General features: G+C 38.2%; 4 protein-coding genes and 1 long non-coding RNA gene across 5 annotated transcripts; 3 read left to right on the top strand and 2 right to left on the bottom strand.

The window, feature by feature from the left end:
• The first annotated feature begins 1,867 nt into the window (after nt 1-1,867).
• LOC127662322 (CUB and zona pellucida-like domain-containing protein 1) lies at nt 1,868-9,454 on the top strand. The gene is made up of 11 exons (XM_052153450.1): nt 1,868-1,906; nt 2,761-2,859; nt 2,983-3,027; nt 3,824-3,922; nt 4,046-4,090; nt 4,183-4,355; nt 4,586-4,797; nt 5,057-5,232; nt 5,509-5,900; nt 5,980-6,224; nt 9,324-9,454. The coding sequence occupies exons 2-11, from the start codon at nt 2,791-2,793 to the stop codon at nt 9,365-9,367; spliced, it is 1,500 nt and encodes a 499-aa protein (XP_052009410.1). The 5' UTR covers nt 1,868-1,906; nt 2,761-2,790; the 3' UTR covers nt 9,368-9,454.
• Nucleotides 9,455-19,527: 10,073 nt separating this feature from the next.
• On the bottom strand, nt 19,528-25,274 carry LOC127662562 (zinc finger protein Pegasus). The gene is made up of 4 exons (XM_052153806.1): nt 24,954-25,274; nt 24,362-24,524; nt 24,049-24,222; nt 19,528-21,709 (listed from the first exon to the last, which is right to left on the bottom strand). The coding sequence occupies exons 2-4, from the start codon at nt 24,492-24,494 to the stop codon at nt 20,760-20,762; spliced, it is 1,257 nt and encodes a 418-aa protein (XP_052009766.1). The 5' UTR covers nt 24,495-24,524; nt 24,954-25,274; the 3' UTR covers nt 19,528-20,759.
• An 18,826-nt stretch (nt 25,275-44,100) lies between these two features.
• On the top strand, nt 44,101-46,479 carry LOC127662767 (homeobox protein HMX3-like). The gene is made up of 2 exons (XM_052154071.1): nt 44,101-44,639; nt 45,037-46,479. Exons 1-2 carry the CDS (start codon nt 44,354-44,356, stop codon nt 45,642-45,644), a joined length of 894 nt encoding a protein of 297 aa, XP_052010031.1. The 5' UTR covers nt 44,101-44,353; the 3' UTR covers nt 45,645-46,479.
• A 6,072-nt stretch (nt 46,480-52,551) lies between these two features.
• LOC127662846 (homeobox protein HMX2-like) lies at nt 52,552-54,565 on the top strand. Its single transcript, XM_052154221.1, has 2 exons — nt 52,552-52,953; nt 53,737-54,565. Exons 1-2 carry the CDS (start codon nt 52,692-52,694, stop codon nt 54,276-54,278), a joined length of 804 nt encoding a protein of 267 aa, XP_052010181.1. The 5' UTR covers nt 52,552-52,691; the 3' UTR covers nt 54,279-54,565.
• Nucleotides 54,566-80,119: 25,554 nt separating this feature from the next.
• Nucleotides 80,120-118,866, bottom strand: LOC127662837 (uncharacterized). The gene is made up of 4 exons (XR_007972924.1): nt 118,742-118,866; nt 117,900-118,036; nt 81,940-82,058; nt 80,120-81,417 (listed from the first exon to the last, which is right to left on the bottom strand). It is a non-coding gene; the product is annotated as an uncharacterized LOC127662837 (long non-coding RNA).
• Between the last annotated feature and the right edge of the window lie 3,030 nt (nt 118,867-121,896).

Raw genomic sequence — 121,896 nt, 5'->3', positions numbered from 1 at the left:
TGCTGGTTCGATCCCCACAGCCACCACCATTGTGTGCGTGAGAAAGGCACTTAACTCCAGGTTGCTCCGTGGGGGTTGTCCCTGTAATAAGTACACTGTAAGTCGCTTTGGATAAAAGCGTCTGCCAAATGCATAAATGTAAACATACTGTACGTACATGTACAATCAATTTGAACCCTACCCAGTTTATAAAGACAAATTGCTTGTATTCTCTTGTAACAATGGCAACCTGACCAAAATGTATTCTCTGTTTTCTAGATTCCCAATCATGCAGGTATAACTGTGGGTACCACCTTGGCACATGTTCATGTGACAGCTTCTGCCAGTACAGCAGAAACTGTTGCCATGACTACAACAGTAAGTTCTTTTTGAATAGACAGACACTTCAAGGTCAAATACCTATACATTAATCTTCCCTGACATCATTGTATTTCCTGAAATTAAATGGATCAGTGTTGAAATATGTTGCTTTAAATTGACAACTAATTTAGTTTTATGTCTTCTATACAGAATACTGCTCAATAACGACTGACTGGCCAGATACAACAATGGGTAGAACGACGACAATAGAGGCACAGACAACAGGTCTTTCTTTCTTTCTCTCTGTCTGTTTGTCTGTCTGTCTCAGGTGTTGAGACCTGAACACATATTAATGGCATCATGGGTTAAATCTATTTTCTCTTCTATAGCTTCATGCAGGTATAACTGTGGCAATGATGTTGGCACCTGTTCATGTGACAGCTCTTGTCAATACTATGGAAACTGTTGCCATGACTACTACAGTGAGTTATGCTTGAGACAGATTTAAAGATCAACTACCTATGCACAAATATGTCTTATGTTGAGCACATGGGGGTCATTGTATTTCTGAATCAATGTTACATGGTTTTATTGTAAATGTACTTATTCAGTTTAATCTTATCCCTTTGCGTAGGCTACTGTGACATGACAACAACAACAACAGCAACAACTACTAAATACTGGACAGAATCACCAACAGTTATATATGGTACTGTTACCAAATAGTTGAACTGAATTTACATTGTCGTTATAATGACAGCTGAATGTACAGCAGCCCAGTCCCAAGGCATCGAAAGTGTGCCTTAGCACCTTTATGACAATGCGACTGGTAAACCTATTGATACCTCTAGCGCCAATAGACTGCATACAACATATGACAACGTATAACAACATCTACATAGTGACGTGCAGGGCTGTTGCACAAGCAACAGTATTTGATGCCTTGGGAGTAAGAACCCATTGACAATTTAAGTAAAAGCAGTTACTAGTCCAGCCTGGCTTCAAATAAATTAAAAGATCCTTGTGCAGAACACTCTGGAAGAAGAAGCATCAAATATCTTATTTATGGACTCAAGGAACTTGATATATTTCAAGTGTATCAAAGCCTTTATTTTATGATGGGTTACAGAGAGAAATGTTGACATCACTTGCCACTAACTTTGGTGTTGAGGCATGGTCTCTTAATTGTAATGCATATTACACACATATCATTTGTTAAGGAGTCATGGGTAATATTTGCTTATCCCATCTCTAGATTATTTTGAGTGCAGGAATAACTGTGGCACAGTTTTTGCCGCCTGTGCATGTGACAATATCTGTCATTACTTTGGGGACTGTTGCCCTGACTATGACGGTGAGTTCCTAATCAGACATCCACTGCAAAATCAAATACCTGTTTACAAATCTATTTTGCATTAAAGTGATAGTTTACTCAAAAATAATTTTACCTTAATAATAATAGGTCTTATAGGTCAGAGTATTGGCCATCATGAAACTGATTTTTCAGAATCAGACTCATTGCTTTAAATTTACTCATTCATTTGTATCTCATCACTTTTCTCAGACTACTGCTCATCAACAACTGACTGGCCAGACATAACAACAGGTGCTGTCACCATACAGTTGGATTTCAGTTACATTAAAGGGGTCATGACATTACTTTCTTATTATTTTAAAATGTTCCTTGAGGTTCAATTGTAATATTAGTAAAACATTTTGCACCCTCATTCTGACCCTCCGAAAACTACTCTGTTTTGGAGCTGCTTTTCCTTCAAGACTTGACAGTAAACGCCCACTGTTATGATTTGCTCTCTGCTCTTTACTGATCTGCTCTCTACTTGCCATCTTACTGCTTACTGCAACTGGGCAGGCTACGGAAGTGATAAGGTAAAGTAAGAGTAGAGGTCAAGTCATTTTAGCAGCTTGTTTTTAAAAAATCAGTTTAGCACTTTTAATAAGGAAGATTTGAGTTCTGAAACTTACAGTATGTTTTTGTTCTACAAAAACCACTTATATGTCAAAAGATCAAGGAAAATGTAATTCCTCACGTCATGACCCCTTTAATTATATTAACTGATATATAGTGATTTAAATTTTTATATATACACTTGCATGCCTGCCAACATCGGATTGTGGAAAAATGGGGGGGGGTTGCACTTCGCAGACTGGGAGTATAGTGAGAGGCAGTTCCTTTCCTTTCATTATTTTTATTTCTTAGATTATTTGTCTTCTTTATCTTATTTTTGTATACAGCTGTGTTGGTTTATATGTATCTTAAAGTTTATTGTATGGTAGGTATGCACTTGTCCATGTGACTTTCTGCTCTTTACTATCAACAGTATGTACTCAGTGTAATCAATAATTTGACTTTATCTGCTTAACTATATTAACATGAAACAATTGACTAGTAATTCACATGTACAGATGGTGTTTGGTAAAATCAGTTTCTCTCTCTACTAGCTTCCCCCTCCTGCTTGTATAACTGTGGATATGATTTTGGCAGCTGTTCATGCACCAGCTACTGTCAGTACTATGGCAACTGTTGTCATGACTTTGAGTGTAAGTTGATGAAAATCAGGTAAACGATAATAGCCACACTGTGGGGTAAAAATATGTTAATCTAAAAAATTTTACTTCTCTGAAAGGGCTCTCCTTATACTCCATTGTCTCCTTTATACTCAGATTATTGCCCAGTGTCAACAACATCATGGCCAACCCTGTCTACAGGTACTAATGTAACAAAGTGTTTATTTGTAATACCTGAGTATAAATTAACATACCTCTTGTATCTTATTCTAATACTTAATAATATTTAACAGACTGCTTTATTCTGCTCTCCAGAGAATCCCCCTGTATGTTTTATTTGTCTTCTTTATCGTATTTTTGTATACATCTGTGTTGGTTTATATGTATCTTAAAGTTTTTTATTATTATTATTTACTTTATTTTAATTATGTATTTATTATTCCTTCACCTGTACATCTTATCTTTAGGAGTCAGTGACTGTATTCATACATTGTTGAATCTGCGTAATGTTGTACATATTATTGAACATTTATACCCTCCGTATGAAAAATTTCCAATTTATATTCTCCGTGACGCAATCTGTCCAGTTTACGGAACAAAATACCCCATATTGATTAGATATGGGAAGCATCATTTCATGTTTAAATACGGGATGATCACATATTTTATGGGACAGGTGGCAACCCTACCTGGAGGCCTAATAATACATTCTGATGAGCTAAGTGAGGATGCGGAAAATCATGAGTTTATCGGGAGACATTGTAAATCATGAGTTAAGCGGGAGGAGGGGTGGAAAATGGGAGAAACTCAGTAAAATCGGGGGTGTGGGCAGGTATGCACTTGTCCATGAGACTTTCTGCTCTTTACTATCAACAGTATGTACTCCGTGTAATCAATAATTTGACTTTACCTGCTTAACTATATTAACATGAAACAATTGACTAGTAATTCACATGTACAGATGGTGTTTGGTCAAATCATTTTCTCTCTCTACTAGCTTCCCCCTCCTGCTTGTATAACTGTGGATATGATTTTGGCAGCTGTTCATGCACCAGCTACTGTCAGTACTATGGCAACTGTTGTCATGACTTTGAGTGTAAGTTGATGAAAATCAGGTAAAAGATAATAGCCACACTGTGGGGTAAAAATATGTTAATCTAAAAAAATTTACTTCTCTGAAAGGGCTCTCCTTATACTCCATTTTCTCCCTTATACTCAGATTATTGCCCAGTGTCAACAACATCATGGCCAACCCTGTCTACAGGTACTAATGTAACAAAGTGTTTATTTGTAATACCTGAGTATAAATTAACATACCTCTTGTATCTTATTCTAATACTTAATAATATTTAACAGACTGCTTTATTCTGCTCTCCAGAGAATCCCCCTGCATGTGGAGGACACCTGTATGGTTCTGGGCTAATTTCCAGCCCTAATTACCCCAACTATTACCACGACAATGCGTACTGTGTGTGGTATCTCTCTGCTCAGCAAGGCCAGAGGATATTCCTGTCATTTGCTGATGTGCAGTAAGTGGGAGATCAGATTTGATTAATGGTTTAGTGAGGTAAAATCATGTTTATCTGAAAGAGATGAGCATCTGTTTCAAGCAGTGAGCTCAAAAGATCCTTTGACTAATAATAAAGCATACTTTTTTTAATCCCAGAATGTAGCTTAAATAAATAGTTATTTTTAATGAATGTCAGTTGCAAATATGATTGTTTTTACACTGTTGAACGTTAATGAGCATATCTTTCAGATTGGAGCGCTGCTGTAACTGTGATTACATTTCTGTGTATGACGGTCCATCCACTGGTTATCCACGGCTGGGACAGGTCTGCTTCAATAACATCACTCATCAGGCCTTTCACTCTTCTTCACGTTACCTGACTGTTCTCTTCAGAAGTGACTACTCTGGTGTCAGCCATGGTTTTAAGGCCCTGTTCACTAGCTCTCTGACTGCAGATCAAGGTACTGGCCTGAAAGGATATGTATTGTAGCATATACTGTTTAATTCCTAAACAAATCACATTTAGATGCTACACAAATGTAACATATATGCCATCACTTTCTGTATGTAATCTTAACACTGTGGTCTCCATTTTATCCTTATAAAATTAAAATTAAAAGTAACCTAAAAACAACTATAAAAAAGCATTTCCTGAATTTAAACAAATAATCTCAATGCACAAAATGACATTAAAGGGATTTAAAACCCTTTGCTCTGCAGGTCGTGTGGATTGTTCCTCAGACAACATGGTCATTGTCATTCGAACATCTTACCTGAACTCGCTTGGATTCAGTGGAAATGATCTTTATGTGGATGACCATCGATGCAGACCCACTATTGCCAGTACTGAGGTTGTGTTTCGCTTCTCTCTCGACACTTGTGGGACCAGCAAAGAGGTATGATCAATACAAGATTCAATGTAGTTTCAGTGCTGAGATAAACATAAAGAGGTAAATAAATGAAATAAATAAATGTAACAGCTCGTTAGTAGAGTGTGTCATCATTTGAGCGAAATTCCAGTTTTTTGTAATACTACTTTGCAGAGCACTATTGGGCGACTGGAACGTACCCTTGAACTGGCTGTGCCAGATTAGTGAGACACGTGAAATGTTCATTGCTGGGGGTATGTGTACTATATGGATCACCCACTTTCTTTCTCACTCTCTCTCTAGATGATGAATGGTTATGTGACTTACACCAACAATGTGCGTGCATCTCAGTCTCAGTCGGGCGAGATCACGCGCCAGTCACAGTTTCTATTGCATGTGGGCTGCCGAATGGAGCCAGACACCATGGTGGAGATTTTCTACAAAGCCAAAGAGAATATCAATGCCAACATAACTGGAATGGGCCGCTTCAATGCAAGCATAGCCTTCTACAGCTCCGACGGATTCTACCAGCCAGTTTACGACTCTCCATTTGAGGTGACCCTTAACCAGTTTCTGTATGTTCAAGTTCAGCTAGACAGACGTGACAACAGCCTAGATCTGTTTCTGGACACCTGTGTAGCATCTCCATATGCCAATGACTTCCAAACCCAATCCTATGACCTGTTGCGCAATGGGTAAGACCAAACCTTTAAGAATGTGGTATTTATTGATGCTTAATGCTCTCTAATCACATTTTTTTTCTTCTCTTTTTAGATGTGCCAGAGACAGCACATACTATTCCTACACCAGTGGTCAGCACTACTATGCTCGGTTCCGTTTCCAGGCTTTCAAGTTCCTCCGGACTCATGCCTATGTGTACCTGCAGTGTAAGGTGATCATCTGCCCTGACAACGATCACAACTCTCGCTGTCGCCAAGGTTGCCGCTTACGCCGCAGGAGATCCCTTGACACCACCAACCACACCAACACTGTGATACTGGGGCCAATCAAACTCAAAGGTCAGATGTTATTTTTTGTCATTTTGTATTAATTAATAAAAAACACACATACACACACACACACATTATATATATATATATATATATATATATATATACACACACACACAGACTGGCGGCCAAAAGTTTGGAATAATGTACAGATTTTGCTCTCATGGAAAGAAATTTTTTAAATACTTTTATTCACCAAAATGGCATTCAACTGATCACAATGTATAGTCAGGACATTAATAACAAAAACATACTATTATAGTTTGAAAAAAAATTACATTTCAGAACTTAAACTGCTTCAAAGAGTTTTCATCAAAACATCCTGATGACAGCTTTGCAGATCCTTGACATTCTAGCTGTCAGATTGTCCAGACACTCTGGTGACATTTCACCCCATGCTTCAGGCAATTCTCACACACCTTACAGTCTAGCTGATCCCACAAAAGCTGAATATGGTTAAGATCCATAACACTCTTTTCCAATTATCTGTTGTCCAATGTCTGTTTCTTTGCCCACTCTAAACTTTTCTTTTTGTTTGTTGTTTCAAAGGTGTATTTTCTTTGCAATAGGCCTGCACCCAAGTCTTTTCTTTACTATTATACATGAAACTGGTGTTCATGAATGGGTAGAATTCAATGAAGTTGTCAGCTGAGGACATGTGAGGCATCTATTTCTCAAACTAGAGACTCTGATGTACTTATCATCTTGTTTATTTGTATCTGGGCCCTCCACATCTCTTTCTGTCCTTGTTAAAGACAGCTGTCCTTGTCTTTGAAGACTGTAGTGTACACCTTTGTATGAAATCTTCCGTTTTTTGGCAATTTCAAGCATTGTATAGCCGTAATTCCCCAAAACAATGATTGACTGACTAATTTCACATTTTCTGACCTAATATTGACCTTAAGACATACCAATCTGTTGCATACTGTGGCAACTCAATAACTAACACAAAGACAATGTTAAGCTTCATTTAACGAATCAAATTGCTTTCAACCGTTTGATATAATGACTGGTGATTTTCTAGTACCAAATTAGCAATTGAGCATGATTACTCAAGGATAAGGTGTTGGAGTGATGGCTGCTGGAAATGGGACCTGTCTTGATTTGATCAAAAGTAACTTTTTCAAAAGTGATCATTTACATCAGTAACGTCCTGACTATAGTTTGTGATCAGTTGAATGCCATTTTGGTGAATTAAAGTAACAATTTACTTCCAAAACAGCAAAATCTGTACATTATTCCAAACTTTTGGCCGCCAGTACATATATATATATTCTGCTGAATGAAGCACGTAATTTCAGTTTTTTCAAAAACTTTGCAATGCTCATGTAAATTTCATGAGACCAGGCTGATTTATACAGTATTGCATTTAATTTCTCAATGCTATATGTATATCAACTGAAGAATAAGCACATACAGGGGCGAAAATTTCATCAAAATGTTGGGGGGGACAATAAACATAACAATTCTCAAGAGCAATTTTTGAAGGGGACACCAAAGTTTTTTTTGTTGTTGCCCCGTTTGCATTTGTATTATTTTATTTCTTAAACAATTATTTTAAGAATATATCATTATATTATTTACAATACACATATTTTAATGATATTTTAGGGGGGGACAACCCTCAGATGGGGGGGGGGGGGGTTTGAGCACATAGCAGTGTCAGAAAGTGGGTTAAACAAAGACAATTTCAGACAAGAACAACGGAGGCTCATGAGAAAAAACGATTTTCTGAACATTTTAGTCAAGTAGGTGAAACTAAGAATAAAAAATCGAAACACTAATGTTATGAATGGAGGCAGCGAAGCAGACGAGGAGATGCGGATCCAATCGCAGTTCAACTTTATTAAGTAAACAAACAGGCAAAACACAAAACACGGGAACAAAGGAAAAACCCTCAATGGGGAAATAAAACATAAAACTAGAAAACACGGGCAGGGAACACATACCAGGCTAACAACAACATTCAACGACAGAACGAACGACCAAACATGGATCCAGCGGTTCGAAAAGCGAGCTGTCAGCTGCTCAGCCTTAGTCAGGGAAATCGTCTGGTGGAGGACCACATCCGCGATTTCCTCGCGATTGCGAGTGCCACCGAATTCCCTGACTCCGACCTGGTGGGGTTTTTCCGGGCGAGCCTCAACAGTGCACTCAAGGAGCGGTTGCCACAGGCAACACGCGGCTGGACGCTCCACGCGTTCGTGGAGGAGACTCTGCTGGCCTGCGGTTCGCCGTTAACTGTGGGCGCCATCGAGGAGAACTCTGCCACTCCTCCCACAGTAATAACCCTCCACTCGCCCGTGGTTCGTCCCTTCACGCCTGCCTTGGTCAGTGAGCCTGCACGGTCCACTTCGTCTGCCTGGCGGAGGAGGAGAAGAGGAAAGGCTTCTGCTCCCCAGTCTCCGCCTGCCACGGCCAGCGAGCCAGAGCCCACGCCTGCCACGGCCAGCGAGCCAGAGCCCACGCCTGACACGGCCAGCGAGCCAGAGCCCTCGTCAGCCACGGCCAGCGAGCCAGAGCCCTCGCCTGCACCGGCCAGCGAGCCAGAGCCCTCGCCTGCCCCGGTCTGCGAGCCAGAGATAGAGCCTGCCCCGGTCTGCGAGCCAGAGCCCTCGTCAGCTACGGTCAGCGAGCCAGAGCCCTCGCTTGCCCCGGTCTGCGAGCCAGAGCCTTCGTCAGCCACGGTCAGCGAACCCAAGCCAGCGCATACCACAGTCAGTGAGCCAGTGCCTGTCGCCTCAGAGGTCAGTGAGCCAGTGCCTGTCGCCTCAGAGGTCAGTGAGCCAGCGCCTGTTTACCTTTTTAATAAAAGTCTGCATTTAGATCCGCGTCTCCTCGCTGCCTCATTCGTTACAACTAAAAGCTGTCAATACTGAGTGAAACCTTCAGTCCATGCAATTATTTCTCCAAAAACAAACAAACAAGCAAGCAATTTAAATAAAAAAGTAGTCAGTTTTAAGTAGTGGCATCTATTACAGAAGATGCAGAGATGTAGAAAAAAATTCTATATTGATATATTTACAACTAATTATTTTAGCTGTCAGTTTGTTTGATTACTTTTCGGCCTGTACTAATGACTCTCCATTCATTTTTCAACCTGTCCAGGAGGAAGGCCTGGCGTGGAGCAGTCGGAGAAGAAAAAGGAGTGAAATGATCATCTTCAACCTTCACCATTAATCTGTCTCAATTAACCATCCAGCAAATGGATTGAAATAAAAATTGTATTCTTCAAGTCAATAAAGCATTCTAAACAGCTGATCTTAAAGGATATTTGTTTGACAGGCTATATGTACTTTGGTCATCACTGGTGTGTCTTTACAGAGGCAAAGCTAGTCTAAAGATAGTCTGAAGATAGTCTAAAGACTGTTGATTCTGTTTGAGAGTATGGGCTCAGAGAGTTTAGGTTGAGTTGGGTATACTTTTAAAGAGGTGTGGGTGAGTGTGGTCTGATACAAAATTAAGACTATTTATTAACACATACAACAATGCTATGTTATGAGTTGCACTCTGTGCTGACACTCTAAGATCCAACACCAGGAACATCACCTATTTGCTTTAGTGTAAAACACACACACACACACACACACACACACACACACACACACACACACACACACACACACACACACACACACACACACACACACACACACACACTTGTTGTGTTTCCATGGTTTATGGATACTTTCCATAGACATAATGGTTTTTATACTGTACAAACTTTATATTCTAACCCCTAACCCTACACCTAAACCTAACCCTCACAGAAAACTTTCTGCATTTTTACATTTTCAATAAACATAATTTAGTATGATTTATAAGCTGTTTTCCTCATGGGGACCGACAAAATATCCCCACAAAATCAAACATTTCAGGTTTTACTATCGTTATGAGGACAAAGTGATAAATACATGCTCAAACACACACACACACACACACACACACACACACACACACACACACACACAAAATAGATTGTGAAACTTCAATAGTTTTGGAAGTACATTATTACATTATTTGTGTCCCTTTGGCCAGGCCATCTTTGTAAACTCTTGCATCAGATATTAGCAGTCAATTAAAACAATGGGGGGAAAAATAAATACAACATAGTCAGCTTTGACTATTCCATGCTGTTTATAAGTTTCATTTATGGTGGTGTCAAATACTTTCATACCAAAGTGAGCAAGGTTGCAGTTTCATATAAGGAGATTTACACATATTTATTTATTTATTGCATGCACTGAGGAAGCAAAGATAGTCATCCTGATATATTATTATATATTGATACAATTTACAGTTGTGTATGTAGAGGTGAATGTAATGTATATGTACTTAACATTTTTATGTTATTTGAAGAACTAGGCCACATAATGTGGTTCACACCTGAGAACAAATGACATGTGTTCACTTTCCCATCATCTAGTTACTCCAACGCAAATGCCACAGAAAGAAATGGCGAACATTCATTCCCAAATTTGTAGACCTCAAAATATACTCTTTAAAAAAATACTATGCTCAAAATATACTCTACTTAAAGCCTGAGAAATTCAGTCACAGAAGATGATTTGAAGCAAAGTTGTACTTCCAAAGTAGAACTGGTACTAAATTATTATATTGTAGCGAAGCTTCAATAACATTATCTTTGCAGTCTCTGATCACCCCATTATCACAAACGTTGTGTCAACAGATACGTATACCAATAAATTGTCACATAACAGTCACATAACATCCAGCTGTGTCTTTTCCATAATTAAGCAGTTGTATAATTGTTTTGACAGCACAGGCATCAGGATGTCTTGTCATGAGAAAATCCTCCTTTGGCTGGTTTTGACTATAAAAGTGATGGTTGCAAGGTTGAAGATCAACTTGAACAGAAGAAAAGAAAAGATGAAAGCTCTAACCTTCCTTCTCTGTCTGCTTCAAACTGAAAAAGGCTTTAAAGGTAAGTATATCCTTAAAAGATTTAGCATTGTATGTTTTGCTACAAAATATATCCAGTTCACAGAGCTGACTCTACAATTATGGATTAAAGTCATGAAATGCATGTGAGTTACGAAAAAAGAAGCTTACATCATGCCTGTGTTTCATTGCAGCTCAAACCTGGGGATGGCCAACAGGTACATTTCCTATAACAATACATTGTTTGGGACAAAGTATTGTTTTGCGCATGTTTTTATTTTTTAAATATTTAAATATATTCACACAAATTATGTATTTTGTTTTGTACAGAAGACACGACTATAAAGGATTCCACAATTGGAATAGCTATTGTTGTGTAGCCTACTTATGTTCCTGGGTGGAATATTATGCCAGCTTAATAACACCATTTTACTATTATGCCAACGCATTCTTGTCTGCTTATAGTCAGTGGTTCAAAAAATCATAGAGCGTTATACAAATAGTGTAAAAGCATGCTCATATTGTGTAAAGAATCGTTTATACCCTGTATTCATTATGAATTTGTCTGTTTGTCTGTTAACTTTAGTTCAATCAGTTTCTCTCTCTACTACATTACTCCTCCTGCAGGTATAACTGTGGATCCCACCTAGGCAGTTGTTCATGCGCTGTCTCCTGTCAGTCATATGGCAACTGTTGTCCACATTTCTACAGTGAGTTATTTTTGATCAGACAGAAATTGTATACCACATTCATTCATACCAATATGAAAAAAAAGAAAATGAGAAAATGAGAAAATGAACCCAAATGTCTGTTCATATTCCTGGAGCAACATTGGCTCATTTAATATCTTCTTAAGCCATGTGATAGCTTTGTGAAAGGAATAGAGCAACATTTTATTTGTTGTTACATAAAAATCAACAGCAGCTTTCAAATGTAATTCACATTGACACTTATTGCTAATAATCATCATGTTGTGTTTTCTCTCTTTCACTCAGGCTATTGCCCATTGTCCACACCATCAGACACAACAACAGGTACGACTACCCCAACATAGTATTTGTAATACTAATTTATCATTTTCAGATTTGTTAGGTTTTGTTATAAGTGTAAGGGTAGTATTTGGGGTAAAAAGCCCCCCTGTCGCAGGGGCTAAAGGCCTCTATAAAACACATCGATTTTTTTAAGTGGGCGAATAGATTTGTTATGAAAAATATTCAAAGTGGGCTCACATTGGCTCATCCAATCATAATAGAAATGAATTTGTTTATAGAATACTTGAGATGTAATAAAAATCCAAATGTGTTTGAAATGAACAGGAAATGGTTGATGTTTTTCTGAAGTAGTTATTTTGAGTCAGTATCATCTTAATTCATAATTCAAAAAAGCATCTTGCTGTCTCACAATTATTTGCATTAGTTGACCAATTTTGCATTATTGCCCCGGTAAATTCTACATTTTAATTGAAACAACCTTCCTTTATAATTTATTTTCACACAAATTATGTTGCACCATCAATATTCAATAAAAATAAACTGATTTATTATTTACCTTGATGCATTTTGTGACCAGAAAAAAAGCTACATTTCCTTAAGGAGTGCATTTAGCCCCATTGTACCCCATAATAGCATCTTTATATCCTATAGAGACTGTCATTTACACCCTGTTTTTACTGGGATTGCGTGTGAATTTTTTGCTTGAAATTTTTAGTTCAGTCAGTTTCTCTCTCTACTACATTACTCCTCCTGCAGGTATAACTGTGGATCCCACCTAGGCAGTTGTTCATGCGCTGTCTCCTGTCAGTCATATGGCAACTGTTGTCCACATTTCTACAGTGAGTTTAATTTGATCAAACTGACATTTTATACCACATTCATTCATACCAATATTAAAAATATAATAAACAAACAAATAAGAAAATGAACCCAAATGCCTGTTCATATTCCAGGACCAACATTAGCTCATTTATTGCCTTGTGAATCCATGTGATAGCTTTGTGTAAGGAATAGAACAACGTTTTATTTGTTGTTACATAAGAATCAACAGCAGTTCTCAAATCTAAATCACATTGACACTTATTGCTAATAATCATCATGTTGTATTTTCTCCCTTTCACTCAGGCTATTGCCCATTGTCCACACCATCAGACACAACAACAGGTATGACTACCCCAACATAGTATTTGTAATACCTATAGTATATTCATACTTCATGTAACTATAAGCTTTAACAGACTGCTTTATTCTGACCTCCAGAGAATCACCCTGCATGTGGAGGACACCTGTATGGTTCTGGGCTATTTTCCACTCCCAATTACCCCAACTATTACCACGACAATGCGTACTGTGTGTGGTATCTCTCTGCCCAACAAGGACAGAGGATATTCCTGTCATTTGCTGATGTGCAGTAAGTGGAAGATCAGCTGTGACTGATGGTTTAATGAAGGTAAAATCATGTTTATCTGAGAGGAGCCTGCAGTTCAGTGTGCAGTCTTTGAGTGAGGATTAGCTATCACGTTTAACCTATAATTAACCTAAAAATTTACCATTTTTATTATTGAGGATTTTTTTCACAGTTTTATTGAGTCTGTTCCTACTTTACCTGCCTGTAGGGTTGAGCAATTACAATTAATGTTTAGTTGTTGTGCTGGCCAGTATGGCAGTCATCCAGGACTTGGGCTGACAAGTGGCATAACCATTCTTCCTGTTTATGTTTCTTTCAGATTGGAGCGCTGCTGTAACTGTGATTACATTTCTGTATTCGATGGTTCTTCCACTGGTTATCCACGGCTGGGACAGGTCTGCTTCAATGACACCACTCATCAGGTCTTTCACTCTTCTTCACGTTACCTGACTGTTCTCTTCAGAAGTGACTACTCTGGTGTCAGCCATGGTTTTAAGGCCCTGTTCACTAGCTCTCTGACTGCAGATCAAGGTAATGCAAGGAAATGTATTGTAGTATGCATTATGTAATGCAAATGTGTATATTGTTATCAAAGTTGGGCAAGCTACTGAAAAAAGTAGCTAGCTAAGCAACGAAAAACAAAAAATGTAACTAAGCCGAAAATTTGCACAAAAATGAGCAAAGCAACACAGAAAGCTTAGAGAAAGTAGATACAATATTAATGAACCAAATTTTGGTTCATCAAGTTTCTGATTCTATACAGCCAAACAGGATCATTTGTCAAAAAAGTAGCTTTTCTTCTGAAAAGGTTAATTATTTAAAAGCTAACAACACTACAGTGTTGGATAAGTTACTCAAAAGAGTACTACATTACATAATGGGAAAAGTAATCACATCACTAATTACTTTACTTTTAGGTCAATTACTTTCTTAAATACTTTTCACAAAAAAGTTTTTCAGCTCAACAAATTCAAATCAATGCCTGTATTTCCTCCTTGATCATTGTCGCAAATTATACACTCAGCACCACACGTTTTTGACTCTTAATGACTCATCAGTGACTTTTCAGATGTCACAGAAACACAAACAGACATGCGTAAGAACATAAACGTTTTATATGTATTCTACATATATTGTATAATTATATTTTAGAAATGTGTATCCTAGTAATGGATTTAAAGTACATAAATAACTGTAGTCTGATTATACAAATTTGAAATTAATTTAAACTACTTATTGACTAAAAGTAATTAATTACGGCAACTAATTATTTTGTCATTTGATTAAATCTAACACTGTAAATGTAGGTAAACTAATAGATTTGCTCTTCGTGACAGCGACACTACTGCCACTGATGGTAAAGCATGAATTGAAATCTAGATAAAATCTAATCACTGGTCATGTGTAAAATGTATGCCTTAAAGCACAAAATGACATTAAAGGGATTTAAAACCCTTTGCTCTGCAGGTCGTGTGGATTGTTCCTCAGACAACATGGTTATTGTCATTCGATTGTTCCTCAGACAACATGGTCATTGTCATTCGAACATCTTACCTGAACTCGCTTGGATTCAGTGGAAATGATCTTTATGTGGATGACCATCGATGCAGACCCACTATTACCAGTACTGAGGTTGTGTTTCGCTTCTCTATCGACACTTGTGGGACCGGCAAAGAGGTATTATATACACATGTGCCAGATGCAAAATGGTTTCAATGCTGAGATAAACAATAATAGAAGCTCTGTATTCCATTGCCAACACTGAAAATCAGTTCACATTTTGTCACCTTTTCAATAATTGCATTTTGGGAGAGACGACACTGCAATATACCTGAAGTCTAATCAATGACCTGCCTCTTGGATTAAATGTCTCTTGTATTAAATGCACAAATAAATTGTCAGTATGGCTAGTCAGTATTATAAATTTGGAGATCACTTGTTTTTGGTTCCATATGGCCCCTTGTGTTGAGAAGCTAAAAATAAAACTATCCCACTTTTGGGACGCATGAGGAAAGAAATGCTACTAAGAGGAACATGCCCAGGTCTTACTTTCTTAGTGATTATTTAGGGATAATTCTTTTTTCTGTGTACAATATACTGTAATTTTGCTCATTCTAACCCTCCCTCTAGATGATGAATCGTTATGTGACTTACACCAACAATGTGCGTGCATCTCAGTCTCAGTCGGGCAAGATCACGCGCCAGTCACAGTTTCTATTGCATGTGGCCTGCAGAATGGAGCCAGACACCATAGTAGAAATTTTCTACAAGGCCAAAGAGAATATCAATGCCAACATCACTGGAATGGGCCGCTTCAATGCCAGTATAGCCTTCTACACCTCCAGCAGTTTCACCCAACAAATGACTCACCATATGAGGTGACCCTTAACCAGGATATGTATGCTCAGGTTAAGCTAGACTGACATGATGACACACTCGATCTCTTCCTAGACACCTGTGTAGCATCTCCATATGCTGATGACTTCAAAACCCGATCCTATGACCTGTTGCGTGATGGGTAAGACCAAATCTTTCCCAATGTGGTGTTTTCTTTGTTTGATATAGAGTTTGGCATAGAGACATACACCGATCAGCCACAACATTAAAACCACCTGCATAATATTGTGTAGGTCCCTCTCATGACACCAAACACTGCCAACCTGCATCTCAGAATAGCATTCTGAGATGCTATTCGTCACACCACAATTGTACAGAGTGGTTATCTGAGTTATCGTAGACCTAGACTGTCAGTTCGAACCAGTCTGGCCATTCTCTGTTAACCTCCCTCATCAATAAGGCATTTCCACCTGCAGAACTGCCGCTCACTGGATATTTTTTGTTTTTGGCACCATTCAGGGTAAATCCTAAAGACTGTTGTGTGTGAAAATCCCAGGAGATCAGCAGTTACAGAAATACTCAAACCAGCCCATCTGGCACCAACAATCATCCAAGCAATTATCTAACCAGCCAATCATGTGGCAGCAGTACAGTACATACAATCATGTAGATACAGGTCAGGAGCTTCAGTTAATGTTCACATCAACCATCAGAATGGAGAAAAATAATGTGATTAAGTGATTTGATTGTGGATGCCTGACTGGTTTGAGCATTTCTGTAACTTGATCTCCTGGGATTTTCACACACAACAGTCTTTAGAATATACGTGCAAATGGTGCCAAAAACAAACAACATCCAGAGAGAGGCAGTTCTGTGGACAGAAATTCCTTTTTGATGAGAGAGGCCAACAGAGAATGGCCAGACTGGTTAAAACTGACAGTCTACGAAAACTCAGATAACTGCTCTGTACATTTGTGGTGAGAAGATTAGCATTTCAGAATGCGATTCTGATGCAGGTAAGTGCTGTTTTAGAAGCACGAGGGTGGCCTATACAATAAAAGGCAGATGGTTTTACTGTTGTGGATGATCAGTGTATCTTGATACATATTGTATTTTGAACTTATTTACACTAATAGCGAAAGAGCATCAGACGAATTCACAAATAACGAAATGTGCCTTCTGAAATCACTGTTTATTTACATGCATGGTCTGCATGGTTTTAGCACATATTTTAGCAAGAAAATATGGAAATCAGATGTGCAAACACAATCAAAACTTTAGTGCTGAGTACATTTTACACACACCAGCTGGCATTTCTATTCTGAGGTCTAGGTTGTGGAGATTGCAGCACATTCCAGGGATTGTACAGCATCACACCACAACTATAATCCAGGAATTCAATCGATTCGAATAAAAAAATGCAAGTGTGCTCAAATAAATTGCATCTGGATATGCCTGGTTTTAACTTTCTTCTCCATTTTTTGATCATCATTCAATGGATTGCTGATGTTATAATCAGTAGAATTTTTAAATGTAGTTGTAATCCAAATTTTATTTTTCTCTTCTTTTTTTTTAGATGTGCCAAAGACAGCACATATCATTCCTACACCAGTGGTCAGCTACATTTCTCAGTTCAGTTTCAAGGCTTTCAAGTTCCTCCGGACTCACGCCTATGTGTACCTGCAGTGTAAGGTGATCATCTGCCCTGACAATGATTACAACTCTCGCTGTCACCAAGGTTGCCATAAGCGCCGCAGGAGATCCCTTGACACCACCAACCACACCAACACTGTGATACTTGGGCCAATCACACTCAAAGGTCAGTGGTCAAACTGTCTCTCTGGGTGTCATAAAGAACAGTTTTAACTTTTTAAACGCTCTTAAAATATTGACATTTTTATAAATAACTAAATAAATACAATATTAACATTAAATGTAGTATTCCCCAAATCTAATCTGTTAATCTGTCTTTGTCTCGTGACGGTCTTTATTGTTAGAACTTCCACACTTACTGAATAATAGTGTGACTAGTCTTTCATTAACTTGGCAAACAATAATACCACTCTTGAAGTTGTAAAATACCTATCCTAGTGTGAATTTGGGATATTCTGCTTGTTAAAACTATTACCAATATCCCTCTGTTCATTTTTGTGCAGGAGGAATACCCACTTTGAAGCAGTTTGAGAAGATTGAGACAGCAGAGTGATCTGATCCTCAACATCATCATCTTGATTTTTAACATGTATCATTAATCATATCCCATTATTCTTCCAGAGCAAATTGATCAGATATATATTTTTCTTTCATTTATTAAAGCATTTCTGAAAAGGCAAGTCTCATTGTGTGTGCTGTAATTTTTGGCTTATCTTGTACATGAAGATGTACAAACTGAATTTGTATTCAGCATAATCAAAGGGAAGAAATATGAATATACTACATATAACAACAGGCGATAAGCGTCAGTATCATATCTACCAATGGTGCAATCAGTCCAGGGAACTGTGTGTCTGCACTGTAAAGGTGTTGTAAAATATTTAAAAAAAAAAATAGACAACTTAGTAAAACATGTAGAAGTAATGGTGTGAATTACCCACAATAGTTACCACCATCTTTATTGCCATTGACTACTTTGAATATACAATGGGGTCCAAAAATCTGCAACCACGTTGAAAATCTCAGAAATTATTAGTATGTAGCAAAATAGGTAAAACAAAATCTTATAACATAAAATGATTTGGATAGATTTCAGATTCTGCCCTATTTTTAGGTCACTCATCATAACCAGCAACTTTGTGATGAACTCCTTAGGAAAAAAGATTTCCTTGTTTCCATTTATGCACACAAGATAAAATTGGGCCTTCATCAGGGAAAGTTGTTTGTGAGACTCTCCCTGAAGAAGGCCATGCCGAAAACACATAGGACAGTGTTTTTTTTTTTTTAACTTTTTGTATAGCCATATTATAATAAAGGCTTTTTAATTATTAAGAGTGCCATGGTTATATAGCTTTTTTGGACTAATACGACACCTTGCACACAGAGAATCTTAAGTTTATACCCCACATTTGAAGCACTCTTAATTTTTGGGCATTGTTTAAGGATGCTCTTTGGAACATTCTAAAATCATGATGGGCCCATAACAGTTCGAGTGGATGTTGTTATTAAAGCAAAACCAAATACTGGGTAATACCAAATAATAAGAAATTCTGAAACTCATATTGACTGTGGCATTACAACGTTCGCTTACTTTTTGCTCAATACATTTGTGAAAATGCTAAATGAATGCTTGTAATGTACAGGATGATTTTATTACTTTATGGCATTTAATGACCTGCCATCCAATTTAAACTATAGAACGTTTATTGAGCAATTTACCTGATCAAAGCACAATATTTTATAGTGATTTTAGTGCACGAGTGTGCCCACAAAACACACATTTGGTGTTTCCCACGAATACAAGGTGGTGCATTTGTTGTGCATATCACAACCCATTTTCAGAGATGGTGCTTGTGTGTCTAGGTAAAGAACTGGTGGGTGAAGAAATGTCAGCTATTTACAGCATTTGTTTAATATGATAAAACCAAAAAAAGTGAAGGATTACCTAGACAAATATTAGCATATACTAAATGCACAGACAATTCAACTTAAATGTTAACATCGCTCTTAATGGCATGCATCACAATAGTAGAGTATGTAATAGTACTTTATTTGGAAGCTACTTCATGTAGACCAAATTAAACTCTTATTGAAGATATTCAAAGTAGGACACTTCTTCCGTTAAAATAAGCATCTTAACATTTATGAAGGCTTACACTCGTGCTCTATTAACTAAAAATCAGGATTGCGCTTGGAGACAAATACAAGCAATCTAGAAAATGCAGAACACATAAAATGCTGTAAATATATATCGTTTAGAAAATGAAATGACAAGCACAATATTGCAAGTGCACATTGCAATTATTCAGGTTTATTGACATTCAACATCAAATCCACCATAACATGTTATACAATACTTATCTGTTAATTTAGTTCATTATGCAGACATGCATATGAAAAGTTTAATTGTAGCACCACAGACATTTCCAAAAACATTACGAATAACATCTAAAGAATGGCACTGGTGGTAGTAATGCAGGAGAGAGAATGAAAGAGATATAGAAAACAGACTTTTTAAACTTAACAGTGTTCACACTGCTCAAACACAGTCATCAACACTGCTTTACGAAACCAGTGTATACAGCCATGTGCTCTGGTATTAAAGAAGGACAGGATCCTGGGCCACTGCAGTAAAATTAAGAATTTGGACAACAATCTCATGGGACACTACTTCTTACTGCTATAAACAGCCAACTTACCTGTGCCATACAATTTAATTTTCAATTGTCAATTTAAGTTAATAATGCAGCTCTCTTAACCAATAGGCAAGTAATAATGTTTTAATAATAAATTATGATATGAGAGGAGCAGAATTATTAAATATGGCAATTTCTTTTTACTAATATATATATATAAAACATATATACACACACACACACACACACACACACACACACACACACAAACACAAAGGGATAAGAGTAGCCATCAAATTAACTGTCTTTTGTCAATGTAAATTTTAAATGTAAAAAAATTATAATTGTACTAATAAAACATAAAACTTTTAACCCATTAAAAATCAGTTTCCACATTTCTACCCCTTTAAAAAGATCCACATTTTCACTACCAATGTGGTTCACCTTATCAGCCCAATATATCAATATAAGTTAAATAAACATTTTTAAACAACTTAAGATATACATAGCAGGGTCATCCAATTTTGTCTTTGGAATGTTCCAGATACCAGAATTCCATTATTCTATAATGGGACAAAGAAGAGGCAAGCAACAACCAAACCGGTTGCATGTGTCACTATTTATGATGGCCTCTTGCAAAGTGACAGGCAAAGTCATAGCTGTTTCTGCATCTGTGTCCACATATGTTACACTGAAAAGGGTTCTCGTAACCATGGCAACCCATGTGAATGGTGTAGAGGATGTTGTCAGGGAAATATATGTGACAGTGAGGGCAGTGGTGCAACATCTGGGGATCCTGTATTGGATTGGGTGTCCCTGGCTGGCTGTTGGTTCCGCTGGGAGTGCTGGTTCTCTCGCTGCATGGTCCCACCCCTGGGCTGCAACCACTGTGTGCAGCTGGTCTGGGTTCAGGGGTGATGGGTGAAGAAGCCTGGGCTGCACTGACAGAGACGGCAGCGGGTGCTGTAACAGGCTGCTGGACAAGGAATGTGGGTTTCTCATCTGGTAGAGATTCTGCTCCAGGAGATACTGGGGCTCCCTGAGCTTCTGGTGGGATGCTTGCAAGTTGACCTGCCAAAGTAGAAAGCTGGTTCAATGGGTTATCCAATGCAAAGTCCTGGTCCTCCCTGGAGCCACCTCCAATTGCACCACTAGTTTGTGGATCCTTCTCTAGACCATTATAAGCTTCCTGATGGAGGTGGGCGTGAGAAGGGAGATCATGATCAAAGTCACCCAACTGGTGCTGCTCAGAGCTGGGCTTTTGCAACACCATGGACGGTGGACTGAGGTTGATGAGCAGCCGCCGGCCATAACCTAGAGAGCCTCCTCTCTTTTGCAGAACACTAAGCATTTTTCTGTGAGAGAGAGAGGAGCGTGCACCCTTCATGGGCAGGAGTTTGTGTCTACGACGACGGTGATGAGAAAGGTTACTGCGATCACTGCAACGGAAGGAGCAGAGCTCACATTTGTAAGGCTTCTCGCCCGTGTGAGAGCGCATGTGCGCCTCCAGGTGGCGCTCATATGCAGAGGCAAAAGGACACAAGTGGCATCTGTGGGGTTTTTCACCTGGAGGAAGAGGGAGAACTCTTTTGGAGCTTTAAAGGAAACACCCTGGCGTTACATCTTAAATGCAGTTTTAATGCGTTATAGCTTTATTAAAGTTAAAATAATACAGAAGCAGGTCATGCAATTAACTACAAACTCTGACTCTGGCATTTTTCTGTGCGGTCAGCGGCTCTTTTATGAGTTGCGCGAATGTTCCGATCTAAGGGGGAGAGATTGAAACTGCATCCGGCTGATACACACTCTGTCGTGGGAGAGCTCGTCCCTCGAGCCCACACTTCCTAAAGCTAGATTATAACACGATGGTTCGCGACTCATTGAATTATAATAGGTCACTGTGCATTTCTTATCGTGAAGATAATTGGTAAAGTTAAAGATGGATTGAAGTGAACAGTAAGGTGAAAGGGAGTGGTCTTCGCCCCAATATACACTGCAACAATATGTTTATGATTTGTTTAGTCTTGTTTTCCAATAAAAATATATAAAACTCATTGAAAGCAATGTGCATTTTCTTTAGCAGCTATACGGCAGAAGAAAAAATTATCTGACAATGTTGAATATAATATAAAAATACAAATATTTTAAAATATTAAAAAATCTATTTAAAAAAGATGCATTCACCTGCTAAGCAGCATATAAGATATTTAGACTTGCTTTAAGAGGATGTATCTAAATATAATTTATTTTGTATATACGTGTATTTATTCACTTGGTTATACTTTTGCGAGTGCAGTAAAGACAAAATGTACTTGTATTCAAGATCTATTAGCAAGGCTCTAAAAGCAAGTCTAAATATCTTATATGATGCTTCTCAAGTATATTTATCTTGTTTTAAGTATATTTAGATAATTTTACATGAAAAAAAAAAACAAAAACACTTGATAACAATGGTTTCTTTTTTTTTCACAGTGAATTTCTTTACTGAATTAAACTTAATTAAAAGAATTTTTTCCCCTTTAATTCAGTGAATGTCATTTAGATGTATTTTTAAAAGATATTTTTTTCCCCTATTGTTGGGAAGCACGTTTAATACAACCTTTTAAGTCGGGGCACAAGCTGAATAATCAGTTAAGAGCTAATGATTAATCATTGCAATAATTGTGAATAGTCACATAATCGTGCTAATAATCGTTAGATTAATCGATTATCAAAATAATCGTTAGTAGCAGCCCTACTCTCTAATTGCAATGAAGCCCTTACATAATGGTAAAAGGTTTGGTTAGTTTTTAGCATGCTCAGTGGTCTAACATCACTCGTCAATGTTGTGCGATATGGCAAATCATATCAAAGGCGATGTGACTTATGTTTTAAAAAAAGCTAAACTGGAATTATTCCAGCACGACACATCAGCAAGGTCCGCAGTTCAGGTTAAGAATGTCAGTGCCTTGTAAGGTGCGAGTAGCTGAACTGTGATATTTTTTTTCCAATAGAATTGTTATACTAACCGACAGTAATTTCCAAGGATCATTTAGTGAAATTCGTCAGTATTTGTATAGTACATGCTTCGTAATGTTATACGTAATTGTGAATGTGAAAAGACTAAATTAACGGAGCAGTTATCAGCATGTCAGGCATAAAACAGAGCGAATGAGTGCATTTTGTGAATTAATTGTATGAATGTGGTTATGAAGTAGCCCTTTAGAAAATTCCTTTGACCTTGTCTTAGAAAACGTTCATAAAACTCGAGGATTATTACACTCAGATTAGAACAAGAACATGGCAAGACTTGCAGCTTTGACTTCATTGTTTTTAGGTTGTGGCAAGGACAGTGTCATTTGTTTTTTAAATGAAAACATTACTTGAAAATGGTTTAAAATACATTTTCTTTAATTAATTCTGACTTTTGGACAAAAACTTCAAAAAGAACCATGCAAGTTTTAAAACCAAAAATATATATATATATATATATATATATATATATATATATATATATATATATATATATATATATATATATTTATTTTTATTTTTTTAAATTTAGAGCCTTCATTTCAAAAGTTATTGCATTCGGTTGTTGCCTTTATGTTATAAAGGACCAGAAAGGACCATAATATTTGTGACCAGCTTTGGCTTTGACTTCATAGTTTTACACTTGTCCTCATCATCTATGGACTTGACAGACTTCCTAGACATGATGATTTTTCCGTTAAGGGAACATAGTGAACAAAGGTGCTCCATTGTGGGATTTAGTCAGGGAGCGAACGTTTCAGTGCACTGGAATGATTTTGCGATTGAGAAAGCCCTAAAAATGGCTGACTCCCTGATCAGTGCCCTGATTACTGAACTAGGGAGCTGACTGAGACACCCCAAGTGTAAATACCCCCTTAATTTTTCAAGCTTACCTGTATGGATGCGAATGTGCTCGATCAACCGTGCGGTACCCCTGGTGGCATAGTTGCAGTAGCGGCACTTGAGTTTGCCATCATATGTTCTTTCAAAGCCATCCACCAACATACCTGAACTATCATCCAAGGACATCTCCACTGCTGGATGCTCCAGGCCATTCTGACCAAGTTCTATAAGACAAAAAATAAACAGAATGGATAAGGCTCACACAAAACACATTTTATATTGCTCTACCAAATATTAACCAGTTTTGCTTTCACTACACTTCAAAACAGTACATTTAACAACAGGAAAGCTCTCTCTATGCACCTCCTTGGAGGTCTCCACTCTCCTTTACTCCAATGACTGATCCAGATATCATGTTGACATGTTGGGTCTGCTGACTCAGGTACTCCTGAAAGTCCTTTACAAAATCCAGCGTCTCTGGCTTCTCTTCGCCCATTGAAAGATCTGCACCGTCCTCCTTTGCTGCCTTAAAATGGACCAAATAGACTAAATATAATCACACCCAAGTATCTCATACACGAAAATGAAAGCAATGTGATCCAGCATGCATAACAAAATTTTTCAGGACAGCATGATGCTATTATAGGACAGCAACAGAATACAAATTTACGAGCACTCCACAAGCAGTTCAGATCACTTTGTCCAAATAAATCAGTTGCTTCTTCTACAAAAGCATTTCCTTTCGGATGCATTTAACAACGCTGTCAAGCACTGAGCTTCTAACTTATAGTTGTGTGACACTTATGCTCTAGTTAAACACTAAACAGTTCTATTAGTCTGGCTGTTATACAGTTGGCAGGATAACAGGCGTTGCTATCATACCGAGAGCTTGCTGACGTTGCTCGGCTTGTCCGAATATTAAACTATCATTGAAATAACAACTAACAACGGTTACCTTTTCCAAATGTCTCAGAGAAATGAAAACACACACTCAGTTGCTGGATGTACTGTCTGGCGACCCGCTCTTTCGGGAGAAATCAGATGAACGTTCTGCTCAAATAAAGCTCCATGGTTATGCTTGACAGCTAACGTCAGCGAGTTAGCGCGTCTAAAAAGCTATACATTGGAGAGGCTGAGACCAACGGGTTTGAAACATACTCCGTGCGTCGTTTAGGACCGTGTCACCTGTAAATGAAGAGGGGAAAGTAGAGGTTTGATGGGCCCAAGTGATGCTCTGCGATATCAAAACAAAAGAAAACGCAGGGTTGAAGGTTCAACCAGGGTGTGTGCCGCTGAAAGGATTCCGACTTGTTTCGCCGATTGAACAAAGTGTTCCTGTCTGCAGACGCAAGTAAAACGACAGGTAAAATGGTTTATTGTCACTACATGTTCTTGTTAGATTACTGCTACAATTGAAGTCAGAAGTTTACATACACTTAAGTTGAAGACAGTAAAACACATTTTTAATGAGACTTCGTATTAGCAAACTATAGTTTTGGCAAGTCATTTAGAACACCTTGTGCATGACATGAGTAATTTTTCCAACGATTGTTCACAGACTGATTGTTTAATTTTTAATGGACTATATCGCAATTCCAGTGGGCCAGAAGTTTACATACACTAAGTTAACTGTGCCTTTAAGCAGCTTGGAAAATTCCAGAAAATGATGTGAAGCCTTTGGGTAATTAGCCAGTTATCTTCTGATATGCTAATTTGAGTCAATTGAAGGTGTCCCTGTGGATGTATTTTAAGGCCTACCTTCAGGGGCGTCGGACTGGGGGGGTAAAGGGTACCGAGTACCCAGGGCCCGAGGCAGGGGGGGCCCCTTAGAAGTCAGTTTTCTATACATACATATTTGGTACGGGGGCCCAGCAAGATGGTTTGTACCCAGGGCCCAAAATTTGGTGCTACGCCCCTGCCTACCTTCAAACTATGTGCCTCTTTGCTTGGCATCATGAAAAAAAAAATAAATAAAAAAATTCAGCCAAGACCTCAGTAAAAAAGAAAATGGAACCTCCACAAGTCTGGTTCATCATTGGGAGCAATTTCCATCCATGGGACCACACGGCCATCATACCGAACAGGAAGGAGATGCATTCCATCTCCTAGAGATTAATGTAGTTTGGTTTGAAAAGGGTAACTCAATCCCAGAACAACAGCAAAGGACCTTGTGAAGATGCTGGAGGATACAGGTAGACAAGTATCTATATCCACAATAAAACAAGTCCTATATTGACATAACTCGAAAGGCTGCTCAACAAGGAAAAATTCACTGCTCCAAAACCACCATAAAAAAGCTGAACTACAGTTTGCAAGTGCATATGGGGACAAAGATCTTAATTTATAGATAAATGTCCTTTTGGTCTTATGAAAAAAAACGTTAACTGTTTCACCATAATGACCATCGTAATGTTTGGAGGAAAAAGGGTGAGGCTTGCAAGCCAAAGAACATAATCCCAACCGTGAATCATGGGGGTGGCAGCATCATGTTGAGGGGATGCTTTGAAGGGACTGGTGCACTTCACAAAATAGTTGGACTCATGAGGAAGGAAAATTATGAGAATATATTGAAGCAACATCTACATCAGCCAGGAAGTTAAAGCTTGGTTGCAAATGGGTCTTCCAAATGGACAATGACCCCAAACATACCTCCAAAATTGTGGCAAAATGGCTTAAGAACAACAAAGTAAAGGTACTGGCCATAACAAGCCCTGACTTCAATCTGATAGAAGATTTGTGGTCAGAACTGAAAAAGCATGTGCGAGCAAGGAGGCCTACAAACCTACAGACTCAGTTACAAGAGTTCTGTTTGGGAGAATGGGCCAAAATTCCAGCAACTTATTGTGAGAAGCTTGTGGAAGTCTACCCAAAAGTTTGACCCAAGTAAAACAATTTAAAGGCCATGCTACCAAATACTAACAAAGTGCATGTAAACTTCTGACCCACTGGGGATGTGATGAAAGAAAGAAATGCTGAAATATATAATTCTCTCTACTATTATTCTGACATTTCAAATTCTTAAAATAAAGTAGTGATCATAACTAACCTAAGACAGGGAATGTTTTCAACGACTAAATGTCAGGAAATGTGAAAAACTGAGTTTAAATGTATTTGGCTAAGGTGTTTGTAAAATTCTGACTTCAACTGTATATACCTTAGGAACTGAGATTCATGCAAAACTGGAGAAGTTTGCGCTAGATATTTTATGTAGGCTGCGTGGCATTGTGAGTTGTATTTCTTTTTTAAAGGAATATTCTGTGCTTAATGCAAGTTAAGCTAAACTGAGCATTTGTGGCATAAAGTTTATTAGCACAAAAATTCATTTAGACTCTGTCCTCCTTTTTAGTATTAAAAAAATTCGAGGCTACGGTTAGGCACTTATAATGGAAGTGAATGTGGCAAATTTTTTGAGGGTATATAGACATAAAAATTAAGCTTACAATTTTATAAAACCACTAACATTAACATTTAATTAACAAACAGTTACTTAACATTAACAAAAAAAACTTGTGATTATTTGAGTTGTTAATTCATTGGTTTTGCAGAATTTTACATCGTCATGGCAACGAAGTTGTAAAACTCGACATAACTTTTCACAGAAAAGGTTAGTAAGTGATTTTATCACACAATAATCATGTTAACACACATATCATGTATGTCTTGTTGCTATGCTTTTGAAACAGTAATCAGTGAGTATTTTAACATTTACGGATTGACCCCATTCACTTCCATTGCAAATGCCTCACTGTAAATTGAAATTAATTTTGTGGTAATCAACATTATGTCACTAATGGTGCTGATTGAGCTTAACTTGTATTGAACCCAAAATGTTCCTTAAATCTTTTACAATTCTGCATCCATTGCATTGATTGGGCATGAATTGATGATTCATCTTTTCACCAGATTAGCCAAATATGTGGATAATTTCCATATTGAAATGTCACAAGAATTTTATGAGTACTTGAGCCAATTGCATTACTTTAAATAGCTGGATTGGCTCATTTATGTTTCATAGTGTTTAATATTTAACTAGTGGGGAAGTTAGCCGCAGATCGCATTGCCCCATTTGTGTCAGACTTGTAGGAAAACCATTGAAGAGGGTGTGACAAACAACCAGTTAGAGCCAGAGCATTGTATCCTTGTGACACTCTTCAAAGTTGTAATGAGGGGGTTCTAGTAACACTCACCGACTCATTGCCTGTGATCTCGGTTCAGATGACCAGGGAATAACCTGTATGGCTTAAAGTGCAGGTTAAAATGCAAACAGTCTATTTATAGCCTTACTGTAGCGTTTGTCTTTTATGGGTCAACGTCCATAAAAGGGGTCTTTTATGGGTCAACAATCACATTTGCCAAGCTAATATATTTGGTTAACTTATGTATGTTTATGTTTTATTCTATAGCAGCATTGGGATTCCAGTTCTCTTCTCTTGAAATATAACTCCTGATTTAGTCACATCGTAAATTACATACCATTTATGTTGTGGTCTCAAACAAATAATTTGTATTTTCTGTTAAAGACATGTGGTTGCTGTAAATGTGTAAATTTAATCCTTTTCTTTTAACAGGGCTATAATCTCAGCTTTATTTTGCATTTGTGACACTAGATGGCGTAGGATGTCAAGTTATGACCATGTCAGAAAATCCACTAAAAGGTAGTGTTTGTATGGTTTCATTTCAAACTTGCATTCCATCTGTCATGTTAGTCATGTACAATACGTAATTTGAATGGTCAGTTACCAATTTTGTTTTTATAAGTGCGCTGTCTATTGTATCAGATTGATTTGAAGCACCCTCATTGTAGTGTCAGTTTTATTAGCATTAGTGAATTAGAATGGGTATTTATGAATATTACAAATTCAAAACAAGTCAAACAGACTTCCTCGAACTGGACAATTACTTTAAGGTGCAGTATTTACAGTGTGTGGGTGTTACAATGGAAAGCGCCGTAAACTGATCCAAAGGCAGGCACAACAGCCTGACCTTGCAGGGTTGAACTACGACCCCTGAAGCAGTCAATTACAGCACTTTCTAATGACCTGTCCACACTAATGTTATTTTATAGCAATTTAATTATGCTCAGGTTTCCCATGAAGCCACTTCTCGTTAAATAATTCAAGCAGGGTGACAGTAATTTGTCAGTTGAAAAAGATGAATTGGGGTTTCAAGTGGGCTTCTTTTCAAGAAACTTTATTGTTTTCAAAGCAAAGGTGCAACAGAATGTTATCATTATGATAATAGTTCATTTGATTCTTAGATATATTTTAGATAATCAATGTGTTTGGTCAACTTCACCAAGAGATAAGTTGTTTAAAGAGGAATAACCTTTTGACCTCACAAAGAGAAAATTGGTTTCAAACTATTCCAGATGGTTGAAATTCACAGAGGAATCCATCCATCCATCCGACATTTAAATGCGAAATGTTAAAATATGATATTCTTTGTGTATGTGAAATGTTAGGATTGATATGCAAAGGCATGTGCATCTCTCACTGTATAAAAATCTATGACCTTCCAAGTAGCAGTGTTTGTATCTAGCTGTAGCAAGTGTTAGCAGAAGGTACTTTACAAAACTATTCTTGATTTCACATCTAGACCTCACATCCTGTACTGTATCATTTAATCGATATCTGGGACAAATACACATTTTTACATTTTAAGAATAAATGGAAAGTTGGAATAGTTTTGGTAGCATGTACTGAACACACACACACACACACACACATATATATACACATATTGTTTTGGTAGTAAATAATTTCCTTAGTTTTCATTGGATGAATAAATCTGTATCATGCACATCTAAGTACTATGTAACATCTTATGTTTCATATATGGGTCAATGATGTGATGCCTTTTTTTTCTTTTTTGTCCATAACCATTACATTTTAAAAAAAGCATTACAAATGCAAATCACACAAAACAATTACTTGAACACACTATGACATGTTTTCAATTACTAAGTTTAAAGTAAGCCCCTGGAAAAAAAAAAAATATCAAAATCAAAATTAAAGTAAAAAAAGGTAATTGCCCAGAGACTGAAATGTTTTTTTAAAAAGTCTCATTAAAATCTGACATTCTTGAAAAAATAAATGAGTACATTATATTTGAAAATATGAATAATATTAAAAAAATCTTTTTACCACCAAATAAAAGTTGCATGGTGCAACCAACACCTTGCACCAAGCCATTATGCTGTCATGTGACAAAAAATAAAATAAAATGGAGATGACCCCTTTAGGACTGTTTGTGAAGTTTAAAAGTATTTTGTTATTTCATTAAATATTATCATTCTGACATTTATGCGAAAAGGCAAATTTGTTAAGGTCATTTGTTGTAACCCTGAGAAAACGTTTTTATATTTTTGACAACAAAAAAAGAAGATTGATAGATAGATAGAGAATTTGTATATATTTTTAATATTTTTACTAACTTTTTACATGTATTTACTCTCATGTATTCAAGGTGCAAGGAAAGTATTGCAATACCTTTTAATTGATGGTTACATTGCATATCATTTATAAAAGGATACGTTTTTTTATTTTTTATAAAATGTTATAAATGATTCAAAATGTGTATGAACTTGTCACAAATACTATATTTTAAATAGATTTGAAGAAGATTACCTATTTTTATCACCTCCGACAACTTTATTTTGTCAATGAAATATACTCTAGCTCTTTTTGCTCTTTGCTCCTTGCTCCTGACATGAGACTTTTGATATTTTTTTATTTACTTTTTTATAATCTTTTCTGTACTTTCTTCAAAAAAATTATCAATTAAACTCCATTATTAGCATATTATAGACTTGTTATCTGCTAAATGCAGTAAATGTAAAATTGCATTAGCATTTACATAAATAGTAATATTATTGTTCTTCAGCATGCCAAACTTTTAAAAATATATGCCTATTCTAGCCTACAAGGCTTCATGAGTAATCCTAAAAGGTTGAAAGATGGGTAGAAATGGCCTGTAAATTGTTCTTCTTTCTTTCTTAGTTTCCTCTTTTATCTCCTTCCATTCTAGTGCAGCATCTACATGTGTCTGAAGCTGCTCTGCCTGCACCTGCTCAGGGGTAAGTCATACTGAGTCCCCTGTTGCCCTAATTCACATTTAAAAGCCTTTGAATGAGTGGGCCCCCTTCTCCTCCAAAACGCTTGATTTATGTGCTGTTTGTGGTTTTATAGAACGTGAAACAATTCATTTTCTCCTGAAAAGGAATTGGGTATTAATTTGGAGAAGGCCCCTGAGCACATTTTTAAGACTCCAATCATATGCTGGTGTCATTTAAAGGCTGTGGACATTAGCCCCTGAAGAAAGGCTTTTAATCCTGCCTGGAGAGTGTAGAAACGGCTGCCCCAACGCCAAATCATTACCGTTAAAGGGTGAAGGAGGACCATGGCTGGATTTATTCTTCACACCCCCAAGACTATTTATTTCTGGAGAGACCCTCTCTTACACCCCCACCCTTGTGCGACACGGGCCGTGTGTAGAAGCAGAGAAAGGAAAAGAAATAGGATAAAGGAAGAACATATTAAGCTTTTCATTTTCGTGCCACTTAATTTCCTCGCGGCCGTCTGTGTAATGAATGTAATTGCTACCTTTGATGAGAACACTATTATCTGAATCACACTTTAAATGGGCAAACAAGGCCCCCTCCATCCTCGCTCTCCCCCCACACAAAGCGGGTATGAGATCTCTAATTATGCGACAGAACAAGTGGTTTTTCTCAAAGCCGTGGCGTTGCGCTCAATTGCCAAAGAGCGGCCCTGGTTACATTTGCACAAAGGCGCAGATTAGCGGCGATACGCGCGTCACACACACACACACACACACACACACACACACACACACACACACACACACACACACACACACACACACACACACACACACACACACACAAAGATGCGTTTTAATTTCCTGCATGAACCAATGAATGTCTCCGTTCCGGAAATTCTCATTTAGTTGAATGCCAGATCTAATTTTCCAAAAAATCTGTTCCAATCTGGATGATATAATGTTGTAGCAATGGAGTTAACCCATAGAGGCGTACAAATATTCAGGAAAATAAAACAATTAGACTAATAAAGTTTGACTTTTTTTTTTTCAATATTAAGATTTTGAGGTTTCCACATTTTATTTAAATCACATAAGTTGTTTGCAGTTCACCTATAGGATAAAAAAGTATGTGGCGTGGCGAAGGATTAGGCCTATTTTAAAGCAGCTACAAACGATAGGCGCTTTTGTCGCTCAATTAATACAGGCCTAAGGTTCTAAAAACGGAACAATTCTGTCGCACCTTGAAATGTCACGTGCCACAAATATAAGCTAGGCTACTACGTCTATCAAGTAGCCTATTTGTATGCATTTATATTATAACAAAATGATTTTACCACCTTTTTGTTAAATGTTCTGTCTGAATCACATTCTAACTTGATATGACACTTGCACCTGAAACAGACAGTTCAGTTATTCATGAGGATTTATGTTTGCACATCTCTCGCTGCGCACGCGGTGAATAGCTGTTTAATAAAAGTGTCGGGCGCGTCCTACAGATGACGTGACTTTACGAGGCGTTGCACGATAAACCCGCTGTCACCTTATAAAGTCTGAACGCGCTCGCGTCCCCCTGGCAACGAATCAAAGCATCTTGGAGAGATTTCCAAGCGTCACAGGTGACAGACTGTTCCTATTCGTCCAAGCTCTTGAGCCGCGTATATGCAAAAAACTATATAGCAACGTCGCAAATGACGAATTACACAATTATTCTTAAATGGCTGCCGTTTTCAGATATAGGCTACGCAAAGCCATTTGGTACCTTAAATGTGAGATATTATTCTTCAAAGCAAGTGATAGCTACTTAAATGATAAAGTGATAATCAATTCCTTTGACTATGATGCCTCGCTTCGGGCCTGGGGGAAAAACTACTGATCACTTCTATTGGTCTGCAAATGATGGTAGCCTACTTACAGCATGACAAATGGGTGGCAGGAGCACTGTGTGACTTCAGAAAGGATTATAATATCTGAAACCTGCTGCCAATTGGGCCCAGTCAGGCATTGGAGCAATGGGCAAATATTTCTGAGTAAAGTGACATTTTAGCTGTATTTATCTGAGGAGCCCTACACCAAAACCATATAGGCACGAATAAAGAAGATGCTGTAATAGCTTATGACTGGTTCTAGTCTCTCTGGATGGGGAATAAACTGTCCTTTGCTGAATTATTGTGGCCAAATGCCATTTGTACACACTGTAAACCCCAGTGATCAAAGTAATTAATTGTAGCCTACTGAGTAGAGAAAAATGAAATCATTCAAATTAGTCCAAATAAATGTATCTTGATGAGTATTTTGAACTTTCTTTTTCTTTTGAGTTCACAAAACATACACCTTTTAAGGAACCTGTACTGTTTTATTGTTTTGAGTTTAATTAACTTACTTTTTGTTTTGTTTGGTAAACTCAAATTGGGCAGGGGATTTCTTGTTCCCAGCATACTTTGCATGGGACTTGATAAGGAAATTAAATGTTAAAATTAATTGTTATTTTATGTGTTTTTGCAACATGAATGCAAACGGGGACACTTGTTGGTGTGTATTGTTTTTTTATGTTGCCATTTAGAAGAGTCTTGGTTACATTGGAGTTTTGGGGGTTACCATTATTGTGAAGAATGGAGCTTGAGCTTATCTTGAGGACCAAGTGTGTATTTGTTCTTACTGCTTTTTCCATTACTAAGCTACTAGTCTGACTTCACTTGGGTGAATAAAGTGCTGAAAATACTGATGGTTTACACAAAATTTTAAGTTAAGTGTCATCAAAATTTTAAAATTAACTTAATTCATAAGTTAAGAGCAATTAGCATGCATAAGTAGTACAAAATAAAACCCTGACAGTTCCACTTACTTCAATTGAGAATTTCTTAACTTAAATTTATTATATAACTGATTACCTCATGATTACCTCAAATAACTTATTCATTTTTACAGTGCAGCCTAAAACGTGGGGGCATTTATCCCGAATGTCAGTGCCTGGACATAGCTCATATTCTTGAATGATATCTCCCAACATATAGTTGCCCCAATACTCACATTTCATGCTCAGTGCTGAGAGGAGAACTAATGGATAGCACTGTCTTTAGGCAGGTAATTTAGAGCATGTTCTGTTAAATCTTTAAAACACATGGCAGCAGACACCGCAGAATGCATCCACCCCTGCACCTCCCTGCCACTGTGGCACTGAACCACTAGAGGTTCATAATGGCTTTTTAATTCACAAAAGGAATTTAAATTTAGGGAATAGGGGTATCTATTGTTTATATGCAGAATTGTAATGGTCTTAAACGGATAGTTCACACCAAAATGTAAATTCTCTCATCGTTTACTCACCCTCATGCCATCCCATATGTGTATGAATTTTTTTCTTCTGCAGAACACAAATTAAGATTTTATTAGATGAATATCTCAGCTCGGGTCCAAAAAATGCAAGTGACCAAAGCTCCAACAATCACATAAAAGCAAAGTAATCAATACGACTCCAGTGGTTTAATCCATGTCTTCTGAAGTGATCCAATCGGTTTTGGGTGAGAACAGACCACAATGTATCTCTTTTTTCACGGTACATCTTGCCAATGCAGTATCAAGGGACAATCATGATTTCAAGCTCGATTACACCTCCTAGTGCTTGATACATGTGCAGTGTGCTAGATGGTACCTTGAAATTATGATTACCAAGCAGACTGCTGATGTCAAGATTTACCATGAAAAGGGAGTTATATTTTGGTCTGTTCTCTTCCAAAACCGATCTCTTTTGAAGCCATGGATTAAACCAAAAGTTTTGGTCACTATTCACTTGTGTTGTATGGCTCTACAGTGCCGATATATTCTTCTAAAAATCTTATTTTGTGTTCAGCAGATGAAAGAAAGTCATACATATCTGGGGTGGCATGAGGCTGAACAAAAAAATAAGAGAATTTTCATTTTTGAGTGAACTATTCCTTTCTTTCCAAGTCTTTTTTTTATAGTCTTTCTTTGGTTCCTGTACACAAATGGTTGTGTATATGTTATTACATAGTAAATAAAATGAAATTAGCATACAATTTGCAACAAAATTGTCAGATTAAGTAAATGTTTGTATTAAATCATTCTGTCAACAACTTATGAAATGTAGATTTTAATAAAACAATATGACGCGACATAAAAATTCACTGACATCTAAAGTAGTTAATGGAAATGTAATACCAAATCTGAACTGAGGATTTCTCTTAAGTGATTATTGTGTGCGCACATGCTTTTCATGCATGAATGCCTGTCTGCATTACAAAAATAAGGCTGCACCCAGGCAAAGAGGACATCTCAGTGTAACAAGAGCTAATGAGCGGACCAATCCAAATGAGTATTGATCATTGCTCATAGCTGATCATGGCCGTTATAAAATCTAGTAGACTCCATATCTCTTTTTCAAACTAATGACTCATTACAGAGCAGGTGATCAGTAAAATCCATAAGTTCTGCACCGGTGTTTCCAAACCGGTTAATTTAGTCTGTTCTGGGTTTCAATTACAACTGTTATAGAAACTGTTTTCTAAAGCAACATATGAAAACCCAATGTTCCCTATACCCCATTCTCTACTACCATCTTTAAACAAAGGTCCAGCTTGCTTTCCATATCACAGTCGCTAGTATATTTTATTTATACTCCACACATTGATGCTGTAACAATGAAGTACTCCATTACCTCTGTATTCTGTTTCTAAATGAATAGCCCATCTTGTATATTCACTTTCCCTGAACACTGCTCTTATCCTGCACCCTACCCAGTAGTCCTCGTTAGTCACCATATGAGATGATCGGCCAGGCCATAATGGGATGGAGGAATGACCCTCGACCTCCTTGACCTCTTATCGATCTCTAAGCAGTGCAGCTGGGCCTTCCCAGCCCAATGCATAGGGGGTGGAATTTAATCGTGACACACATTGTACCATGTCAACATTCAGTTGGGGAGATCATTAATAACCTGCCTTACCTGTACAACAATGACAAACTCAGCAGACCACAGAGCAGCAGGGAGTTCAGTTTATGAACACAAAAATGGGAATATCACAAAAATCGCATAAAGGATCATCAAAAGAGATGGAAGAAATTTTGGGAGGCTGATGAAGTGATTATGAAGTGTGTTAAACATTAATTTAAATAAATTAATAAATTATTTATTTAAAAATGTGAAAAAAGAATTGTAAATCAGATATTTACACATGCAACTTTACTTTTCTTTTGCTTATAAATACAATTATTATTTAGTTACTTATTTTTAAACACATTTCACAATCATATTTTATCAAACTACACAATGATGACTAAGACATTATAGATATTACAGTTTTATATTCTGTTAATGCACAATGCATTTAAAGCTGCTTTGAATCTATGTGTGTTGTGAAAGGCACAACACAAATAAAAATGTCTTTTAACAGGGCACTTTGACCCTTCACCATCAGCCTTTTTCACTCTTTTTCTCTGCTTATTTCCGTCAGTCTCTGTTTCTCCATTTTACCCCTATTCTGGTGGTGTTGGCATCTAGTGAGGCATCTTTTCCACCTTTTGTTCAGGCTGTCATGGCTCTTTTTCTTTGTCAGATCCAATCACTCCTTACAATATCACAACTCTACATCTTTTTAAAAATGTCCTGCTCACTCGCTCTCTCTCTCTCTCTCTCTCTCTCTCTCTCTCTCTCTCTCTCTCTCTCTCTCTCTCTCACACACACACACTTTTCTTTACCCTGTTCCTCTGTCCATTGAAGACTACAATAGTGAGCCTGTAGACCTGTAAAGAATTGGCTTTAAGGTTTTCTAAAAAAAAAAAATAAAAAAAAAATAGCAAGGAAAAGTATGTTGTAGGCCACATGGGGGAAATAAGCCACTAATGTAAGCGCGTAATAGTTTTCTATAAATAATCGAATGACAACATAGGCACAAAGGCATCTGGGGACTGTAAAAGAATATGTAACCAATTTTCAATAAATTTTTTGCTATTAAAGCGAAATAGAGAACAAAATATATTTGAGGTCGAAGGAAAGGTTTCATTTGGAGCCAGGGAATAAGGACTTTATGGCAGCATAGGAAATAGTCAGGACCATTGAACAGAAAAGAAAAAAGGATTTTAACGTTAAACAAAAAGAAGCGTAGAGGGAGAGTAAAAAATGTGCTGTGCATAAAATCAATTGGTCAATAATTATCACACTTCTCATGTGTGTGCAGGTGAATGGCCATACATCCTATCCTAGCAGCACTGATTTTATTTGCACTTATGTTTTTACAAATAATCAATGGTTCATTTTGACAGATCAGACTTTGTATAGTACACCTTCATTCGTAGAGAACGTGCATGAAATTGAGATAAAACTGTTAAACATATAGGAAGTGCAGTCCCTGCATTCAGTCATGGGATTTTTAAACTGTTTCATTCTTGTGACTTTGAGTACATTTGTTTTTGTTTCAGAAATACTTGTCTTAGGAGATTCATTATTGTCACGGTCATATATGCTCATCTAGGTGATCCACTATTTCATTGTTATTTTATCATTGTCATCACCACCACCAGTGCAATCATTATCATTATTATTTATTCACATAGAATTTGTTCAGAAATTGCACAACATATGACTTGCTATCTCCTTTATAAAATAGTTACTTGCATCCTCCAATGATGATTGTGTGTGTATGTGAGAGAAAAAGGAGTGGGGGGCATTGATTTGTGGTCCATGTAAGACTAGACTGATATTTATGGGGCGGAAATGCCCCTCTGCCCCCAGGACTCTGATACAAATCAGATCATAGATCTAGGATGACCGTCAAGAAGAAAGGATTATGTGAGGCGAATAAAAAGAGTCTTATCTCAAAAGGATTTGTGTGGTGATACTATCAAGGTTTTTTTTTTTTTTATCCCCTTTTCTCCCACTTTGGAATGCCCAATTCCCACTACTTAGTAGGTCCTCGTGGTGGCGCGGTTACTCGCCTCAATCCAGATTGGGGAGGACAAGTCTCAGTTGCCTCTGCTTCTGAGACTGTCAATCCGTGCATTTTATCACGTGGCTCGTTGTGTGTGATACAGCAGAGACTCCGCATGTGGAGGCTCATTCTTCTCTCCATGATCCATGCACAACTTACCATGTGCCCCATTGAGAGAAAAGAACCACTAATTGTGACCACGAGGAGGTTACCCCATGTGACCCTACCCTCCCTAGCAACTGGGCCAATTTGGTTGCTTAGGAGACCTGGCTGGAGTCACTCAGCACACCCTGGATTCGAACTCACGACTTCAGGGGTGGTAGTCAGCGTCAATACTCACTGAGCTACCCAGGCTCCCTGTTATTAATGATTGATAATGATTGATAAATGATTTGATTTTAGGATTTATTTAGCAAATTCTAATTATTGATACAACATCCCTCTGAATATCTATCATGAAGTCTGTCTCACTCCAAGTCTTTTCTTTCTCTCTTTCTGTCCTTTAAGATAGCCCCCTCCTTTCAGCAGTGGCAGTAGCTGCTTAATTATGTAGGGAGGTAGGAGATCTTTATTCTCTGTGTCCATGCTGATAGTATCTCATTCACTCTCAGTGTTTGAGCTTTAGGTTTTATCTTGCCAGGCTCTCTGACAAATAGGAGTCATCCTACACCTGCACTGAGAACCTGTACTGGTGTTCTACACTTTTGTCTATATATATTAGTGGGCTGCTGTTGGGGTTCATATTTTTGAAGATATTTCTGCTTCATAGTAATAAATCTGTGATTTAAATATCTAAGCATTTGTCCATTTGCACATGCTTCCTAAGATCGAACCATTTGTTTAGAGGATTCCTAAAAATAATTATTAAAATATATATTTAACAGCAAATAATAATAAAAATGATATGAAGTTTAAACCTCTATAAATTACCGTTTTTAATTACTGTAATCTGTTTGTTTGAGTAATCCACCCCATTACACCACGTCTCTCTGTTTCCTCTAGTCAGGAAAGGTCGGTTGCTATGGCCACATTTATATGCATTCATAAGTGGCCCTGAGTGACTGCTCACCATCTCGGCTCCAAACAACGAGCAATAATCAGCTCATTAAAGAAAATCGCCCTCCCTTTCTACCCCTACACTCATCTAAATAACAAATACCCTCTCTCTCCACTCTGCCTTTTTCTCTTTCTGTCCCCGCCTTTAAAGCATATCATAGAAATGTATATCTCTATATCTACAATCAGTGCTGTGAGTGGGGAAAGGAAGGGAGAGAAAAAGTGTGTTCTGTCAGAAGTGGTGGGGAAGAGTGTGAAAGTAGCTGATTTTCTTAATACATCCCCTGGGAGCAGATAAGTCTATCAATCTGCTAGATTGGAAAGCCATTAGGTGCCCTGGTTTATGCGTCTCAAGCTGTTAAAGCAGAGCAGATTGATTGTTGAGCCTTTGATGGGATATGCTGATCTAATCTCATTGTGCTTCAGTTTGCAATAAATTACACAATTCATTTCCCCCATTTAGGTGAAGAAAATGACACCTCCAGGCACGCCTGGCCTCTCTGGGCGAAACAGCACACAGAAGCTATTTTATGGCGCCATTTAGCCAGCAAGCTTTCAGCCATCCAGGCCAACCTTCTCTCTCTCCCTCTGCTCTCCTTCCCCCCCCAAAAAATCGAAGCATAATCAAGGTGTATGTTTAGAAAATTTATTGTTATAATTTCCACCCATAATCTCCTCAATTTTCCTGCAGCCAGAATGACATAGATCATCATCTGAAAAAAAGGGGGAAAATGGATAGCAGTTTAAAATTTATCGGTCTTTGATTCTCAATTATAGGTGTTTATGACTTCATCCGTCTTCAGCCACCTCAGCCTTTTCCATTATGGTGGAATATTATTTGTACGGAATCCATTAAATTCACAAGGCAGGACTCTAATGGCGTGGGCTGCAGTGCTTTGCAGAGGGAAAAGTTTTTTGAAAGGTTAGCTTTAGCAAAAGCGCTGCTGTTATGACACCAGAAATTGCTTTATTGATGGGCTTCCTCAGAGCTGAGCATTTGGGCCATTTGTAATGGGGTCCATATCTCTATCTCCCCTCAGACACTGATGAGAAGCCACTGGTTCCTCAGCCCGATTACAGCACTGTAATGACACACGGTCAGAACGATTGGCCAAAGAACGCTCACACCTGGCTATACTGCACAAGGCATCACCTGTGTGCCTCTATATGTATGTGCCTGTGTGTGTGTGTGTGTGTGTGTGTGTGTGTGTGTGTGTGTGTGTGTGTGTGTGTGTGTGTGTGGTGTGTGTGTGTGTGCATGCGACTCCAGACAGGTGCTGCAAAGCCATTCCATGGATTCAGCCATGGCAGAAAGAATAAATGGAGTATTTAAGCTCTTGGATGGCACAAGCAAGACACAGATCATAGCATCAGATGTAGGACACTGATGGTCAGGGAACATATTGGAACACCTCTGTACCTGATTCACAAAGTGTTACATCATGTTGTTCCGAACCTGTAAGACTATCTTTCTTCAGTGGAACATAGAAGGAGATGTTAGGCAGAATGTTAACCTCAGTCACCATTCACTTTCATTGCATCGTTTTTTCAATAGCATCATTTTCCATATATAAAGGTTTTCAGTGGAATTTTATAAGAATGACCTAAACTTAGAGTGTCGACCTCAACAAGAAGTTATGAGCTAAGTTGGACAACCATGGTACTGATTGCCCACTAGTGATCCAGGTTTCTGGACTGATGTGAGACTACTTGTCGAGAGCCTCTTCTCACCCTCAAGTGACATTGTATTCTGTTCTTTTGTCACTGCATTCCCCAATGAGCATATAAAAGCAGCATAACTGATACTCAGCTAATCACGCTTTAACTCAGAGCCTGTAACTATCCCTCAGCCAATCAATATCTTCACCATGCCAATTAAGGTAGGCCAGATCAGGGCCAGGCCACAGTCAGTCCTTTACAACTTAAATGCCATGTTTAAATCTATTGTGTGTATTACAGTGGGACGAGCAGCCTGACCTTCACACTTTTAATGCCTCGTTTCAATAGTACCGGACATTAATGCACTGAAGGTGAGCATGCAGTGGTCATTTTGTTGAAGTCGGTTAAACAGACCAAGAGAGTTTAAATTGAAGGTTTAGTCTGAGTGCTAATCCTAGACAGTGTGCATAGATAGATCCATCCATCCATCTCAAATCTATGCCTATAGCCTAATAAATCTGGAGTTTTTTTTACTATTCTTTTTAACCAGATGGCAGTAGGCAATTGTTTAACCCTTAATAAACAGATTAAAATGCAACCATTTTTTAAAGTTGTTTAGTGAAGTCCGTTGATATTAGAATTCACATTACATGAATCGTCCAACATGCAATCACAAGAAGGTTTAGAATACCTCCTCGCCCATTTTTCACCGTGTAGTACTTTTCGATATTATACTCATGTCTTTTATCACAATTTCGACCAGACGAGAGAAACTCACAAGATATCAAAACAAAAATCTATATATAATACGTGGGCAATTACAGCGCAAAGTTAGCGGCTTCGGGTCATTGTCAGAGCGCGGTGCGCTTTTCTCATCTCGCGGGTCGTTAGACGATGATGGATGTAAACCTATAAAGTATCTAAACTGGACCTTTTAACAAACCATGAGCAATACTATCATTTCTTTAATAGAACCTGCTGACCGTGTCATTCCGTTGTGCCATTCGTCATTTTCCTGGTGAAATAATCAATAACTACACGCTCTGAAATAAATAATCTAAAAGTCAGGGAACATTAGGCTATATCATCCCACCAGGCAGAGAGACACAAAGAGCCGAGACGATGACTAATATGAAACAGCTATTCATACATGGCACAAACCCCCAATAAAGGCATGCACTGAACCTTGATTCTAATAGCCTATATGTGCGTAACGTCCATCATTCAGATCAATCTCTTTGTGTGTGAACCATTTCTGTGGTGTAATTATTGAAACTAAGGCCTTCCTTTGACCCTCTAACTACTACTGAGTAATGAGTGCTAATAAAACATTTGGCTGATTATTTTCATCAAGGTATTTAGAAGATTTCACTAAACGACATTTTGTGATTTTAATTAAAATCTTCTTTTTTCATTTAAGATAATCTTGTAGACTATATAAATGAATGACTATTATAATACAAAAATATATTAAAATGTATTAATGTAATGAAAACTTGCAATATATTAAAAGTGTAGATTACATTGTCATCTCTTTATCTGAATATGTTTATTGATTCTGTCTAACACCTGATGGCGCTATAGGGAACGATGAAACACACCGTCGAATAAAGATTGTTGCATGTTTTTCTTTTCTAGTGTTGTAATTTTAGTCCATGCGTTGTGTGTGATAATTTATGTATTTTTCAAACTATTGTGTATGACCGACGTGCTGACGGGATGATATCTTCACAAAACCATGATCTTTTGACATGACAATGAGACAATTTCTGACAAAAAGACTAATCCTTAACGCACCTGTTGAGCGAAGCCATTTACATAAATGAAACACACTTGGCCTCCCGAAAGCATTGGTCTGTTGTTTCGTGTCTCCACGAAACGAGACAAATTTGGTGTGCCTGCTAGAAGATATTTAATAAGAGATAATAGTAATATAATAACCAACTAATAACAATCAAATGTGATAGCAGTTCTGATTAAATTTGAACTTTCCCACTTTTACACAAGAAATACATTATTATTAATAATGATATTAAAACATAATTGACAACTTCATGTAGGTTTACTACAGGTCGAGAACACGCGCACGGTTTTCCATTATTGTTTTTTCTTGAGGTGACAGTAGTTTGACAGTTATATGGATTGCAGTCTGCTTGAAAGCCTGCAGTAATTCTTTATTACCCGTAGAGGACGCTCTCACCTCGTTCAATCATTGACTTGTGGCTTTCAGTTCAGTCTTGTAAATTATGGGATAAATATAATCATCATCATGATCGCACAACTCCACACAAACGTTTTTGATTAAACGGGGTAAATAATTGGCTTAAGGTAGGAGTAGGCCTACTGGCAGGTCAAGAACACGTGCACAGTTTTCCCAGTATGTTTATCTTGAAGTGACAAGTTTTGTATCCAAAACAAGTCATCTCGAATCACTGAATCTGACAACATGACAATTATTATAATTTTTTTTAAGATTGTTGAACTGAAAAAAGACATGCATCTAGTAAAGTCCAGTGGACTTTTACCGAACGCTGAAACTAGCAGAACTTTTTGAAACTATCGAAAAATCCTTAAAAAATTGGGCAGTGAGCAGAATGCAAGAAACATAACTAAAAAGCAAACGTTATTAATGATCGCAATAAAAACATGTATAGTTGAATTTTATATTTGTATACATTTATGTGTATTAAAACCACAACATTAAAACCACCTTCGTAATATAGGTCCGCCTCATGCTGCCAAAACACCGCCAACCCGCATCTCAGGATTGCATTCTGAGATACTATTCTTCTCACCACAATTGTAAAGAGTGGTTATCTGAGTTACCATAGACTTTGTAAGTTCGAAAAAGTTTGGCCAATCTCTGTTGATCTCATCTTGACCGAATATATATATATATATATATATTTCCATTTTATTTATTTATGTTTCGCAAAAAAAATATAAAAAAAATCATTTATATTATTTAGTGCAATCCACTTCCCTGGCTCTAACTGACAATTTACGTATGTCTCAATGTGTTATCAGACCAAATATTGGAATACTCAAAAACGTCAACTTTGACTTTGCAATGATCATGGCCTAAACCAAACCACATTTTCGTTATGCTTTCATCACAGCAACGCTTGAACTAAATCCGTGTTCCTTTGTGTTAATGGTCCGTCCTCATTTGCCACCTAATTGGACTATATGAGACCAATAACAGGGGAGAATTCTCAGCCCAGCATCTAACGCGAAGCTTCTGGGAGGCCCCTCCTCTCTGTCCACTTCCCATTTTTCCCTTCATCCCATTTGCTATTGTACGTGCCCAATCGCCGTATACTTTCTGCATTTAACTCGGGTGACATTTTTATTTCATCATTAGCATCTGGCGCCAGACGGACGCGGTGAGCATCATTTTCACCAAAGGAACTCTCGGAAGATGATCAGCAAGATTAATATTGTTTATTTCGCCCCGTATTATTGTCTTTCCTTTTAACGGCAGCGCTGACTGCGTAAACAACAGCATTTCATTTCCAACTACTGGAGCAGTTTACCAAGGACCTTCAAACTGTCAACAGTTTTTTCTTTAATATTTCCCCCCAAAGATTTTACACGGTGGTCAAAAAAATATTAGATCCCCGAATTTTAAATCAACATGCCCGAAACAACCCAGGAAACGTGTGCTTCAGCGAAAGACTCTCCATTTTTCATTAAAAATCTTCTCAATTCTGACAGTAAGCCATCAAAGCCGAAGCCTATTTTGGCATCAACTAAAGCAGGACTTGATGGCAGCTTCTCGCTGTCTCATTTTGGGGAATTGAACTTTCCTCGCTTCGAGTTGCCGACCCAGCGCTTTGCTTTACCGGCTTATCTCGAGCGCGCCTCTGCATGGTGGTACCCGTACACACTCAGTGCATCTGCACATCTCCACAGAACAGAAGGTAAGCTTTGATCCCTCAAACTGTTTCTTTAGCATCGCTTCAAATTTGGCTGTAGAGTATGTGTTGGTTTGCTATGAATTTTTTATTAAGGATAGCGTGATTCTGCTCGCATATGATATTGCTAAGAACAGTGTCTGCTCTGCTCTAGTCTTTTTGATTATAGGTCTTTTTAAGCGAAATAAACAGGCAACAGTGTGCATAAACTGCCTTATTTATATTTATTTTTTAAATGAAAATGAGTGTGTTCGCACTGTTAAAACCCGTAGATGTCTGGAAACATTGAGATAGGACAGCCAAAAGAGTTTACACTGTCAGACGCGAGTTGGCGTCTGTGAAACTTGAAACGAATATGTTTTTGGGGGAAAAAATAATGCTAATTTGAGCTCTCTTATTGTAGCAGCACAGAAAGCAAGGGACTCGTCTCCGACCACAGGCACCGACCGAGATTCACCTGAGCTCGTGCTCAAATCCGAGCCGGACGCCAAAGACGATGACGACGATAACAAAAGTGGAGACGAGATTGTCCTCGAGGAGAGCGACACCGAAGAGCCTAAAAAAGAAGGCTGCGTGGACGACTGGAAGAAGAGTGACGACGACGCGGACAAGAAACCTTGCCGGAAAAAGAAAACCCGTACGGTGTTCTCGCGGAGTCAGGTGTTTCAGCTGGAGTCCACCTTCGACATGAAACGCTACCTCAGCAGCTCGGAGCGCGCGGGCCTGGCTGCCTCGCTTCACCTCACAGAGACTCAAGTCAAAATCTGGTTTCAGAACCGCAGGAACAAGTGGAAACGTCAACTGGCAGCTGAGCTGGAGGCGGCTAATTTGAGTCACGCGGCTGCGCAAAGGATTGTGAGAGTACCCATCCTGTATCACGAGAACTCGGCCTCTGAAAGCTCCAACACACCGGGCAACGTGTCCGTAAGCCAGCCGCTGCTCACTTTCCCTCATCCGGTTTACTACTCTCATCCCATCGTCACCTCAGTGCCTCTCCTCAGACCGGTTTGAGAGAAAGAGAGATGTCTTTTTCTATGTAACTATGTAACTAATACCGTTTCACAAAGACTTGAAAGAGAGAGAGTGAGAGAGATAGAAGCGGGAAATGAAACCAAGAGACAGAGCTATTTTTGTTTAGAAAATAATTTAAAAAAGAAAAGAAAAAAAATTACAAAGACGGACTATCATGCATTTGAGCCCTACATTTTTGTTTTGAAACTTCTAAAAATATACATAAACTACACAGAAAAGGGTTGTTTAGGGGCCTACATTTCTAATGTTGATGTTGATGATGAATTATAATGACTTCGTTAATTTACTATCGTCATTATTATTATTATTATTACTACTTATTCATATAAAGTATATAAATATAATTGACAATTCAACTTGACACGTCAAAGAAAAGTGTTTATACACATGGTTTAGTTACTTTTTAGCACTGAAAAATACCACACAGCTCTGAACATTGTTGTGCAATACTACTGTGTATGAACTCTACATTTTGGCAACAGATTCTTTTTTAAAACGTTTATTTCAGACCCCTTTTCTCGTAAGCCACCTGCTATTAGGTTGAGAAGGTAACCCGCTGAAAACGATTTTGTGTTCTTGGTCCCGTGCGCTCAGTGGACAATCAAAAGCTATATCTGATGATTTGACAGGAAATAAAGTTGGACTAAAGACACATACACACAGAGTGAAAAACTTTTACTTTTTATCTATATTATTTACAGATTTATATGTACAGATATAACGAACCAAATGAGGAAAGGTGTATTTTGTACAGTAATATCTTTTCTTTTTTCTTTCTTTTTTTACACTGTATTGCTGAATTGCTGTTGTGAAATAAACGAAAACTATAAAAGTAATGTCTTGAGTTACTAACCTGACTGCTATGTTGAGGCGAATAGCTAGGAGGCTACGTTGTTGTCTTAATATTTAGTAGTAATTAATAATAAACATGGACACACTGCATGACTGATACATTAGAGAGTAGTGATAAGATACAGGATACAGGATTAGATGCTGCCTAAATAAAATAGGCAGTGTATAGGCAAGTTAAGAAATCAGCTCCCGGACAATAGCCTACTTAGAAGACAAATGTATTTATTTATTTTGTTTAATTGTACAGAGGCAATTCTAGTCATTTCAAATACAACGAAATAGGGCTAAAGTGGTGTAGCCTAAATAGTTTAATACGTTTATAATTGTTTGTTTAATTTAATAATTATGTGGGCCAATTAGATTTATAAATACAATTTGTAACATTTTTTTCGATTTAATCACTTATAATTTATTTATCATTTTGAAAATATCCTCTTATTTTAAACAATTTAACGAGGTATCATCGGGGTGTGTGAATAAATACCGAGTGAATTACAAGGCGAAGACGGTAATATAATAAACATTCTAATTTAATAAAATATCTTGTTGAATATTAAATTGTATGTAATCTTTTTGGTTTAGAGGAAGCTAATTGAACCTTGATGCAAACCCGGAAACACTCCTGCTTCAAAAAGCTTAACCACTCATTACCACCTGAATTACAAGCAGGTGCACCTTTAAATCTGCAAGCGACGCTTTGCAAAATGGCGTTGTCAATAAGACAGTATAATTATCGGTGAGAGAGAGTTTGCGGAATTACATTAAGAGTATTACTGCTCGTTGTGCGTGTGTGTGCGCGCGCGTGCGGAGAGAGAGAGAGATAGAGAGAGAAAGACTAGAGTGAAAACAGTATTTATTTTGTATGTGTTGTATGAGTGTACAATGTGGTCAAACACAAATATGTAATGCATAATCAATCATGTCAAATACAAAATTAAAAGAGGAATCAATTTGACTACAGACTGTTATACCTACACCAAAAATATATTAAGATTTTTACAGATAGTTTCATTAGATTAATTTAAATATGCTTATCCTTTCCAAATTATAAACGGAGTTCAATTAAAACAAACAGTTTCTTTGCCTTTTACAAAACTGTATCTATTGGTTAAAACGTGCGGATTGTGTCTAAGTTTTTAAATGTTATACTCCTCATTAAGTTTAATTAATGAAGTTTAATTAATTAATTGGGAAATTTATGATCAATTCATTATCTGTATTATTTAAATATTACTCAGTGTATTAATTTATTATGATCTTAACCTCAGTTGAAGAGGTTTACAACAACAACTGTAGTGGTAGTAGGGGTAGTAATAGCATAATAATAATAATAATAATAATAGGCTAATAATAATAACAATAACATACCCAATTACTATGAATTATTAGTATTGTTGAACACTCTACTAATATAAACAAACCAACCTTTTGTAAACAACATTATTTAACATTAACTTATTAACAATATTTTATTAGCCTCATCTTGTTTACTGTTAAGTTCAACATAGGCCTACTAATAATACATTTTTACATTAAAGGTTACATTAAAATTATTTAATGCATTATTATCTAACAACTTAAAACTTTCATAAATTAACATTATGCAAAATTAATGAATGCTGCGAAAATATATAAAAATGTATCGTTCATTAGTTCATAATAACTCATGCATTTACTAATGTGTAAAGGGTTACCAATAATAATAATGATAATAATAATAATATACTCTCGTGTGTGGCTGCTTCAGCTTAGTTAAAATATAGAACCATTACATTTCATATATTTGTGCGATATAGATTATGTCCCAACAGTTATGTAAAAGTATAGCCTACAGGCAACGTGCAGGTCTATATTGTCGGTCATTTGAACATAATCGTTACAAAAACTAAATGACCTACTGCATTAAACAGGGGGCCAAAAACGAGAGAACTTTAATATGGGTCATTCTGGCTCATCGACAAGCATCGGCCCTTCTATTGCGCTCTTCCTCTCTAATGTCGAAATCAACTCGCGGCGTTGGGTGTAAGCACTCAGCCAGGAGCACATTCAAATAGAGCCGCCTAATCATAACTCCCGTATTGATGGATAATATAATGCAAGCCCATTACGGTGAATTAATAGATCGCAGAGGAATTATTGCCTGTCGAGTATTGATCGGGTAATGTCTGTAAAATATTGTTTCAAATCAAGGGCATTGTTAACAGTTTTTTTTTTTTTTCACTTATGGTTAACTGATGACCTTGATCCACTGTCAAAAAAAAAAAAAATATATATATATATATATATATATATATCACTCGATAATTTCCATTTGACCATATGTTTATGTTAAGAAGGGATGTGAGGGTAAAAACAGATAAAATTATCTCTGATAGCAGCCCATTAACAGGAAGCTGATAAGTGGGTTTAAATGGTGAACACATACACTGTATATTAACATAACTGGGAAACTGCTTTTGGAGGTATTTAAACAATCCTCACTCCCTCTATCATTATTACTATTATAAGCTAATTGTATTATTATTTTTCTTTATGAATTTGATAGGGTTGTCAGCTCATCAAAGCTAAAGCTGACGGAACGGTGATTGGACAATTTCGATAAAACAAAATACGTTTAGCCAGCCTAACATTTTCAGTCGCAAAGGATAACAGATAACTCACTGCGTCACAGGATGAGACTGACAAAATGGACTATCATCTTCTCTATTGAATTATCTTTGGCTGTGTCGGGGAAATTTTTTTTTCAGTGCTCTGACTGCAAAGTACATTTACCTACATACACGAGAACGTGAAATCGGGCCTATTTGTTTAAATACATTTTTTTTTTTTTAAATGTCATTCAAGAAAAGTGTTCTTTTTGTCCCAACTTTCCTATTTGCCTTTGTGATTCAAAGCGAGCATCAGATTTTCATCAAAGTTATATTAAGTGAAACATAAGTTGCGGGGCAGTCTCTGATTGAAACAGTTTAAATTTTAATTGTGTTTTTAATTTGACATATAGTTGCAGAGAGGAATGACACCACAACGCCGAGGGGCGGTCGATTCGCTTAATTTCTCCCTCAGGGATTGATGAGTATATCAGAGCAGTAGATTGGAAACCCATTAAGACTCAACGGTTTGGTTGTTAATTGGATCTTGATGAATAGAAGCCCTTGGTTGAACTATACTGATCCAATCTTCTTGACTTTCTGTTTTCCAATAAATTACCCAATTCATTTCCCAGCCGTAGATTACATAAATTGTACACCTCCAGGGCTTGAGCCTCCTCTCTCTCTCTCTCTCTCTCTCTCTCTCTCTCTCTCTCTCTCGCTCGCTCGCTCTCTCTCTCTCTCTCGCTCTCTCTCTCGCTCTCTCTCTAGAACCATTTGAGAAAAAATAAAAGTATCATGAATGAAAATCGAAACATAATCAGCGTTTATACATAGAACATTTATTGATATCATTTTCTCTGGTAATTTCCTAATCTTAAAGTTGGACACGCCATATATCATAATAGCTACACGTGTAAATGGCCCTTTGTTTAATATTTATCGAAGCTTGATTTTCAGATCAAAGGCACCCATGACTTCATCTGTCTTTCTTGCTTAAAGCATTCTTGCCAGAGCCCGTTATATGTTCGGTCATTACTGTCTGCTCTATGCTGCGCTGTCTGACAGCACGTGCAAAACCCCTGTTCTGCCTGAGCTGAAAGATCTTTGCCTTTATGAACTCGAGACAAATTGTGCCATAAACGTTGGATGTCTTGGTGCTTCATATAGATAACACTGATCAGTGTGCCATCACAGGCAGTTAAAGAAATAAAACTGAAAAACCCCCTTGTATATTTTAACGTTTAAAGGAATATTCCTTGGATAAATACAGTAAAAGTTAAGCCAAATCGATAGCATGTGTGGGATCATGTTGATTGCCACAATTTTTTGCCTCGAGTTATCCTTTTTTTTTGGTAATCAACATAATGCAACAAATACTGTCGAATGAGTTTTATTGTATTTAACCCAGCATATTCCTTTAACAGAGCAATACAAATGCTCTATTGGCCTATATATCAGGCTACCACATTTACCTCTAAACACGTAGAAAATAATACTGGAAGATGTATACTTTTATGGTGTATTGTTTTTGTTTAATATCTAAATGGCCTCTAAGCCATCCAGACTCGGTTGACAGGCGCTGCGTATGAAACCGGCTCTTTAACGATCAGTGCAGATTTCACGCCTTATGTGAATGCGCCATAAATCGTTGGGCCGCTGTGAACTAGACCCTCATATTTTATGCAATAAATGACTATATGTGGGCATATGGTCTCTTTAACAACCGTTCCAAACAGAGTTGCAGATTGTGACAGTTCAACCACATCGTTTCTATCATCGTGTACATTTAGTTCAAGCGTCGTAGCCAACTTTTAGGGCTTAATACCAAAGTCATATTGTTAGATTTTTGTTCTAGCCACATATAGGCTTCACTGTAAATGAGAACACATGGAAAAATACTTTAAAAATATTTAACAATAACAATAATAGTAATAAAATGCAAAAATATTTTACACTTGCGGCTATTCATCACTGGTATAGCCCAGTTTGTCTGGTTTGGAGACCCATGTGTGCGTGGCATTACGGCCGACCTTTGAAATTTGTAGTCGGGGTCGCTCAACCCTGGCTCCCTCTGCTCCATTAGGTGTCCGCGTGCTGTCACCACGACAAAGCCAAAGCATTTGTTAAGTGTCGCCAGCCTTTAGAAAACGCTAACGAGAGCTAATGTGGCAGAGCCACAGCTGCCCTCAAGACACGAGTCAGGGGTGGCGTGCGCGCACACGCCCCAATCAATTAGTCAATCAATTAAACTGGGCCCTACCAGCGCGAGTCGGCCCACAGAGGCAGTAGATTAGCCCACCATAATGATCAAATTAATTCTTAAACGGAGATAATGGACGTGGAACGAGTTTATTATTTTCAAGAAAAATGAGATAGGATCCATTATTAGGTCTTAGACTGTGCGTTAGATTATTTGATCAATTTGCCATTTATAGCACAAGACTAGTGGAATTTAAAACGACTGTTTAATAAGATATATGATTTTGAACTAAACCATGGATTCAGATGATTTGTGAATATGAGGTTGGACCGGTCTCTGTAGAGTTTATTGTTGGTTATTGATGTGCTTGAACTTGAGATCTCTGAGCATACTCGTTTGGCGAACAAAGAACACTTCTATGAGTTAACAGCATGGCCGCCTGTGCAGTGAGTTTGTGTCAGAAATCACAGTCTTGTAAATCTATTTTAAAAGTGCTTTTAGAACAGTTCAGCTCTAGCTGAACTGCATGGTCAAATGTTGTGACAACACGACATACAATGATGCATCAAAGTGAAAGTTTTGTAAAGATTTTTACAATAAATCTGTTAAGGAAATCTGTTTACATATCTCAGTTGACAAATCTTCCAATATATTGTATATAGGAAATATAAAATCACAAGATGTGATCTGTAGGCTATAATGTTTTTTAAATGTATAAATTAATAGGCCTAATTGTGTTAATAATTAAAAATAAAAAAATAAAAAATTATATATATATATGATATTATTAGAAACAATAATAATCACAATTTATCAAACTGTAAAATTAGAAGCACGTAATGACAATGAATAATTATATATCGAGTAGTATACAGAAAGCTAGAATAAAGATGGTTGTATCAGTAATTTCTCCTTCCAATGATAACGTCCGTCATGCATTAACACATTTTACGAGATTTTTAAGAGAAAACCCTTAATAATATTGAACATCGTGCAACTAAATGGTGAAAAGTACACAAATGTTTTGCACAGTTAATCACCATCGGGCGTTCAGCGCTTATCTTGAGCCCTTAAGGAACTCAACACTTTATTCAATTTGAAATTTCCGGGTGCGCATTGAGCGCGTGATTGGCCAGCGCCGGTCTTACCTTCATGCAAATGAGGGCACGTTCCACCCGCTTTTAGACCAGAGCTCGCGGAAGTGGAGAGGAATGCATTCGAACACTTTTGAGCACCACGAAAAACAACTTTTTTTTAAACGTCCCAACAGCTTTAAAGAACCCTTTTCAAATGTCAAGACAAACATTCTCTACGTAGTGGAATTTATTACCGCAGTGGCGTTTTATCAATTTTAGAACATTTTCAAACTGTTATGAGGCGAGAATGAATAATTCGGAGGACAGCGGAAGCAAGTGTTCGCCTGCCCCCATTTCAAACTTTACGATCCAGTCCATTCTGGGCACTTCCAACGAGGGAGTCCGGTCATCTGGAAAGGACGGTCCAAAAGCCCAGCCTAGGAAGCGGACGCTGTCCGTGTCATCGGAGGACGACTGCAGCGCCGGAGAGGACTCGGGCGACTGCTACTCTGAGTCCGGCGTACCGGAGACCTGCAACCCACACCAGCCTTTGAACTTCTCCATCCTCGGTAAGTGACATCGAAACTCCTCCAGTGTCATTCTACTATCATTTTGAGACAATCGTGGTCAGTATTGGACTCCCGATCATATTGTATAGTAAGGAAGTCGCTTTCCCAAAAAACGTCTCACTTTAGAAGCAGTAAGTACAAAAAACACGGGGTTGTTTTTGTCATCATGTCCCCATTGCCACCACTGAATAAAACCACAGTAGTGTTTTTATCCACCATATTATCGCGCCTCGGTGAACAGGGGAAAGGTCAAATAATTAACAGCGTGTTTTCTCCAACATCCTGAATTTAATCGAGTCTGCTAATTGATTATGCCGCTTTCAAAGGCAACGCTGCATTCGTCAATTGAGAGTTAAATGTAACGCGATTTAATTAATATCCCGCACCAGTGCTAGTCGTATTGTTTATTTATCAGGGCACTTGTAACCTTTCAACAGTCGATCAAACAGTCAGAGTTCACATTTAATGAACTCTTGTGTAAAGTATCGAGTAATGGCGATGGTTTGCCAACTAGGGGGGAAAAAACACGGAGTGAATTTGATGAAGGACGAATATTCAAAGCACATTTTTTTTTGTACCACACTAAAAATAAACAAGACATCAACCATTAATTGAATTCACTAATGCAGACAAATTAGTTTAAGTGGCATGTGGATATTGTTCACTGATGTAGTCTGAACGAAAGCAGGCAGCATTTTAATGGTTGTTATTCTTCAAGCACAATTTGATATATATATATATAGGCCTATATATATATTCTTTTTATTATTGCATTGGTTGCAGGTGCCACTAAAGGACTTCTACCTGTGCATGATGGGTTAGACCGCCGGCCGCATTTGACACCATCCATTCTACCGGATTACAAAGAGGAGCGAGCATGTAGCCAGATGTCTCCCGTTTCTGAAGACAGACAACGAGACGGCCCGGACAAACAGAGCAGCTCCGCCAAAAAGAAGACGCGCACTGTTTTTTCTCGGAGTCAGGTTTACCAACTAGAGTCCACATTCGATATGAAACGCTACTTGAGCAGCTCCGAGAGAGCCTGTCTCGCCTCCAGCCTCCAGTTAACGGAGACACAAGTGAAAACGTGGTTTCAGAACCGACGAAACAAATGGAAACGGCAGCTCTCTGCAGAACTGGAAGCTGCGAACATGGCGCACGCATCGGCGCAGACTTTGGTTGGGATGCCCCTCGTTTTTAGAGAAAATTCGTTGCTCCGGGTGCCAGTGCCGAGGTCCATCGCTTTTCCAACTCCCCTGTATTACCCGGGAAATAATTTACCAGCTTTACCGTTATACAATCTTTACAATAAGATTGAATATTAACTCTTGTGCACAACGAATGTTCCTCTATAAAGGATGACACACTATTAAAACGTACAAAAACACCAATTTACATATGTTTGGCAAAATCATTTCTATTTATACCTCTTTATTTGGTGGAAAAAAATATATTTCTTATTATGCAGCAATTATACGAGTCTATGTGTAAAACATGAAAGCAACACGTTTCTGTACATATCATATAAAATACACCATGTGTATATCATAATGATCATTTTGTACTTTGTTTTACATTTCTGTTCACTATTAACCCGTTTGAAACAGTATGAGGAGTGAAAAAGATTGAAATAAAAGTGTAATCATTCGATCACTGTCTCTAAAATGAAAACGAACGAGGTTTGGAGAAGAACCCTAGTTCATAATACTATTACTAATAAAAATAATTTGTCAAAGGCTATATTACTCTATAAAATCATCTATCAATGCAGTGTATCGATTCAGGTACATTGTCAAAACAGTTTCATTCATTTTAGTAATTTTGATATATTAAGCCTGGCATTTATACGTTTGCTGGATTAGTTGCAGTCTGTTTGAATAATAATATTCCTTAAATTATGATATATAAATAAATTTAAATAAAATTTCAAAAAAATGCATAGCAGCAATAAAACTTTAAAAAGACTCCATTCTAATTTTGAAGTGATGCCCCTTCCTCTAAACAAACACAAGTTTTAATGCTTCTGACCTGATTTTTTTTTGCATATTTTTAGCAGCTAAAAATCACAATAGAAGAAGGCCTACATTAAGCTTTGATTAAGTAATTGAACATTATTTAAAGCAAATGCATATTCCATAAAATTATTATCTTTATGGGTTAAGAAGATTATTATGGAAATATATAGGCTACCTATTTCTCAAAGAACACGGCAGACACGCATACATTGAGGTTGAGATTGACTAACAAAAATATATGGACTAGGTAGGCTATATATACAGAACACTGTCAGTGCTTCTTGACAGTGTTCTGTGTGCTCATCAGACATGCCACTATAGCTGAAGACAAACGTCTAGTTTGTGTAACAGTGACACTGGGTCATGTAAAGTGTCCCTAGTTGATGCTTTCGCAATTAGGGATAATTACATGTTCCTTGTCACACGAACACGCATTCAAACATACTCTGAGACAAGCGGGACGTCAAAAGCGCAGTGGTGCCTCAGAGAATCCGCAGTCAAGAATGACTGCTCGCGGTGCAATCTGATAAGACTCACCCGCTGTCAAATTACAAAGGGTGTAGTGGTGTCACGTTGCACTGATTCCATGTTCTCTACACCGGCCAAGGAGAAAGTTCATTATCAACACACACAGGGGCACTCTTTCCAACATAAAAACAGATGACAATACAGCACTTTGAATGGAATGTCACCCCTCCAAATATGTTAGTTTTAAACAGTGCGGATTAAACCATGCAATATCTTAGCTCAAAATCAGGCTTTGTTTCTAAATAAATACAGCCATAGCCTGCTTCATGTAAAATACCTTTTTTTCAATTTACATGTTAACGGATGGAAAGTATATGACAGAGATTAATGTATATATATATATATATATATATATATATATATATATATATATATATATATATAAACTTAAAAATTTCATCCTACAGGTTTTCTCTCTGAGTAAAAGCGCATACACTTCCGTTCACTGTTTTACACACCCTTGTGTAGGTGAAATGGCAGGTATGTATTACAAATTTTAATAGCACAGCAATGAAAATGATTTGAAGTGGTTTGAAGAGGTGGAAGACAGCGTGGAGCAGATTTGTTGAGATGATGTGTTGTGCCTCAGGATTCATCAAACCTGCCTGGCACAGCGAAAAAGCAAGAGTAATTCAGTTTGGGGTGTAATTTATGAGCAAGGTAATGGCCGCTATATATAAAGTTGGAAGAGAGATAGAGAGTATGTGAGCAATAGAAATACAGGGAGAGAGAAATGTTTTCCCATTCTTCTAATATTAGAACTGACACTGGTATATAAATTTAAAAGCAGTATTAAATCTTAAAAGTAAAATATCTGCAACATTGTCCTACTGCCTTGTTCATGTGTCAAGTCCAAATTAGACATCTGACTTATAAGGTGCTTATAAAAACACTGCATGTGTCTGCCTGCTATCTGGGTATTGTTTGCTCATGATTATCTTTGGATGCGTGTGTGTATTTTTTTTAAATTTACAAATTTTGTTGATACCACATTGTCTAAATGCTGGATAATGGAGTGCTGCAGGTTTGGACAGACATTTGCCATAATTGTCACTCACTACAAACATAATCTAACAGGAGCTGCTTTTGTCTCTAAATGAATTTAAGAAAAAACATAACCAGGTTTCTGATTGGTCACTGTATCACTTATGACCCCCATGTGCGGCTGTACCTTCAGACTAATGGCTGAAATGAGGAACTTGAGTCTGAACGGATTCTGGTTTATATCAAGACCTAATGGAGGAGCCGAAGGGAAATCATGTTTGTATCCTCCAGACAATAACTAAATATAAAGCCACTTAGTAATTTCCAGATGCACTCTGAGATAACTCACAGTTGGATGATAGAGTTTAACATTTCATTGATGCACTGTTTAGAGTGAGGACCATTCACAACAAAAAGCAACTGAAAAACATCTAAATATCTATTTAAAATACATACATGGACATAAAATTGTAATCACTTTAAAAATGAATAAAAATTAATACAGTATTGAAGTTCTCATCTCTCCCTGTATGATGACTAAACTATACACCGCTTTCCTGCTGTCTAGTCCAATGATGCTTATCACTTATTTCATTGGGCAATAGAAAGTAAGTCCATTTTATATAGCAAAATCAATAAACATGGTATAAAAGTATACCAGTCGGCAGAAAATTCTAGAGATGAAAGGCAATCACATTTTTACATTAGATTACATTGTGAGAGAAAAAGCATGAATAGTTGTTTTTACTTGTTCCCTAGTTTAATGTTACAGAAACGCAAACATTCACACAAACATTCACATATGTTAACATACCCTAATAGTAACGTTATCATTAATAACACTTCCCATTGAATGGTTTGGAGCAACAATGTTGTACAAATATACTTAACTGAAGAAACCTATTTTGGACTTTATAAGGCAAAATTGTAGGGTAAAATCTTTTTGTTGTTTTATTTTTTGTGAGAAATTCAAAGTGGCATTTCAAACATTGAAGATGCTGTTAAAACACTCAACAAGTAAAGAAACACAGAAAAAGTCCTCCCTTTCTTCCATGACATCATCATCGTGATGATGCTTTCACTGTAACAGTTGTGTGAAACCTCTCCCTTCTCTCCTCCTCTATCTCTCCACCTCATCTTTACTTATCTTACTCTTTGTCTCTTTCTTTCAGACCCTGTTTTTTTCATAGGGTAAGAGGAGGGGCAGGGGCAGGGGATATGGGTGGGAGGGGGGTGATAGAGTCCTTATTCTATTTAAGAGGTACAATTTTAGTAATGGCTTTTGCTGCAGTCCGCAGAGGCACAACCAGCCTCCCTCAATATCCTGACCATTATTTGCTTGTTTAGTTAAATGATGTTTCTAATTGGTTCATAATTAGTTGTAATGAGGCGGGCCCGAATGTCTCTGACACAGATATGCCTTAATTCAACATGGCATCTCGCTTCTTCAGGAATAGTTGCCCGTGTTTCTCGGAGGTCAGGAAATGAAAGGAAGGCTGGAAGGGGGAGGTTTCCTGCCATTGTGTGTTCCCGTAAATTGGAAAATGAAGTTTGCAGAACAGTAGGGTTGAAGACTGGGCCAATGTGTGCGCTGTTATCGTCCATCTTAAATGATCTAGTCAGCCAGTTGTCAAGGAAAAATAGATGGTTTCTTAGCTGTTGGTACTGTATCACAGAACAAGCAGAATAAAACAGCTGTTTAGTATTACAAATTTGAAATGGTATCCTTAAAGGTTTATTTAAATATTCAATCTTTCTTTTAATCAGGGAGATGTAGATTTTATATTTGTGTGTGTGTGTCTGTGCTGTCTTGATGTTGGTGCAACTATCATTATGAGGACTTTCCATAGCCATAATGATTTTTATACTGTACAAACAATAGATTCTATCCCTTAAACCTAACACAACCCCTAAACCTAACCCTCACAGAAAACTTTCTGCATTTTTACATTTTCAATAAAACATTGTTTAATATGTAATATGACACTAGAAATGTCCTCATAAACCACATTTATTGCATAATACCCTTGTAATTACTAGTTTGTAACCTAAAAAATTGTCCACATAAACCACAGAAACATGCCCACACACACATTACGTATACACACATTCACTAGTGCCCAGCTTTAGCTCTAATAACTGCATGTAGAGTAAGTCAGTCTGCCATCTCTTTAATCAATTCAGTTCAATTCAATGGGGATTTATTGGCATGAATGTAAACAATACAATATTGCCAAAGCAGAGGTTGCGTAAAAAAAAGCAGAACTACATCTTAATCTATAATTACATTTAGTTTAACAAATATAAAAATAAATTATAAAAATAAATACAAAACAGGTTCAGAACTGCTGAAGACCACAGTGTTTAAATAACTGAAGAGAACTGACATATAATAACACATAAATGAATATACACACATACACTGAGGGTCACTGTGGTGAACATTGGGGTGACACACGGGGGTAAAACACATAACACAGATTCACCCACTGTCTCTCAGGCTGTGACATGTTAAAATTTATCTTGCAGCCAGTGCTGCTGTGTGTCCCTCTCCAAGTATTATGTTAATTTGTTTATGCTGTGTGTTAATTTATCCATACAAATGTCCCTTGTATTTTGAAAATTTGGACAGTGAATTATAAAGTGCACCTCTGTCTCAACCTCACCTGTCGTACAGTGAGAACACACACTTTCTTCTCTGGGTAACCATGTTTTTCTGTGTCTGCCTCTCTCGATGGCGAGACTGTGCTCACTGAGCCTGTACTTGCTCAGGATCTGTCTCTGCTTTGTGTCTCTGACAGTCAGGAGGTACTCTTCCAATTCATACTTTGATTTTAGAGTCTGATAGAATTGTAATTTGCTTTGTGTTTTCTTGATCCCAATGTTCTTGATCCCAATGTTCCAGATAGGTGATTTGAGATTGTTTGATGATGTGATTTATTCTGATGTTTGGTTGTAAAGCAGTGCTGGTCTGAGGCTGGTTACTGCTAGTACTGTTAACCGGGTTAGTGAGTCTCAGAACCAGCTGACTGAGGGGACTGTTTTCAGGGTTCAGTTCTTGGGTTTGTAGTGCTTTATAATGAAGCGACTCTGTGGGACTTGATTTTAAATGCATCCAAAAATTTTGAGATCTTTTTTGTATGTTAATGATCAATGGGAATCGTCCTAATTCTGCCCTGCACGCATTATTGGGTGTTTTCCTTTGTAATTTCAAAATTAATTTGCAGAATTCTGTGTGTAGGGCTTCTGTTGGATGTTTGTCCCATCTAGTGTAGTTCTGATCACTGAGTGGACCCCATACCTCACTTCCAAACAGCGCTATGGGCTGTATGACACTATCAAAGATCTTACACCAGATTGGAATTGGTAATTCAGTATTATAGAACTTTTTCTTAATAGCATATAGAGCTCTTCTAGCTTTAGCTTTAAGTGCATTCACTGCCTTACTGAAGCTCCCTGATGCAGTAATAATCAGCCAAAGGTATGTATACTGCATTGTGTGCTCTAGGACGGTGCTGCCTAGAGAGAACTGGTGTCTGTGTTCCTGACATCTGGGCTTTTTCTGAAAGACCATAATGTTTGTCTTCTTCAGGTTTACTGCCAGGGCCCAGTTCTGGCAGTATAGTTCTCCAGTAGGTCCAGATGTTGCTGTAGTCCCTGTGGGGTGGGTGACAGCAGCACCAGGTCATCTGCATAGAGCAAAATCTTGATGTCTTTGTCTTGCAGAGTGAGTCTCTGTTTATGATTCTTGCTCTCTCGTTTTCTTTCTTTTACATGAAAAAATAAGCTCACTCATTCAATTATATTAATGTGGGGTAGTAAAAGTTGATCATGGATGCACTTGCTCACTCAAGGGAGACTGTAACCAAACAGAGAGAATTAAATAATTAATTCTTCAGCTTTGAAGTGAACAATATATTTTCTATCACGCACGCACGCACGCACGCACGCACGCACGCACGCACGCACACGTTGGTACGGCTAGGATAGCCGTACCAACGTGTGTGTGTGGTACCAACGTGTGTGTGCGTGTGTGTGTGTGTGTGTGTACTCTCCATAGACATAATTATTTTTATACTGAACAAACTATAGATTCTATCCCCTAACCCTAACCATACCCACAGGGACGTGCACAGACATTTTGGAGGGCAGGGGCTCAAGTGGAAAAAAAGGGCACTTCTCATAATAATTTATTTACAATTATAAAATGTTAAATATATTAACACAACTCTGACTATCTTACCAATGTATTTTAATTCACTCGCACTCATGCAAAGTTTCATACTCAGCAGATTTCTACAAAATAATTCACACAGTTCACACAGAGACCATGGTCTTCTTTAGTATTCACTAGGTTTATCACAAGTGCAGGCAACAGCAAAGGAAACTATGCCACAATGTGCATGTTTTCTATGCTACTATTTTCAAGTGTATATTTAGAGTAAATGACTGCACCAATGAGAGAGACATAGTTGAACTAATAATTTGTTTATTTTGCACAAGGCAATAAATACATCGTTTTTATTATTTTGGTGTTATTGTAATACGTAACACATCAAAATCAACAAAAATCTTCACACTAAAATAAAAAAGCCTGTTGCTGCTATTTTGTTAATTTTACAGGGAAAAAACACTGCAAAAAATGATTGATAAAATACAAAGATACAGCAATTTAACCTAAATTATTACAAAAAAATGTCTTGAACTTTGAAATAATATAGTTATTTTGTTAATCCTATTAACCTGCAATGCCTTGTCAAATGTATGCAAATTAGTGCATTTTAATTTACGTTAACGCCTATATTTTTATATCAATGTGGCGATTGAGATTATGTTATTAGAAACAAATTTGACTGTATTTTACATTAGCCTGTATGGCCATGATATATTGCCTTAGCTAAACTTTATCTAATTTATTTAATTAGCTAATAGCTCATGAGTCATGCATGTAAGCAAGACAAAAGTTAACTATATTTGTCTTTTGGCGTTTGGCTAATTAGCTGTAAAGTCAAGGCACTGGTAGCTTAGTATTTTGTTCATCACCACTCACCTCCACACAAGCCAAGAAACCAATAAAAACACAGCTGGGATAGGAGCTGGGAGGGGCTGCTTTCCACCTGTCTGTGTGGCTGAAGTACCGATGTGTGCACTGCTGCATGGAGATGCGGAGAGAAAGAGAGAGGGAGGGAGGGCATCGGAACTTGACCAAGTCTCATCTCCTGACCTGATATTTAGATTTTTTGTTCAATAAATATATTTGTTTGACAGGGAAGCTGTGCACAAACAGGAATATATATATATATAATGTAAAAATGCAGAATGTTTTTTGTGAGGGTTATGTTTTGGGGTAGGCAGGCACGTGCACACATAGTCATCAAAGGGGGCTTGATCACCTGCACTTTTTCCTCCAGAAGAGAAAGTTCCCTTTTACCTGGGTGCTTTTTTATTAATTAAAGGGAATAACGTTTAGCAGTTTTTTTTAAGTGATTTGAATTATCAGGACACTAGAAATGTCCTAATAAACCACATTTATACCATAATACCCTTGTAATTACCAGTTTGTAACCTTAAAAATGTCCTCGTAACCACCAAATAACCCTAGCTCCCCCGCACACACACACACCTGTAAGGTAATCAGTGTAATGTTGAAGGAAAAACCTGATTAGAGAGATTTATTGACTATCGGAGGGAGGGGTCGCTCAGGTGTGAGGCAAGGCAGGCAAATGTAAAATGCACCTGTACTTTATGGAGAGGCATATTGAGTGATAAGGTGACATGTGAAATGTGATTGCAATCTTATTTATTTCGAGTACTCTACTTTCAAAAATAAGTGTGCAGGTATTTGATAAGTACCATATTAGGGTTAAAGTGTTTTAACCTTAGCAAAATGACAAGGATTGTTGTGCTGATCCAAAAGCCCCAGTGAACACTTGACTAAGGATGTTTTTAGTAAACAAACAAATCCGTTCTGAGAGATCTCTGCATTGAGTTTAAAAGCATTATGTCTGAGTAATAATTCAGACATGTGCATGTGTGTGTGTATGCATGTGTATATACTAGGGAGACCCACTAGAGATCATTTTCTCACTGAAAACATATTTGTAACCATTAGTGGGGTCTCCTGTTTCATGTCGTCTCTGAGCTAACAGCATCATCAGAGTGTATGTGTATGTGTGTGTGTGTGTGTGTGTGTGTGTGTGTGTGTGTGTGTGTGTGTGTGTTGTGTGTTCTGTACTGAAGCTCCACGTTGGAGGGAGAGTCTGGTGCCTCTTCATCCCGTAGATGATGCATCATCCTGGGTGTAAAGAGTAATCCGAGCTTTCTTCCCAGCAAGGTTCTGGTTCTCTGTGGCCTCACAGAGCCCTGGGGAGGCTTTTAAGGAGATTTGGTGCTAGAGAAAACAGCTCTTCAAAAGAAGTGTCGTTACATTACTGAGTAATTAGTGCTGCACTAGGGGCAAATAACCTGCACTCTGGCCTACTAACAGAAACACAGTGAGCAAGAGTGTGGGTATGTATGTGCTTTTTTTTCATATGTGTTCTGGTTCAAAGCACCTTTTAGAGAAGCATGTATGCTTTGTCTTTGACCAAGAGAAGAAATAAATGCAGTCGCCAGCCTTGTTATATTCCAGTTATTCTAAGTCTCCGTAATCATTTAACACATTTACTGCAGCTTGTTCTGTTTCGCTGAGTGAGAGAGTCACTAAGTGCCTTTTAAAAGCATAACAAACATTACAGGTTAACAAATGTGACATTTTAGATATATGCCATAAGAGAGAACCACCCAACATTTCAGTAAATTTAATTTGACAGAATGGGAAAATGGCAATTTGAGGCATTAGCGCTTGACTTTGAAAGCACCCGTTTGAAGTAAAAGACATGCTGATTGCCTTAATTGATAATCTGTGGTGCGGTATTTGGTGTGTGTGGTCTTAATGAATAAATGTGGATTTGCATGCCTGCCTCTCTCTCTCTCTCTCTCTCTCTCTCTCTCTGTTTTATTTATTTATTTAACAAAGTCAATTGTGGACTAACTGCCTGATAAAGAGTAATGCAGAACTGATAAAATTCAAGATAGAACTCACTGCAGATTTTCTGTCCATTCCTTTTTTATCCTCAAAGTAAGATTGCTTTGGTAAAAAAAAAAGAGCTTTTATTTCTTACTTCAAAGGGTGTTTGAGGGTCTTGAGGGTTTTCTGAGAGGTAAGAAAGACAGACAATACAAGAGCTACACTACCGTTCAAACATTTAGGGTCACTTACTCATTCTTTATTTTATTTTATTTTATTTTTTTCCACATTTTAGAATAATTGCAAAGTCATCACAACTATGAAATATTAGAAATGGAAATATGGAAATTATGTTGTGAATAAAAACAATTATCAAAACTTTGTTATATTTTAGCACCTTCAAAGTGGCCACACTTTGCCTAGATTTTGCAGAAATGTACTCATGGCATTTTCTCAACCAACTTTTTGAGGTATCACCCTGGGATGCTTTTTAAACAGTACTGAAGGAGTTCCCATCTATAAGCTGGGAAGTTAGTGAATGCTTTTCTTAATTATTCGGTCCAAGTCATCCATTTAAAAAATAAAATAAATTAATAAAATTGTAGTTTTGTAATTAAATAAATTAATTTGTTGGCACAAATATATTTTTGAATACACAACTAATTTCAAACATTTAAGCATACACCTTCAGATCAAAAGATTTTTAGGATCATTAGAAACATTTCAGGCAAGTGACCCCAAACCTTTGAACAGTAGTGTACACACAAATACACACAGGCAGGTTCACGCTAAACCAAGTGGCCGAAGACACCACTTACCCTTAGTCCTCGTTAAGGAGACTGTTATCATATTAGAATCATATTAGCACAGCATGGCTTAACCTGATAGGTCAAAGTTCACAGATCAAAGGTGGAGACCTGTGGGAAGCACACAAGAATAGGATGATCCTCACCTCTGTAACGGAATCCTCATTACAATAAAGATCCCCTCTGCCTGGTGGGGAGAGAGAGAGAGAGAGAGAGAGAGAGAGAGAGAGAGAGAGAGATAGATAGAGAGACCACGGTTATGTGATAGTAACCAGGCCAGAGGGAAATCTACAGATTTAGAAAGTCAACCAATAAAACATTACATAATTTCTTTATGTCACAGTGACATCATAATAGCATAGAAATAGACTCAAATTGTATTCTTACCTAATTTCAAAGCAACATGAAAAGTTTACAAAGAAATTAGCTCTTAGACCTTGGTTTAGACAATTAATATAGATGGCTTAGTTACCTGACTGAATAATATTTGAAACGGCTGCAGTCACCGAGCAAAGAGTTACAGGATAGAAAAAGAGTGAGAAAAGAAATTCAAAATGATTTGAAATTGTATTTAGAATGAAAATAATTTATCATACATTTCTGCATTTCTGCCTTTTTCAAAAAGAAAGTATTTTACAAGTTAGATTGTCCTACAGAGGTTAAAAGTAATTTAGTGAGTGATGTGTTAATTCTGCATACCAAAAAAAGGACAAAAAGCTCAGGACCAGCCTGTGGGCTTCTGGCCTCTCTGTGGCTGAGGTCACAGTCTGTGATCAGGGTTATGACCCCTGACTCAAGGCTTGGAGGAACAGAGACAGAGGTGGAGTTGCCATATACGAGTGAATAAAGGTCTTTGACCTTCACCTAAGATAACTATCAGTATCAGAACTAGTGTTTATTTCACTTCCACCATGTGACTAACCTCTCTCTCTCTCTCTCTCTCTCTCTCTCTCTCTCTCTCTCTCTCTCTCTCTCTCTCTCTCAGTGTTTGTTCTCCAAAATTAACATGCAATGGGTGGATGAAGACACATGGTGATGAAGGACATATCTAACAGGCATTGTATGGGTGTATTGCTTGCAATTTGTTAAAGTATTAATTTGAAAATGGTACACTGAAACCCTTTCACAATTTCTTGTAATTGATTGCTTGAAAGAAAAATGGTAACAATAATTGTGTGATTAACAACCATTATGTCATTATTATGTAACCATTATGTTAAGACATGCACATTAAAAAATGAATATATATTAAAATATGAAAGAATATCAAATGTAAATGTAATGTCTACAGCAATAAAAATATGATGTAACAATGCTTGCTATTTTTTTAAATTAAATGTATTATAAACTTTTACTGACATACCCTAATATCCAGTAACTTAAAATATATTTTATATTAAAAAGGCCATTATGTAAATGTGTACTTTTGCAGCATTAAAAAATAATAATAAAAAAAATAATACGAAAATACATTAATATATATATAACAGCTTATAAAAAATATTTTCTCTTTCATTTTGTAATGTATCATATAAGTGAATTTCAGTCATTTGGAAAATTCAGCACGTTAAAAGGAAAGTTTTATGTTTAACGGTCTAAAAAGCAGACATTTTATATTTTCAAAATGTTTGTTTTTACATTTGGCTGATTAACAGTTTAAAGGAATATTATTGGTTTGATACAAGTTAAGCTCAGTAAACAGCATTTGTGGAATAATGTTGATTTCCACAAAAAGTAATTTTTGTGAAAAATCACTTACTAAACTTTTCTGTGTAAAGTTCCAATATTACAACTTCCTTGGCATAATGAAACCCTGTAATCCTTCTATTGGATATAACTTTAAGGTTTGTAAGCTATTTTTATCACTCTACACTTTATCACACATGTTTACATCTTTTTAAACATCTTGTATACTTTTGAAGCTATGTGTATTTTAGCAGTTATGGACTGGCCCATTCTCTTTCAATGAAAGTCCATTTCTGCAACTGTTCTTTACTGTTTTTGTTTTAAAAAACAGTAATCAAAATGGTTCCACAAACGCTGTTAATTGAGTTTCACTTGAATTGAACCCTGGAATATTCCTTTGACAGTAGTGACACATGCTGTAGCCTATATTTTAAAATGCATTAAGGTACACTGCCACAATGTGTGCAAAGTTTTACACTAATTTCGTTAATTCACTTGAAATCACTAACCAGGCAAAATTTGATTTATCTACGTAAGTCTTGAAGACAAATAGAAAGGCAGATATCCACAGTCAAAGATACAGATCTGAAAGGATAATATAACAGATCTAAGAGAAAAAGAGAACAGATCTGAAAGCTTTATGGAGGATTAGAGCCAACAGAGTGCTGAGTGATTGGTCAAGTCTTTACGATGTCATCACCTGTCCTATATTGCTATGGGCAGAATTAACTGCTTGTCTGTGAGACCACTCACATATCAAGTCATATTTCTGTAAGATACAGTGACTGTCAAACCTATTCCCTTACGTGATCTCCACCAAAAAACTGCAAACTGCTACACTGTGCCTTCAAACTCAGAAAGAATGAATGGATAGAGGGGGTAGAGAGGATAAAAGGTATAGGGAGGAAAAAGAGGTAGGAAAAGGTAGCAATTCTGTCCTTCCTGCAATTAGCATTCATGGTTAGCTAAGCAGAACTAATGCAGTGAATCTAGGAGTGTTGAGTTACAAGTTCTCTGTTGAAGAACCTCTGGGCAGATTAGACTGTAGAGAGAGATGATGAACAAGAAGGAGAGGAGAGAGAGAGAGAGAGAGAGAGAGAGAGAGAGAGAGAACAAACCCTTCAGATCCATTACAAGCTTTATTAGGGTGCTGGGTTATTGGTAGTCTGTTCTCAATGGGGGCAAGACAGTCTATACACACACACACGGTATGGGATATATTTAGCCTTGAGGAGGTCAGTGCTTAAGAAGTTAATGATTGGGATGTTTTCAAAACAAAACAAAAAAAAAAAAAACAGAAAAAAGAAGAAATTGAGCCTGTGGGTCTGTGAAATTGTTTTTGACCTTAAAAAAAATTAGCCGTTTCAAAAGTAAACGACTTGTTGGCCAGACCTTCCCATTTTATTAAAAGGAATCTGATGGCAAACTGAAAACAATACAGTGTATAATGCCTTGAATAGGCAAATAAATAAATACAAATTTTGTCAAAATTTTGTTATAATTGTAATTGAGTCTTATAGATCTATGATCTTTAAAACATGATCACACTGGAATTCGGCATGTTGTTTCTGAGAGATCTAGTACCCTAGGATTGGATACATTATGCCAACTCACGGCTCTAGTCTATTTCCCTTCTCTTGTGGCATGACTGGGTTCACATCCCATTATAAAACCAGGAAGTACTTGCCTTTGAATAATCAGTGACGAGCATGATTCGAAGGTTGCATTCTTCTCTCAAACATTACATTTTTACTCCACTGATGATTAGGTTTAGGTTTGGGCATTGGAGGTGGGTGCACTTAGGAGGAGACTAAATGCTACAGCCTCTAGCGTTAATTGCTAGTGTGCCTCTTGAGGCCAGGCAAGAGATGTTTACACACATCGCACAGCTATTACGTACCAGCTGGTTCCCGTTACACCTGTATATTTTGAGGTTCACATCCGTATATATCACTACATGGGAATGTTATTATTTCGACCTACTGGAACTACAAAACCACATTAAGTGTCATATTTTTTCTGTCTTTCTTTGTATTCTCTGTTCACTGAAGGAGATAGCGTGAAGTTTCTTCCGCAAACTGGCTGCTTTGGCACTGTATACACAGTAGGTGTATACAGTTGCTTCCGCCCGCCAACCGCTTCGGTGGCATATACCACCCGGAGCGGTCCATCGCATAAGCCTGCCTCTGTGAACTGGCGTTGTTTCGGCTTCATGCCACTTAAGCTCTATCACAGCTTCATCTGAACACGAGGGAAACAAAAGATTATCTATTTAATTCAAGCATTATTCCAACACTCTCCAGTGTTTCAATCTGTTTCTCCTGCACAGCTGATCAGCCTCATTACCTCACCGCGCAGCTCGTTTAGGGTGTGCTCCATTCAGCGATTCCGTTACTTCCAACATGACTATCATGATTGCTCTCCCTTTAAGAGCCCTTCGCAGTGTGATTTAATCCATTCGGAACACAGGGGCAAAATGCAACAATTTAACTCATTCCAAACAACCGCTACTTCATTACATATTTGCTGCTGCAACAGCTCACTACAGCTGTACACAGCCTCTGTCCGAACAGACACGAGCCATATTTGCCTCTGCAAGAGGCGGATCGCGTGCTGCGTCCAACTCATTCATAATTATTCCATAAACGCGTCTTGCCTCCGCACAGCATTCAAACTCACTTCGCAGCCCAGATAACCACGAAGCAAGCAATTCTACAAACTTCTACTCATCTCTAGACCATAACATGACTTTCCCTCCTCCCACCCAGGACAAACACTATGTTACAGACAAGCCCTCTCTACTTTGGCCCGAATCATTGGATTGCAAACACGTAACAAGCTCAACCATAGAGCCTAATTGCTGCATGACTTTTAAAGCATTTAAACAATCCGTCATAATCTCATGCTCCACCCAAGTTTAAAGTAACAGCTTTAAACCGACGCAGGACTATTCAACTTTGCACCTTGCTTCATACTCACTATATTTCAGTTTCTCTGTAGAATTTCTTACAAGTCATCAATATAAACAAGTAGTTTTATTCACCACACTACTGCGCTCTTCTAGCATCTATTAAATCCAACTCTCAGACACAAACTCCAATGATTTTATAATTCATTCCAAATGAGCCATTAGGAACTCAATACAATCAATCCAAAAGCCTCCATCCAAGAACCATCCAAGGTTATCTATTATTATCAAACCTTATCAAAGGTTTTACCTAAGCCATTTCTACTATGAATTAATTTTCGTCAAAAACTCCTCCACAATGAGCCACCTCCGATCTCACTTCTCGTTAAAGGTATCCACAAATCCCTACCGACCGGAACAGATACCAGGCACCATCAATTTGCTAATCTGATGCTTAAATACTTCTCCAAACACCACAAAAACACTAAATGCAGTGTTTATCCTCACCTTCTTTGGCTTACTGTGCTGTTCAGAACTCACTTCAGAATCCCACCATTTCTGACCTCTATTTTTGATATCTTATCAAACAAAGCAAAACCGATTAGGCCATAAAGGGCATTGAAATTTCATTTTTAATATGCTAAATCCCATCCAGCCCTTTCAGTCATTAGCACACTATGGTCCTTAACCAGAATCCCTCTCGATCCATTTTTCGTTAATGACAAAAACCAAGCAGTTTCCCGATTCTGGTTCCAAAAACACCTCAAATCCGTCCTACTCAATTCCGGCATCTCAGATATACTATAATCAAGCCATTCCTTTCACATCGGTGCCACAAGGCAAAGGCCTTCCCAAGCACCAAATAGGATTACTGGGTCACTGGTCATCTAACGCATATCTCAGCTACATCGGCACCAATCGTCTCCATATCAGGAAAGCACAACAAGCCCTAATTAACTGATCACTGTGTTCACAATCGGGGTCAGAGGGACACTTGGTTCATACTCGTCCCTCCCGGCCAGTCTGGGAGCCCCCCTGTCTCAAATTGCTGGATGGGCATGCCCCAAACACTCAAGGGCTCTCCCGTTCAAACTGCAGTAGGGGGTCCTCCAGTTCGAATGCAGTGCAAGCTAACTCATGTTTATTTTGTATTGTGGGCTCCTCCATTCGAAACGCAGTGAGGACTCCCCTGTTCGAATGCTGTGAGGGCCCCCATTGTCAGGAGAAGAGGCTTTCTGAGTGCCTAGGATTCACACATCGGGGCGATCTGCAGGAGGAACAACTCATTTAATCTGACCAATCACACTGCCAGAGTAAGAGAATATAAACAGCTGCTTACCTCTATGTGGCATAGAGTCTTCTGGCATCCCTCCACCTCTCCTTCTTCTCCTATCTATCCATCAATAACTAATCTAAGTCCTAAAATCTAAGGTATTCAATCTCAGGTTGAGTCTCGAGACCAAGGCTGGAATGGTAATCTGGCATTTCGGGAATTTTCCCGGTGGGCCGATGCACTTTGGGGCCGATCAGGGGCGGAATGGCCATTGGGAGAACCGAGCAGGCCGGTGGGTCGGCCACGAAACATGCTGAATGTGCCAAGATAAGCTAAAATGAGCTGTCGCTTTATGCAGAGAAGACCACAGAACAGCGCCGCGCAATGCTGAAAGGACATTGATCCCCCAATGGAAATTTTGGCCCAGTTGCCATGTAAAATCCCGGGCTGAATTCTCTTCCCAGTTCAGCCCTGCTCGAGACCATTTCATCCAGGACAGTGAGCCACATATGTTTACACTATCCTTAATGCAGGATTACATTTACTTGTGAACTACTGAAATGGTTTTGGTAAGGTTTAGGTTTGGGGTTTGGGTTAGGGCATAAAATTATGATAAAATTGTCAGAACACTCCTTAAAAACCCTTCTGTTTCTATTTCTTCTGTAGTACACAACAGTAGAAGTTGTATGCTTTCTTCTAACCAACTTGTATTATTTTTCCATCTAGTACTGACTTGTCATGAGATCGGATTGGATGGGTCATGCAGGAACTTCTGGGAATGCCAAACTATTGTTTTTCTCCATAATTTAATTATGTAAATGAACTGTTTATGTAAAGGTCTTGTTATACATAATATACTTTTTTACTGTCAACAATGAGATACATTCTTAACTTTTATTTCTGAAAATTACATTTTTGTTCAATATTTTCCCATAAAATTATTTATTTTGTCTTATTAAATATTATATATTTTTTTATTTGTATATGAAGTAACCAATTCACTTTTTTTTTTCCGACTGTACTGTGTTTTGCATTTGTAGGGCAGTACATTCTTTGAAGAAAAGGTTTTTATATATTACCTGCTTCATTTTGGCACCCCTAAAAGAACCATTCTATCAAAAGATCCCTAATTGGTTCTTTGAGCCATCACGCTTGTTATAGACAACTGAACTCTTATTTTCTTCTCTTTTTTTTACTGTCTCTGTGACATTTCACAAGTTAGAGAACACTAACAGAGCTGCTCTCTCTCTCTCTCTCTCTCTCTCTCTCTCTCTCTCTCTCTCTCTCTCTCTCTCTCTCTCATAGAGGTGTCTTGAGGCCTAATATTCTTCAAACACTGTATCCCTGACAGAAGAAAGAACAGCCAAGGGCGACTGTCCAATGTGTTTAAAACAGTGCATTTCAAAAGGTCCCCATTACAGCTGTCAATCTTTCCTTCTTTCTATCTCTCCCTATAGCCAGTATTCCTTTTGTTTTATTTCTTTCATTTCACAAGTGAATTGCAGCCCTCATTGTATAGATGTGTTTTTAAATACCCAGCCTGTTCTTAAACACATAGGTCATAAATCTTTTTTCTGTGATCTCATCGAACTGTGTGAAGTCATACATACAGTCCCTGCCCTTTATTCTAAGCAGTGTGATGTGATCTCATGGGTCTTGGATGTCACTTCTTCATCGGCCATTACGTTTTTTTCTCACACCACCCCTTAGTTCTCAGAGAGGCTGAGAATTTCCACTTGTCCTCCTTCATACAGTAATAGACATAGTAGGTACATGCTGCCCTGTACATATACTGTATGTACTTTGCTCCCTTTTTGGCATGAAATCAAACACCTTTCACATGTACCTCCTGGTAGCTGATCATTTGTTATTAAGTGTCTGAGAAGGATGAGCACATACATGGGAATGATGGGGGCAAGATTTGTATACCAAGTATGTTAAACTCCCATTTTCTTTTCAAATGTTACATGCATAGATGAGAGCACACACACAAACAAACACAAAAATATTTTTTTTAGCAGAATGTTCACGCTGCTCTTTTCCATTTTAAAACAAGCTTTGAACAGTGGCTGTCAAGCTTGTGTACTACTTTATATTCCAAGTCTTTTGAAGCCATAAGGTAGTTTTAAGGAGCAGATTGCCAAAAATCCCTTGCACTGTAGCTTTCATTTGCAACATATTTATCATACATATCAAATCATGCATCATACGTATTTAAACTTGCCATTTCAAGATATGTTGCAGTATTGGCAGTTATTGGAAACGAGCAGCCTGAACACTTTTTAAAGCTGTGTGAATATTCTTGAAAATATCTCTTTTATTCCAGGAGTTTGAAACTATATAAAGGTGAGCAAACTGTGAAAGAATTTACATTTCTGAATGAACAAATCCTATCCTTGGCTTTGAGTACTACTAACTTAAAATTACCAAGTACAAAATTGCGGCTGTGTGGAATACCCATAAACTGTTGCATTTGAATAAATTATGTTTGTTTGGTCAAAACAAGGGAACTTATGTAGTAAAATAATATTTTTTTATTAAAAAATTTATTTCATTTTAATTTGAATGACTATTGTTGTTGTTTTGTTGTAGCTGGTTGATAATTGAGATTTTTGTTAAGTCACCATGAGGGTGTTAAGTGTTACCTCTGGTGAAATTGGAGCCCGTTTAGTCTGTTAAGCCATTCTTCTTTGTACTTTAAAAGCGCAGATTTATGTGCACTATGAAGTACTGAGTAGAGTTCAGTGTGCCATATGGCTAACTTAGAATCTAGTCATAATTTCCCTTATCCCACATATCTTTCTGTGTAAGACTTGTTATAACCCAATTTAAATAATTAAATTAAAGCAACGATATTTTAATCATAGATGAGTTAAGCTTACTTGTATCTAGTTAACATAACTTTATGTAAATTATGTTCAGTTTACTTAAGCCAAATATGTATGTTTACTTAGAAAAAGCTTGCAAACCTCTTACCTTGAAAAATCTAAGTACGGTCAGCTAATTAGATTTTACAGTGTACACATTTACAGCTTTAGAAATGTAAAATATTGACAAATCCATTACAAATGTATTTGAATACAGGAATAGATTATAAATATATTGGTACATTTTTAATGGTTTATATCTTAGATAGTTTAACCCTACCACAACCTCTAAACGGCGCTGTGGCAGATTGAGACAGAGAGTGTAGAAAAAAAGGCTTGCATTTATATGGAGTTATATATGTGCCAAAAATCTGTGTGCTCAAAGGAGGGGGGAGCACTCAGGATGAATATATTAACTATAGTCATGTAGTAACCCAAAAGCAGTTGTGGAACACAGATGATCACTTCACGCTCAAGCCCCCACCCCACACACACCATTGGTCGATGACCATGAGGAGGCCATGCCTCTAGTTGAGTGTGCTTTAACACTAACTGGGCAGATCTTACCCTAAGACAAACATGTCAGGGTAAGCGCATCATTGATCCAGTGAGAAAGTCATTGCTCATGCATCCTCCATAGCACACAAGAAAGCTTGAAGGTGAAATACCTGTGCTCTAAAGGGCATGGTTAGAACCTTAGGCACATTGCCTTTTCTGGTTTTGACTGGCTTTTGAAAGACCGGATCCAAACTCCAGACATGAATTGTAAATTGTCAACTGTAAGTCACCCACCCATTTTACTAAGGCCAGAGCCAGCAGTAGTGTGGGATTAATGGAGAGCATGCGCAAATCAACAGTCCAAAGGTTTGAAGGGGGGCCATGCTAGTGCTTTTAGGACCAAAGTAAGGTCCCAATTCGGGACTGTAGCAGGCCCAGTTGGATTTAATCATCTTGCTTCTCTAAGGAATTTTATGATTAAATCATGCTTGCCTATAGTGGCGGTGGATTAATGTGAGTGATGCGCAGATATAGTCGGCACTTTTTTTTTCACAGTTTTAGAAAGACATTTCAAATAGGTTGACATGTCATGGACAATTCACACCTTTTTCCAGATGTTGAACATCGAGCATCCATTACACACAAAAACCCCAACCTGTGTTAGATGAATTTGCGGTCAGCACTTTCTTTCTGAAAACTTGACCTAGCATAACACCTTGTTGGTAGAAGATTGGCGCTGTCCATGGTGCTAGAGCAGCCAGACAATGTTACGGTGGCGAGTTACCGCAATGCACAGGAAAATGAAATTACTTCAGTGGCAGAGCTTTTTCAGTTTGAAATGAAACAGACACCATGCACATGGTCTGTACATGCTTGTTCAAGTGGTGCACATGCATGAACTCCTAAAAAGGAGATTTACTGGCTGGGGAAAAGTGTGCTTTTCTTCAGTTGACATTAGACCAGATTTTCCATATGGCAAAGCAACAAGTCTCTGTGTTCACTCAGTAGTGCCACTGATTGGCTGGTAATAACCTATCATTGAGGTAATTCAAAACACACACACACCATTCATTTTGAACGGGGTGAGTGCCATATTGGTACATTTCGTGAACGTGCGGGGAGCCAGAGACAGACTGAAAGGAAGGAATTTAAACTGATAGGCAGTTTCCTCGAACACAAGTCTAAAAAGGCTCCTGTAACGCAGTGCAATTTGTACATGAAGTGCGCGTCCATCAGATCTATTGATGCAAATCAGTCCTAAGGACAGATGTGCGATAAGATCTGTGTTCTGAGTTAACAATTTGAGTGAGCGCGTAGCGAGCGCGCGATTCAAGCGTCTCAGAACTAGAATGGGCCGAATCCTGCCGACCTTCTCCAGTATGAGGAATTAACGGCTGTAAATCCCACTGTGTGCACGCAACACCAGCATATCGTGTGGTCAGACCACAGATTGTGCTCGATCGCTGTAAATAACAGTTCTGACACGTCCATGAGGGCTTGCCACGCATACGGTCTTTTAATTAGTATGAAAAAACTTCTATTGTGTTCTTTGCGAGAAGATTGTGTATTTCGGCTCGTAACACTGGCATCTTTGCATCTTCGGATGGAACCGTGGAAGACAGAAAACCGTTAAAACGGGATGGCCAACATGCAGATTGAATCGCATAACCATGTTCGATTGTTTTTAGCAACCATTCGGAATGCCAGTAAGAGCTCTCCACGCGTCCACCTAATGGGACAGAGGGCAATTTGGTATGTTCATAATGATATAATGCACCACTCACCATTGGAAAGCAGTTGCGCATAATGTGAGGCTTTGAAGTGGGAAAGCCCTTTATTGAAATGTGTGAGCGTCTTGTGCATGAGCACGGAGCGCTGTAATTTTTTTCAATCTTTGTAATTCATTAAAGATATAATGCGGCAGTCTTTCACATCATCGCAGGGCTTGCTCAGAGGTTTTTGACATGTGGCTCACAGAGCTAAGTCCGGTGCGGTGCTTTTTGAGCGTCTCTGGATCATAGCCTTGCTCATCCATTTGTTTGAGGAGCTTAGCTTGGAAAACATGAAGCACCGTCATCGCATGGAATGCTGAACCAGATTGGCCTGCCGCTGAGTATGCTCTTCCAGCCAGTACAGACTTTTGTCGACATGGCTTAGACACAAGGACGAGCTGAATATGGCATGCACCAGGATTTTGACAGTTCTTTATGAACTTCAGGAAAGAACAGGGCAGATCTACGAGACGCGGTCGCATTATAGCATCTGGATTGCAGGTATCATTCATCAAGGCGAGATTGTGTAGGTTCCTCTGGAGGAGACTACTCCATATCAAGCTCTTTGACTGCCCTTGAAAGGACACGAAGCATCTCCTTGTCAGTGGCACGTACATGCGAGGGCATGTGGTGGTAGCATCATCCACTGACCACTCGTCTGCTGCAGCGAGAGACATGACATCATCATCATCCCCAGCATGAGAATTGCCGAATGAGATGAGGCCATGCACTCTTGCAGAGGGCCAGAGATTGTCATGCACATAATGTATCGGCATAGACGTGTTGAATGGAAATTGAGGGGTTTGCGGGGCACATGTGCTGCCGTGCCTCCTCATGTGACCTCTCGGGTATCACAGAAGAGGCGGGTGGAAGGGCGAGGTGATTCGTGACAAAGCTTATTCATGCCCTGGCAGTGAGGGCAGTCTGTCTCCATGAGTGCTGACTCTGCGTAGGCGAAGCCCAGACAGAGAATGCAGCTCTCATGCTGATCTGACTGCGGGATGTGCCTCTCGCACAAGGAACACTTACGGAACTATGAATTTAAAAAGATGTGAACACCTAAGTGATATAATTTACAATATACAATTGATTTATAAGGATACACAACAACTGCCAAAGTGCTGTGGGGAATCAAGATGCTGAAGCGACCCGTTCACCAGCGAAGCGGCGAGGTGGAGTGATGTTCGCCAGAACAATGCAGGGGAGCGGAGAGTCTTCTCGTTGCCGTGAAGATTCCGCCCGCTGATATGTGTTGTAGAAGCAGTCGGCGAAGCAGTAGAAGGCTTCTAGACAAGAGATGAATTGCTTGAAGGCAGAAAATTCTGAGGAATTATGTTTGTGGCAGACAGCAGACAGCTTTGCACCTAAAAGGGCTGGCTCAAACACCATGGCCAATATTAGAATATTTGTGTTATTGTAGAGCGGTTTCAATTAGGTCGTATGGAAGGACAACTAATCATTTAGATAGTACGCAATGTCAAGTATAGGGAACTTACTCGTTCTCTCTCTCCTCGTATGCCCTCAGCATGCGTTCTGAACTTTTTAATGCTTTCTTTGCTTTTTCAACCGTATTCAGACAAGTCCTACCTCCTACGTCAGGATTGGCAATTAGAAGCTGCTTACTAGCACTCTGTGATTGGACAGTTGCGGTAGCTACAGCAACTATGAACATCTCAGTGTAAATGTAGCAGAAGAGCCAACAGGCACAATGCTCCAAGTTCAGTACACACTTTATATAGTGTGTGCAGTTATCATTACAAAAGATATTTATTCCATGGATTATAGACATACTGTAAGGCTTAATTTACTATAATATAAGTTTTTCAAAATATTGTAGCCTGGGATCTTGCAATACTAAGTATTTGTTTTTCTTAACTAACATAGCCAAGTTAGTAGCTACATATGTGTTACTTGGTAACCTAGATAACCAAATTCTAACCAATAGAACCATACTAAGAGAGCTAGCCTGATTGTTAGCTAGCTGGTAACACACATGGCATTTAGCTAATCTCATTTATTTTCAATTAAATGCAATTAACTGATTAATTCTATGAATTATGGAATATTAATAAATTCAAACAGTACACATAAACATTTGTACATTTCTATAGGTGTTAATATGTAAAATGATGATGTTAAGATGCTGTCAATACGTCAATATTGTACGTTTCAGTGTCTATACAAAAGTAGGAGAATGTACATTTGTTAGAGGCAAACTTTACATAAGAATACATATGAATTCTCATGAGACCACGTTGCACGCACGCGCGCACACACACACACACACACACACACACACACACACACACACACACACACACACACACACACACACACACACACAGCCAGGTTTTGCTGCTCGTTGATCTGTAATAGCGGTGGATTGAATCTACAGTTTAGCAAAGAGAAATAATTACCTAGCTAATCAGAGTAATTAAAGGTAATGGTTGGTAATTCACATTTCGCAATATGGCCCATAGCACTTCTGTTTAATGAATGCTGCTTGCCAATATTTACTGCTAAAGGTTTTTAGCAGAAAGTCGATAATGTATCTGTGCTCCCACCAGAAATGGCAGCAATTATTTCACTCATTGAAGAAATCTGTTTCAGCAGACATGGAGCAACATACATCTGAATGCTGAATAAAAACTAGTTTGCTCTTTAAAAAAAGGTTAGTGTAATTTTAAAAACACAAGTACATATGATCTTAATGACTGTTTTAAATGAATCATCTTAAGTTCAGTTATAGGGCAGAGAGATCCGGGAAGAACCACAAATGACACACAGAGAGAGAAAAAAGCTGCATTAGGAAAGACAGAACCGAAAATGTAATTCTCTAAACATCACTTCCATCTTTTGCAGCAGTGGATGTGTATCTACAGAAATATGTTTTTCAGTAAAACAATACCTTCTCATTTCCATGTTTTTCTTTTCTAATTAATTACACTATTTATCTCTTTAATTTCAAGCTCCTCGTTATTACCTGAACTGACTGCCATTAGTTAGAAAGAAGAGGAGGCAGTGTGTAAAAGGCTGTTCTGCATCTCCTGATTTTTTTGGTCTTGCTTTTGAAGTCTGAGAGTGAAGCTACAATTTATAGGACAGCTGGTGCATTTCCCAGGTCAGGATGTGATGAGTATTTTGGAAAGAAGGTCCTTTTAAAGCAAAAGCACCAAAAGACACTCATAGTTGGACACAATCAGAATGCACAACATTTGTGTTTCAAATAGCAGCTATCCACCATTAACACTGAATACAGAACTGGTTCAACTGACTTTTTAGGTTTATATGAAACACATTTTGGGAAAGCATCTTTTGTGGTTGAAGATATGTTATTTGTCCGATCAAGATAATGGCCTTTTTCTTTATTTCTATAAGTAGTCTGTGTTTAATCATATTATTTGAGGCATAACAGAGGTTTATGGTAAAGCCCACTCTAAGGGTCATAGCAAAATTAATGAATCATACTCAGAACACTTATTTTATTTAAACAGTAAAACAATTATGAAGCACAAAATTATTTTCTTAAATAGCAAAATGAGAGTTCATTTAAAATGACAGCATAAAAACACATTTTACAACTTGCCCCCAATATATATGTAGCAAAGTTTGCATTTGTAAAAACAGCATTGTCCTCAAAACACATGTTTGTGCTAAAATCTTCATAATGCATGTATACATCTGTAGATTTATTCTGTTCATATGTTTACTGAAGACACAACAAATTATGATTATTAAATTTTAGTTTGCAGGCTAGAATAAAAATAAAATGTATCCTAATTTATGAGTTTTGAAATAGCTTAAAAACAACATCTCAAACCATTGCTAGAAAAACCAGCATTAATGCAATATGACTTTTGACCCTATTGTAATTACTGAGATATAGTCCTCAAAAGGATAGTTCACACAAAAAATGAAAATCTATCATCAATTACTTACCCTCGTGTTGTTACAACCCCAAATTACTTCAGTGTAACACAAAATTAAATGAAAGGCAGAATACTACCTCAGTCTCCATTCACTTTCATTGCATCATTGTCCTTACTTAGGATAAAAATGTAATTTAATTTTTAGGGTGAACGATACTTTTAAGTTAATGCATTCAAAAAGATGGAGAAAGTAGAATTTCTAAAATTATTTCATTCTCCATGCTCATTTATCTCTAATTTTTATATACAGAATTTTGATTTCTTTAACTTTTTAGCACACTGCAGGGTGATGTCAATGAACACAGATGTGATGTCACCCAAATAATTGAGGGTGGTAAAAGGGTGGGAAAGACAATACGAAAAATTAATTTTACATGGCTCTCTGAAATACTCAATTCTGATTGGTCAATGGCACCATCTAGCAGTCTGATATTTCTGAGTAACAACTGCACATCAACATATCAGATCGCTCATCCGGGTATTGCGAGCCATCTTTAATACTTCTCTGATCACTGTGCGATCTCTACAAGTAAGCTAATAAAATAATTACATTGCAAATCAATGTTTCATGTACATTTATTTATTTGGCAATAGTCTTGTGCCAGGTGGCAAAATACAGTCGGGCCAGTTCCATTTAGAATCTCACCTGCTGGAGCCTATTCCTTTTGCCAGCTTCTGTCTCCTGTATACTGGCCGGATGCCTGTTAACTCGCTCCACGATTCTGACCAGAGTTAAGACGGAATCGGCCCGAAGCTATAGGTGACAGCAAGCCAGAGCTAGCCCAAATTATGTAACTACTGTATGTACGGTTAATAAATGTTACCTTTTAAAACTGATATTCTGTAACCCGCACACACACACACACAAGACGAGACAGTCACAGTGTCGATGGGAAACTGCTTTATTCACAAAGCAAAGCAGGCAAAAGTACAAACAAGGGCAAATCCAAATGAGAATGGTCAGGGAAGCGTAGGGTCAAAAGCCGGGGAATCAATGTAGTGTAAAGGGGCAAATCCGGGAGAGAGTGGTCAACGAGAGCGGGAGGTCGAAGCCGGGAAAACAGTTAACAACTAGGGTGTAGGACTAGAGGGGACAAGCGGGATCAAAGACAGGGGAACAAGGGGAGCTGGCAAGCTAAGGGGTAAACCAGAGGAGTACAAAACTAGACGAGACTAGCGGGGGGCAAGGATACGGGAAACTAAACACAATAACCAACACCCGTGAAACGGATGTGCTGTGGTATTTATAGGGGAAGGTGCAGGTGTAAACAATGAAAGGTGATGAGACGAGTGCAGGTGAAACGAATAAAGGGGTGATTGAGACAGTGCAGGTGGTCATAATGTTCTGGCGATTGGGAGCGGGCATGTGAGCCCGCGGGGAGAGATTGTGTGCGAGCGGGAGAGCTCGAGGAATCAAAACGAGCGTGAACGCTCGCGGGCTCAGAACGAGCGTGCACGTTCGTGAGATCGGGGCGAACCGAAGGGGCGGGGTTCGTTACATATTCGGGCTAAAAGTTATCTTGCGTTTTAATTATTGTTTATAATACATAAATAATACATTTTTAAATCTCATTATAATAAATGGACAAGAACTCACTTGAAGTCATGAAGAACATTTATCAACAACATTTCACAAACAAAAGTGTTTTTTTATAAACAGCAATTAGGCCCATATACATATGCATGAAAGGCAATTTTTCAATGCACATTGTTTTAAAGAAGTAATCTCTAAATTGAGTAATAACTAAATTAATTCACTGAATTGAGTAATCTTATAAAGTACATATAATGACTTCAGAATATATGTGAAGTTTTTATACTTAAATGAGGAGTATGAACTTAAATGTAGTAGGTCTAAACAAAATGAATATGGTAAATGGTCTGACTTATATAGCGCCTTTTTAAGCTTAGCGGTATTCAAAGAACTTTACACTGTGTCTCATTCACCCATTCACACACACATTCACACACCAATGATGGCAGAGCTGTCATGCAAGGTGTTAGCCTGCCATTGGGAGCAACTTGAGGTTGAGTGTCTTGCCCAAGGACACTTCGGCATGTGGAGTCGTGTGGGCCAGGAATCGAACCACCAACCCTATGATTAGTGGACTAATGGACAACCTGCTCTGCCACCTGAGCCACATCTTCATCCCATGAATTCTTGGTTTAGGTGTTTTACTTTACTGTACCTGTAAATAGTACATAATAAAGTACAAGAAATGTATTAAAGCAACATGGTCTAACTGAACGCAGACTTAATTAAATCAAATATATTTAAAGGTAGGCTCATTTGTCATGTGTTGCCAACACCTCTATGTTGTTTGATAGACTATTCACAATGCAGAGTCCAACGATTTAACAATAAGTGGCTGAATCCAGCATAAGTCATTTTGAAATGTGTAACATCAAGTAAAATTGGTTCAGAAATGGTTCAGGTTCCAAGTAAATATATATCCATTCTCAGTCCATTCTTTCAACACATTCTCTCACCTTCTACCCTACTTGTACTTCTCTGAGCAATTTGAAACTTTGTATTGCAGCTCATGTTATTGCCTTAGGAGAAATTACTGTTGCTGTATTCCTTATTTGTAAGTCACCTTGGATAAAAATGTCTGCGAAATGAATAAATGTAAATGTAAGTAAACTAGCGTAACACTAACTGCTATCTCATATACTACACAAACTTGTAAATGTATAGTGCACTAACTTACAGAGTACAAAAATCCATCCGCCCAGTTCATCTTTAGCGATGGAGCTGCAAAAACCTCCCCATGATCCGCCACACAGCCTCCTCTGCTGAGATTCCCCTGATTATTTCAAATTACACATCCTGGAAGAAACAAAACAAAAAAAAAAATATGGTATTTAAATGTAAAGTCATGCTGACATTTACTGTCTTTAACTTACATTTACATAAATGTTCATAATTGACTAATTCAGTCAATGTAGACTGAGGATGAAGGGTTTGGTTTTCACAGGTGTCTGAAGATTAACGCCTGCCATTTCATCAGGGTCTTCAGTGATGATTTCTAGATGATAGAATATACAAACATGCACACAGCATCAGCCATGACATGACCCTGTTGTCTTTATCAATTTGTAACATAGTAGCAGTAATTTATGTGTCTCTACACGTAGAGTGAAAAGCAACAGAATAAAGTGAAAAAATTTGATACTGATAGTGTTGAAGTCAAGTCAGTTACCCTTCTTGTAAGCAGATTAGAGATTTTGTAGAAGATCTCTCTTGTTCTGAAACATACTAATTTGTCTGACATTATTTTTTGATAAGAATATACCGGACCTACTGAAAAAAGCTTTTTAATTAGTTACATTTGAGGTTATATCGAGAAAAAAAAATACTGTTTTCTAATACTTACCAGTAGAAAAACAAATACTCTTAAATTTTTCTGGCCTTTTATAGCTTAAAAAAAAAAACCATGGTATTAAAAAACACATGGTTTAAAACATGGTATTTACATGATTAAGACATAATGACATTTACAACTTGACTGGATGCTTCTTTCTTTTTTTCTCGAGTTCAGTCAGAGAATTTGAGGTTATTTAAAAAAATTACACATTAGCCTTGATGAAATATGAAGAATGACTGTGATACAGATGGCAGAATTTCTTTAATAAAAATAAACAATCAACCATTCATAGATTAAACATGTAAAATATCTTGTTTATTTGTTGTAGGTAAAGTAGAGGACAGAAATGACTCCATAAACTTTGACTTAAGTAAGCTAAGCTAACTGCTCGCTGCACTCTCACGTGTAAAGTTAAAGCACTTTTTGTCCCTTTAAGTGTCCCTTATTTTCTTTTCGATCCGATACCAAATACTTTTAAGCCAATATCGCTGATATCAATACCGATACCTCTATTAAATTGAATTTTTATGAATTCTTTGTTTACCCTTTTAAAATGAGTAAGTATAAGCCACATTTAAAACCATTTATCCATAGATATTATATGGTTACTAAAACCAAGTTATCATATGGATACTATTGTAATGCTGTAGTAAAACCATGGTTAATTTTATCAAAAACTTGCTTTCTGCCAAAACAAAAAAACAAAACCTGGTTACTACAGCTGTGGTTACTACAGTCATGGTTAATACAATATTACTACAGTAAATCCATGGTAGTTTTCATAAGGTTATCATTTATTAACAAGGATTCCAGATCATTATCAATGTTTTAACCACTCTGAATGTAAATAAATCTGTAAAAATGGTCACACAAGCACATTGTAATACATGTCATGTCTAGGTTTGTCATCACTTAGTGTGACTCCAGATGCTGTTTTTCTGTCATTACCTCAGGAAAGCACAGCTCCCTCTTTGAACGAGCGCTGTGACTGAAAGGGTGAGGGCTTTCTCTGACTGCTAGTGTATTTTAGCATTTCTGCATGGAAATGAAAATGAGCTGAAGTAAAAATTGTTCCGGTGCCATGCAACAATTTGCTAATATAATTATTTTTCTCCACTTAGAAGCTTCATGAGATGCATTAATATTCACGTTATCTAAATAATAAGATCACTAGGAAACCCCCCCCCAAAAACGTCAGAATTGATAATTTTATGTGAGGATCGATATTCTTGATACCACATCACATCAGTATGTCGGTATGATCCGGCCACCCCTACCTTTAAGAGCGTCTGCTATATAAATACAGCAAATGCGAACAGATGCTTACACAAGTTGTTTTCTTCTAAATTAGACAATTTTTATATGACTTATTAAATAATCCATTGTTTTGCCTGCCTCAAAATAACACAAACACATTGCAACCAAAGATCAATTCAAGCCAAATTCCAGAAGTGGCCTAGACCAAGTGGCATGATCAGGCCCAGTTGTGTTGATTCAGAATCGGCACAGTGCTTTAACGCTGTAACTAAAACACACGAAAGGTGACCGGCTGCAGGTATATTTCGACCTGGATCATACCTGCCATGTCGAGTCTTGAGCTGCAGGCTCGGGCTGATTACTACATGCTACCTGGGGTAATAGGCTGAATAATGTGCAGTCAGATGGTAATTTTCACAAAATAAACACCAACGGAACTCGGACACAAACTAACTTCAATGCAAAACAAATTTTATGTCCATATTTTTATTTCATTTGTTAGTAGCCATGTACATGGCTGGGGAGTAACGAAATACATGTAACTGGAATAAGTATTTAAAATACAAATATAAGTAACTGTATTTCACTACAGTTACAATTTAAATAATTGGTATTTAGAAAACAGATACATTCAAAAAGTATTTTTATTACTGAAGAGATTACTTTGCATTTTATTGTCATTTGTTTCATTTAATATTTAGTCCTTTCAGATGGAAAACATTTATACATATAAATGATGTGATCCAAAGTGCATTTGAACAGCTGTGAAACACTTTCTTATGATGTGTTACATTTATACGAGCAGACAGAGAAGTAAGTTTGAAGTAAGTAAAACAATATACATTCGATTTATTTTGTTTTAAAAACAACACTGCATAAGATATTTAGGTTTTTCAGAGAATGTATTTTTAACATGTGTATTTTGACTTACTGTACTGGCAGAGTTTTTATAGTCAAAACAAGTGAAAAAATCTACCAGTGCTGAAGAAGTAATCCAAAGTATTTAGAATATATTACTGACCTTGAGTTATTTAACTGAATATGCTGCAGATTACATTTTACAACATGTATTCTGTAATCTGTAGTGGAATACATTTCAAAAGTAACCCGTTGGAATGTTTTTTGGAGATATTCAAATCTGTAATTCAAAAAACATTAGAATTACTGGCTGAAAAGCTTAGGAAAAGTTTGAGATGTTTATGTCAGGAGTGAGAGAGGGAGAGTGAGAGCATTGATTATACTCTGTATTTGTTTAACTAATGTAATCCCCAGATTCAGCGTGTTTGTCTAGTAGCTGATCATTCGGCCGTGCCATGAATCAGAATGATGGAGGCACGGAGGAAAAGTTTAATATATCTGACACAGTCCAGGTCCTGCTTCAGTCACTCTGCTCACATTATTGATGGATCTTTCAGCTCTGACACTCTCTTTACAGTTACACGGATGACGAATGAGAAGAGAGAGGCGGTCAAACACACACGCACATGCCTCTATTTCTGTGCCGTTCAATGCCAGGAGCACTGGAGCTCAACACTGGCGTTGCATATTGATCGATCTTGGGCCTCTTTGATAATTTGATGCACGTCACATTTGACAACGTTATGCTGGGGGAGGTTGTATCTGGAGGGCTAATGAAACTGTTAAGCTATAGAAAATGGGAGGGGAGGTGTGGGATAGGGTTGGATAGATGCTGTTTTTCGGCTACATTAACCTTGCAAATATCAGTCAGAGATTCATAACGCGTGCGAGTGACGCTCACCCAATACACACTTGCGCTTGCACACGCCTCCCTCAAATCCTAATAACTTTGTCATTGTTGACATCAACATTAAACAGAAGCCAAAGCCATTAAAATTCCCTGCGCCTCAACAGAGAGTGCATTATTTTGTTGGTGTAGAAAATGAAACTCTTTAGCACTATGGCCTAGCGCTTATCTCGAATGCTGTTGTTGAGTGATCAGCCTTATAACAAATTAAAAAAATATATTTTGCTGATATATTATTCACAGTTTTTGAAAGGTAGGTAGTCTGTATTTTTTAGGCATCATCACATATCACATTTTTGTAATTGGCCTAGCAATCTCTTCAAGTAGGAATAGCTGCAGGACAGAAATCTCCAGCACACGTGCTGACAGTTCTAATGGGCCGACGAGGTCCATGCCAACTCTGTCAAAGGGAACCTCGATCGCCGGAAGTGGGCGCAGTGGTGCTTTTGGAGTGGCCAGCGGTTTCACCAGCTGATATTTGCGGCATTTAGCACACCACCAGCTTACATCCACACAAATGCCCGGCCAATAGAAATGGACCATGAGATGGATTTGTGTTTTCACTTGTCCCAAGTGACTTGCCATCGGACTATGATGAGCTGCTTGGAACAACATTTCCTGACGGCTCCTTAGTACTAATAACTGAGTTTTATCTTCTTTTGTCAACAACCGATCATTTAGAAATATGTATATATGAGTGCAATGCGTGGCTGAAGGCGCTGACCATCAGTTACTTTCACTTTTTCAAATGTGTATTTAAGAGTCTTGGCATCTACTACAGAGGAAAATCCCCAGTGGGAATTCCCCTAAGGGCTGGGGAAGCTCAGCCTCCCCCGTCAGCGCAATGCATACCCAACAAGTCCCACTATATGACTGGACCCATCCACACACAACCCTTTTAACAATTTTGGAAAAGCCGGGCAATTAGTACCCAAAATAAATGTATGGGTGAGGTGGGAACTAACAAATGCCTCAATGTTAAACTTTTGACCCCGAAATAGAATAGTGACGAGCACTGCAGGATAATTGTAAATATCCCCATGCACACACCTCACTTTCACCCGATTACTTGTATTCAGCCAAACATTGATGAATAGAGGTTTGGTTACACCCTGAATCCACCAATGATTGGTATGTTCCCCCCCAATACTCACAGGTATTTGGTATGTCCCAGCTCAATCGAGGGCAGCCTGTGGAGTGTCAGAGACCAGATCAACGTCCCCACCTCCATCACCAGGCATTGTTCATGTACATGACCCATCTCCCCTCAACTCCAACAGAACGGCCCGGCCCTCATACCCACAATAGTGGTGGAAGCTTCCCCCACCTGAGAGGAAGAATGGGTTGATTTGAGAAATAGGAATTGTCTGGGGGAATGGAATAGGAATTGTCCGGGGGAATGGAATAGGTTGGAAGGAAGGATTGGAAGGGGTGGGGAAGGGGTGGTGGAGGGATCACTGTTTAAGAGAGGGATGCCTATCCCACGGTATGCCGCTATATGGTCCTCTGCCAACTGTACTGCTTTATCCAGCAATGCCAGGCAGTGGCACTGGACCCACTCTACCAAACCTTTCGGAAGTTGGGAGATTAATTGCTCCAGCACCATGAGATCGATGATATGCCTGACATCGCTGGGCTCCTCAGCCAACACCCACCGCTGGCAGGTATCACGGAGCTGTTGAGCGAAGGCAAACGGGCGGTCGACTTCGCTCAGCGTCAGGGATCAGTTGGTTGGCCTCTGAACTGTGGCCAACCAACTGCAGGATGGCTTTCTTCAGTTAGGAGTACCTCAGGAGTTTGTCGACCGGGAGTTGTTGGGCTGCACGTTGGGCCTCCCCGGTCAGCCACATTTGGACTGCCCATTTTCCCCGCGGCTGTTCAAGCGCTTATGCCTTGTGCTCGAAGAGCTCCAGAAAGGCCTCCGGATCATCTTGCGTCCAGATCTTTGCAAGCAGCACATGGGGGTTCGCTGCTGCTGGGGTTGAGGCATGCGCCCCCTCCTGTTTTGCAACACCCGTCAGTCCTCCTCTTGGCATTGAAGGAGCGCCTCAAAGCTCTGTTGCTGCTTCGCCCACAGATCTATGAAGGCCTGGTGTTGAGCCTACTAGTGGATGCTGGTGAGTGTTCGGAAGACTTCCTCCACAGCAAAGATGACTCCATAGCAGCATACCTTTCTCATTATACTGTGTTTTGGCACAAGTGTAACAAAGGTTCGTATTTGGTTCAAAGGAGGAAGTGGAAGCCGGATATAACAGTCTACGCGAGTGTAAAGGGATCAATGGAAAGGAGGACGAGAACCGGCTTGACGATATAAATAATAGTTTAATGGTAAACTTAAAAGACAATATAAACACACATGACGGACATGTCCGCTAACGATCTCTGTAGGTGTGTAGGATCACGACCCGGCCCCGCCCTCCGCCCTGCCACAGCGAGTCAGAGTTTTATCATCAAAATATTAGAAACACGCTTTGCAGCTTCACACTGAAAACCAAAAGTCTGCTTCTTAGCATAAAGGATAAGACTGGTCTGCTTTTCAGTACAACATTCTACATGAAACACTCTGGTAGCAGACACATTATCTTTGGCCTGTATCTCTCTCTCCTCTCTCTCGGTCATCTTTTATCTGCCCCAAATCTAACTGTGCATATTGAAACTGTAATTATTAACAATTCATCTCAGGTGGATGTCCTTTCCGCTTTCTCTCTCCCCAGCCTCTCACTAAGTTCGGAAAACACTGTGATGCACCATGTTTGTTTGTGGGCAGGTGAGGTAGTCATGTAGCCTGTCACGTCATCGTTTGGCTCTCAAGTCAGTGGACAAGCACGGCTGGTTTATGAAAGTCTAAAGATTGCCCCGTCTGTGAATCAATGGAGTACAGGCTCGGCACGAGAACCATTGCCATTTCGGTTGAAAAGGGCCAACAAGGGTTAATGTTAGGGAACTGATTTGGGGCTCTCTATTATTTTGCTCTCTATACTTGGAGCTTCTGCCCCTTTGTGGAGCTCTGTTCTTGGGTAAATTGAAGAATACCTTATTCACAGCAGCCATATTTGAATTTTGATGGGAATGACAACGAGGCTGTGATGGATAGACTGTACAGACTCTTTAATGGGTTGTACAGTTGTAAAGTGTGGATTGTTCCATAGCTGAAACATTGAATAATATCTTTCCAAGAAATTTCAGTAGGCAAAGTTAGTTGTGGAAAATCAGATGTGATCTAGGAGCTTTTTGATAGCTTTATACAGTGCATGTCATTGATGAGACAGTAAGGCTATAGTTTTAATTTCTGTCAAAAATCAAAGGCTTAAATATACAAGGGAAGGAGCAACACCTGTGGAAACAATCAGGGGAAAACCAATCATAAAATGAAACTACAAAAGGACTACAAAAACAGGAAACAGGAACTAAACAAGAATTTCAACATAAAAGCACAAAAACAAAAGACAACAGGGAATATGTGACACAAAGTGCTGCATTAAAAAGTTTCAGTTGAATCAGAAAAATACTAGTCAAGACAGAGATTAGAGTGCAACAATAATTGTTTTATTTGTAATATTATTTTTATGAGTATATGGTCAAGTTCTCACAGAGCAGATGTGTCTTTAGATGCTTTTTAAAGACAGAGAGGGAGTCTGCAATTACAGTGAATTTATATAGAAATGTATTTTTTTATTTTATTTTTTTTTAGTAACATTAACCAGATAAATATTCAGTGAAGTAAAAATTTGACATCTAGCATTTTGGTACAAAATAACAGAATAGAAACAATTGTTTTATGGTGATTTCTAAAAACTGAGCCAAAATCTGTGGATGCTAATGCAAAGTAGCGATTACTTTGAGTTTAACCTTGGATTTACCAAACGAACAAATGAAGCATCAGGATGTGAAAATGTTAACCTCTATGCAGGTCAAGATAACGCAAAGGGTTAAAATGATGAACATGTTTTGAGTAATTTCTAATCTGTTAAAATAATTTTGTGTGTAGCAGAAAATGTGGAGAATAATTAATCTGAGGTATTTCCAATAAACCATCTGTTAAACAGCTAATAAGGTTTTGTTGAGATATAGTGATGTGATGCTTACAACTGCCCAGAGAGAGAGAGAGAGAGAGAGAGAGAGAGAGAGAGATATTAGTAGAACATTTCTTAACTTAACTGAACTCAGACACTCAATATTTAGCAGATCTAATCATATAACTGGTATTTATGTTCAATGTTCAGTTATTACACTGCCAGAATGTAAACTTTAAGATTTTATACCTTTATGAGATCATCTGAAAAGGGGTGATGACAGGAGAAACCATTTCCACATAGGAGGTATAGAGATTTTTGAGCACCACACCCTCAGAAACTTCGGTCACAGTATTCTTTATGTTCATAATGTCTTGTTATATGCTTATTTTATTTTATATTGTATAGTGTATATTGTAATTATAGTTTTTATTAATTACCTGGCACCTTATTTTAATGATATTTTTATTGTTAATTGTTACTGATTTTGTAATTGTTTTGTTGTCTTGTCATTATCTGTTTTATGTATTAATGCTTTGGCAATATTTTACGTAAACACAATCATACAAATAAAGTATTTTAAATTGAAACTGAATTTAGAGAGAGAGAGACTGGTGATGCTAGACACAAAAATCACTAAGATGTTTCACTCAGATCCCATAATTGGTTGAGAGGCTTCATTTCACTGCCTGATTTCCTGTCTTTTGACTGGTTTTAACAAGGCTTATGCTTTTAATAGAGCTCTGAGTACAGACTACTCTGGAGCTCCTCTCTTCCCTCACACAAAATATCTACCCATCCCTTCCTCCTTCTATTCTTCTCTTTTTTTTCCTGGATAAAAGAGCGGAGACATAAACCATCTTTTCCGCCATTCGCCGTTGAATACCTGAAAACCTTCTGCCACCCCTTATCATGCCAGGATCAGACACCAAACAGCGATTTTCCTCACCCAATCACTGCCTAGCAACATCAGAGAGTGAGAGAGGAAGCACATTGAAAGACATCCTCATGCTATGAATGCTTTACAGTTTTTTTTCTATCATAAATGAAAGCTGGGTAATGTAAGATACGCTTCTGCCTTTCACAGGCCAGTTTACTATCCCCCCCTTCACCCCTGAGATGACAGGCAGGTAAAGCGAGAGAAAGAGAGACAGAGAGAGGAAGAGAGTGAGAATAAAGCAGCCGACAAAATGGGACAGCAAATTACTACATTTCCTCCCTCCGAATGCTGCTTTCATTACCTGTGAAAATATATCAAAAGGTACTTCAGTCCGAAAGGTATTTTATACATTACTGTCCTCATAACTACTCTTAACCTTTAGGTAGAAATGCATTTTGGATGAATGCAGCTGTCGAGGCCTGGTGCTGCGATAATGAGACTTGGGCCTTATTTACAGCTGTCTGTCTGAAGGGGTAGACAGCCTGCAGCCTTACGCAGGGAGATGACTGCGTCCCTGGCTGCTGATATACATGCATCCTCAGCTCTTAAACAGAATGCAAGCAGCAAACAGAGCCATAATCAGGTGCTAAGGGGAATTTACTTGTGGAAAATGCTGTAAAACCATGAACTGCGATAGATAGTGTTATTTTTGGCAGATGACTGTTTTCTCTCATTGATTGCAACATTTCTGTTCACTTCTGCTACTAAAATCACCTCTGAAATTATTCAAGTGTAAATGAGGGTCAACGCAACGTGTTTGCGGCCTTGGTCCTATTCTGTCAGTGTTGCTCTGGCTTCAGCCTTCCTGTAGGGTTTACTACACATTGTTTATGATTATTACACTCAGATGATGTTAAATCACTGTTAAGGCTGAGTGCCAATAGCAATTACTCTTTCTCACTTGTTTTCTCTTTCTCCTTCAAGGTGTAAGGTGAAGCAGCAGCTCTTGTATGTGGGTATGTGTTTATGTAGCGTCTGTTGTTTTGTTTCTCTGTAGGTCTTAGAAATGCTCCTTTGGCCTTCTGTGTGGATACTCATTATGCCAGCATGGTGTTACATACTCATGTCGAGGCATGGTAATGAGGGTCTAGGGCTTTTATACTCAAGCCGAGCATCTTTGCCTGCCAGAGAACATAAACATAATTTCAGAGGGGTACAGGTGATAATCATAGAATCTGAAACCTCACATAGAAGGAAAAATACACTGTTATACCTAACTGTTTTGTGCAGCCATGCTTCTTCACATCCTTAAAGGAATTAGAAGTGAATATAATTAAAGTTCTGTCGTTATTTACTCATAACTGATACTCAAAGTTATCAATATGCAGGATTAAATATTGTTTTTTATTACATTACAGAATACATGCTTTATAAAATGTACTCCGCACACCAAGCTTACGTTTAAATTACGTTTCAAATCAGCAGTAAAATCTGACAACACTGGTATTGGGGACTAAACGGGTTCAAGGAACGATAACAAAAAACGTAGTTAATGAAATTTTTAGCAGAATGTAACTGAAAATCAGAACAAAGGGATTTTTAGTTGTTCCAGAGTGAAAACTTTTTTTAAATGCTGGTCGTGGTTATAACTGTTACAAGGAGGGAGGTCACAGGTGCAGGATCAAAAAGTATTTAACAAAATAAACAAAGTACAAATGAACAGGGTAAACACAGGGGCAAAAGAAACATCCATGATGGGGGAAAAACACAGGAACAGCGAAACAGCGAAAGCAAGAACAGCAAAAGCAGGAACCGCGAAAGCAGGAACAGCGAAAGCAGGAACGGCGAAAGTAGGAACAGCGAAAGCAGGAACAGCGAAACAGCGAAAGCAGGAACAGCAAAAGCAGGAACAGCGAAAGCAGGAACCGCGAAAGCAGGAACAGCGAAAGCAGGAACAACGAAAGCAGGAACAGCGAAAGCAGGAACAGCGAAAGCAGGAACCGCGAAAGCAGGAACAGCGAAACAGCGAAAGCAGGAACCGCGAAAGCAGGAACAGTGAAAGCAGGAACAGCGAAACAACAAAAGCAGGAACAGCGAAAGCAGGAACAACGAAAGCAGGAAGAGCGAAAGCAGGAACCACGGAAGCAAGAACAGCGAAAGCAGGAACAGCGAAAGTAGGAACAGCAAAAGCAGGAACTGCAAAAGCAGGAACAGCAAAAGCAGAAACAATGGCAACTAGTCACGAACAGGAGGCCAAAACACATACAACAACTGAACAGCTGAAAGTGATCAGAGCAGGGGATTATGGGAAGTGTAGTCCGGGAGGAACAGATGACAGTGGCAAAACACAGGGCAGACAACAGAGATTTCATTTTGTTCAGATTATATATTCATGAAATTTAAGGCCAAAGGTTTTATCACAGTACATTTTTTGAACAACATGCATAGCTAATCCAGGTACAAGGAAAACATTATTAGAGGTAAAAAGTTCATTTCGCAGATGTTTCAAGTCTTCACTGAATTATTGTTAGATATGATGCTTTAATACAGATTTGATGCTGCCAGATTTTGACACATAAGCAGATCTGTAATTAAAATTATACTTAACTGTTAATTAACTGCTTGTGATTTCTATGCCGACCCACCACGTGGGGAAAAAAAGTCTATATTCGCTTATTTGGTGAGGCAAGTTTCTAATATTGGACTTGTTTTTCCAGACCATGTTGCTTGTTTCTCTTTCGAGATGGCAACACCGCAAATGGTATTTCACCCACCCCTTAGCGCCGAGTAGTCATTTTTTAAATAATGTTATTAACTGTTCTTTTATTTTGTTCTTACCAGTAACCTTTAGGAAAGGAGGCCGCGGAACTTCTAAACCAGAATTAAATAGCTGTGTTTGCTCAGCACGAACCGAAATTAATTTTCTATTTTTTTTTAATCCCTGACTGGTATTTTTTTTTTTTTTTACCTCATATTATGAGAAAAAGCACAATTATCCCAGCTTGTATCGCTAATACGCATGCGCGTCCTCGAGTTGATTAACAGGTGATGTCTTTATCAGTGAGAGAGAGAGAGAGAGAGAGAGAGAGAGAGAGAGAGAGAGAGAGAGAGAAAATATTATCTGACTTGGATTTTCTTGATAGATTTCAAACAGCACTTTAATTTAGCATAAAGCTAAATGTTCACATGACAATTTACACAAGATTAACTATTTCTGCTATATATATATTATTTTTAGTTATCTACACAATGCTAAAGGCTACATTGGTAAGACTTTCTCTTATAAACATCCTTTATGTAAAAAAAAAAAAGAAAATAGTAAACTATTTATCCAATATATATATATATATACTGTATATATTGGATTCATGTTCCTTCTGTCAAAGTTTTGTCTTTTTTAAGCCGTAGAAACGTGCTGCAGTTTCTCAATTAAGCTCCCTAGAGGATGTTCTTCAATTACATCATATCAACCATTTTACTCATAACAGTGTGAAGGTGCCCCAATGATATAAATTGTAACTGTAATGGAATACAGTTACTAATAATTTTTTATATTTTAGATTCAATGCAACAGTCAAAGACGTCCATCAGTGTGTATTAACAGTATAGCCAGAACTCGTTCGGTTGAAGTTTGGGTCCAGTTGAAGAACTTTTTGCATGTGTAGAATAACTGAATGGTTATTTTGGTGTAATCAAATATGGCGACTATTCATTGATAAAATCAAACCTCATTAGTATTTATTGCGTCTTTCTTAACAAACGTACGATATGACGTCATGATGTTTGGTCACAAGACCTAAAGAGAACCAAAATGATTCCATAGAACAAATAAAGTCTGACAGGTTTGGAGTGACATTAGGGAAGCATTAAAGTAAATAATTGCCAAATTTTCATTTTTAAGTGAAAGATTCCTTTAACAGGTTCAGGCAGAATTGTTGATAATATGTTCATCAAGTTCTGTGAATATTCCAATAATAGCAAAGCTTAATGATGTCATAATGGGTTACACTCATAAAGATTAGTGATGGCAAAAATGGCCTGCTCAATATCCCATTGTGTGCAGAGGACAATGAGCTACATGTGCTGAAGGTAGATGAAGTCTTTGCTTTTTGCCCGATCAAAGCTTGTCAAAAGAAGGAACTCATTGTGCTGGCTACAACTGACAAAATAAGTGAAGCCGGTAAAAAAAGAGGCCAGCTTTGTTATGTGAACCATTTAGTGACACCCTCCAAACCAAGCCACTCTAGACTCCCTCTAGCCGATTATTTTCAGCTGTGGAACAAAGATGGGTGCTATTAAAGACTGTTAATTAAATCCAGCGCCTGTCTAATGCTTTTACACCTACACTCAGTGGGCTCTCTTTTTATCCTATTCAGATAACTCCGCACCATTTCCTTCTCTCTGCAGTCTTTAGAAAAGGGCAAGTCACAATGAATGTTAACATGAATGAAAGGCCCCGCAGCAACGTTAATGGTGATTTTAGCCCATAGAGTGCTACGCTAATGGTTAGCGCTAATTACAGCAGTATCGTGGGCCATCAAAAAAGAGAGGGATCAATATGTAACACAAGAGTAACTTTCGTATGTGTGGTTTAGGGCTACATCACCTTCAAACAACAAAATATCATTATGTGAGAGTGTGTGGAACCAAGAGCTTTGTTCAATCAGTCTGTGCTAATAGTTATCTAAACTACGATATGATGTGCCGGTAATAGATAGTTCATAGTTCAATTAGCACTATATAAATAATTTTGTAGCATTGATGAAATTGGGCAGGAGATTTTCATTTCCCAGCATGCTTTGCAGGTGACTGGGTGGGGTGAACAAATGTTGAAACTAAGTTTCATGGATTTTTGAGTAAGATAAGTATAGGAGGAGATTTGTTCACGTTTAATGTTAAGTTATATTGGCATTTAAAAATATTTTTTTGTTAGGCTGGATTGGAGTTACCATTCTGGTGAAGATTGGCACTTGTTCTTAAGTTGAGGATGGACTCTCACGTTTGATGATGTTTGATATGGGTGCTGCTTAGTTCTTTAAGCAGTTGCTGTCAAAATTATGTGTGCAACAGTTTCAGTGTTGTTACACCTGTTCACCTGGTATATAAAGTCATACTACCAAGTCGTTCTATCTCTTTCTGTAAGATTAAGAATATTGATTTATCAGCATTTTCTAAAGTACAGATGAGCTATCTAGTCTGGATGACCTGGTTCTTCACCATAATGATCGATTACAGAATATTTTGGATGCTATAAATCCTGTGAGAACACGGACTGTCATTCGTTCATGCTGATCCCTGGTTTAATCAAGAATTACATAGATTAAAAGCAAAAGTTCGATGACTGGAACGTTAGCATGTAAAGACTGGTCTTACTGTGCATAAGGACATGTATTATAATCACATCAGACAGTATAAGGAAGCCCTTTCCAAGGCAAAATCAAAATATTATGCTGATTTAATTAATGCAGAAGAGGGCAATACAAGAACATTGTTCTCCACAGTGAATAATATTGTAATACCACCTGATTTTATATCATCACACCTGCACTCTGCTGTTTTATGTGATACTTTTATGACTCATTTTATCGATACAATCGAAAACATTCACCAACAACTGATGACACAAAATGATGGGGCATGTAGTGCATTTTATTCTATTCAATTAGATTCTTCTTTAATTACTCTCTCTAGTTTCTATCTGCCTACTATGAGATAACTAAGCGTGATCAAAAATTTAAATCTATTACTTGTCAGTTAGATCCCATTTGGTCAAGTTTTGCTTACCGTCTTTGTTACTGCTAATAACTCAAATGATATATTCTTCTCTTATTACTGCTACTATTCCTTCATCTCATAAAGTAGCAGCTATTACCCCTATACATAAGGTGCAGATCATAATAACACAGAAAATGTCCTATTTCTAATGTTCCTTTCCTTTCCAAATTGTTATAAAAAATAGTTGCTCATCTTGTAGATAATAACTTATATGAACTATTTCAGTTTGACTATCACCCATTTCACAGCACAGAGACTGCACTAATTAGAGTTACTAATGATCTATTGATGGCTGCAGATTCTGGACTTCTATCAATAATTGTTTTTCTTGATTTAAGTGCTACTTTTTATACAGTTTCACATAGAATCCTACTGGATAGATTGGCTTCCATTGGTCTTACTGGAATTCCTTTTACTTGGTTTAGATCATATCTATCGGGTCAAACAAAGTTTGTTCAAATTAAACGTTTTAGATCATGGACCTCAAAGATTATTACCTGTGTGCCTCAGGGCTCAGTCTTGGGCCCTCTTTTGTTTATTATTTACCTTTTACCTTTAGAATATATTTTATGTAAATTTGAAATAAATGTCAATTTTTATGCTGATGACACCTAGCTGTATTTGTTTTCTAAGCCAAATTCAATTATACAGCCTATGCCACTATTGGCCTGTTTAACAGAAATTAAATCATGGTTAACCTGTAATTTACTTAAACTTAACAGTGACAAAACTGAGATCCTACAAATGGGCACCAAATCTAAATTGAAAAATTCTGACAACTTATCACTGACTATCGAAAATTCTGTTGTTTTTCCATCAGTTCATGTGCAGAGTCTGGGTATCATATTAGATAATACTTTAACATTTGAAGCACACATAAATAACATTCGGTCAGTGTACTATCATTTACATAACATACTGTAAATCACCTTCGACCATCTCTAACGGCTAATGGCACTGCTGTTCTTGTACATGCATCAGTCACATCTGGTGTAGACTATTGCAATTCTCTTCTTAGCGGTGTCCCACAAAAACTTCTGTACAAACTTCAAATGGTCCAAAATTCTGCAGCTCGGATCATTATGCGAACACCTTCGTTAGAGCACATTTCTCCGGTAGTCCAAAAACTTCACTGGTTGCCAGTCAAATACTGGTTAGAATTTAAGATTTTACTTTTTACTTTAAAGGCTCTTCATAATTTAGCCCCTTCATATCTATATGATCTTCATGTTTGCTCACCAAACCGATCCCTTAGATCTTCTACTTCCTTTACTCTTACTGTACCCTCTATATGTTTGACTACTATGGGGTCTAGAGCTTTTAGTTTTACTGCTCCTTGTCTCTTCCACAAGATGTACGAAATAGCCCTATTCTGCCAACATTTAAATCACATCTCAAAACTAATTATTTTAGATTATCGTATTTATATTATCATGTTAGATAATTTAATGTAATTATTGATTACATGTAAACATTAAACATATACATGTTTAATGTACAAGTAAGTTGTCCTTGAGTGTCATGAAAGGCTCCAACTAATTAAATGTATTATTATCATATACTAATGGTTAATAAAATGTATTTAATTGGACACATTTAATACAGTTAATTAGATATTAAATAGTTGGTCTGACAAAATTAATTTAAGTTTGTACAACTAGAACAAATGAGTTTCTTTTCTTTTCTCATTTGAAATAATTCTTTTCTGTTGGAAAAATAAAATGTAATTGGACAGTGGAAAATATTTTTTTTTACATTTAATTAAGTTCAGTGAACCTCTTTTTTTTTAGTGTACACTAACCTGCAAACTCATCAGCGTCACTTTGTTCATTCTTGTAGAAGTACAGAAACCATTATAACTTTTGAGCGTATCAATAAATCAGTCAATAAGTACTTTATTGCCAAACAACATAGTTGTCTGGGATTTTTCCCGGTAAGCTCACAATAATAATAACATACATAAAGAGAAAAATCAAACAAACAAACAAACAAAAAAAAAAACAGAGAATATCATTATAAGTGCAATAGCAAATCAACATCAAGCACCACTGTGTACAACATAAGAAAACAGCCCATCATTGCATGGTATAAGGTACAGATGTGTCCTGGAGGAAATAAGAACATGAAAAATCCTTCACTAAGTTCTATTTAGGAAGTGTGTGGCTTAGCTTTAATTGCCAAGGAGTTAACAGGCACTTAGCAGGATGTGTAGGATCTTTAAAGATTTTCATTCCTTTACTTGGCATACGTGACAAATAAATATCAGAAATGGCAGGAAGATCATGACCAATCATTTTTGAGGCAGATCGTACTATGCCACCGATCTGCCTTCTCTGCTGAACTGTGGAGTTGCCAAACCACACTGTGATAGAGAAAGTTAATACGCTTTCTGTAACTGCTCTATAAAAATTGGACATACCGTCTTTTGATACACTGAACATTTTTAGCTGTCTTAAAAAGAAAAGTCTTTGATGGGCTTTTTTGATTGGTTATAATTTTGTTAGGTTATCATCCCATTTCAGAGATAATGACTAGATTCACAACACTGGACTGCCACCTGCACCGCATCAGCGCATCCTGTGTGCAATACCTGTGCCTTGTTCAACTGGCAATGGAATGTGGCTTGACATTTATCATTAGGTGTGTGACCAGCTTAAAGAGATAGTTCTTAAACTCGACGTTGTGTCGAATGAAGCGACACTAGGGGTCCTTATTCAATCACGCCATGCACTGAACCATGTACGTGAGCTGCTGATGCAGGTGCAGGCAGGCAGTTGCCTGCCAAAGCAGCAGGCTGCATCAGACTGCACGTACCCTTCCCCAACGTCCCATTAAAACGTCATAAACTTTTTAGGTTTCTGGCATCCCAGAAGGGGGGAACAACCGACGTGCCAAGCATGGGAGCAGGCCATTCCAGCCGCACTTTTTCTCTCTCTATGTTTCTCGCATAGATTTAAAGCGGCTGGGGCCATTTAACGCTATAACACGCATTGGGGAAGGCGTTCTTTTACAACTCCTATTCTTTCAGGGGGAAAAGACCCTGCGGAGACCACATCCTGCCCAGGCTGGGGGAGGTTAAGTGTGGCGAATACATCACATGGGTTTTCAGGCCACATGTGGAAGTGGCACGGTAATAGATCCTACCTAGCGAGGGAAGAGTTGCTACAAACACAGCATCCGGGGGGCAAAGGGGACTGCCCAAGGGTGACGCTGGTCTGCCGGCAGGGGGACCGTACCACGGAAAATACACACATGGGGATTAATCCGTGAAGGCCAACCCTGTGGAGCATTTATTCCAGTACAGAGTAATTAACCAAAGTACCCATAGTGGGTCTGGTTGAGAATTCCTCCGCTGAATTCGCAGACCAAAGGGCTAGGGAGGAAAGAACATCCAGGAAGTGCGAGTTTGGTGGACTCTCCTGGGAGAAAGAGAAAGAGGGAAGGGCACTATGTGCAAATGGAACACCCGGTCAGACGTTCCATATTCCCGAGTTCTACGTGCTCGGACCTGAGAGAATACTGGACGAAACCGACTCAACCCTGAGATTCAGGGTTGATCCAGTGGGCTAGCCTCTGTTTGGAGACAGCGTTCCCTTTCCGCTGTCCACCAAAGGAGACAAAGAGCAGCTCAGAACATCTAAAGCTCTGCGTGCGGTCCACATAGGTCCGAAAAACACACACCGGACACAGCAACGATAAGGCTGGGTCTGCCTCCTCCCAGGGCAGCGCTTGCAGGCTCATTACCTGGTCCCTGAAGGGGGTCGTAGGAACCTTGGGCACGTAGCCTGGTTGAGGTCTTAGGACGACATGGGCGTCTGCCGGAGTGTCGCTGACAGAGAACGCTTGTAGGTCCCCAACACTATTGATGGAAGCGAGCTCTATGAGTTCGACTGATTCTAGCTGCTCGAAGGGGGGTCTCTGGAGGCCTGAAAGGACCACGAAGAGATCCCATGAGGGGAACAGGCATGGCCTGGAAGGGTTCAGCCTCCGGGAGCCTCTAAGTAACCTGATGATCAGGTAAGGACTTACCGTCCACTGCGTCGTGGTGAGCCGATATAGCGGCTACATAAACCTTCTAGGTGAAGGGGGTCAGCCTCCCCTCCAGACTCCCGACTGCGCATCTCTGTGGGTCTTCAGATCGGAAAGAACACAAATTCACGAATAAACGCCCCTTAAGGGCGTAAAGCTGCCTGGTAGAAGGAGCTCTGTCTTGGTTGATCATGTCTACGACAGCAGGTGGTAGGCCTATTAGATCTTCTGTATCACATCCAGGGGCCATAAGTAGAGGTTCCAGAGGTCTGGGCATGAATGGGAAAGGGTGCCCCATCCCTGAGAAAGAAGGTGGAATTCAGGGGAATTCACCAGGGAGGTGCTGTAGCGAGGAGCGTGAGATCTGTGATATAGGGGGCCACTAGAGTGACTTGTTCCTCGTCCTCCTTGACCTTGCACAGCACCCGTGCAAGTAGGCTCTCTGGGGGAAATGCATACTTGCTTAGCCCCCGGTGCCAGCGCGTCTGTCCTGAGGGCAACTTCCGCTAGGGAGTACCAGAGTGGGCTGTGGGAGGTCTCTTGGGAAGTGAACAGGTCTACCTATGCTTTGCTGATCCACTCCCAAATCAGCTGGACCGCCTGGGGGTGGAGCCTCCAATCTCCGCTGAGTGTGCCCTGTCTCGACAGCACGTCCACTGCCATGTTGAGTTTGCCCGGGATATGAGTGGCTCCTCCAAAGGAGGAGATGGCGGGCGAGTTGTGACATGTGACGAGAGCACACGCAGCCTTGCCGATTAATGTAAGCTATCGTGGTGGTGCTGTCTGAACGGATCAAGTCGTGCTTTCCCCGAAGTAGCGGGAGAAACCTCCGCAGGGCAAGAATTACAGCCAGCAACTCTAGGCAGGTGGCAGGTAGTGGCAAAGCCAAAATAACAAACAAAAGTCTTCTCTGAAGCGGGAGGTAAATTACCTGCAAAAGAAAATACGAACAAACAAACAGAAAACTTCCCTGTCTTCCTATCTAACTAAAATCAGGACAAAACACAAAATGTTAAACAAAATGGCATCCACCTCCCTACTACTTCTGTGAATTAATTACTATTTACACTATTTACAACAAAATAAAATAAAGCACTGTAACAATTTAACTGAATGAGATCACCCTCGATCTGTAATTAACTGGTTACTTACAACAATGGCCTGCTGCTGCTGCTACTACTACTACTACCACCGCTACCACTACCACTACCATCATAAACTACAACAATATGCAGCAGCAACAACCATCTGGAATGAGGGAAAAGAAGCTCTCTGTAGTGTGGCACTACCATGGCTTTATAACAGTATTCCTATCCCAAAATCCTATCACAACAACCGAGTGGTTATAGCAGCCATTAGTAACAGCAGCTGAAGGCAGTCTGTGAAGAGAGAGAGAGAAGGAACAAGGACTCACACACACACACACACACACACACACACACACACACACACACACACACACACACACACACACACACACACACACACACACACACACACACACACACACACACACACACACAAGATACTCACTGGGACATAACACAAGTACAAATGCATGGTGGCAGTAACTTCAGAAAGTTTGTACATATGATTAGATCACGTCTCTGAGCCATGCGATCAAACCAGTGTGTGTGTGTCTGTGTGTGTGTGTGTGTTTGCGTGTAATCTGCACTCACACTGCTGTTTACCAGGAGAGAGGGGCCAAAGCGGTTGTAATAGACATTTTTCCACACTCTGGTTTTGTAATGAGGAATTTAACGATTGCAAGGTAAACTTTGACAGCAGTCAATGGGAGACCACAGCAAATATTATTTTCACTTACCCATTTGCTCCAAGAGCAAAAGAAAATGTCCAATATTTCATTTGAATGACTTTCCTGAAGAAAAAAATAACTAAAAATATAGAGAGTGGTGGATTAAAAGATCCACGAAGAAGATGCCAAATTTATTGTCACTCTCTCAGGAGCTGTAATCGAAACCCCCTCACAGCTGTGGTAATATATATTTTTTTTTTACTAATTCCAGGGTAATATATAACACAAAGAATAATGTTATAAACTTACACTCTGTAATTAAAACAAATTATCATATAAAATTTTTCTAGATTTACGCTGCTAAAGAAGGCGGAAACGTGTCATCACAGTCTTTGAAAAAGGTCCATAATGAAACAACTGGATTACTGCATTAACTCAAAATAACAGTACAGTAGTACAGGGATAGTTTAAACACTTAACTTGATTTTATTAGACTTCCCTTATGATAAATACTATTTACTGCCAAAACAACAATTCTAATCCAAGGAGAAATACACTATTATCATATGAAGCATTTTCTCTCCCTTTCTCTTTTTCCTGGTCTTTGTGTTAAAGCGTTGTTCATTTGAAGTTTAGTAGGGGACGTTCGCACTGAACGTGTTTTTGCATCCGTCCGAGCTGTTTTTCAATGTTAAGCAGCGTTTCGCACAGCAACACCTGTAAATATGGGTCATGATACTATGACCTTTCATTGAAGATATACTGTATGTTAGGAAATTACATCACACACACCGGAGGTGTACATCACCCATTCTGAAAAATTATGTTGAACTATCTGAAGTTTATAACACTATTGTTTTATTTATGTTTTCCTTTATTTTGTGGTGTTAGTCATATGTGGTCAAGCATAAAATGTCCACCCTGTTATGGGAAGAAATATGGGAAATTAATATAATTGTAAATGTCAATATACAGTATTTATGTTAACAGAAATAAAATATTAAATATTAGTTTACAAATATGTTTCCTAGATATCAATCACAGACCATGCGATGGCTAATTTATCCACTGAATGTCCACCCTGTTATTGTCCACCCTGATGCTACCCATTTAACTGGATGGACATCTGAATTTCTTAGTAATTTAGCTTGACCAGAATGACTAAAACAATCTTTAATATGCCCCTGTAATTATGAATTATGAAGAAACTTGTAAAAGTAAGTTTTATTTTTCAAAAGTTTCAAAGACTGAATGTCACCAAATTGTAGGAATGACCATTTACAATATGTACAGAGTTGCAGTTCTGCCGCTGTCTATACGCAGATTACGCAGTCTACAGTAACAGTAAAGTACCATGTATAGTAACAAAAAACTTTCAAAAACGCTCTCCATAACCACATCATTTGGAAAACAATGACGTCACAAAACTGAAAACAATGTTTTCAAACATAAATTGATTACTGTGGAAGTAGTGTCAAATAATTGTTCAAATGTGTGAATGTCCTTTGTGTGGAAAGAAAAGTCTGATCAGATAGAAAAGTCCTAGCATAGCATTCCAGAACAGTCTGAAGGTCTATACCTGGTTTGGTGGAAGTAGCTTGAAAGCGCTTAAGGGATATTGAAAAGATGTTGGCTTCATCAAGTCAACATAATTACTAAAGATCAGTGTTTCTCAACTGGTTTTGCTCCAGGATGCAGATTTTACATTGGACATTTAGTGGCAAGCCAACACAGTACCAAATGTTTAAATTTTTTATTAGTATAAACCATATTACTAAGTGATAGATTAATTTAGTTGCAAAATACAGCAGAGTTTGGATGTTCGGCACAATGTTTGACAACAACAAAATATATCCAATGTGCTGTCTCCTTCCTTTTGAAAGTTGCAATCAGCACATTATAGTTTGTTATAGCTTTTTAAGCTAACTAATTTAGCATAGTTGTTCCCTGTTTTACGCTTACCTAACAAAACAAAACTATTTGTATGTTGTGACCCACCAGTTTAGAACCACTGCAAAGGTCTTACCAAAACCCTAAAAGAAATTGTTTTAAAAAGGTTAAAAAAAATAATTTAATTGAGGTTTTGTCAAATTTAGCTCATTTCTGGGGACAATTTTGTCCCCAGACTTAGTTTAGCAAACCCCCACACACAAAACATTCTCACACAGACTTACTCACTCACACAGCACACACCTGTACAGGTAAAATGATCTCTAACTGACTGGATGATTTGGCCAGCAATATCCTGCCGGCTCCTGCTTCTCCGCCCCTTCCCCTCAGCAACCACCCCCCAGGCTCACTCCAAGAAGGATCTATTTACCATCCTACGTTGTAGTGGCAAGTCACTTTAGGGAACCTCTCCGCCCACCCCCAGAGTGACAAGGCTCCCTTTGTCACCACTCGTCTGGTCCTGGGACATGAGCTGAGTGGTCCTGTCTGATACGTCTCTGTATGTAGGCCACGCACCAGCCGTCACTCATATTTTCAAAGGAAGAAAGAGAAACAGGTAAAGAGAAAGATGGATGATGCGTATCTGGTCCCCATATAATGACCCTTTGATGAGAGTTTCAGGGGTCCCTGATTTGATGTGATGACAGTGAGTGGTTAAACAGACCGGGAGACCTTTGAATGCACACACACTCGTATAGAAATCCTGCACGCAAAGCAGCCTGTGGCCTAGAGCAAGCTACGCAACTGCTAAGATTCATGTATTTTTCTTTTAATTCTTATTTTGAACTGATCAGAGTTCCACTGGAATTATTCCAATAATTTACCATGAACAGGGACAGTTCACCAACTGGGCCAATGGGGCCAGTGCCCAGGGGGCCTTGACTACCAGGGGGCCCTTGACTGCCGGGGGTGCCCTGGGCTTTAAGGCTGCACGATCTAGTTTGGTGATCCCCCCACTTGAAAACCCTTTTGGGCATGAACAACGAACCCCCCTTAAGGGATTGGAGATCACATGCACTCATGAGTGGTTTTCCAGCAGGACAATGCTAAACCATACTGTATACTCCCCAGATTACAAGTGCATGGATGCATAATCAGAGTGTGCAAGTGCTAGATTGGAATGCCTGCAGTCCTGACCCATCTCCGTTTAAGAATGCATGGCGCATTATGAGGCACAAAATATGGCAACAAAGGCACCATACGATTGTGCAGCTAAAAATCTGCATAATGGATGAATGGGGAAAACTTCTGTTTGGTAAATTTAAACTTGTGTCTTTAGTGGCCATATTTTCGCAAAAAACAAAATCATTTACACTTTTGCAATAATTTATTTTTAAACATACAGACTGATTCTACGCAGTCAATCCATTTCGCTGTTCATTAAACCTTTTCTTTGTTTGCATATCACTTATTGCAGGTTTGCTATGCTTTTGGCGATGTTTAGGTGCAAAAACAGTGCCAAAAATCTAAGCGTGAAAAAAAGGAATTGAGAAGAATACAGATCAAGTTTTCTTTGTGTTAATATGAAGTTACAGATTCACAACATATCAATTACACTTATGCAAAGCAATTGATTTACTTGATTTACTCCCGTAAAATGTTTTATGCTTAGAACTTTAAATTATAATGAAACATTTTTGAAGTAGACAGATTTACTACAAGGCTAATAACCAGCATGTAAAGAGATATTTTTGCTAGAAAGCGGTTGTTCAGCAAAAGTGCAAAGATTATTAACCAGATCACAGATACTAACAGGCATATGTATATGTTTTTGTGAAATTGCTTGGTAACGCTTTAGATTACAGCCTGCAATTTACAGTGGAAGTACACCGAATTTACAGAGTACCTTTTTTGTAATAATAGTGTAACTACACATACGTACTTGTAGGTATAAGGGAACAATATGCAAAGCTTTGGGAATAAAGGGGTAACAACCTGGAAAATTACAAGTAATTCATACTGTAAGTACTTATAACTAAGGGGTAACTATTCTAATATTATGTGGTATATATGACCTTATACTATGCTAAACAACAATCTAAATGTGAGAGCAAGTAAGCAAGAACATACAAAGTGTACCTTTTTTGTTATAGTAGTGTATCTACATACTGTATAGGCTACTGAAGGTATTTTTTCTACGGGGTACATACTCTATTATTACAGGATACAATAATTTTTATTTTTATTCACTACTGTCACCTGATGGAGTTTTGGTTCCTTAGAAAAACATACACAGCATACTTTATTGTAATAATATGTATTATATTATACATATAGGAATGTAAATCAAGGATACTTACCTGATGCAACATTTTCATTGTTTGATTTGTTACATACCCCAAACATCTTGTTCTGCTATTCTGTTTGAATGTCATTGCAGTCCATCAAGGTGCAATGCAGAGGAAAACAAGCTTACCTCTTTCCAGCTATTCCCAGGAAATAAAATACAAATATAACATGATATAACACATCACTTGCATCTTACTGGATATATACAGTAGCCTATAAATTATATGTTATTTTTATAGCAAAGTGCATCTGACTTAGTTTGGTCTTCCATGTTTCAAGGCAAGTAAAACTTTTAAAAAAAAATTACTGGCAAATATACCCCCTTGTTTCACATAGTTACAGAGTAAGTACAACATTTGCGGGCTGTAATTTATAGTGGTACTTGTAACCCACTTGTTCTGTGTATTTATAGGGTACAGTAGGTGCAATACATATACATACATAAAATATAATATCCTTTATGTCATAACAACTTATTTCAAAATGTATAAATTTAAATTCTTATTTACAACACTTTTTCATGTAAATCAAACATTGTCAACTTAATGTTGCACTTACCATGTAACTACATGGAACAAGGGGGTAACAAGCGCCACTTCAATTTACAGCCAGAAAATATTGCACTTATCCTATAACTACATGGAAAAAGAGGGTAACAAGTTGGACTTGTTTTTTTACACAGAATTGTATATTTACACAGTAACTACAGAGAACTATTTTGCAATAGTTCTAATTTTGCTTGCCTTGATTTCCATAGTTGCCTTGCCTAGTTTTAATTTAGCTTGACTACCCAACTAAATCCTCACCATAGTTGCTGGCATGACTCGCAGCTGAGATGGACTGTATGCAATACACTCTCTTAAGGTAAGTAGCCTACATTGAAAATTATAAATAAATTCATAGTAGAAACTCATTAACTTATTTCCCTAGATTTCAAGTCTTCCTGTTCAGTAATCTCCATCATGTATCCTGTAATAATAGAATTTGTACCCCTTGGTTAAAAAAATACCTAGGTCTCTCTCTCTCTCTCTCTCTCTCTCTCTCTCTCTCTCTCTATATATATAGAATAGTATTATATTAGAATAGTTACCCCTTAGATATAAAATACTTACAGGTTGTTACCCCTTTATTCCCCAAACTTTGCATATTGTTCCCTTATACCTACACGTAAGTAATTTATAGGTACACTATTATTGCAAAAAGGTACGCTGTAAATTGCGGGCAGTAATCTAAAACATTACCAAGTGCTTTTGTTTACTTTACCTCTTCTCTACACATTATTCCTATATTCTGACATATGTTTCAGACTCTTATTTCCTGTTATAGTGAGAACAATGACCCATGACAAGCAAACAGATGAGAGGACAGAGCATTATTATATTTCCATGTAAATGACAAGAGCGCGTGTGTTGCAAGCAAGTGTCCAGCTTCACACAAAGCGATTTGTTTTCATCTTGATGCTCCATTATTGTTCAAAGCACTTTGCGTGAAGCTCCATAAATTATCTGAACAAAACATATTTAATAGGCCTGATATTCGCACCATTGTGCCTCTGATACCAAGCTAATAGATTTGGCCAGTATCGGAACACTTGAGGCTTGGAGGAGGTCAGGACAACATGACAGTCAGAGCTGCAGTGGCGTCCTTTGGTGGCTCAAATTAGTTTGTTTTGTGTTGTTTTGCATATGCTCTGTTCTCCTCCTCCTCTTTTCGTTGAGGGGTCTAATGAAGAATGAGGATGCTCCACACCTGCCCTGAGGTTAATAATTTGTCTGAGCTGCAGATGGGACTGATATACAAAGCCTGGAGAGAAATATCTGGATAGGGAAACATTACATTTTATATGCTCAGTTTATGACAGTATTCTTGATGTGTGTGTGTGTTTTTTTTAAAAAAAAGATGTCTATGTTGTGTTAACACTGTATATGGAACAGATCTACTAACTCTCTAAACCTACATTACTATATTCCATGATAAATGTATTGCTTGAGAGAAACCGAAGATTTTACTTGCAAGAGTTTCAATTTCAAGAGCATGATAGCTTCCGTAAATAATGTTGGTGTTTGGTGAGTCCATTAACATGTTGCCAGGGATTCCACTGATATTTTGTTTTGAATATGGGACTGGACAATTGAAGATGGGCCCCTAAGCCAGACATCAGTTTAGTATGCCCCTGTAATTAGTTCAGAACATTTCGGTGTTCTGTGAGGGCTGAGCAGGTCAGCACTCTGAAGTTTTCAATGGACTGCAGAGCTTTCTGGTTGATGGACTTTATTGATAGATCTTAGAGCCTCTGGTACTTCCATCAATATACCCGCCAACATATAGCTCCCCATCCAAATCTCTGATCTTCTGTGAGGCCCAAAGAGCTTCGGCCCATGAAAAAAAAAAAAAAAAAAACTAATCCAGTTGCCATTCAACAAGATGGCATCAGGACATAAAAAGCTCTCTTTTTCTTGGAGTACTCTCAAGTCTGCCTTGAGCGTTGCGGTATTGATGTAGCAAACTAAATTTGAGGCAATCTTGCCCCAGAAAAATGGATGGAAGACCTGTTAATGCGTTTCAAGTGGACGTCATGAAGAACAGAGGAGAAATGAAAGGATATTAAGATGAGACACAGAGCAAAGGACAGATAACGCAAGAACAGACACCTCTGAAAAGGGCTAAGAATGACAAATGTAGTTCACTGATCTTTAGTAATAGTGTTAAAAGAAAAAAAGGTCTCCAATGTTAGCAAATGAAGCAAATGATTATTGTGCTTGAGACATAAAGCAGTCACACTTGGATCAAACACACAATGCCACTGTGGCTAAAATGCTAAATAGTAATGTTTAAAAAAACAGCCAAGAAACATACTCCCTAAGAGCAAAGCTGTGGTTAAGACACCATCATCTGTGATGACTACAGTCTGCAGCCGGTACTTGTCAAAAAAGGTCACACACTATAATATCTACCAATTAGCACATTAAACACCACCCTAAGTGCCACAGAGCCACATGGGCAATGAACCTGGAGCAAACGAGCCAGCTGATTTAATTGGTAATTAACGAGTGGTCTAAAGTGCTAGCAGGCACCAGAATTGTAATTCAAAACAAGGGAAAATTAATCACCCTAATTATTCAGGAGAAATGCATTCATTAGCATAATTGAGGCGAGTAGGATTAAAGTTCATTCTGGCACAGGGGCAGCAGCTCAGTCTCTTACAAACACAGTTTATTATGCTTGATTAATTACTTAACTGTATTATTATTTAATAACCCAGATCTTTATTTATAGACCATGCTGTATCAAAGCTTGTGGAAAGTTTTCTAAGTTGACAACCAAATGACTGATGGGAATTATGTCTAAAAATAAAGGCACATTATATATATATATATATATGAAAATATTCCATTTACATTTATGCATATACTTTTATCCAATCAGTCCAGTCCACTCAGTATACATATTTTGTTCCCATGAACTTGGAATTGCTAGTGCCCCAAAAGGAACAAAGTCTAATTTATACAGTAGAAGACGCACCTAACGTAACCTAGGTTATACTACATACAACGTTGCTTTAAAATTCGTTTGTTGAGGGAGCTGTCATGGAAGATTGTCAACCTTTAGGTGGACGACACATCAGTAGGTGAGCTGTCTCTGTTGAAGCATTTTTTTTTACATTAGTGTCCGAGAGATGGGCTTGAAAGATGTCAATTTTTAACATTAAGATAGTAACCTAACCTACTACAATCTCTGCAGCTGTCACGTCCAAATAAGGGTTGCCAGCTGTCATGTGCTTCGGCCAATGTTTTTATGTCTCACCCAAGGGCTGGGGGAGGGGGACTCACCCAATAAACAAAATAATCAACTAACCCCCTAATATTTATACCATGATCAATGGAAACATGGGATATACTTCACGCTGCAACCTCCCAATGTTCAATCCAATCTACACTCCTGGTCTTGCCTACTGTCCCATATTTAAGTGGTTTGTGATTTGAAATAGTTGTCCGTTCAGTATCTGTGAACACAGTGAAACATTTGTCCTGGTCGACCACATCAGGCCGAGGTAATTGTCGTGAAAGTATCTGTTTCTTTCACGGCATCTGTTTCATGAGTGGGGAACAACATTAGCATGGAAAGCTCTGGCAAATTACCACCCTCCCCAAAGAACGCCCAGATGGGTTTTATTTTAATGGCGTCATTATGCACTAAATTAAAAGGTGGTGTAAATGGATCTGTAAAATTGAAATGACTTGAAAAAAGTGACATCTCTCAGGCTCCACCAGTCAAGACCACAGCCACTACCATGCTAAATGGGGTCATAGCTAGCATGGAGAGAGTTAATCATACACATATGAAATAATCATGAAGGAATGGGGCATACAGTTGGGTGGCAGCACATACCACAAGCCTTCTATTTAATACGCCAGCTGTTCACAGGATCTGAATAGTTTGTTTTAAACAAGCTGTCAAGTGATAGCAAGTGATGCAATAAAGCGGGAACCACAGTGCAGTAATACAGGAAGCAGAAAAGAGACTTTATCACATTCATTCCAAATGAAAGAACAACAAAGAAGCACATTTAATCAACTACAATTTTTATGGGAATTAAAGATTTTTCACCCACATATAACCCACCCCTGAATGCACACTGCAGAGACAGATCAAACCTGGTATTTCATCCTATAGAAGGCCTATAGATTTAGCATTATCATTTTATTAGGGCACCCCCCCATGGTAGGCTACTCAGCCTTATAGACTTGGACTAGGGAGGAGGTGGGATTAGGACATCTGTTGCCTGACAGGAACAAACCCATGCACTTTTGTACAATGGCCGAAACCTCACCAATATTTTCCCCCACTTTCTGTGGCTAACATTAGCATATATACATTTTCAGGTGGTACTCGCTTGAGTCAACTGCACATCCTCGCACAGAAACTGATGGTGTGAAGCAGTGCACGCTTAAAGGTGCACTCAGCGATTCCTAAAAAACTCTGTTGATATTCGAACTCAACTGCCAAAACAAACACACCACTCCCTTCAGGGCTCCTTTGGAAGCTCTGTCCTCGACTTATAATAATCCTAGTTTTTTTGTTTATATTCGTCTGACCTTTTTCTCTTGGTCTGTTTCTCAGCAATTTGTCCTCCTTGGAGTTTAGAAAGTTTGCATCTGCCAGATTTGCCATCGCTCTTCTAATTAATTTTCCCCTCGCACCTCCTCCAAGTGTCCTGCCTTGCTCTGTTTGATCATAACACAAGTATTCAAATACACAATGGTTTTACTATAAAAGCTGTTTGCGAAAGTGTTTTTCAGAAACATTTTCAGTTCATTAGTTTTTTCTTTCTTTCCCACAAACACAGTTAAACAACCATACTGTACACATACAACCATGGCTGGACTGATAATCTTGCATACCGGACAATTTCCCGGTGGGCCGATGTATTTTGAGGGCGATCAGGGACGGACTGGCCATCGAGAGAAGCAAAACGTGCAGGGAAACAAATGGGCCGCGACAAGCAAAAATGAGCCACAGCGTTATGGAACCCCCACCCCCCCACCCCCAATACAAAAATGCTAATGAAAAAAACGTGTGATTTGTAAGTTATATTAAACCTTTGCTAAATTGAAAACACTACAACTACACATTATATGGTGTTTTACATAGTGGATTTTATTTAAAAAAAAAATATGTACAGTAATTTCAAATCAGATGATTGCTACATGCTCCAAAAAAGTTGAGACATGTGAAATTTAAGACTTATAACAATTTGACGAGTTAAAATAACAAGGCAATGTGAAACCAGAGATGTTAAACAGGACTGGCAATTGTGTCATAGTATATAAGAAGCCTCCAAAAACAGCCTAGATCTTCAAAATCAAGGATCAGTTGAAACGTGTCAATTTGCCAACAGATGCTTCAGAAAATAATCCAGCACTTTGAGAACAATGCTCCCCAAAACAAATTGGAAGGATTTGGGGCATTTTACCCTCTACAGTGAACCATAAATTTAAAAGATTCAAGGGATATGTTTAAATCTCGGTGTGTAAAGGGCAAGACAAAAAACACTTCTGAATGCGCGTGATCTCTGATCCCTCAGACATCACCGTCTTAAAAAACATCATTCATCTGTAATGATATCATGAGCATTGGCTTGGGATTACTTAAGTAAACCTTTGTTAGTCAACACCATTCGCCGCTGTAGCCACAGATGCAAGTTAAGACTTTACTATGCAAAGTCCTACATCAACACTGTCCAGAAGCGCTGCCAACTTCTCTGGGCTCAGTCTCATCTTAGATAGAAAGTAGAACAGTAGAACCATTTTTGGTCCGATGAGACCACATCTCAAATAGTTTTTGAAAAACACAGCCATAGTGTTCTTCAGTCCAAAGAGGAAAAGGGCCATCCAAGCTGTAATCAGCATCAGGTCCAAAAGCCAGTGCCTGTATAAGCCAGGGATGCCTATGGCATGTGTAACACGCACATCTGTGAGGGCACCATTAACGCAAACACATTTTGGAGCAGCAAATACTGCCATCCAGCACTATCTTTTCCAGGAACGTCCCGGAATTATCAGCAGGACAACTTCAAACCACTTACTGGCTGAATAAGCAGAGAGTGCGGGTGTTAGATTGGCCTGACCATCTTTAATTGAGAATGTGTTGTGCATTATGAAGTGCACAGTACAGCAACCAAGTACAATTAGCTGTACAACGAGCTGTACAATTGTGCAGCTCGACTATCCCAACGTTTTTGGAGTGTGTTGCAAAATACAATGAAATTCACAATGTAAAACATCATATAAAGTGTAGTTGTAGTGCATTTAATATAGCAAAGGGTGAATATAATTTAAAAATCACTCTTTTTATTAGCATTTTTCATACTGTCCCAACTTTTTGGGATTTGGGTTGTACAATGCCACACACAGCTAAGAAAGTTGTAGATGGCGGACACACACACACACACACACACACACACACACACACACATTGGGTTTCCATTTTTTATGGGGACTTTCCATAGACATAATGGCTTTTATACTGTACATTTGGTCCCCACAAAGTGATAAATACAACCTCATGCTCTCACACACACACACATACACTTGAAGACACTTCTACAGCATATTTGAGATAAGAAAGTTAAGTTGCATTTATAGAAAGCATTGGATCTCTTTAGCCAAGTTGCTGTCTTTGTCATGTTGCTGTAATATTGTTATTGTTTTCAATCAATATTAAAGTACTAAAAGAGCTATTAGTGTCACTTTTGTATTTTTAGCCGGCTAGATTGGTTTTAGAAAGTAACTTCAAATAAACTAATTAGTAATCTGACTACTTTTACCATGAAGTAATCAGTAAAGTAATCTGAGTATAATTTCAGAGAGGCAATCAGTAGTGGATTGCTTTTTTGAATGTATCTACCCTACACTGTTCATTACCACAAAGGAGATGGGTGATGTGAGCTCAAGTGAACACCATCTTCACTCGCATTGGCTGTCGCTCCCGAAAGTCACTCCTCATTTGCGTTTGTCATTGCATTACTTTGTCCTGTCGCTCGCCATGGCCACATCAAGTCACCAGAGGTCACTGTAGAAGTTGCTTGCTCTCATTGAACATGAATGAGATCGTGTTCCAAGCGAGTGTGGGGTAGAGACTGAGAAGGACCTGGATGTTCAGAAAGCTACTGCCAGGTATGCTTGTAGAGACTGAACAGTTGGCAATAGGAGAAAATAATAGTTTGAGATTTTAAACTTCAGCAAATTAAACTTCAGCATTCAATATGTTTTATATCTGTATGTACTGAAGCCATGAAGCCCTTTTGTCACACATTACACATTTTGCACATATAGAGTGAGATTCTTTTTTTCACATATACCAGCTAAACCGGGGTCAGAGCACAGGGTAAACATGTACAGTGCCTAATAATGCATTGGCAATGTACAATTAAGTTTTTCTTCCCAATGAAGTTTGATATGAATTGAATCTGTTTAATTGATCCGATTAATAAAAAAAGTCCATTGTAAAACGCCAGAAGATTTTTCCCAAATTGTAATTACAACAATGTCCACTGAGTTTATGGCAAGTATCTGTCCGCAAAACAAAAAACACCTTACATTTCAACGTACATATTTAAATTGGACTAACCAATTTCTTGCAAGTAATTTGAGATAAAGTATAAGTATATTTATGATGATTTTTTAAATGTTTGTTATAATGTATTGTGTACCATAATTTAATTGTGATTAATCCCGATTAATCACAGAAAAATGTGCAATTAATTTGTAAAAACATTATAGTATTATATTATTGATTCACAGCCATAAATAGTATCATTAGTATTATTAGGTCTAATAATCATAACATATTTGTTGCTTCATATATAATGACCATATGGATTTAGCCTCACTTTGATTTGTATTTGAATTTTTTTGCTATATATTAAATTATATCTTTGTAGGTGCAATGTGTTAATTTCACCAGTGGCAACTTAAGCAACCTAGCGACCTAGCACGTGTGGAGGTTTCACGCTATTCACTGCAGCATCCATGCACAAATCACCATACACCCCACCGAGAGTGAGAACCACATTATAGTGACCATGAGGAGGTTAACCCAACATGACTCTACCCACCATAGCAACCGGACCAATTGGTTGCTTAGGAAGCCTGACTGGAGTCACTCAGCACGCCCTGGATTCAAACTTGCGACTCCAGGTGTGGTAATCAGCGTCTTAACATGCTGAGCTACCCAGGCCCCTGAGTGGTCCTGTTATTGAGAAATATGTGTGTTATAGACATCAGGGGGTCACCAAGGTCATGACCCTGTCTGAAACCTTGTGGCCCCTCGTCTGGACATGAACATACATTCATGTCAAGAACCTTTGACCTCCCAGGTTCACAGCTTCGTCACGAACAAGAAATTGATCAGCTTTAAATGGAGATATTAGTTATACTCTTTCGGATATAATGTTAACAATAATTTGACAGGAACAATTTTGCTATAAGAAATTCTATCAAGCTTTTGCATTACAATAAATTGGAAAGTTACCATTTTTTATATATATAGAACATGTTGAGGCTAAAATTGGTGTGCTGAGAACATTACACTTTGTTCTATGAACATTTTACCTTCACTGTGCAAACCTGCCAGCTTGATTAGTTTTTTCTTTTTTTTTTTTTATGTTTTTTACATAATCCAGGAAACAGTGGGTGCAAAGTGTTCAGCTTTAGAGGGTTAGTTGCTCTTACTTCATAAAAGAGTGGTGAGAGGTAAAGAATGAAAGAGAGAGAGAGAGAGAGAGAGAGAGAGAGCTGGACAGACTGCAGAGCAAGAGAGTGAGCAGCACTGCTATGACCCGGTAATTAAAATAAAAGGCAGCAAAACGGCATTTTTAAAAACAAGCTCTCATGAAACCATTTAAAGTGACTTATGCCAAATGTAGCTAGCGGCTACTGTAATTGAGCGACTCTTTCGTCTGTAATTACATCTCCTTGTCCATTTCAACGAGAAATGAGAATGGCAATTACATTCTCTGCCCTTTTCTTGTGCTGATTCTGTCATTTGTAAATTTTTCTGCTTGTTTACTTTTTGCACCCTGCTGAGATAAAAAGACACTGTGCTGTCTTTGCTTAGCAAATCTGCCCTGCTTTATTTGCTTTGACAATAGCTTCATTAGTCATTTTCGGACACACAGATAAATGCAACACATTTATTTCAAAGGGAGACTTAATAGCGCCTCTTTGTTTCCGGGCATCTCTGAGAGGGATAAAGTAAATCACAATGCTCCTCTTACACTTCAATTTTCTTCATTTTACAGATGGTCAATTTTTAAATTATTTGCTCCTATATTTCTCTCGCCTTTTTTCTTTCATCTCTCCGCTCTTGAAAAATTGTCAAAGCCTTTTTGCTTAATAGTGCTGGATCGAGCATAGGCCGCCCAGGGTCCTGATGCATTGTGGGAGGTTACAGGATAAAAAAAAAAAAAATGATGAAAAGCGCGTAAGGTGGGGAAAATATTACTTTGTGTGTGATTTCTACCTCTCTCCCTGCCCATTCTCCTCCTAATTGCCAGTGATTATTTTAATAGAGAAAAGGGTGGCTGGTATTACTGAGTGATTATGTGGAATGGACAGGGAAGGCCCTCAAGATATGGCAAAATAATGCAGGGAATGAGAGGGAGGGCAAGGCTATGACACTCTCAAAATCTAGATAAGACCCCGCAAAAGCCACATGTCCCAACCACCTTCTCTCTTTCTCTCTCTCTAGCAATCTCTCCCACTCTCCTTCAAAAGAACAGACGTTATCTGATGCATTCAGGGGCCTGTTAGCTCTAATGGGCATGAACGCTTGTGGTTAAGGCAGGGCATTCAGCAGGCCTGTCTTTGATTAGGCTCAGTGTAAGATTACAATCATAGGACAAGACATGACACACCTCAAAAAGGGAGGATCTTTGATGAAACCAACACACACAATTATATCATGGTGAATAACGGCTAAAGAAATGATAAACCATCATCTGGTAACCACAGTCTGACACAACAGGGATTATTTCACTGAGCCCTGCCAAAAATGTTTTTCAAATGTATCAAATACTTCATGATACTGGGATGCCACAACATCGGCCATAACCTACAATATATTTGTAAATTATTCATTGAGCATGTGAAGAGATTTTCTCAGCGGTTTTGTCAAGTTTTAAATATGTTTTTCCAGTATTTCCTAAAACATGACGGTTTCTTTAGTAAATACAATGGGCCTTATTCATGAAACAAGAGCAGGTCAAATTTCTGTGTAAAACTGTATGTAAAACAATTCTTAATAACATTTTCTCATTCAGTGGGACAATTTAATTTACGCTGAAATATATTCTAAAGCCCAATAATTTTACAAACAAGACTGTACACTAATTTTGTTATTAAGTTATTTCAAATTCCCCTGACTTTGCTGAACTGAATCTTGATTTAACTTTTGATTGGTGCCTGACTGATATATAATCTGCATCAGGGGATTTAAAACACTATAATGATTCAAAGGACACCCAAATAAGATCCCCTTGTGAGGGGCTCCCTTTCTGAGATATACAGTAAAAGCAGCTATATATTTTCATGTATAAAGACCTACGTATATAAGCAGAAATGTGAAGCTAACAATTTTAAAAAAGTACTTACATTAATTCTTTATTTAAAACTCATGTACTATTTGAGCTGTACAGTTGTTTAAATCATCATTTTTACAGTCATTTTACGGTTTGACATTACATTGTCAAGGCAACAAAGTAGTACAATTGGCTATAACTATACACAGCAAAGCTTGGTAAGTGGTTTTATCACACTAAAACCATGTTAACATACATACTGTTTATGTCTTGTGGCTATACTTTGAAACAGTGAGTATTTTAACATTTACAGATTGGCCCCATTCACTTCATTCTTCATGTGTCCCACAGCAACAGATATTTGCTTCTTTTTTTAAGAAAAGTAGGGGCAAGTCAAAATGAATTTTTGTGGTAATCAATATTATACCACAAATGCTGTCGATTGAGCTTAACTTGCATTGAACCTGACTTATTCCTTTAAACAGTTTAGAATGACTTTTAGATCTCACCTGCAGTACAGAAGCACGAAGTTGTGTCTTTCTATGCCAGGCTGGACCTAGTACTGGACCGGCCCTAAACCGCTAGTAGTCTGTCGTCAAACTCGGGAGTCCCCAAGTCAATGCAAGAAACTGGAAAATGAAATGGCCTGTCAAATCAACACACACACACACACACACACACACACACACACACACACACACTGGAATTTACAAGGTGAATTTTAAGTGTGTTCATTACAAATGAACCAACAGTCAGTCAGACAGAAAAGGGAGACCTGTACCTGTCAGTCACATTAATCATCGTACAAACACACACAAAAGCCTGAGGCAGGTTGTACCTGGTTCCTGGTGCTTCTGAGACTCTAGAAAAGACTGGGGTGCGTTCCACAAACAAAATCAGCTCTGAGTGTCCAGAGGGGTCCGAATATCAGCACCACATCCATTATAAAGCATACATATAGATTAATACACCAAACAAGGCCAACAAACACCATCATTCACCCTCTGGACACCCTCTACCATCTGACACAGCTGTATTTGAAGATGAATGGTGTGTTTGTTTTCATGTGCCTTTTTGTGTGTCTGTTTACATGTTCATGTGTTACAACAACCACCAAGGAAATATGGAGACATAAAACAACATTATAGCAAGTTGTAGATTTTTGTCATAAGTCTCTACTGTCCTGTATACAGAGCTTAAACACATGCCCCAGTTTCTCCCCAAACCTCCTCGCGGTGACAGGGGAACTCCAAATTACCACATTAATTACATTCCTTACTCCACAAAAATACGACTGCAAACAACAAAGGATTAAATACCATGACGGGTACGCAAAGGCAGGTAAACTCACCTGGAATCAACAGGGATTATTTTTCATTTCATCCGATTCTTATCCTTTCCATCCTGAATTCTTGGCCGCCATGCCTGTGGAAGTAATACGATCCGGTGATGGGTGGAGCTGAAAGAGCTCTCTGGAGCTGCTGTGGTATGACGATGCTGCTACGGCTGCCAGGGAATTTCTGAATGAAGGCAACATCCAGACAGACTCATATCTGCTGCCAGTCAACACAAGCTTCGAATTTCACCTCTATTGTGTTTCAGCAATTTTTTAAGGATCACAAACTGCTCAAAAACAAATTGGAGATGAAATGCAGCAAGGTAATTTTTACTTTCCAAGCATTCACTAAGCCCTTCAGCTCCGTCGTTCCCTTTCAAAGATGATACTTGTTTACTTGGAAGTCCCACAGACTGGGAATTTTTTTAGGCATGATGTGCCAAGCACAGTAAAAAAAGTAAAAAAATAAATAAATAACACACTGCATATTGTAAAACAGCCTTATAGAAATAGTTGCCTTAAAAAGAGGGGAAAATCAGTCTTCATGTACTCTCCTTCATGTTTTTCCAAACCTATATGACTTGCTTCCATGGAGCAAAAAGGTTAATCTCAGCCACCAATATCGCATTCCTTTCCATACAATAAAAGTGAATGGTGACTGAGGCTCTCATTCTGCTTTTATGTAAAAAAAAAACTAACCAAAAAAAATATATATATATTTGAAACAACACAAGAGATGACAGAAATTTCTTTTTTGGGTAACCTATTCCTTTACAAAACAAAATAATCAAAACTTGTTCTACTGCTTCCTAACATGTGATTGGATTAGGTGTCCCCGGTGACCCTGCGGGCCACATTCTACAGGAATGGATGTGTAAGGGGTCAAATGTTACTGTGCGTTATGCTCAACATAACCTAAAAATTTCCTCACATCACCTGAGAGTAAGGGCAAGGTCCTGGAGGGGTTATACACCCCCTTTCTTTCACCATTACTATTCACTGCCCTGTTCAACCTGCCCAAGGGTCTTGTTACCATGGGGACGACATGCTGTCCTCTCACTGGCCACTTTCTCCAGTGTCAGAATGTGGAATGCCATTGTAGCGGTGTACCTCAGCATTCTGACAGACGAGCAAGGGGTCCCGTTCACTGATGGTAGAGGCACACATGCCTTTGTTTGGCATGCCTCACCTTTTGCCCCATCTTACCGGAGAAAGAGAGAAAAGCGAGATCGAGTAGGGGAGGAAAAGAGCAAGAGTATCTTATCAGAGTTCCCACAAGGCCTGAGAGGTCTCTGGTTACCAGCCTGCAGTGTCTTTCTGCAGGTCCCACAGAACACCTGTGAAACACAACAACACACATACAGAGAGACTGGGAAAGGGAGAGAAAAATTGAATGATTTTATTCAGCAATTAAAATGTATGATTTGAAATAAAATAATAATTAAATAGCACATTAAATTGCTTATAATTTTTTTTCTTAGCTTTAATAATGAAATGATCTATCCATCCACCCATCCATCCATCCATCCATCCATCCATCCATCCATCCATCCATCCATCCATCCAGGGTGTAAATCGCAAGTTTCATCACAATACAATCTTGAATCGATTCTCTTAACCAGCGATCTGGTATTTGCTGATACCTCAATGTCTGCTGTGATTTCGATTCGATGCAAGGACCTGCAATCGATATTACAATATTATCTGCCTATTTTCCATCCATCCATCCATCCATCCATCCGTCTGCCTGCTCTAAGTCTTCAAATTTAGATCAGACACTGAATGGAACGTGTGGAGAAAATGAAAAATGTTGTTTATAAGTATAATTTTCTGAATAATTGCCAGCCATTCATACCAAACTCTCTCTTGTCATTGGTTCAGAATTTTTTTTTTTCTCTCTCTTATAGGTACACCCTTAACAAGGCAGGTGATGCAATCTACTAAACCTTAAAGAATAATCAAAAATTGTCTGATGTTTCACAGATGAGGCCATGAGAGATTATTCTCTTCTCTGACAGACCCACACTTCGCCCCTTATTCCCTTCATAAAGAGCACTGATTCTATTCATCGTTTACACCCAATACACCCAAATATTGACCCTATTTAACCTAAAGTAAAACAAATCACTCTCACTGCTTTGAAATGTCGGCAAGTTCTGCATACTGCTTTTTGCATTTACTGTATCCTTGATAGACTTTGAATATCCCACCTATAAAATTCTAACCACACACAACACACTGATGCTGCTGTGTCAGTTTACAAATGCCCAGCTGAAAGAAAGAGATATTATGTTTTATTGGCTGGAGAGTGAATTAAGGTAAATGCCCTTGTCAAGTAGTGTGTGCGTCTGTACACGTGTATGTGTGGGTTTTACCTCATTGGCAGTGTCACACACTTTGTGTTCAAGGAGACTATGTCATCACCTGCATGTTTGCTATTCAGTCCCTGCAGCCTTTTGCTTGTTCACACACATAATGGACAACGTTGCCACAGCCCTCACCTGGAGCCGAGCAGACTCTGTTACAGGTGAGCCCGGTACCAGGTAACACACACCATCTGGGGAGGAGCAGGAGTTTGAGTGTGTGTGACCGAGGGAACAACAGCGCTGAAAGAGAAAATACATTTACACACCACAGATCAATTTCAGTTTCACCATTGACTATCTTTCTGTGAGACAAAAGCCACAAACAGCATATTTCCCAAGCCCTCTGCAGACAGCAAGTGATTATTTTAAAGCAATACCACAGGTTAAGTTAGAATTAATTTAAGTGAAGATAATGTTTCTGTCTTTAGGACAACATAAACAGACATGCAACAGATATCACTGGGCAGGGGAAGAATCAGAAGCAGAGAATAAGATTTAGACAGAGGGAGAGATGGAGAGTAGAGATCTTCACGGGACCAAAATTGTGTGCCCAATCCCGAAGAGACCCATAAATGTGCTATCCGAAACTGACCCAGACCCGTCTATTATTTGAAAGTTTGGACAAATGTACTACCCAGAACCAAATCAGACCCGTCTATTCTTTGAAATCTGGACCCGGACCCGACTGGGACAGATCCCACAGCTAATTGCTAATAACAAGTTAATTTACAAGTTGTGAAAATAACTTTGTGTCTTAACAAATGTAACGTTAGTAGCCTTCTCTCCTGTACCTGACTGTGACAC

The sequence above is a fragment of the Xyrauchen texanus genome, chromosome 22 (assembly GCF_025860055.1).
Source record: "Xyrauchen texanus isolate HMW12.3.18 chromosome 22, RBS_HiC_50CHRs, whole genome shotgun sequence".
Lineage (NCBI taxonomy): Eukaryota > Metazoa > Chordata > Actinopteri > Cypriniformes > Catostomidae > Xyrauchen > Xyrauchen texanus.
The sequence above is the reverse complement of the archived record's forward strand: the minus strand, read 5'-3'. Positions and strand labels throughout refer to the sequence as shown.

Coding starts and splice junctions, on each gene's coding strand:
- LOC127662322 (XM_052153450.1), top strand. CDS start 2,791: ATGATTTTGGCAGCTGTTCATGCACCAGCTACTGTCAGTACTATGGCA. Junction 4,091..4,182: donor ATGGCCAACCCTGTCTACAG/GTACTAATGTAA, acceptor AATATTTAACAG/ACTGCTTTATTCTGCTCTCC. Junction 5,233..5,508: donor CTTGTGGGACCAGCAAAGAG/GTATGATCAATA, acceptor CTCTCTCTCTAG/ATGATGAATGGTTATGTGAC.
- LOC127662562 (XM_052153806.1), bottom strand. CDS start 24,494: ATGGGCGAAGAGAAGCCAGAGACGCTGGATTTTGTAAAGGACTTTCAG. Junction 24,223..24,361: donor GAGTGGAGACCTCCAAGGAG/GTGCATAGAGAG, acceptor TTTGTCTTATAG/AACTTGGTCAGAATGGCCTG. Junction 21,710..24,048: donor GCACATTCGCATCCATACAG/GTAAGCTTGAAA, acceptor CTCTTCCTCCAG/GTGAAAAACCCCACAGATGC.
- LOC127662767 (XM_052154071.1), top strand. CDS start 44,354: ATGCCCGAAACAACCCAGGAAACGTGTGCTTCAGCGAAAGACTCTCCA. Junction 44,640..45,036: donor ACATCTCCACAGAACAGAAG/GTAAGCTTTGAT, acceptor CTCTTATTGTAG/CAGCACAGAAAGCAAGGGAC.
- LOC127662846 (XM_052154221.1), top strand. CDS start 52,692: ATGAATAATTCGGAGGACAGCGGAAGCAAGTGTTCGCCTGCCCCCATT. Junction 52,954..53,736: donor TTTGAACTTCTCCATCCTCG/GTAAGTGACATC, acceptor CATTGGTTGCAG/GTGCCACTAAAGGACTTCTA.